Source organism: Hylobates moloch, unplaced genomic scaffold (genome assembly GCF_009828535.3).
Source record: "Hylobates moloch isolate HMO894 unplaced genomic scaffold, HMol_V3 SCAFFOLD_10, whole genome shotgun sequence".
Lineage (NCBI taxonomy): Eukaryota > Metazoa > Chordata > Mammalia > Primates > Hylobatidae > Hylobates > Hylobates moloch.
The window spans coordinates 67868879-68013057 of NW_026652285.1; the positions used below are offsets into that span (position 1 = coordinate 67868879).

The following is a 144179-nucleotide window of genomic DNA, read 5'->3' on the forward strand; positions in this document are numbered from 1 at the left end:
TCATAGAGTGCCTATTCAGTATACTCTCATAGAGTAGATTGGTGGTTACCAGAGGCCAGGAAGAGGCAGTGGTGGTGAATGAAGGTTAATTAATGGGTACAAACATACAGTTTGACAGGAGAAATAAGACCTAGTGTTTGCTAGATCAGGATGGTGACTATAGTTTACCATAATCTAGTGTATATTTCAAAGTAGCTAGAAGAGAATAACTCGAATGTTTCCAGCTCCCAGAAAAGACAAATATTTAAGGTGATGGATATCCTAATTACATGGATTTGCTCTTTACAAATTGTATGAGTGTTTTAAATTGTCACATGTATCCTCAAAATATGTACATCTATTGGGTACTAAAAAATTTTTTTTAAATCATGAATTCAGTGATGAGCACTGAAGCCAGCTGCTGCTCTGTGGGCCTTTGTCCCTCCCTGATTGCCTGTGGAGCTGGTTTTTTGTCTTGCTCTGTTGCCTAGACTGGAGTACATTGGCACAATCACAGCTCATTGCAGCCTCGACTTCCTGGGCTCAAGAGATTCTCCTGCCTCAGCCTCCCAAGTAGCTTGGACTATAGATGTGCATCACCACACCTGTCTAATTTTTGTATTTTTTGTAGAGACGAGGTTTCACTCTTTTGCCCAGGCTGGTCTCGAACTCCTGGGCTCAAGCTATCTGCCTGCCTCAGCCCCCACAAAGTGCTGGGATTACAGGCATGAGCCACTGCGCCTGGCCGTTGGTTTTAAAGGGTTGCACAGGGTGACAGGGGAGAAGAGAAGTCAGATTGGGGATCTCTCCCACCATAAACCTAAGTCCTGTATAAACACACCTTCAATGTGTGACCTAGACAAAGATACGACCCTCAAAGGGACATTGGAAGAAAATTTGTCCTCTTTTGGCTTTTACACAGGAAAAAATAAAAAGTGCCTGAAATTCGTAACCACAGGGCAGGCCCATATGAATCGCTTGAACTCGGGAAGCAGAGGTTGCAGTTCTTCACTTATGAAGAAATGAGGCCCCAGTTTACACTGTCCATGTAGCTTGATAAACCTCAAGCCAAGAACTTACTTCCAAGGGAACCAGAGTTGATAGTGTCTGAGATCCATGGTGGTGCAAACTAAAATCTTCTCTGGGAGAATGACCTTAAACCCAGGCCTCAAGTAATTCCTTCAGATCATATTACGGCGAGCATGAATCACGATGAAAGCAGTCACGGAGCACGTGAGAAAACAAGGTATTGTGAGTGAGCACCAGCAAAGCAACAAACAGCAGAACCAGGAGAACAAAGACACCAAACAGAATGTCCATGCACAGGGGAGCGGGGTGAGGCCTGCGGCTGCCGGCTTTCCCCCACTTCCCCGGCGACCTGTATGAGGCAGCAGAGGCAGCCATAATCCCTCTGGAAACATAACTCCATTGGCCTGGGAATCACGCCCCCATCCCCCACAGCAGCTGCAGCAAGCTCTGCCCAGAGAGTCTCAGCTCACACGGACCTAACCCTGCCCCCACCTGATGGTCTTTCTCTACCTGCCCTGGCAGCGGAAGGCAAAGGACATAATCCCTTGGGAGCTCTATGGCCCTGCCCACTGCCTGACCCTAAGGCAAGCTTGTATCCTCCCTATACAACCACAGCTGATGCACTCTTGAAAGCGCCACCTCCTGGCTGGGGGCCAACCAACACAAAACCAGGGCACTTAACAAAAATACAACCAAGGACTCTGACAGAGTCCACTTGGCTCCCCTGCTACCTCCACCAGAGCAGGTGCTGGTATCCATGGCTGACAGGCCTGAAGATGGATCAGGTCTGTCCATTCTCCTGTACCAGCCGGGAGCCTGGTAGTGCCATTGGGTTGCTAGATCCAGAAGAGAAATAACAATCACTGCAGTTTGGCTCTCAGGAAGTGCCATCGCTAGGGGAAGGCGGAGAGTACCACACCAAAGGAGCACCCTATGGGACTAAAGAATCTGAAAAGCAGCCCTTGAGCCCCAGATCTTCCCTCTGAAACAGTCTATTCAAATGAGAAGGAACCGGAGAAACAATTCTGGTAATATGACAAAACAAGATTCCTTAACATCCCCAAAAGATCACACTAGCTCACCAGCAATGAATCCAAACCAAGACAAAATTTCAGAATTGCCAGAAAAAGAATTCAGAAGGTTGACTGTTAAGCCAATCAAGGAGGCACCAGAGAAAGGAGAAGTCCAACTTAAAGAAATAATAATTTAAAAAATGATACAGGATATGAATGAAAAAATCTTCAGTGAAATAGATAGCATACATAAAACACAATCACAACTCCTAGAAATGGAGTACACAGAGAATTGTAAAATGCACTGGAAAGTCTCAGCAATAGAATCAAAGAAGTAGAAGAAAGAACTTCAGAGCTAAAGAACAAGGCTTTTGAGTTAACCCAAGCTGACAAAGACAAAGAAAAATAAATTTTTTAAAAAATCAACAAAGCCTGCAAGAAATTAGGGATTATGTTTAGTGACCAATCCTAAGAATAATTGATATTCCCAAGGAAGAAGAGAAATCTAAAAGTTTGGAAAACATATGTGAGGGAATAATCGAGGAAAGCTTCCCTGGCCTTGCTAGAGATCTAGACATCCAAATACAAGAAGCTCAAAGAACACCTGGGAAATTCATTGCAAAACGATCATTGCCTAGGCACATAGTCATCAGGTTATCTAAAGTCAAGACAAAGGAAAGAATCTTAAGAGCTAGGAGGCAAACAAAATCAGGTAACCTATAAAGGAAAACCTACCAGGTTAACAGCAGATTTCTCAGCAGAAACCCTACAAGCTAGACAGTATTGGGGTCCTATCTTTAGCCTCCTTAAACAAAACAATTATCAGTCAAGAATTTTGTATTCAGTGAAATTAAGCTTCAGAAATGGAGAAAAGATAGTCTTTTTCAGACAAACAAATGCTGAGAGAATTCACCACTACTAAGCCAGCACTACAAGAACTGCTAAAAGGAGCTCTAAATCTTGAAACAAATCCTCAAAATACACCAAAATAGAATCTCCTTAAAGCATAAATATCACAGGACCTATAAAACAACAATACTATGAAAAAAAACCCCACAAGGTATTCAGGCAATAAATAGCACAATGAATAGAATAGTAACCCACATCTCAATATTAACATTGAATGTAATACCCCACTGACAGCACTAGACAGGTCATCACGACAGAAAGACAGTCAACAAGGAAATAATGGACTTGAACTGGAACAAATGGACTTAAGAGATATTTACAGAACATTCTACCCAACAACTGCAGAATATGCATTCTATTCATTGGCACATGGAATATTCTCCAAAATTTTAGACCATATGATAGACCACAAAACAAGTCTCAGTAAGCTTAAGAAAATCGAAATTATAGCAAGTACTCTGTCAGACCACAGTGGAATAGAATTGGAAATCAACTCCAAAAGGAACCCTCAAAACCATGCAAATACATGGGAATTAAATAACCTGCTCCTCCTAAATGATCACTGGGTCAAGAATGAAATTTAGACAGAAATTAAAAAATTATTTGAACTGAATGATAATAGTGACACAACCTATCAAAACCTCTGGGATACAGCAGAGGTGGTGCTAAGAGGAAAGCTCATAGCATTAAATGCCTACATCAAAAAGTCTGAAAGAGCACAAACAGACAGTCTAAGGTCACACCTCAAGGAGCTAGAGAAACAAGAACAAACCAAATGAAACCCAGCAGAAAAGAAATAACCAAGATCACAGCAGAACTAAATGGAATTGAAAACAAAGAAAAACACGAAAGATAAATAAAACAGAAAGCTGGTTCTTTGAAAAGATAAATAAAATTGATATACCATTAGCAAGATTAACCAAGAAAAGAAGAGGGATGATCCAAGTAAGTTGAATTAGAAACAAAACGGGAGATACTACAACCAATACCACAGAAATACAAAAGACCAAGGCTACTATGAACTCCTTTTTGCACATAAACTAGAAAACCTAGAGGAGATAGATAAATTCCTGGAAATAAACAACCCTCCTAGATTAAACCAGGAATAAATAGAAACTCTGAACAGACCAATAACAAGCAGCAAGATTAAAATGGTAATTAAAAAGTTATCAACAAAGAAAAGTCCAGGACCAGATGAACATAGATGCAAAATCCTCAACAAAATACTAGCTAACCAAATCCAACAGTATATCAAAAAAGCATCCACCATGATCAAGTGGATTTCATACCAGAGATGCAGGGATGGTTTAACATCCACAAGTCAATAAATCTGATACAACACATAAACAAAATTAAAAACAAAAATCACTTGATCATCTTAACAGACACAGAAAAAGGCATTTTAAAAATCCAGCATCCCTTTACGATTAAAACTCTCGGCAAAATAGGCATAGAAAGGACACACCTTAAGGTAATAAAAGCCATCTATTACAAACCCACAGCCAACATTATACTGAATGGGGAAAAGTTGAAAGCATTCCCGCTGAGGACTGGAACATGACAAGGATGCCGACTTTCACCACTTCTATTCAACATAGTACTGGAAGTCCTAGCCACAGCAATCAGACAACAGAAATAAATAAAGGGCATCCAGATAGGTAAAGAGGAGTCAAACAGTCATTGTTTGCTGATGACATGATCGTATACCTAGAAAATCATAAAGACTCATCCAAAAAGCTCCTAGAACTGGCAAAAGAACTAAGCAAAGTTCCAGGATACAAAATTACTGTACACAGATCAGTAGCCCTGCTTACACCAACAGCCACCAAGCTGAGAATCATATCAAGAACTCAACTTCTTTTACAACAGCTGCAAATAAATAAATAAATAAATAAATAAATAAATAAATAAATAAATAAATAAAATACTTAGGAATATAATTAACCAAGGAAGTGAAAGACCTCTACAAGGAAAACTACAAAACACTACTGAGAGAAATAATAGATGACACAAATAAATGGAAACACATCCCATGCTCATGGATGTGTAGACTCAATATTGTAAAAATGGCCATACTGCCAAAAGCAATCTACAAATTCAATGCAATTCCCATCAAAATAACACCATCATTCTTCACAGAACTAGAAAAAACAATCCTAAAATTCATATGGAACCAGAAAAAAGCCCGCATAGCCAAAGCAAAGACTAAGAAAAAAGAGCAAATCTGGAGAAATCACATTACCTGATTTCAAACTATACTACAAGGACATTGTTGCCCAAACAGTATGGTACTGGTATAGAAACAGGCATCTAGACCAACAGAACAGAATGGATAACGCAGAAATAATGCCAAATACTTACAGTCAACTGGTCTTCAAAAAAGCAAACAAAATCATAAAGTGGGGAAAGGATACCCTATTCAACAAATGGTGTTGGGATAATTGGCCAATCACACACAGAAGAATTAAACTGGATCCTCATCTCTCACCTTATACAAAAACCAACTCAAGATGGATTGAAGACTTAAATCTAAGGCCCAAAATCATAAAAATTCTAAGAGATAAGATTGAAAAACCCCTTCTAGACATTGGCTTAGGCAAAGACTTCATGACCAAGAACCCAAAAGCAAATGCAACTAAAGCAAAGATAAATAGATAGGACTTAATTAAACTAAAAAGTTTCTGCACAGCAAAAGAAATAATCACCAGAGTAAACAACCCACAGAGTGGGAGAAAATCTTTCCAATCTATACATCCGACAAAGAACTAATATCCAGAATCTATAAGGAACTCAAATCAGCAAGAGAAAACAATCTCATCAAAAAGTGGGCTAAGGACATAATAGACAATTCTTAAAAGAAGATATACAAATGGTCACCAAACATATGACGAAATGCTCAACATCGCTAATGATCAGGGAAATACAAATCAAAACCACAATGCGATATCACCTTACTCTTGCAAGAATGGCCATAATCAAAAAATTGAAAAATAATAGATGTTGGCATGGATGTGGTGAAAAGGGAACACTTCTACACAGCTGATGGGAAGGTAAACTAATTCAACCACTGTGGTAAACACTGTGAAGATTCCTTAAAGAACTAAAAGTAGATCTACCATTTGATCCAGCAATCCCACTACCGGGTATCTACCCAGAGGAAAAGAAGTCATTTTACAAAAAAGATACTTGCATACTCATGTTTATAGCGGCACAATTAGCAATTGCAAAAATATAGAACCAGCCCAAATGCCCATCAATCAACGAGTAGATGAAGAAAATGTGGTGTATATATACACCGTGGAAGACTACTGAGCCATAAAAAGGAACGAAATATTGGCATTTGCAGCAACCTGAATGGAATTGGAGATCATTATTTTAAGTGAAGTAACTCAGGAATGGAAAACCAAACATCGTTATGTTCTTACTCATAATTGGGAGCTAAGCTATGAGGATGCAAAGGCATAAGAATGATACAGTGGACTTCGGGGACTCGGGGGAAAGGAGAGGGGTGAGGGATAAAATACTACACATTGGGTACAGTATACACGGCGTGGGTGATGCGTGCACCAAAATCTCAGAAATCTCCACTTAGTAACTTATTCATGTAACCAAACACCACCTGTTCCCCAAAAACCTATTGAAATAATAATTAAAAAAAGAATGTCCATGCACAGAATGCACAATGACCAGTTGGAATATATTTGAAGAAATATATTTCAAGAAATAAAAGAGGCTATGAGACATACACTTAGGGAAAAAGAGACTTTCAAATGACCAGGTAGACTTAAAACGGAAGAGAAGAGAGTGAGTCAGCAAAGCAGACAGTGCATCACTGTGGGACCTAAAATGCCCAGTGAAGAAAGAGGGACTTTGTATATGAACATGATGGAACCGCTGAAATCTCCAAACGGTGAGCCTGACATATGCTAAATGGGGTTTAACCAGGACTAATCTGGTAGCCATGTGCAGAAGGGACTAAAAGGGAGAGGGTAGCGTAAAGATCAATCACAAATCCCATCGCAGGAGTGCCAGTGTGTTTCTCTAGAAGTGATGAGAGTGGAAAGAGTGTATGGAGGTGGAGAAGGCATCAAAATGGAGAAATCAACAGTATTTGGTGCCCGGACGGCAAGGGAGTGGGGAAGGATTCTGCTCTAAGCCTTAGAGTCTCTAATACCTTGTATTCCCTTCTAGAATGTTCCCAAACCCAAATCCCTGGGTTCATCCTCAGCTTCCAGTCAGGCACTATGACCTGGGGAGATCTTGGGGACCATGACCCTTCAAGAAGCACCAGAACGCAGTCAGCCTCCTATTAACAAAAAAAATATATGGACTCCACCCAGCCCTTCTGAGACTGGAGTCATAATAATGGTGCATTAAATATTACGAAGCCCTTTCACACACCCTGCCTCAATGGATCCTTGAAGTAGGCGGCTGAGCCCTTCATCCTTACCTGTTTTCTGAGTGGTAAACCTGAGGCTCATCAGCATGAAGGGACATCCCCAAAGTCAAACAGGTTGGGGAGTCGGGGAGCCTGGACTAGGCTACTCCAGGTTAGACCTCTCCTCCTTCTTCCACATCTTGAAAGGGGAGACCTCAGGATGGAACCTGTTGGTTTTCATTATGTTCCATTGTCTTTGGGTCCTTGCATGGATACAGGGCATAAAAAGAAATGAAGTTGCTGGAAACTTTAGTTCTAGCGGGTTCACAGCTATAAAGAAGGAATTGTGTAATGCAATGCATTTTGCAATTTCTCTGATGCTTTTAATCATAAGCAAGTAGGATATGGGGGAGGGGCAATGGCGTGGGGAAAGGGTGGAAAGAGGACTGGAGTTGCTCAGAGAGATACAGTTGTAAAAAGGGATAGCAGCTGAGTTTCTGACGCTAAATTTTTGGTGCCCTATGGTGTTAATTAGACATTTCTTTTCAACCTGATTGACAGTGCATTTTAATGAAGAAATAACAGAGCCCAGCAGAGCCTGGCAGTATACTCTTTTCTTAGAATTTACAAGCTGAACTTCCCTTGGCAACCTACATCTGGTTTGCTCTGCTAGTAAGTCTGTCAGTAGAACAATGTATAGGGTCTTTTGTTTCAATAGGTTTGCTGTTGTTAAAGCCTTCTGCATTTTCTTCCGCTTAGTTCATTAGGGCTGTTAAATTTCATCAAATTACTTTCCTTAAGTTAAAAAATAGCACAGTTTTGACCAGTGTGAATAAAAATGGGATAGTATGAAAATTTGCAAGCTTTTTAAAGGAAGAGCCTCTCTGTTAAGGGTCGTATAGTGGAGGCTTCATGGGAAATTTTGTAAGTGTTTTTTTTTCTCCCTTTAAATGGGATGTTTCCTGGAAAATTAGAATAAACCCTAAAGGATCCCCTAAGCCTCCTGTGACCACTTGGAAGCAGAAGGTCCCCACGCATTAAACGGCTTGACCACCTAGGAGTGCTGATACTTGGGCAAGTGTTTTTGGAACACTTTATTTTATAAGATTTCACCGTTGTTTATATTTCCAAGCAGATTTAAAAAAAACAAATACATCTTTTTTTTTTTTTAACTTCTACCCAGGAGTAAATGTGCATTTCTGCCAGACATTAAGGGGGAGTCTTTGCTTTTTATAGATGAGCCAGGTGACCAGGGAGGACAGAGGCAGGGTAGGCTGGGTTGAACTTATCTTCCCTCGCCTGGAGACAGGGGTGGCCTTAGGCCTGGGGGTACAGCTGAACCTACAAATTGCGGGTTAAGTGGCTCCAGTAGAGGCTATAAAGGCAGAGAGCCAAGCAGACCATTATGAGCTTCTCCTCCAGGAAAATGGAAGCCATTTAAGAAATTCCAGGAATTGCTTGGAACATGCAGGATTCTTAAACAAAGGACCTTTGTGACATTCAGAATTACCAAACTTAGGAGAGGAAAAAACTCACACCTCGCTTGCCTCCCTTTCCTTGGTCTACTTCTATTGCTTGGTCTAGATCAATTGAAAAGACCTCCAAATTTGGAATCTAACCACAACCCCACATTTTTGTGAGGAGTGCAAAGGGGAGTTGCACCTTCTTAAGGATCCTGCTCACATGCTGTCCCAGGTGTTTCCCACCTGGTTTGCACGATCTTCAGTTCTGCAATAATCTTTTCTTTTCTCTTTTCTTCTCTTCTCTTTTCTCTTTCTTTCTCTTTCTTCTTTTTCTCTCCTCTCTTTCTTCTTTCTTTTCTCTCTCTCTCTTTTCTTTTTTTTTTTTCTTTTGAGACAGACTTTCACTCTTGTTGCCCAGGCTGGAGTGCAATGGCACAATCTCGGCTCAGTGCAACCTCTGCCTGCCCGGTTCAACTGATTCTCCTGCCTCAGCCTCCTGAGTAGCTGGGATTACAGGCATGCACCACTATGCCAGGCTAATTTTGTATTTTTAATAGAGACGGGGTTTCACCATGTTGGCCAGGCTTGTCTCAAACTCCTGACCTCAGGCGATTCGCCTGCCTCGGCCTCCCAGAGTGTTGGGATTACAGGCGTGAGCCACCGTGCCTGGGCTGTAACGTTTTCTTAGGTAGAAAAAAATGCTGCAATTCATGCTTCATACAAAGTCTTCCTACTGCTGGGCCAGGTGTGGTGGCTCACGCCTGTAATCTCAGCACTTTGGGAGGCCAAGATGGGCAGATCACTTGAGGTCAGGAGTTTGAGACCAGCCTGGCCAACAAGGCGAAACCCCGTCGCTACTAAAAATACAAAAAGTTAGCTGGGCGTGGTGGTGGGCGCCTGTAATCCCAGCTACTTGGGAGGCTGAGGCAGGACAATTGCTTGAACACGGGTGGTGGAGGTTGCAGTGAGCAGAGATTGTACCACTGCACTCCAACCTGGGTGACAGAGCAAGACTCCATCTCAAAAACAACAACAACAAAACAATAACAACAATAAAGTCTTCCTATTGCTGCAAGTATATGATAGAAGAAAATCATAACAAAAACAAAAGAATAAAGTTAAATTCTCACTCAGCAACTTCTGCTCTCATCTCATCCATTAGGACTGGGCTGTGTGACCACCCCTGGCTACAAATGAAGGTGTGTAATTTTTCGGCCCAGTGCTGCTCTGTCAAAATCACCGTGGTTAGGGAGAAGGACAGAATGGATATTGGATGGATGCTAGCAGGTTCTGCCCATTCATCATCTTTTATAAACTGTGGGCCTTTCTAACGTTAGTTACAATGAACCGGTCACAACAGCCCCATGCTGTTGTGAAGCACTTCTTAGTTCTTTATTCCCAGGCAATACAAATCCACAGTGAAAAAAAAAATTTAAATTAGAAAATACACCTGAGAAAGAAAGATTTAAAAATACCTATAATCCATTACGTAGAGAGTACCAGTGTTAACCTTGCGGTGTATTTTCTTTCGAACATGGATGTGTGTGTGCATACACATACACATACACACAACTTTTTGTTTTGTTTTGTTTTGTTTTTGCATAGATGGACCGATGAGATTTGAATGGCAAGGCTGACTGGAAACTTTGTAATCACAAAGATGGCCAAATTCATTGTCAGGGGTCCTCCCTCCAGGGCTGGCCCCTCCTCAGGAGGAGGGTCAGCTGCTGGGGGCCAGAGGCGCCCCAGGCTGTGAGGACTGCCTGGAGGTGGCATAGGAGGCTGGTGCCCAGCCAGCTGAACAGGAAGGAAAGGCCCTCTCAGGGCAGATGACCCCAAAGTTCTCTTCCTCCAAAAATGAGGATAGTAATGACCAAATCATATTAAACATGAACATTAGAAAACATAATGATATAAAGTCACTTTATAAACTGAAAACGCTACACCACCATAAGGTGGTATCATAATCACTATTTTTGTTGTAAACATTAATAACAATATCTAATATTTATTGAGCATGCTATGTGCCAGGCACTCTGCCACTAACTATGTATGAATTATTTAATCCTCAGAATAGACCCATGGTATGGGTTTTTAAAAATTATTATCATCTTTTTTGTGGATGAGGATATTGGGGCAAGATTAAGTAACTTGCCTAAGCTCATAGCTGGTAAGGGACTGCTAGGACTGCAACCCAATTCTAACGCAGAACCCTGTTCTTCTAGAGAGTCTAGTTTTCAGAGTCTTCATTATTTAGATTGTCTTCCTTGGATGCTTTCTGGTTATTTTAAAATTCATTGCCTGTAACTTAAAAAATACTCCAAATATAGCCTGACCATCAAAGAATACAATGGGATTGATTATCACCTCCTTCGTTTGAGATATTATGCCTTCATTAATGCATCCAGACATTTTATTGGTTTTTTGAAAAACTAGGTCCCACTGATGGCTTATCTGAATTTGAAGTCTGCATTTCCTAAGTCCTTCTCTCTTGCTCTGTTAAACTTGATCTCCCTTACTGCGAACTCATACAAATGAAACTGGACATCAGTCTTTAATAGGTTGTCTTGATTGAAGCCCCAGTCAGCGTGTGGAAACTCTTAAGAAATCAATAAAATATTCTTCTGCTGGGTGTTCTATGCAAGATTCTCAAATGCTAATTGTTATTGTGAAATGGTGAGTCATCTGAAAGAGTTTCCTTGTCAAGCTGCATTGCATCATATGGGAACTGTTTTAAATAGACCACCCTGTACACAAACATTTTCATCTTAGTGCATTCAGGCACCACTTCTGTGTAGTGGGAGATTAATTGTCCTCTCCACTGAACAGGGGGACCGGCTGCACAGGGAGCACCACGCGGGGCTGCAGGGAGGGCCAGAGCTCCTGGGTCTCCTCCCGCTCCATTTCCAGAGGGCGAGATCCGATCTCTTCATAAAAGTGAAAATTTAACAGGAGAGAGAAAGGGCTGAGAAGCCCAAGTTTTCCACTGAATCAAAAACAGACCATTCATAAGAAAAGAAGATTCTTTAAAATGGAACTTAAACAGGACGGATGAGATAAGAATTTGAATTAAAATATTTTAAATGTTACTTTGAACAAGTCAGGACGAAAATGGAATGAAATTTCAAGCAGCATTGGAGGGGACGGGGTGATCCTGGACTACGTATGAATACAGGGTGGAGAGAAAGAGGGGCCTTGGCTTGCAGAAAGTGAAAGAGACATACAGGAATTCTACTTAACTGGTTAATTTGCAGACAAAGAACAATATAAATTTCACTGTTTGAAGGAGGGGGAAATCTCCTCTTAGAAAAACAAAAAACAAAGCAGATCTTCACAGCTCCGCGCATATTTCCTTTCTCCGCAGTGATGAAAGTGCTTGCACTAATTTTCCAGGGAGACCAGAAAATATGTATAGTGTGTTTTGTCTCCAGTGGCATCCTGGGTCACTGAGCACCGTCATTCAATGCGATTTGTTGATGGATAGATGGAAGAATCGAACCTTTCAGCATTAGGGGAAAAAAGTAGCCAGAACTCAGCATCGATGGGCGCCCCAGTGGAAAATAATCTGAAATGTTAAATCTTAAAGTTACAGAAGACGCTGTGCCATGGAATGAAGTGCAAACACTGTCACTGGGAGAGGTCGGGCCCGATTGCTTTTGCCTCTTTCTGTTGGATAAAGTTATGCTTCTAGAAGATGAGAGTGCAGTGACAAAAACAGAGTGTTCCATGTGGCGTCTGAATGGACCAGACTCAGGCCCTCCAGGTCAATTGTGTGCAGAAAGAAAGGCCCAAACTGCTAACTAGGGTTGCCCAGAGAACTGGTGGCTGTGGGAGTGGACGGGGTGGTGCGGGGGAGGGGAAGAGAATTCTCTCTCTGCTCAGAGGGGAAAATTCTCCACCAGCTCTTTCCCAGCTGAGTGCAGAAAGGGAACACATCCCGACACCCCCTCAAGTTCCCAAGGGAACAGGAGGCCCCTTGAGCTCTCCCCTTCATCACCTCTTGGTTCACTGAATGAAACAGCCTCTTCCCTGGGGCTGGGGTGAGACCCTGGGCGCACCCGCATGGCCTACTACTCAGCATCCTGCCCCTCTGCAGGCTCAGGGGGAGTCCACTCCGAGCCTGGGTGGAGTGGAACAGTGGCTGAGCCCATTTGCCTTGACTCGTGGTAGGATGTTCAGACAGGAACAGGTCAGGTGGATGACTGGGATACTGGACGACCTGGAATGGGATACAGGAGAAAGGAATGAGCCCCTGCCATGTGCCAGGCTTGTGCTTAATGCTTCACCACAGTCCTCCTGCTGAATCCTCCTGTTTGACAGATGAGGACCTGGAGGCAGAGGGACCGTGAGCAATCTGCAGAAGCCACATGTCACGTCGGTAGCAGAGCAGGATGGTCACCTCATCTGTCAGGAGCCTCATGATGGGCTTGGCCCAGAAAAGCACCAGCTCAGGGCCTTAGGAAGTCAGGGATGGCTCCAGGTGTAATGGGTTCATGTCTGCACAGAGACTGGATGGGGTCGTCAGTCATGAACCCCTGAAATGCCTATGGCATGAAGGGAACGACAATAGGCTGAAATGAGACTTTGTCCCAGTTGGGACCTCAGGAAACTGACTCTGAGATTTGCCCCCTGAAGTTTGTTGAGGTATTCCCAGGATCAACATCCGTGAAGGAAGAGAAAGAGGCAGGATGAGGCAGAGAGATGCTGAGCTGCAAGGCAGTCTCCACGAGGCCTCCGCCAACCCCAGGGCAAGTCTGAAGTGGAAAGAGCCCTCAGAGGGCGGGGCTTTTGTACCCCTGCCCCATTGCCCACTGGACGCAGCTGTCCTGGGGAAGGGGCATGAACTCAGGAAAGTGGCTGTTTTGAGCTGAAGGCAAATCATAGAGAGGAATTCAGCTGAGAGCTGTGGGCAGCCAACACTCGGTATAGCCAAGAGCATGAAGGCCTGAGCTGTCGGGGGGCTCTGGGACACTGTTCAGCTGTACAAAAATACCTACACCAATAGGCCAAGATGGGAGGTGTGGAACAAGACCCAAACCAGGGCCCTTTAACAGAATCTTTGGTGAAGAGCTACATGGTTTTCCACATGTTAATATTTCTGAAATTGAGATGCATTTTGCAATTCAGGTCAAAGTAGGCTTGTCAGCTGCAAAGCTGTTATTAAATTGATGGTGGGTTTTGGAACAGAAGATCTGAGAGTTGAGGAAACACCGTATTGAACTGACTGGCTGATAATGAGGCTGCGGTGGGGGATGTATGAGAGAGGTCTAGTCTTGCCAACAGCTTCAGGAGAGGGACTCCTGCCCCACCACAGCAGGGAGGTAAGGGCTCCTCCCTCTTACTTGCTTCAGAGCTACCTTCAATAATTTTTGCTTACCTGGTTTTAGTCTGAACTTCTGAAAACAAGTAAACAAATAAATGAGTACTGCCAACCTTAAGTATCTTCAGGGGATTGGTCTCAGGACCCCCATGGATGCTAAAAAGCAGCAGATGCTCAGGTCTCTTCCATAAAATGGCACAGTATGTACACATAGCCCACACACACTGTCCCATATGCTTTAAATCATCTCTAGATGACTTACAATACCTAAAACAATGTAAATGCTCTGTATATAGTTGTTAACACTGTATTTTTATTTGTATTACTTTATATTGTTGCGTTTTTTTTTTCAAGTCAAAAGTGTTTTACTGTCATTTACATATTTAATAGAAAAAGGAATGTAGCAAATGGCTCAGGGTTGTATGAAAAAAAAAAAATCCAGGTTTGTACCCAAGTTGCTTCATTTACATCTGGGAGCAGGGCTGTCCCCACATCAGGCACAGCAGCTGCACTTCTCCGTTGCCCCTTTGCAGATGCAGCCCTGGGCACACTTGGCACAGCCCACGGGGCAGCAGGAGCAGCTCTTCTTGCAGGAGGTGCATTTGCACTCTTTGCATTTGCAGGAGCCAGCACAGGCGCAGGAGCCGCCAGTGGTGCAGGAGCCATTGGGGTCCATTTTGAGCCAAGGAGACGCTGGAGTTCCCACAGGAGAGGTGAAGAGGCAGTCAGGCAGCTGGAAGGTGTCATATGGTTCATTATTATTTTTCATTTTTATTTTTTGAATATTTTTGATCTGAGGTTTGTTGAATCCGTGTATGTGGAACCCTTGGACATGGAGGGCCAAATGTCATGACAAATTGTGGTACCTGTGGTGTGTGACTCCAGGGCCACTTTAATTAATAAACTACATTAATAAACAGCTTTGGGTCTTTTTCAAACTGCCCTAGAAATCTCCTTAGAGGGTTCAGCTTTGTTACTGGAAAAGACTAATGTGGCCTAGTAGATAGAATTTAAAGTCCACATAATTTTTAAGCAATGTTTTTTCCTGGCATTCACATGTTCATGATTCTAAGTAATGTGTGCACCCTGACCTCTTCTGATTCATCCGTTTTAACTACTAACTTCATATGATGGTCAAGGAGCCATCCCTCAGCCCTCCTCTGGCAGTCCTTCAATATAATTATATTGCAAATTGTAGGATTAAATAACACATAGTGTTTACATTATCCTGCCTATGTACATATTACTCCCAGCCGAGCACTGTAGGGTACTGTGACCATGCCCCTGTCCTTACTGCACCACCCCCCCACCTCCGTGTTAATGATTGCTTTTCTTTTCTTTTTCCTTAGTTTTCTTTCTCACACCTTTTAATAGCTTCCTGGTACAACTTCCCACAAGGAACGTCCTCCGGCTTCCTCATGAAGTCATCCATCTGGGCCACTATTTTCTTGTAGACGTCCCTGCTGGAACCCTCCACTCTCCTTCTCGGTCCTTCTAGGACTTCTTTTATGGCCATTCTTGGGACTGCCTTCCTTTCTCTGGGACTGCATTTTTCTACTTCCTAGGTCTTCTATCTTCTCAGGACAGGAAGGGAAAGGGGGCAGGGCAAAGAACAGATACACACACACACACACGCACACATGTGTATATACACACACACATATAGATCACATATTCCATTTACTGAGGTATCATTTACATACAATAAAATGCACAGGTCTTAATTGTAGAGTTCCATGGAGTTTGACCAATTAATATCTTGAGGAAGATACAGAGCATTTCTATCCCCTAGAAAATTTCCCTGTACCCCTTTCCCAGTTAATCCTACCTCATACTCCCAAAGCAACCACTGATCTGATCTCAATCACATACATTAGATTTGTCCTGCCAATTATAGAACTTCATATAAATGGAATTACGTAGAGGATATGTTGCAGGAGCATCTGGCATTTTTCACTCAGCACAATATTTTTTAACACCCATCCTTACTGCTGCATATCATTTGTTCCTTTTAGCGCCGGAGCAACTGTATTTTATAAATGCCTGTCTTAGTCAGTGCAAGATGATACAAAAAGAATACCATAGACTGGGTGGCCTAAACAACGCACATTTATTTCCTCATCATATTAGGAACTAGGGTCATAAAATATGAATTTTAGGGAGACACGTAAGTTCAATCCATAGCATTCTACCCCTGGCCCCCCAAAATTCATGTCCTTCTCATGCCAAATACACATGGTCCTCAACATATGATGGTTCAACTTACAATTTTTAAATTTTGTGATGGGTCTATCAGGAAATAAATAACCCCATTGTAAGTTGAAAAGCATCTTCTGATTTTGGTTTATCAGGGTACTGAATGCATTTTTACTTATATATTTTTTACTTACAATGGGTTTACTGGGACATAACCCCATTCTAAGTCAAGAAGCATCTGTACATTCATTCCATCCCCCAAAGTCTTAACTCATTCCAGCAACAACTCTAATGTCTAAAGTCCAAAGTCTTTTCTAAATATCATCTAAATTAGGTACAGTGAGACTTGAGGTATGATTCATCCTGGGGCAAAATCCCTCTCCAGCTGTGAATCTGTGAAACCAAACAAATTGCATGCTTCCAAAATACATTGGTGGGACAGGCATACGATAGGCATTCCCATTCCAAAAGCAAGAAACACAGAAGGAAGGCGTGACCCAGTCCCAAGCAAGTCCAAACTACAAAGCAAACTCCATGAAATCTTAAGGCTTGGGAATAATCCTTGGCTTGATGCCCCGCCTTCCGGAGCCACTAGGGTAAAGGTCCCACCCCAGCAGCTCTCCTGGCCAGAAGTTGCACCCCTAGCTTCTCTGCCAGGCAAAGATTGTGCCTCCACATCTTTGGTTGGAAGCTGTCTGGACTATTGAAACCAAGGCAATGGTCCTTCAAATTGGAGGCAGAGGACCTCCAAATTGCCTCAGGCCCTTCATCCCTTTTACTAGAGGATAGCACAAAGTCATGGCCTTCCTTCATTCCATCCCATGTTCTGTTTTTTTTAGTCCCAGCTAACAGTGTCTCTGCAGGTGTAATCCCATCTGTATTCCTGGCCTCTGTTGAAATGGCTGATTAAGTTCATGGTACACAGCCACACTAATCTCTTTATGAAATGGTTGGTCCACCATACCCTTAGTGTTCTCTTCAGAACACACTTTCTCATTTTTTGTCATATGAACAGACAGAGAATTTTCCAAATCTTTAAACTCTGGTTCCTTTTTGCTTAACAATTCCTTTTTCAATTCATTTCTCTCTTCTTGCATTTTACTACAAGCAACTGGGAGGAACCAAGTCACTTCTTCAACATTTTGCTTAGAAATCTCCTCACTAAAATATCCAGTTTCATCCCTTGCAAGTACTACCTTCCACAAAACACTGGGACACAAACACAATTCAGCCAAGTTATTTGCCACTGTATAATAAGGATGGCCTTTCCACCGTCATCCAATAACACTCCTCATTTACGTCTGAGACCACATCAGAAAGGCTTTTAACTCCATATTTCTATCAACATTCTGTTCATAATTACTTATGTATTCTTTAAGAGCCAGTTCATAATGATACAAGGCTAGATTCACAATAAAAATAAATTTACATTTGTATGTACCTAATAGTATAACCTCAATATATTAAACAAAAAGTGACACCTAAAATAAGAAATAGACAAACCCATAATCACAGGGGAAATTTTAAAATGCTTTGCTCAGTAGTTGAAAGAAAAATTGTTGATGTAGAAGATTTGAGTATGATTAACAAGCCTAAACTAAATGATGTGTAGATCCTGTCCCCAACAGTTGCACAATACACACTATTTTCAAGCAAACAAGTAATATACAAAAATTCACAATATATTGGAGGTAAAAAGCAAGTCTCAATAAATTTTACAGAGGAATGTTCTCTGATCACAATTAAATTATGTCAGAAATCAATTATTAAAAGTAAAGTCAGTAATTAAAAGGAAACATTTCCATTTGGTTGAAAATTATGTAAGACAACCCTAAATATATTATGGGTCAAATAAGAAATCACAGTGAAATTTGGAAAATACTTAACTAAAATGAAATAATACATATTAAGACACATGAAATATAAAACATAGAATAGCTGTAATCCCAGCACTTTGGAAGGCTGAGGCAGGAGGACTGCTTAAGCCCCCAAGACCAGCCTGGGCAACAAGGCAAGACCTCATCTTTCAGAAACATTTAAAAAAATTAGCTGGGCCTGGTGGTGTGCACCTGTGGTCTCAGCTACTTGGAAGGCTGAGACCAGGAGGTCAAGGCTGCAGTGAGCCATGATTGTACCACTATACTCCAGCCTGGGCAACAGACTGAGACCCTGTCAAAAAAAATGTAATAGGAAAAAGTCTGAAATCAACAATTCAAATTTCCATCTCAATAACTGGAAAAAGAAACAGCAAAATAAACACAAAGAGGATGGAAAGAAAATAATAAATATAGGAGCACAAGCTAGTGAAATACAAAGTAAACATATAAAATGAGGACCAACAAGGTCAAAAGTTGGTTCTTTAAAGAGATTAATAATTGACAAACTTCTGGTATGACTAATCAAGAAAAAAGAGAGAAACCACAAATAACCCAAATTGGGAATCTTATAAAAAGGGAGACATCACTACAAATGCTATAGATACTTTAAAAGATCATAATATATTATTATGAACAACTTTATGGTAATACATTTGAAAGATTAGACAAAATGGAAAATTTTGTAGGCAGAACAGTAACGTACCAATTTTGACTGAAAAAGAAATAAAAAAATCAGATTGTTATAGAATAGAACTGTCCAAGAGAAATATAACATGAGCCAAAGATGTAAGCCATTATGCATTTTTAAATTTTCTAGTAGCCACATTTTAAAAAGTAAAAGGAAATTATTGTAATTAATTTTAATAATATATTTTACTTAACCCGGAATATTCAAAATATCATTTCAACATGTAATCAATATAAAAATTATCAGCAAATATTCTTATTTGGTACTAAACTTTCAAAATCTGATGTGTATTTTACATTCACAACATGTCTCAATTTGAACTAGCTGCACTCTGCACTTCCAGGGCTCAATAAACACATGTAGAGTATCCACCATATTGGATAGTGTAGATTTAGACCAAGGTTGGAGAAGCTGCCTTACCAGATATCAAGATTTATTATTTTTTAAAAATTTTAATGTAATAATTAAAACAAGGTAGGTTTTATGCAGAGCAAGACAAAAACACCAATGGCTGTCTCATTAATAATCAGGAAATGCAACTTAACACCACTCTGAATAACCCTATATGCCTACTGGATTTCCAGAATTGGAAACTGCTGATAATGCCAAGTGTTGATAAGAATACAGAACAGTGTTTTATTTATTTGTCTGGGAGGCAAACATAAATGTTGATGTTTAGTTTATTGTTAAAACAAACAAACAGGCAAACTGTTCATTATTACAGAAACAATATTGCTACAGCGAAGAAAATTTCAAAATATAGACAAGCAAAGCAAAACAAACCAACAAAACAAATCCTATTTCTGCTAGCCAGAGATCGCCACTGTGAGGTGTATTTGTGTGTATATGTGTATGGGTGTGGTGTGTGTGTGTGCGTTTTGGAGACAAAGAAAAATAGGTTTGCTTTTCAGAAGCCTCAAAGATGCAGAGTGAATAGTCAGAAATGTTGAAAATACTTAAACTGTCAAGAAGGCTACAAGATTTTAAATTAAATCTTAACATGTATCAAGAAGCGTTACCTGGAGTAGAATGTGAAAACAATGGGAATCCAGATGCTAAGAGATCATTCTTTTTTTTTTTTTTTTGAGACGGAGTCTCGCTCTGTCACCCAGGCTGGAGTGCAGTGGCGCGATCTCGGCTCACTGCAAGCTCAGCCTCGCGGGCTCACGCCATTCTCCTGGCTCAGCCTCCCGTGTAGCTGGGACTACAGGCGCCCACCACCACACCCAGCTAATTTTTTGTATTTTTAGTAGAGACGGGGTTTCACCGCGTTAGCCAGGATGGTCTTGATCTCCTGACTTTGTGATCTGCCTGCCTCGGCCTCCCAAAGTGCTGGGATTACAGGCGTGAGCCACCACGCCTCGCCGAGATCAGAATTTTAAAGACTGCTACATAATGGTTGAAGGGCGACAGGCTAGTCAGAGACGACACCGGTGGCAGCCAAGAGATCTTTATTGGAAAGGTAGAGGTCAGATCGCGCAGGGGAGACAGAGAAGAGAAGAGAGAGAGGAGAGAGAGAGCTGCTGGTGTGCTGGGTTTTATATCCCTTGGGCCTACGTGGGGCAGGCCCAAGGGAAGGCGGGAGATGCTTCTTTCTGATTGGCCCTCCTTTGGCGGGTTCAGACAGTGCCCGGTCAAGGAGGGGAGAAGAACCCGGAACCGGCGCCATTAAGGTACCCCTGTTACCTAACAGTGGTCATTAATTCCATAAAGAAAATCCTTTCTTTTTGGTAGTTCACGGGTTATTTTGTGTATGTAATTTGTTTCTTTGAGAAAAACAGTATTTGGAAAATGCATAAACATATAAAGAATATAAAAGCCACTCTAACTCCCATAACCGTATCATTTTGGTATATTTCCTTTTATATGTGTGTGCATGTGTTTAAAATTGTGTGCTTAAGATAATTTTGGAAACAGTAACACACATGCACTGAAAACATATTGAAAATATAGAGAAATATTTTAAAAATAAAAATCATCTATAATCTCAATGACCAGTGGAGCCTTCTCAGCTTTTTTTTTTTTTTTTTTTGAGACGGAGTCTCACTCTGTCACCCAGGCTGGAGTGCAGTGGCGCAATCTTGGCTCACTGCAAGCTCTGCCTCCTGGGTTCTCGCCATTCTCCTGCCTCAGCCTCCCGAGTAGCTGGGACTACAGGTGCCCGCCACCACGTCCGGCCAATTTTTTGTATTTTTAGTAGAGACGGGGTTTCACCGTGTTAGCCAAGATGGTCTCCATCTCCTGACCTCGTGATCCGCCCGCCTCGGCCTCCCAAACTGCTGGGATTACAGGCGTGAGCCACCGCACCTGGCCGCCTCCCCAGCTTTAATCATCATGTTTCTTTATAAACTTTTATATAACCCAAGCAAGGCAGCTTTGTAGCTGTACATTGAAGGTGAGGGGTACTGAAGTATTTCTCCCCTTCAATGAAGCTAGGGAATCACACAGGGTCTCCCTCATGCAGCCAGAGAAGCAGGAGGCGCATAGCACGAGTCTGCAGTAGTATGTATCATTCAAGGGGATGTTGGTAAATGCATCACGGGTAAAGAAAAATTACAAGATCTACAGAGCCAAGCATGATGGATTGCTTCAAAGCAGGCTGCTTACCAAGAGCGGCCTGTATCATGCTGTGCATGACAATCTCTGTAAGAAAATCACAGGTTGATAATCCAGAGGCTGTGTTTACATGCACACACACATCTTCAGTCCCTTGGATGAACATCTGATTTGTGTTACTCTCTTTGAGTTTCAGAATTTGCATCTGGAATGTTACCTCACCAAACCAAACTACCTTAGGTCTAGTTAGTTTGAAGTCTGATTTTTTTTTCCATTACTAGAAGGCAATCTTGGAATAAAGTCTTTAAAAATATTGTAGTCTTTCTGCAGATGTATGTATCTCTTTCCATCAAAACAACATACTAAAGTTTACAATAAATTCTTAAGAAGAAATGAATAGATGAACTTCAAAACCCTATCAGTGTTTATGTACTCTAGGGAAAGTGTTCCATTTTAAGTCAATTAGAAAGCAGAATTTTTTTTCCAGGTCTATGAAACTGTGGTGGTGCCTATGATGTGTCAAAACAGAAATGAAAATGGAAATGAAATCAGATGTGGGTGCTTTACCATAGCAATGGCAGTGATACATAAAAATCACAAGTTGCTTCAAAGTTACAGACAAAATATATAGATGCAAACAATAAATTGAATTTTCAAATTTTCATTCAATTGCTTGAGTGTTGTATAGGCACAGAATTAAAACAGAAATTGGAGGTAGAAAGGAACCGATATTCCAGCTACGTCAGAACAGGATCTGTGTCAGATTCATTTTCTCTCTTTTTTTTTTTTGATGGAGTTTTTGCTCTTGTTGCCCAGGCTAGAGTGCAATGGTACAATCTCGGCTCACCACAACCTCTGCCTTCCAGGTTCAAGCAATTCTCCTGCCTCAGCCACCCGAGTAGCTGGGATTACAGGCATGCACCACCACGCCCAGCTAATTTTGTATTTTTAGTAGAGATGGGGTTTCTCCATGTTGATCAGGCTGGTTTCGAACTCCCGACCTCAGGTGATCCGCCTGCCTCGGCCTCCCAAAATGCTGGAATTACAGGCGTGAGCCACTGCACCCGGCCAGATTCATTTTCTTATTACCATATTCCTCAGAACAGTCCCTAGAGCTTGTGTTCAAAATGTTTGTTGACTGATTGAATGAATGACCTAGTGTATGAGTGTGTGGAGTTGTAGCCTGTGCGCTTTGCTGAGTCAATGATTTTACTATGTTGGTTCTCAAAAAAAAGGCTTTACAATATAAAATCAAAGTAAAATAAAATTAATTAATAAATCAACAACTTTACTCATGGATCTCTGCTAGGCACTGTGGTAAACAGAAAGATGAATAAATCTTTAATAAGTGGGACATATTGGGATGGGATGAAGTAACAATTGAAGATTAAATGCATTTGTGAATACTGAGGCCACAGGAACACTGAATAGCTTTTAATTGAGGACTTGTCTTATTCTATTGTACACCAAAATTAAAAACAGCTTCAAAATGCTTTTATTTTGACACATTCCCCTCCCTCTCCTTCTGTCACAGCCATCAAAGGCCAAGCATCTCTGCCTAATTGGCATATGTTGAGGTCAGGCTGACAGGAACAGCTGGTGAGACTTGACCTGAAGTTTTGGTTGGATCAATTCACCAACCCCACTGACCCAGAATTGTAGGTATGGCATTTACCACTCACCATATTAATCAATCTGACTGGATATTAAAACCATGCTTTACTTACTGGGGCACACAGACTTCGACTAAGGGGCTAGATCTCACTTGAAGTGGAGTAAAGTGAAAAGCTCACATCCTGGGTCAACATGAAACTGAAAAAAATCAATGAATTTGATAGTAAAAAGTAAAACCAGAAGGGTTTTGATGGCTGGGAGATACTAGTGGCTGCCTAAATCCAAATCTCTCTTCTGCATCCACCCTCAAAATATAAAATCACCAATGAGTGTCAATAAAACCACACATGGGCTGAGCTGGGAGACTGCTTGAGGCCAGGAGTTCGAGATTAGCCTGGGCAACATAGTGAGACCCTGTTTCTAAAAAAAGAAAGAACGAAAATTAGCTGGGTGTGGTGGCATGCACCTTTAGTCCCAGCTACTTGGGAGGCTGAGGCAGAATGGCTTGAGCCCAGGAGTTCGAGGCTGTAGTGAGCTATGATTGCACCACTACACGCCAGCCTGGGTGACAGAGTGAGACCCCGTCTCTTAAAAAAACAAAAACACCCCCAAAACTACACATGAATCATGCCTTTAGCATTATTAGTAGGCAGAGAATACCATGATCTTCAAATTACTTGTAGATAGAGAAATAAATACCAAATCCCAGGAGAGTCCTACCACCACTACAAGCCTGTGGATGCTGAGAGTATGGAGAAGGGGCTTTCAGAGGCCCATAAAAAATGAGACAGGGAAGTAGAAGATACAGATGAAGCACAGGCAAATTCACCCCAGAAAAGCTCAACAGTAAGTGTCTAAGTATTGAACACATGTCTGGGACATAGTAGTGGAAAGCCATAGTTACAGGATGGGGGCTTGCAGTGAATGGCACTGGAAACCACAGCCATGAAGAAGCGGTGCTGCTGGGAACGAACAGAGAAGGGATTTGCCCTTGACGATGCCATGACGGAGAAGAAGGAAGTGAGACGGGCACATTAAAAGAGAAATAAAATGTGCGGTAAACATAACGGCTCACGAGGACTGGTTATTATCATCTCCTCCCAACTCTGTGTTCAGTGACACCCCATTGGTAGGTTAAAATCAGCTGTAGTGGGAGTACACGTGTCACGGCAAATGCTACCAATCAAGCCACTTTTTCTTGGAGATCTGGCTGTTAAACATTTACCAGCTGACCACTGCATCAGTCAATCCCCTTTCTTTACCACCATCACCACCACAACTGCCAACAATATCTTCCATTAAATAAATTTCACTTCAATTAAACTATCTTAAGACGACACTCAACTAGGAACCCTCCTGACAAAACACCCAGAAATAGAAAAAAATCCATGAGCAATAAACGAAGATTGAACTCTAGTTAGATAACTACATGCTAAAGTGTTTAAGATTGAAGAATACTGATGTTAGCAACTTGAAATTCTTAAAAATAAGACGACTTGGTGGACAGGTAAGAGGGGGACAGACAGGTGGTCATATTGCGTGATAAAAGCAAATATAGCAAAATATTAATTACAGAAAGTAGGTGGTGGGTATATGGGTATTAATTGCATAATTCTTTCAACTTTTTCCGTTTGTTCAAAAATTTTCATAAGATGTTGGGGGAAGAAGAGGTAAGTCAGTGGTTTGAGTCAGTGGTTTGATGCTGTGCCGCCTTTATATTAATAAACAGCTGGGTGGCTGGCTAGATCTTCCACTGTCCAGCACTGTCTCTTTTTACTTGGCCTCGGTTAAACTTTAACAACCGGTCCTGTCCCAGGAAGAAGTCTTGGAAGCAGCAGACCCATCCCCTGCATCTCACCCTGGGGCCCTGAGACTCTGTGGGTGAGCACATTTGTTACCTATCAGAACTGGCCCCCACAAATCTAGCTCCATGTCTCCCATTTCTCTAAACTGGAAGTACATACATTAGTCCAGGGCCCTTCACACTTTGATTTGCTTCCTTGGAAACACAGGCGGTCCTGCCTGCACACACCTGAACCCTGTCCCCGGATGCGGCCAGCCGAGCCCCCACTGCCACGGGGAGGTCTGCTTCGAGTTTATGTTTTAGGGTAAGAAAAAGGCCATTAAAATTCTCTCTGATGGTTCAGTCCCTGCTTGTGGGGGAGGGGAAGACGGAGCCAAGGGGAAGAAATTTGCTGGTAAGCAAAGCCCCACTTAAAAATTTTCCCTTTCTTTCTTTTTGTTTCTCCTTTTTTCCCCCTTGAAGCGGCTCTCCCTAGAGTCAAAGCATTTTACAAAAACAAACCACTCCAGAGCTTTCAAGTCTAGGGAAAGCTCAAGCAAAGTTAATTAACATGAAGGTTCTCACAAAAGTTAATTAACATGAAGGGACTCACAAAAGCTGTCTGCTGGCATCTGCTCGCCTGCCTGCCATGTGCAGCGGCTCCTTTGTGCCCGCGCACCCGGCCCGGCCCGGCCCTGCCTGCGCGGCGGCTGCGGCTCTGGGCGGCCCCGGCTCCCGGCGGCCTCTCCCCCGCGGCGGGGCGGGGCGCAGACACCTGGCTCCTGCGGGGCTCCAGCCCGGCTCCTGCCCTGGTTCCTGTCCTGGTTCCTGCCCCGGCTCCTGCCCGGGCTCTGGCCCGCGGCGAGAAGGTGCGGCCTGCACGAGGCGGCCGCGGGGAGAAGGAATAGAGCGAGCGAGAGGCGCCCGGCCAAGGGGCAGCCAGGAGCCACACGAGGAAGGCAAGGGCGAAAGGACAATCACAAAATCTCTTTAACATGTGTCTCGTGCAAATCAAGGTTGTTTTTGACAGACTAACTTAAAAATACTGATACATGGCTCTGTGATACGCATGCGCGGTGGCTCAGCCTGTAATCCCAGCACTTTCAGAGGCGGAGGCAGGCGGATCACTTGAGGTCAGGAGTTCGAGACCAGCCTGGCCAACATGGTGAAACCCTGTCTCTACTAAAAATACAAAAATTAGCCAGGCGTGGTGGCGCACGCCTGTAATCCCAGCTACCAGGGAGGCTGAGGCAGGAGAATGGCTTGAACCTGGGAGGCGGAGGTTACAGTGAGCCCAGATTGCACCATTGCACTTCAGCCTGGGTGACAGTGAAATTCCCTCTCAAAAAACAAACAAACAAAAAATACTGATACACGCAAAGTATAAATCCCACAGAACAGTCATATCAGAACTGGAGGTCATTATGTTAAGTGAAAAAAGCCAGGCACAGAAAGACAAACATCGCATGTTCTCATTTATTAGTGGGATCTAGAAATCAAATCAGTTGAACTTATGGACATAGAGAGTGGAAGGATGGTTACCAGAGGCTGGGAAGGGGAGTGCGGGGCTGGGGGGAGGTGCGGATGGTTAGTACAAAACGTAAGAAAGAATGAATAAGACCTACTATTTGACAGCACAATAGGGTGACTATAGTTAATAATAACTTAATTATACATTTAAAAATTACTTAAAGAGTGTTAATTGGATTGTTTGCAACTCAAAGTATACATGTTGAGGGGATGGATAGCCCATTCTTCATGGTGTACTTATTTCACATTACATGCCGGTATCAAAACACCAAATATACCCCATAAATATATACACCTACTATGTACCGACAACAAATTTTAAAAGTAATTTAAAACAATTTTTAAAAATCATATAAGGAAATAATGTAATGAATAATATATGACATGCTAAATAATAATTATAATTATTCAATAATATAAAGTTGATATCAATAATCAATATTAAATTTCATCTGTATGAATACTATAATAATATAATAAAAATGTACATTTTCTGTTTTTTTTTTTTTTTTTAATCAGAGTCTTGCTGTGTCACCTAGGCTGGAGTACAGTCTCACCATCTCGGCTTACTGCAAGCTCCGCCTCCCAGGTTCAGGCAATTCTCCTGCCTCAACCCCCCAAGTAGCTGGGACTGCAGGTGCGTGCCACCACACCCAGCTAATTTTTGTATTTTTAGTAGAGACGGGGTTTCACCATGTTGTTCAGGCTGGTCTCAAAGTCTCAAAGTCCTGACCTCAAGTGATCCACCTGTCTAGGCCTCCCAAAATGCTGAGATTACGGGCATGAGCCTCCGTGCCGGGCCTGCCTCTACTCTTATATAAAGATACATTTTTTTTTTTTTTTTCAGAAACAGGATTATAATATGCCTACAGTTTTGGGTAATCCACTTTTTCATTGATAGTAGGTCATGAACATTTTTCAGTGTCAGTAAATATATGGTCTCTGCAGACCCACAAGGATTTTTCTAATCTTCCAGATAAATTGTCACAAATAAATATGTACACAGGTTTTGCTATGCCACCCTTAGGTGTATACAGTTGAATACAAATGTGCAGTGTTTACCTAATGAACCACCTGAGGAAAGGTTGTTTCCCTCAAACAAAAGTTTACTGTGCAAATGCTTCCCTGCAAAGAAGTTGTACAATTGTGTCAGAAAAATCCGTTTGTTTGGATTTATAAATTTTGGAGTTCTGCACCATGTACCTGAAACTTTGCTATTAGGGACGGATATGGTTTGGATCTGTGTCCCTGCCCAAATCTCATGTTGAACTGTAATCTCACGTGTTGGAGGAAGGGCCTGGTAGGAGGTGATTGGATCATGGGGACAGATTTCTCCCTTGACATTTTCATGGTAGTGGGTTCTCACAAGATCTAGTTGTTAAAAGTATGTGGCACGTTCCCCTTTGCTTTCTTTCTTCTTCTCCAGCCATGTGAAGATGTGCCTCCCCTTCCACCATGATCGTAAGTTTCCTGAGGCCTCCCCAGCCATGCCTCCTGTTCAGTCTGTGGAACAGTGAGTCAAGTAAACTTCTTTCTTCATAAATTACCTGGTCTCACGTAATTCTTTATAGCAGTGCGAGAACTGACTAATACAGGGACATTTGCCCAGAATGTGAATTTGGTTCCCTTGAAAGCCTTTAAATTGTTTATTTCCAGGTTCCTCCCGGTGTGAAGGAGCATCACTGACTCGTGCAGGTCTTTCATCATTCAGGAACTGGCCCTCCATGGCTGTCGCGGCTCCTTTGAGAACGCCGTGCTGCGGCACTCGTGTGCCTGCCCAGAAGTTGCCCAGGTTTGTTCACTGGGGCTTATTTAGGAATTTTGGGGTATGGGGCTGATAGACTAGGACACAAAGAAAAGACCCGAGGAAGGCAGGGTTTTCACTACAGGTACTTTCTATTATCATGGCCATAGATTTTGTTTTGTTTTTTTCCAAGTGCCTCCTACATTTCCAGGGGTCCCTGAGACCACTGGACTGAACTGCCCAGTTGCTGCTTTGTAGACATCCATAAACAGAAGCATTTTAACATGGCTGACTCAGGAAGAAAAGTGGATTGTACACACTGCAGCCTTCCCAATCCTGGGGCGATGCAGATGGGCTGGAGACAAAACTGATCATTTTCATTTCCTCCCATATGGACTATTTCAGAATATTCTGCAGCTGATGACAAGAATGGAAACTGTGGATATAGCCAGTAAATGTATACTTAGAAGAGACCAGAAATACTTGCAAGAAAGAGGCCTGCTATAATGTGAGTAGTGTCCCCCCAGATCACATGTTAAGCCTAATCACCAGTGTGATGGTATTGGGAGGTAAGACTTTTGGGAGGGCCTCATGAATGAAATTAGTGCCCTCATAAAAGAGGCCCTGAAGAGCTGCCTTGCCCCATCCACCTTACAAAGGTGCATCGAGAGGAGGCCATCTATGAGTCAGGAAGCAGGCCCTCACCAGACACTGAACCTGCCGGCACCTTGATCTTGGACTTCTGAACCTTCAGAACCGTGAGAAATGAATGTCTTTGTTTAGAAGCTACCCAGTTTGTGGTATTTTGTTATAGTAGTGCGAACAGACTGAGACAAGCCCCCAGTGTGGCAAGGGAAGAAAGGCCATTCCAGATCATGGGATGAAGTGCACTCTGGGGGTCAAGAGCATGACCTGGGTTTGAATCCTGACTTTGCTCCTTCATGGCAGAAGGATCTTGAGTATATTACAGCAGTGGATTGGTACTCTATGTCCATTCATCTTGTATCTCAGAGATGAGAAACTGAAAACATTTCCCAGACTCCCTTGCAGCTAGGGGTTAGGATCTAGTGTTTAGGTCCTACACATTTGGTGTGGTCAGAGAAAGCAGAATGCAGAAATGAGTGCAAGGCCATTTTTGTGTTGTTACTGGCATTTCTCCTGGGAAGCATGGTTTTGGTGGCTTGGTTCAGGAGCTGTCAAGGACTTTCCAGTTTGACTGGTGGCTTCTTGATCTTAAAAGAGGCAGAAACCCTCTTGCTGGTCTGCCTCTGTGGTATTGGCATTGCTTCTGAAAGCTCATCCCACAGTTTTCCCTCCAGCCTTCTCAATAATTCTGTAAACCATTCATTACCTTGTAATAAATATTTTTGCTTAAACTAGGGAGAGTAAAATCTGTTCCCTGTAATGGAATCCTGACCAACAGAGTTCCTTAACCTCTCTGTGATCTGTGATGGTGACAGCTTCTGATGTGTTGCCTGGGCTAGGCTCAGCTACAGACCCCAGCATTCTCTTTTGAGTACGTTTCTGGTTAGGGTGGGCTGCAAGAGATTTTCTTTTTGGAGAATTGGAGGATAGAAGGGAAGCAATGGCCATTTTGTAGCATGCATGCACCTTCTCCCAGGTATTCCCTCAAGCACACATGTGGGTGCTGCTGTGAAGTATTTTACAGATGTGATTAAAGTCCCAGATCAATCCCCTTTAAGCTGATCAAAAACGAGGTTATTATAGGTGAGCCTGACCTAATCAGTTTGAAGACCTTTAAAAGAAGGTATAAGCTTTCCTATGTTTAGAGATTGTATATGAATAAGAGGCTTCAGCTCATGCCTATGGGGCTCCAGCCTGCTCATGATCTCCCCTTCCTGACTGTCTGTCCTGAGGACAACCCCAGACTTGCATAAGCCAATGTTTTTGGTAATGAATCTATCTATCTATCTATCTATCTATCTATCTATCTATCTATCTATCTATCTATCTATCTATCTATCTATCTATCTATCTATCTATCTATCTATCTATCTATCTATCCCTCTATCATCTATCAGCTCTCTTTCATCTATCTGTCTATCTATCTATCTATCTATCTATCTATCTATCTATCTATCTATCGATCTATCGTCTATCAATCATCTATCATCTATCAGTCTATCATCTATCAATGATCTATTATCTATCATCTATCAATGATCTATTATCTATCATCTATCAATCATCTATCATCTGTCTATTGTCTATCAATCATCTATCATCTATCAGTCTATCATCTATCAATGATCTATTATCTATCATCTATCAATGATCTATTATGTATCATCTATCAATCATCTATCATCTATCTATTGTCTATCAATCATCTATCATCTATCAATCATCTATTATCTATCATCTATCAATCTTCTATCATCTGTTATCTATCTATCTATCTATCTATCATCTATCTATCTATCTATCTATCTATCTATCTATCTATCTATCTTCTATATGTCTGTCTATCTATTTCTCATCTCTTCTATTGGCTCGGCTTCTCTGGTTGAACCCTACCTGATACCCTCTCTGAGCCTCAGCTTCTTCGACTGCAAATTGGCACTTCAAGTCTGGCACACAGGCCTGCTCTAAAGGTTACACAGAGAATAAATGTAAAGCACAGTCCTTGGCAAAGACGTCAAATGTGTTTTGGACACGATCTCTGCTCTCATCCTCTCTTAAACTTTCATTCTTAGGGTGGTAGGTGACTACAGCCCTGCCAGAAAGGTCACCTCAGAAACCAGCCCCTCCTGCCACAGAAATATCAAAATGGCCCTGCCAGCCTACAGTGATCCTTCCTGCCTCTGAATTTCTAGGCTCTGCTTACCCCTTCCTGAAGCCTGCCCCTGATCTGCCTGTTAGTATTATTTAATAATCTGTGACACAGCATTATGCATCATCTGTTTTCTCCAAATCCCAAGAAGACTTTGGCATATACTGGTTAAGTTGAGTTCAAATCTTGGCATAAGGTGCACAATAAGCTTTGGAAGCAAAATGTGTGTGTTAATTGGGCTCAAAGGACCCATCCTGCTCCTTCCTTCCTCACCCCAGCCCCCAGAACAGGTGGCGATGGGTGGGGGTGGAACATGGGGTGGACTAAATCCGTGGCCACTTCAAGAACCAAATGGAGAATATCTTCGCACTGCTGAAGTGGAAGGTCAAGGGTTGGGTCATTCCTTAGGATGGTCAGTGCTTGGCTTTATTCTTACCCTGTGTTTTCAGATGCCAAACACTGCTATTCTTCCTGTGTGCCTCTCTCCTCTTTCAGAGCTGGGCATTCCCAAGGGACTACCCTGGTTCACCCCCCCACCCCCGAGCTCGCTTCCCCATATGGGAGGTGTGTGTGTCCGTCTCCTTGCATGTGAGTTTAATGTCAACATGGGCAAGAAGTTCAGTCTAATCTACACGGAACCCAAAAAATCACATTGGGATGCTACTTCATCCCTATTAGGATGTCTAGAATAAACATTCAGATAATCACACATATTGGTGAGGACATGGGGAAATCAGAACACTTTTACACTGCTGGCGGGAAGATAAAATGGTGCAGCCACTGCAGAAAAGAGTTTGGTGGCTCCTCAAAAAGCCAAACAGAGACCCAGCAACTCCACTCCTAGGTGTACACCTAAGAAAATGGAAAACAAGTGTTTGAAAAAACCTGTGCACAAATGTTCACAGCAGCATTATTCATAATAGTCAAAAGGCAGACATCATCCACACGTTCATCAACTGATAAAAGACAAACAAAATGTGGATAGCCATACAATGGAATATTATTTGGTCATAAAAAGGAATGAAGTGTTGACTTATGCTATCACATGGATGAAACTGGAAAAAACATTATGCTAAGTGAAAGAAACCAGACACAAGAGATTGCATACTATAAGACTGCATTCATAGGAAACATCCAGAGCAGGGCAGAAAGTAGATCCATGATTGCCTAGGGTGGCACAGGTGAACAGGCACCGGTTGTGGCAGACAGTGGGGGAGTGAGTGCTAAAGGGTATGGAGCTGCTTTTGAAGGTGACAAAACTGTCCTAAGATTGCCTATGGTGATGGTTCCACAACTCTGTGAATATAAAAACTATTGAATTATAATATACTTTACATGGGTGAATTGTATGGTATGTGAATGATATCCCAATAAAGCTGTTAAAAGAACAGTAATGAAGAGAGTGGGGACACAATTCTTCAGCAAACACACAAACTCCTTTTTGATGACTTTTAAAATATCTACCTTACACGCAGAGTCCAGATGCTTCCCTAATTTCACTGCTAATTTAACTTCCCTGATTTAACTGCTCATCAGCAGATTACCCCACCGCACTCACTGGCCGTCACCTCTTTTGTTTCCTGTGAAGAAATAATACAAGCTAAGAATGTAGAACAACGTTCTACAGTAAATACCGTTCGGCACACGGTCAAGAGTCTATAAGCATTTGCTATTTATATTGTTATCATCTGGCGACAGGGCCTGGTTTCTGCTGCCTCTTTAGCTACTCCTTCCCTCCCCTTCATGGGCTCCAAATTTCCCCCCCCCTCTCTCTCCCTCCTCCCCTTCCCCTTCCCTTCTTTCCTCTTTTCCTTCTTTCGCTCTGTCGTCCAGGCTGGAGTGCAGTAGCTCGAGCACTGCTCACTGCAAGCTCCGCCTCCCAGGTTCACGTCATTCTCCTGCCTCAGCCTCCCCAGTAGCTGGGACTACAGGCACCTGCCATCACGCCTGGCTAATTTCTTTATGTATTTTTAGTAGAGACGGAGTTTCACCGTGTTAGCCAGGATGGTCTGCATCTCCTGACCTCGTGATCCGCCCGCCTCGGCCTCCCAAAGTGCTGGGATTACAGGCGTGAGCCACCGCGCCCAGCCTATGGGCTCCAGATTTTCTTCCCTCCACTCCCTGAGCTCTGAGCTCCCCACTGTCTCTGTCTGCGCTCTCTCTGAGCGAGGGTTCATCAACCGTGGTTTCTATTCTCACGGATCCCAGGTTGACACCTTCTCCAGCGTTTAAATGCCACCAGCTCAAAACGCAATCTGTCCTCTCTCTGGTGCCATCTGCTCCTCCCACTTCCTCATTCCAGCTGCAGGGCTCAGTGTCCTCACAGCTGCTCACACCGCTGGGAACCTCGCGGTCCTGAGCGCCCTGCCCCTCCACCCACACCCTGACTCAGCACTCTGTCCCCCGGCTGTGGGAGTGTGCTGGCCGATGGCTCAGTTGAATCCTTCTTTGAGAGTTGCACTGTATGGAAGAGAAACGTGTGGCCCAAGATCATGTCTCCTGGTGGCCACCTGCATCCAATGACGGGTCAATGTGAGGGCATGAGGCTCTGGCCTCCTTGCCCTAACCTGAGCCAACTCCAAAGGACATCTCAGCTCTGCATAGGCTCAGCCGCATGGCAATTTGACTTCCCCCACTGCGCAGTGCTGCTTCTTCACTCCCCCATAGGCGCTGACCTGGGACCACCCCCGAGTGCTCTTCACGCACACAACGCTCCCTCTCACAGTCTGCTTCCCATGGAATCCATCCTGCAACACTGTCAATTGCCCGTGACTTTCCCTCTCTTCTCTGAATCATAGTCCAAAGCCTGCAAACATCTTATGAGTCTGTGACTCCCTTATTTGAAGTCCAGAGCCATGACTGAGTTTGGGTCAATCAAGACAAAAAATCTCATTCCAATTGCCCTGAGCACAAAGGCCTGTTAGAAAGGAAAGTTTAGCAGAAATAGATTTAGCTTTGGGTACAGCTTGACCCAGGGTTCAAATGATGTAATCAGAGTTGACTTCTCCCTTTTCCTTCATTTAATCTGTTTTCTGCTGTATTCGTTCCTTTCTCAGAAAAGGCCTCCACCCTCAATTCCCTTAAGAAGGCTGCAGATTTTTAGATTAAAGACCCATGGAAAAGCACATTCTATGTTTCAGACAAAGCTTCACAACATGTAACACATTCTGATTGGTCCATGCTCTTATCCTCAAACCAATAACGCTGGCCAAGAGAATGTGATACTATTATTGGACTGTCTGAGTCACATGAACAACCCTGGACCCTGCGATGAAGGTAGCACTGTCTGAACCAAATAGACTGACAGTGGGAAATGGGATGGTTCTTCAAGAAGGAAATTAGGTTATGGGGACCCGAATAGTGAATGGATGTTGGGAAACATGTTTATGAAGAACAATAGGTTGCTTCTTTGTTTCCATTTTGCAACCAATATAAAAAGTTTCTATGATCTTCCCACTTCAACGTTCTCTTTCTGCACTTCTCATCCATCTGGTGGAGCTCTAAATCACAGGTACAATCACGTATCTGTTCAACAGTCTTCGAGAGGGTGTCACTGCTTTGCAAACAGATAACGGCCATTGTCTTTAGTTTAGCATTGAATGTCACCTTCTTCCAGTGCACCTTACATGGGCACTTCATAACTTTCAGAAGATTAAGAATCTCCTGAAAGGCTAATTGAAACCCAGATTTCTGGGCCTCCAACCCAGAAATTCCGACTTAGTGGGGCTGGGACGGGGCCTACGTGTTTGCATGTCTAGCAATTTCTCACTTGGCACTGAAACTGTCAGTCCTAGAACCACACTCAGAACCACAGCTCATGGGTGGCATCTGCTCCTGCAAAATGGGCTGTTTGTTTTCCAGACACACCTCTACTTTATTTTATTTTATTTTATTTTATTTTATTTTTATTTTAGACAAAGTCTCTCTCTGTCACTCAAGCTGGAGTGCAGTGGTACGATCTCGGCTCACTGCAACCTCCACCTCCGAGGTTCAAGCAATTCTCCTGTCTCAGCCTCCCAAGTAGCAGGGATTACAGTTGCGTGCCACCACACCTGGCTAATTTTTGTATTTTAGTAGAGACAGGGTTTCACCGTGTTGATCAGGCTGGCCTCAAACTCCTGACCTTAGGTGATCCACCTGCCTCGGTCCCAAAGTGCTGGGATTACAGGAGCAAGCCACTGTGCCGTGCCACCTCTACTTTCTTATCCTCTGGGACTCAGCTCAAGCTCTTCCTTCCTTTTTGATAATGCCCTTCCCACAATTTCTATCTGCTGAAATCCTAGCTTTCAAGGCCAAATTCAAATGCCATGTCTTCCAGGACATCTTTTCTGATCTATCCATCCCTTTGAGCCTCATTGTACCTAATATACTCCTTCTTAAAAATAATGCATCGTAGGCTGGGCATGGTGGCTCACTCCTGTAATCCCAACAATTTGGGAGGCTGAGGCAGGAGGATCACTTGAGCTCAGGAGTTCGACACTGCAACTTAAAGAAGTTTAAGGTTCTTTTTGTCAGGAACTGTCATATTCATCTTTTTAGCCTGCACAGAACTTAGCATGGTGCCTGGGGCTAGGCAGGATGCTATGCTTAGAGCTAGCTTCAGCATGAGCAAGCAGTGGAAGCAACCAGTAGCTCTGGAAACTGTTCCCATTGAGATCCTTTAGCCCGCAAACTCAGGAGTCCATGGCTGCCTTTCCCCCTTACTAGCACTGCAATCTCTGGGATGTCATTTAACCTCGTAGAATTTAGCTTTCTCATCTGTGAAATAGGAATAATACTGCAGATGCATTGCAGGGCTCATTTTTAAAAATAACAAATACTGTACTAAACTGAGAGTACCATGTTCCAGGCTCTGTTCTAGACTTTGGGAATAAGTAGTGGATACAACAGTAAAAAATCCCTATCTTCCAAGAGCTGACATTATTCTAGCAGCCTAAGAAAGAGAAACAAATACATTGGCAAAATATAAAGGATGTTAGATAATGGTAAATGCTGTGGAGAAAATTTAGTAGTAAAGGAAGAGGGGATGTGTTGAGTGGGGGTGGGGATTGGATTTGCAACTTTTTTTTTTTTTTTGAGACGGAGTCTCGCTCTGTTGCCCAGGCTGGAGTGCAGTGGCGCGATCTTGGCTCACTGCAAGCTCCGCCTCCCAGGTTCACGCCATTCTCCTGCCTCAGCCTCCCAAGTAGCTGGGACTACAGGTGCCCGTCACCACGCCTGGCTAACTTTTTGTATTTTTAGTAGAGATGGGGTTTCACCGTGTTAGCCAGGATGGTCTCGATCTCCTGACCTCGTGATCTGCCTGCCTCGGCCTCCCAAAGTGCCGGGATTACAGGTGCGCCCTGCCTGGATTTGCAACTTTAAACTGGGTGGTCAGGCAGGGTCCCAATGAAAAGATGATATTTCTACAAAGACCTGAATTTTATAAGGGAATGAACCACGTGTCTGTCTGGGAGACTGATATTACAGGTGCAGGAAAGAATAAGTGCATGCCCTGAGGCCGAACAGCACCTGGTGTGTTTGAGGAATAGCAAGAAATAGCACCGCCTGTCTGTACAGTGGCTAAAAGTGCCTACTTGGTTTGGTGTGGAGATACTACACTCCAGATCAGGGATGGCAAACTCTTGCTTTAAAGGACTTGATAGCAAATGTTTTAGGCTTTATAGGCCATGTGGTTTCTGCTGCAATCACTTAACTCTGCCATTATAGCTCAAAAGCAGGCCCAGACGAGACATAAATAAATAGGCAGAGCCATGTTGCGCAAACTTTATTTACCAAAACAAGTTGGGTCCAGATTTGGCCTGCGGGCTCTAGTTTGCGGACCCTACTCTAAACACATCTATCATGCTCTGATTTTGGGCAATGAAAAGGAAATAGTGGAAAACATCAGTACATAAAACAAAGACGCTGCTTTTTAATGATTCATCTTTCTACTTTCACTTTAGAACACCGCGTTTCTCATTAAAATCACTTGGGTGGTGTAGTGAGAAATGCCTGTCCTTGCCTCAACTCTGCTGACTTCTTCCAACTCAAGTGCGGCCCTTTCCTCTGTCCTTCTGAGTTCACCTCCATAATTCCTTATTTCTCATCCTCACCGCCCTGCCCCATGTCTTTCTCATCTTTTGTATTTCCTCCTGCATCTTCGCGCTCTTGCCTGCTCATTTCTAGTCTCTGCCAACATCTTATTTATTGGGTTCATCTAGTGAGAGAAGCTATAGCATGGCACATATTGAGCAGGAAATGGTGGCTTTGGTTATTGGTATTACTGCTACCCAAGATGGGGTCCAACCATCAGTGTTTTTATCATGGACAGATTTCTATTGGCATTGCTGCTGAGCGGGGGTGTCTTGGTGGAGTCAGGGAGAGAGGACAAGCCTTCCCAGGGAAAGGGAGTGAGAGTAGAGAGGAGGGAATTCAGAAGGAGTCAAAGGTGACAGGTCAGGACTGCCTATGCATGTGGATGTGTTTGGGCAACCGTGTGCATGCATGAAGTATGTTTTACAGCCCAAAGTGGATACTTTACAGCCCAAAGTGGATTCTCAGCAGCAGAAGAATAGTTCATATATTCAGGCTTCCTTCCATACTTACACTTTGAAAATCCCACCTTAATTGTGTGTGCCTTATGATTACAGGCCATTAGAGACCATTAGTAAATGAACTATGCAATTTCAATTGTGAAATGCACACTCTCTTGTGAAATGCAAACCTGGTTTCACATATTAATTGCTTCTAATTAAGGAGGAACATTTTGGCCAATTAGCTTTTGGAATTTAAGTGGAATCAGAAGGATAATTCAGAAATTTGCTAATTGCTTCCTCCACTGCAGCTGTTTGCCTTTAGAGCAAACATATACCATCTGCATGATGCTGCACACACACAGGGATGGCTGAGAGCCTCAGAAACTCTTGCTAGAGTCGTTGTGTAGACAGCAGTCACCATAATATTGGAATTAGTAACATGAAACAAACAGGGAAAAAAATGAGGACACTAAGAGAGAAAAACATAGGACTGGACTCCAGAGATCCAGGTTCTCAAGCTGACCCAACGGCTGAGGCTGTTGGCTAACACTGGACATGTCATGTCACTTCTCCAGGCTTCCTGGATATAAGATGGCAAAGGTCTCTTACAGCTTATTCATGATGAGCTTCCATGATTCATGGTAACCTACCATGCCGCTATGTAAGTGGAAGCTGTGTGGGAAAAGCAAAAGCATCTATTGACAAAAGGGCCGAGTATGCCTGTCGACACAGCACGGTCACAACACAAGGATTGGGGCTGGCCACTGCTCTTGCAGTCCATGGAATTTTTTTGAAGGAGAAGGTCTTTGTCTCTTGGCACCCTTCCATTTTATCATTTTTCATACCTCTTCCCTAATTTCAATGGCCTTTTCCTGGTTTTGGTGGTAGGTTGGTCTTTTTCCCAGTATTGGCCTCACTTTCTGGATGTCTGAGCCAGTCAGTCCTCACCGACGGATAGTTCTGCTCTCACTCTTAAACCACAGCAGAGAGCCTGCTGGTGGTCTCCATTCCTGCCTTGTCTTGCTTCTCCTCTCCTCTTGCTGCAAAATAGGCTCTCAACACAAGTCCACCGACCACTGCTGCTGACAGAGGTCTGTAATTACCAAGAGGGTTCTTTGGCATCTTGACTTGGGCTTCATGCTGTACTCCTCATTATTACATAATAACTCACCAGTTAGAACTTGCTCATCAATCCCTCTCCCACTACAGGACTTTTTCCTTATAAAAATAAAACAGGTTATTATCTACCATCCCCCTCTCCATAACAATACAAGCTGTTGTCCTTTCTACATCTCGAGGTGGTGTTATTATCACTGGTTCCTGCCTACTCTGTGGGAATTCCCTTTTGCGGGGGCAAAAGGAACAGGGCTCTTCTGGTGAGAGGTTGTAGAGAGAAACAATTTTGTCATGAGAGTGTTTGTCCTAAGAGATGGTGCTGTTGACTTAGGTATTTCGTGTGCTTGCTTTCTTCTTTGACTTTATTGTTTGCCTTGTTGGTAGCTTACATCACATTCCTATATCTTCAGCCTCAAGCCCTGTGGATGGGAAGCAGAAAAATTAAGACAACACTCTCCAGGAAAGTGGGATGCACTGTGGACCCTTGAATAACATGGGAATTAGAGGTGCTGATCCCCTAGCAGTTGAATATTCATGTATAACTTCTGACTCAAAGACCGACGCTACTCAAAGACGGTAGCCTACTGCCGACCAGAAACTTTACCCATAACATGGTGACTAACACACACTTTGTATATTACATGTATTACATACTTATTCTTAAAGTAGAGTAAGCTAGATAGAAGAAAATGTTACAAAGAAACTCATAAGGAAGAGATAAAACATATTTACTATTCATTAGGTGGAAGTGGAGCATCACAAAGGTCTTCATCCTCGTTGTCTCCACATTGAGTAGGTGGAGGAGGGGGATGGGGAGGAGGAAGAAGGGGGAGGAGAGAAGAGGGGAGGGGGGAGGAGAGAAGGGGGTGGAGGGAGAAGAGGGGTGGAGGGAGAAGGGGGGTGGAGGGAGAAGGGGGGAGGAGGGAGAAGTGGGGAGGAGGGAGAAGAGGAGGAGGGAGGAAAGTGAGAGAGGGAAGAAAAACAGGGAGGGGGAGGAGGGAAGGCGGAGGAGTTGGTTTTGCTGTCTCAGGATTGGCAGAGGGGGAAGAAAATGCATGTATAAGTAGACCGATGTACTGCAAACCCATGCTGTTCCAGGGTCACCTGAGAGACGTGCTTGCATGATGGTGCTAGCGCTGTGGATGTGGCTGTGGCTGTCTCTGCAGTGTGGCACTGCTTGCAGGGGGCCGACTTATTCTCAGGGCAAACACTGTCTTGACAAAATTGGTTCTCTCTACAGCCTCTCACCTGAAGGGCCCTGTTCCTTTTGCCGCCTGAAAAGGGACCTCCCCGAGAGCGGGCAGGAATCCATGATACACATGCCACCTGACGGTGTAGAAAGTGCACACTTTCTGTATGTGCTTCCCATGTGCACCAAGCTTGATTTGGGTCATCTCTATAGTTCACCCTTCCTGAGGCCCATGGTGTTCCTAACAGGCCAGAATATCCCTTCCAGATCCTTATGGTGGCAGTCACTGGAATTTCCTGGCAGGGAACCCTTGCAGAAAATGGTACCTGACATGCCCTCCGTCACGACAGTGCAAAGGATGAAACAGATTCATGTTCAAGGCATGTTCTCATTATGCGCAGCCTTCATTAAAAGTAATTAAAACTTGGCAAATACTCTTCTCAGATGATTAACAGACCATCTCCACTTCTCCTTTTGGGAGGTCAGTTACCAGTTACCAAAAATGAAACACCTGCCTTTACATCAACGTGCTGCTGCCGAAACGTAGCAGGACGCAGCTTTCACAAAGCTGTTAAATACATCTGTTGTGCAAAAAAAAAAAATGGAGCTCTATGTTGACCTAAGTCCTGAATAAATATGGTGGATTTGGGGACACAAATCTGATTAAAAACTTCTCCCTAGGCCAACATGGTTAAAAACTAAGTTAGCTAGTTAGCTATGTGTCATTTATAAGGAATATAAAATTGGATGGTAGCAAATGGTCATTTTGGTGGTATTAAACATGTCTTGGGGAAAGCATGTCCCAATTTGAATTCCAATTAATGCAATTACTATTTCCCATACTCAGATTCAGGGAGAACATATTCTCTGTGGCTTAAATGAGCCAAATTAGCTGTTATGTATAGTATTAAGGAGGACTCTGTATTACCTGAACATCTTATTCCTTGGTCAGAATTTACTGTGCTACCTCAAATGCCTCCCAAGCGGGGCTCAGTAAACACGAACTATTCCTATAGCAGCGCCCATCGTTTCTGTGGGGAGCCCTTGTCATCTTCAAGATGGGAACCCTGAGGCAGAGTTGGTGATTGAACTGGGGTTTGGAGTGGGGTCCTCAGGACGGGGCTGTCCAATTCTCAATCAGATGACTCCGGCCAGCCCCTGAGGTCCAGACCTTGTCACCAGCATCACTGCTGCCACCTTTCAGAAGTTTTCAAGGGATATTTATGTCTTTAATTTACAGATGAGGACACACAGGCTCTGGGGTTTTAAGAGACTTGCCCAAGTCAGTCAAGTGGGTGACAGGGAGCCCTCTCTGTGGAAGAGCCCGGCATGGCTCCTCCTCCCCTCTAGGAAAGGGGCCCACACTCTCCTTCCAGGTCCTCCCTCACCGTGGAGCGAGCACTAAGAAGGGAATTCCTCACTCTGGACTCCCAGACATAAGAGTCAAGCTCCTGGCCTGGGCTCACCCACAGAGGAGCATGTGTTTTGAGAAAGGACCATGCAGAGGAGTCAGTATCTCTGTGCTGTTTCCAGATCTGGCCCGCACTGGCCCAGGAGCCGAAGCCAAATGATAGAACCTGGCCACACTCGGCTGGAATTTCGGGATCGCCTCCGCTGGTGCATCACAACCACCAGGACAGATCGTTAAAGCACAGATTCCTGGACCTCACTCCAAGATTCTGATTTAGGTGGTGTTGGATTCAGTTTTTCTAGCAAGCTTCCAAGGCAGGCTGATTCATGGACCACACTTGACTAGCACTAGCCTATGTTACCTTGTCTAGAGACGGACTGGCAGGTGTCTTACGGCCAGATAGTAAGTATCATAGCCTCTGCAGACCATAGTCTGTGTTGCAGCTACCGAACTCTGCTGTTGCAGCAGAAAAGCAGCCATCAACAATATGTGCGGCAACAGGCACGACTGTTTCCTCATGAACCTGTGCAACAGGACACGGCCAGCCAGCTGTGGCTCACTGACCCCTCTGCAACTTGCCCATGTGCACGGCAGTGTGGGCCTTGAGTTCAGCCCCACCACTCCTTGCTTACACAGCTGTAACATGGACATGATATTCCTGGCCATATTTCTCTCCATGCCTATGATGAAATCATTGCTTACCAGGAAAACACTCAAAAACTGTTCTGTATCAGGTCCAATCAATTCCATATTATCTTTGACACTGTTTAGAACCATGACACCTTCACTGATGATAATCATCTTTGAATTTGGCTAATGTCCCCTCATTATTAGGCATCACATACGGAAAATAAGTATGCTAAGTGAGATGACAGAAAGACTAATTTTGATGGTTAACTTAGGAAGTTTCTTGGTATGAGAAAACAAAAATAGGGTCGGGTGATAAGAAATTAGTTAATGGGTATAATGTACACTATTTTGGGTGATGATCACACTAAAAGCTCAGCCCCCACTTTGTAATACATCCATGTAACAGAGCTATGCTTGTACCCACTATTTATACAAAACAAAAAGGAGAAAAGCCTAAAACTGTCTCCATCAGATAGAGCAAAAAAGAAGAGTATCACAAGGTCAGCAAGATGAAACAACAGTTTCTGATGGCTCCAACACTAACCACCTCTCCCAAATATTTTAAACAAAAAAAGCATTCTACAAACAAAGATATAACCAACAAGTTATATTATTTTTTATTCATGTTAGAATTTCTATCAGTGTTTGAACATTAATATTTAGAGAGTTTGTACATTTTCACCTTCCAAGGTTTGAAATGAGAAGCATGCTAGGTCATCAATGGTAACTAATAAACACTTCGTAATCGCATGAATATCCACTCTGCTCTGACTCTCTTAACACTGTTAAACATTTTCTTTTCTTGCTGTAATTTACAATGAAAACTGTGCCCCACTCATGTCTCAGCAAAGTTCCAGACATTATGGATTCATCACATATAAATTCTTTAAAAATATACTTCTGTCAAAAGACTTGATGACTACTATGTACACTACAAAAATAAATCTTCATATAAATAAATTATATGGCATACTTTTATCTTTGTAATTGAAATGACACAAACTCATTTCCACCAAAATTGGCAATGAGACCCAGTTTGAATATTTATTTCCTTTAAACTCCTTGCCCTAAAACCTACCATGAGTCCTTAATGTAAATGTTATAGCTCTGAACTATTTAACATTAGTAAGCACTCTATACAAATAAAAATTCGTCCAAAAGTAAAACATAGCTGTAATGTTTCCAATAGAAATAAAATCCCTGCATTTTTTTTTGTTATAAACTGGCATGACAAATACTGTAGAGGAAAACATTCTTATGATACAAAATTATAAATATCAGCAAAGTTCTTTTTTTTTTTTAAAATTAAAACATCCAAATGAACAAACAGGACAGACAAAATAAAACTATTAAAAGAGAGAGAGAAATTCTAATTCCCTGCCAGCCCCCCCACCAGTTCTCCCTTTGCCAGTGTGACTATTGGAGAAAGTTCTACACCATGCAGAAATCAGGGGCCGCACAGCCTCCGGCGCACCAGGAGCTGGGCTCAGGAAGGGAGCGAGGGCAGGCTAGGAGCCAGAGGGAAGTCGACTTCAGAATTTTACATCATCCCTCCTCCACGCAGGACGTTTTCTGAGCAGAGCTGGGTGTTAGGATGGCAGACCGTGTGGGTGACAGGCACCAAGACAGCAGCAGGGGGTGGCCAGGGTCCCCAGCAGAGTCACACACACACACACACACACACACACACACACACACACACCCAGCAGCCACAAGCGGCTCCCAATCAGCATCTTAAAGGTTTTGTGGTATCAGGGTCTGAGGTCACTATGCTGCGGGTAATTCTGGGGGCCCATTACCTTTCTGTTAAGATTTCCCACGTAATTTAAAAGGGAGTAACAGGAGCTGCCACTCATGAGCGCCTCACAGTAGCTTAGGCTTCAGCCCTGCAGGGACCCCGCCCTTTCCTCTGACTTCTTGTCTGTAACAAGGCACTGGTGTGGATTTGGACAGGGAGCTGACACTGGGTGCTTCCCTGACATGTGCTGGTCTCTGGTTAAGAGGTGAGGGAGCCCACACCTCAGAGCAAAATAAGAGAACCAGTACAGAAGCAACTTTTAAAAATATGCCTGGTTGAGAGAACTGCCCCTGCCTACATCCTTCAGTGGGGTGTGTCCATCCTCCTGCTTTCCCACATCACATTGAAAGAGCACTAACGACGGGGAGGATGGAGACAATGTTTGGATTTACTTAGGAAGCGCGTACCCTAAACACTGGTGCATGAAGAATCCCTCCGGAGCTCTTATTCTACATAATGCCTGCCTCTACACCACCACAAAGCATGCTCACCACTTAGTTTTAAAGAAGATGCAAACAGATCCAGAAAGCCTCAACCAGCTGCTCCATTTAAGAGAGGGAGTTTAAACTATAGGGACTCAAAATATCATTTCTGGGAGATTGTGGGCCAAAAATTAACCAAATAGGTTTTTCTACCTGTGACAGGGCCACATCCACTCTTGAATTTGGGGGTGTTGGGGGAGGGGTCGTGTGTGTGTTGGTCACAAGAGGGACACCATGCTGCATGCTTTTTAGAGTATACAGACTCTCATGGCCCAGCCAAGGCTCAGCACTAGGCATGTCACCCAATTCTCTAACACCCACGATGATGAACTGATGTGAGCTCCATACCCTGAGGTTCCAGCATCCATCACAATGATCCGGGAGAAGGAGATTATTCCCCTGAAGCACAAATTGGGGTCCTGGATGGCAGCCAATGATCATAAGAGACGCCGTGGACACGAGGAGAGTCTAGCTTTTGCCGGGCTGATTCGAAGGGATTAGGTGGATGTTTAGGGCCAGCCCTCACCAGCACAAAGTAAGAAAAGCTATCCTGATGCTTCCAGCCTGACTAGGTCAGAGCCTACTAAAGGTTACAGACAGTGCAGAGAAACAAAACAAGACAAAACAAAATCACAGTACAGTACATGGTGAACTCACACACGTGTTCACACGCACAGCCAAACAAGAGGACCGCACACAACGACACCTAGAGAAGCCACCAGGATTAACGTGCTTTCTTCATATCTGCTCATTAAACAAACAAATTATCACGCATAGCGTGTTTGAAAGTTAACAGTAACATTTCATACTACCACAGGGTTGTGATATGCAAATTTAAAATATTTTAAACAGAAACCTTTACAAAATAATCCTATTACATAAGCAATATTTGCATAGAATTATACAAGTAAATTATACAATATTTAAGCAGCAGCAACATATGCTGGAATTTAAGACTAATGAAGCTTGGTTGTGGCACAGAGCCCAATGCACGAATACGGAGAGGCCCCACTGTGCCCTCCACACTCTGGGGCAGGAGTGGAGAGGCCCCAGATCATACTACTTTACATCCTTCCTTCCTATATTACACATGTGTACACCTCTTAAATATTTATAGAAATATTTAACAAAATAATACAATTGGTTACAGTAACAACGAACTGCTGTCCTGGCGCCGGGCATCTTTTCCGTAACTCCAAGCAGTTCTCTTCAAGCAGTTCTGGAAAGAGGTGGGGGTGGGGGGTTTCCAATCTTTGGCCTCTTTGCTTCAGATTTTAATCACCCTTTAAAAGGAAACAAAAAAGGAAGTTGAACAGAGTAAGAGGTGTGCAAGTCCATATTTATAACGTACAAAAGCAGGCAGCAGTGACCTTGGTATTAGAAATCACGAGAGTGGGGTGTGGGCCTGAGGGGTCCCTGGGGGCTGCTTGTGACCTCTCCCTTCATCTGGGGGCTGGTTACACGGATGCGCTCCCATGTAACCAATTCACTGTGGCATGCACCTCCATAAAGATTGGCAAATATTGGTAAAAGGTGGTGCTGTTCGTGTCCTTGTGGCGCTGCACCGACCCTCCCCAGGTTAGCAGTGGGGGAAGACAGCAGTGCGGAGTTGGACTGGTTCCCCAAGGATGACAAAGCTTGGACACAACAGCCTTGCTCTGGGGATAAAAGGTCACTGGGGTCCAGCGTGGGATGTGCCCGAGCGCCACAGCCCCTCGGGGATGCCGAGAACCCCAGGAGAACCTTGTCCTCCTCTCCGCCTGGCTCTAGGTCCCTCGGCTGCCCTTGTCAGTGGCACACACCTCAGTTGGAGCTGCTTCCCCGGGGCCTCTCCTCGCACTCCACGTCCTGCAGCTCAATGACTTCCACCTTCGAATCCCTCCTCTCACACCGGACGTGGAAAGGCACGTGGGGGTCCTCGAACAGGCCGTGGTCAGTCTCAGGGTAGCCCGGGCAGAGCCCCCCTCGGGGGTTCCGCCCAGGCCCAGGGACAGGCGGCGGGTGCACGGCGACAGTCACGGAGGCAGAAGCTGTCACAGTGGTGATAGGCTGGCAGTAGCCGGGCACGGAGCTGCCCATGGCAGTGGACGCTGGGTTCCGAGGGTTGTGAGAACGGGCCCCGCGGGGGCCCCAGCGGTCCCTATTGCTAGGGCCAGAATGCCCTTCAGTAGAAATTTCAAAAGCGTCTCTGCGCAGTCTGTAGGGGGGTGGCCACAAGCCTTCTCTGGGGGTGTCCCTGCGGGGCTGCTGGCCTTGCCGTCCGGGAGGCAGGGACCCTGAGTCCAGGTGGGGCTGCTGTCGTGGGTTCGAGGGTGGGTGATGCCTGGATTCGGGATGGACCACCTGCAGAGGGCGAGGGTGGGTTAGAAGGGCGGGAAGGGTGCTACCCCAGGCTGGGCATGGTCCCCGCAGCTCCCACACCTCCCTCCTTGGGTTTCACCAAAGACTCCGTCAACCCTGGGGGGCCAGTGGGGGCCTTCCACCCACAAAACAAAAGCCTGTCCTTCTAATAACCTCCAGGACCTGGCGGAGGAGCGTGTTGTTTGAAAATCCTGTTTCCAGGCTTTCTCTGACACAGCTGGCTGGACATGTACTGCTGCTGCCCATAAATGTGGGCTGTGGTCAGAGCATCCAAGCTGCTGCCCCCCACAACCTGCCCCCCACCCTGTTAGGTTCTGCAGGTTCTGAGCTGCTCTTCTCCCAAGGTTGCTAAGTGTGCGGCCCTGGCTGGCCTGAGTGCAGGACGCTGGCAGGACTGTCTCTGCCTACTCTGTCAAACACAGTAGACGCTCCAGACATGTGGCTGCTTAAGTTTTAATGAACTAAAATCCAAAATCCAGTTCCTCGGTAGCCCCGGCCACATTTCAAGTGTTCGACAGCCACGTGTGGCCGGTGGCTCCCATCCTGGAAAGCAGAGAGGGCATTTTCGTCACCGCGGAGGGCTGCAGCAGGCAGCCTGCTCCATCTGATTGTTAAGAATCTGGTCTCTGCGTCTCTATACAAAGCACAGAGCAACACAGTGGCCACATCAATCAAAAGGACCGTGACCAACTTCAAAGTCGTTCAGCTTGTACCTATTTTTAGGCTCCCGCTGAACAAAACCAGATTCACACTGCAGCTCAGCGGGCGTCGTCGCGGGGGGTAGGAGGAGGACAATTCAGGTTATTTGGTTGGCCTTTCTCTCTTTCACGGAAGGGCTGCTCTGGCCTGGGACTGGAATACCCATTTCCTGGAGGGACAGCAGGGGGCCCTCAGTGGAGCAACATCAGCCTCAGAACCTTCCTTGAGTTTTCAGGGCTGAGCCCATCCCAGGGAGCACAGCGTGGAGGAAAGGACCCAGGTCCTTGGAGCCTCCGAGGAGGGGCTCCCAGGCTCCTGGTGACCTCCTGAATCACTGAAGGCTAAGAACTCAGGGGTGGTTCTTGGCCTCTCTGCTCTTTCCTGCCACCTGGAACATGAGCTTGGAGCCACAAAAGCTATAGTAAAGTATTTAGACAATAATAATGAATGTTGTATCAAGGGCAATGAAACCTAACAGAAATGAGAGAAGGAAAAAACCTTACCTCTGTTGGCAATAAAAATACTACTAGTTTTAGAAAATATCACTCTCAAATGACATGCACCTTAAGAGGAAAAAAAAAAAAAAAGGCAGGAATGCTTTATCTCTGGCCTTTGAAGCCCAAACTGTCCTCACCCTGAACAAGATAGATGCTACTGCTTTGTGCAGTGACATTACTAGCCCCTGCCCCTTTTTTTATCCTTTATGAGATCAAACCACAGGAAGATGGCATTTTTATAGTTGAGAAAGAGTTAAATATTGGTCATTTCCTATGATTTGACCTAGCCTGAACTTTATCTCTGCATCCCATCTGCCTGTGTGATGTGCTGCTCAGAGGAGACAGGAGCCCTGCTGGACCACCGGGCCCACTACTATGGTGGGAAGCCCCCTCCCCCTGTTCCGCAGGGTCACTTACAGTGGAGTGGGCGAAGACGGGGTTTTCTGTGGCTTCCACGATCACTTGGTGGGCAGGGCCTCCCGCGCCCTGCTGGGCCTCGTAGTGCCGAAGCTCCTCGCTGAGGCCTGACACTGTCGTCTGGGAACTATACTCCGAGTCAGAGGAATCAGATCCACTGTGCATGTGGCCAGGCGGCATGGCGAACCGGACCACGCTGGGGGGTGGCTCAGGGGAGGGTGTGGGCAGGCGGTTCAAGCCGTTGGCTGGAGACACCTATTTAAGGGGATTCCATGTTAAAAGTGTTCTTGTCCATTTACCTGCTGGCCACACTCAAAGCTCAAAGCACGATATTTTTCAGGGGCCTCTGTCCCCTGCCCTGGGGCCCTGTGCACTGTGCCGTATTAACCTCCCCTTCTCTACCACCTGGAGGACCTTCAGGTCCCGCAGCTGGAGCAGAAGAACTGTCCTCTGCTCCACACTGGAAAGGCAGGATGTGTCCTTTTTACTCTTGTGAAGTCCAATTATGCATCTCAAGGGGAAAGTCTTCATTTACTGTACAAAGATCTGTAAGACCCAGGCTGCCAATCAGTTGATTTAGAGGAACCAAACCAAACCCGCCCTCTAGCCCTCAAAGCCGGTACACCGAAGAGGAAAACAGACATGACTCTGAGATGTTTACTGAAGAACCACCAGCAAGTGGGGAGGCACCTAAGTATCGAAATGAAGAGTGGCACAGGAAACACAGCATTCAGCTGGCCTACACATGGGACATCCCCGTGTCACTACTGACCTCAGGATATGGTCCAAAGAAAGACAAAAGCACGGGAAGCAAAACCAGCCCATTGAGAACGCCGAGGATGGTGAGGATCGCCAGCACAGCAAAGAAATACCTGGGAGATCAAGAGGAAACGGGAACACGTGCTGTGATAGGTTGGATCACGCCACCCTCCGTGTGCCCGACATAGCAGCACGGCAACGCCAGAAATGAACAAAACCCACCCCACTGAAAAGGCTGTTATCCAACCGCAGTTCACATTCAACACAAGGTGAGTTTTTGTTTTTGTTTCTTTACCTTATGACTTTGAGGACTACATTCCACAACCCAAAGTGTTAGTTCATGAAGGGAAGAAAAAAAAATTAGTTTGTTAATTTGCTGAACTCTGATGGCATGTAATGTTATTTATGAATGTGTTACACAAACACAAAAATATGGAATGCGACCTGAATGGCTGGGCAGACTGAAAGCACAAACACAATGCCGAGGGGCCCCGCTCGTGAAAACCCAGCAGAAGCAAACAAATGAAGTGAAGGGTGTAGAATTTAAACAATTTAGCCCAGGAGGAAAAGCAGCCCATTTCTGCAGGCTGCTAATCCACTGTGAAATGCTTCTGCATCTTACGGCAGAATCTCTAATTAAGTCTCTAGCGTATCAGGTAAGGCTTTCCCTGGCCTTTCATTAATCACAACTTTCTGCCTAGAATTCTGTGAGTTCCAGTTTTACCAAATAGCTCCAATTGCAACCTTTTTAGAACACAGGAACCAGCTTTCTGCAAAGAAAATGCTGCCCATTCTGTGGGAGCTGGGGCATTGTGCTGGGTGAGGGCACTCCACAATGGCGGGGCTGCTCTGCAGGCCAATCTTTTGTTGAACAATTTAGCATCTCTGAATACTCTTGTTTTGCGTCAGCCAATTCAAACATAAAGGCCGCAGCACCATGGCAGAGGAGGAGAGTGCAGAAGTAGTTCTGCTTTCCCACCATTGAGGGCTAAGGTCTGGAATCCTTCATGAATACCAAGGTAAACCTGTCACCCAGGGACAGCCTCTGGCGGACACTCTGCATGGCTGGAGGGCACGGACTCCACGCAGAGATGTGTTTCTGGAACTAATGATTTCTAGGGCAACTCTGATGGAAGTGGGCTGGGGTAGGGGAGAGGCTCAGGATGTTCTGGGAAGAGGGAGGGCAAGATATCTATCTGTTAATGGTCCCTCTGGTTCATAAAATGGAACAGGCAACCAGTGCTGCCATGTCTATATATGTTTTGACATCAGATGAAAGGAGAGAGAATCCCTACAAAAATACAAATACCTCACAGCTATTGTAAACACTAGAAACTTCTGAACTGCATTAGTAAAAACCAAGCAGCCAATGTCTTGCTCTAATGTAAACTGCTGAAACTTTCGGCTGGGGCATGTATCAGCAGCCACATTAAGACATTTGCATCCCATCCATCTAGCTGAAGCATAAACGGGCCAATTAGATTTCTGACGGCTTAGCATATACAGTGTCTGCTCATTTATTTGACCTTGGTGAGGCCTTTATCAGGTTAATCCATCCCATTCTAGAAAATGGGAAGCCCTTTTAAGTGCTTGAAAGAGGAACCCTGATATTTCTGGGCGGGAACAACCCCGGGTGAGAGGAGAGCACTGGGATTCCAGCTGCCAGGTTTCCAGCTGGGGGCTCTAATTCAGGCTAAGTTTCCTCATTCAGCATAGCATCCCCCACAAGGCTGAGTGAGACCCTCCTGTAACTCATGAGACCCCAGCATACCTTGCATTTCCCCTGGTTTTGCCTGTGAACTTGTCTCTCCCCCAAAAGACCTTAGGCTACACAGAGGGATATGGGGGTCTCCATTATTTGCTGTTGTGCAAATGGCACTTACGGGGTGCTTGTTATATTTGTGTTAAACGAGAAAGTAAATATGCAAAAGAAACTCTACTTGACATTGAGCTTTTATATCATAGCGATAACATGTTAGTGCCTGAAAAAGTGTATACTAAGAACAACAGAAAAGCTAAAATCAAACTAAGAACTAAAATAAAACACAGACCAAAACATTTAACTCAGTTGGGCAACTCTCTATTTGGTATTGGCAAACAGGAATTTAGGAACTGGCTTGCTGGCTTAGCAGTAGTTTGTGCTGAGAAGTCTAGCTCCATGGACACTGCAGGGAGGTAGCTGGAGATGCAGACCCAGCCCTCATCCCACCTCCCGCTCTCTGCCCCCCCGAAATCGGCCCTGCACTTAGAGCCTCAGATGATTCCTCAGCACATCGGTGTGAGAAGCGCTGGTCTACAGCGATTCCACTTCACCATTCACTCTATGCAAAAACTACAACAAGCAAGCTTGGCACTCATTCTAAGAAGGCAGCCTCCACGATGCCAAATTGCCCAGTGGGCTATGCCGCAGGCCAACCAATGGAGTCATCTCTTTCCCGTAATAAAACTTTGGCGAAAACTTCTAGTTGAAACCCTCTTCTTTTACTTGAAGATGAGAAGCCTATCTCTCTCTCTGACACACACACACACACACACCACCTCTCAGTACTGAAGTGTGCCAAACAAACCAATCATTTCTCACATCTGGTTCTGCCCTGTCATGGCTCTAATCCTGGACTATCTTTTATTTATTGGTGACTCTGGCCTTAGCGCTCCATAAAGTAGCAGAGTTCCATCCAAGAGCTGGTCCCTCACAAAGCCATGGAGGCTGCTCAAAGCAAGTGGTTTCCTCCTCTGCAGTTCTCAAATTCTTTTCAAAAGGAAAACTCGCTGTTCTTTTATATTTCACAAAGTCATATTCTTAATTAAATCAACTGGAAACAACTTGCCTTGAGATCCAAACTAGGCTTAGATTCCCAAGAGTTGACACCAAAGTGTAATGCTAAATGCTTCCTAATTGTAGGGACTCGAATATGGAATCTGAGCACGTCATTTTCACTTCTTAAAAGAATAAAGTCAGATGACAATTTTAGGTATTTTTAAGTTTTCCTTTCTACAGTTTGAAGGAGAGGGAGCATAGGTCAAATCTGGCATCTCTTTCTGCTGTGTTTCTAACCCAAGACAACAATAACGGGCCACCTATTGGGTGATCCTTTGGCTTCAAGCTGCAGAGTTGTCTTTGCTGCCAGCCCCAAATCCTTTATCTTCTGTTTTCAAGATATTCCCCAAGACAGCTCTAGAAGAAAGCTTGTCTTTATACCTCCGAGTATCTCTACGTTAACAAGTTCAAAAGAAAGCAGAGTCACAATGATGAGGTGCTGCAATCTACCAGATACAGAAGGAAATAAGCAACGAAGATCACCTGAGCTAATAACAATGTTTTTTTTTTTTTGGGGTTTTTTTTTTTTTTTTTTTTTTTGAGACAGAGTCTTGCTCTGTCACCCAGGCTGGAGTGTAGTGGCGCAATCTCAGCTCACTGCAACCTCCGCCTCCCGAGTTCGAGCAATTCTCTGCCTCAGCCTCCCAAGTAGCTGGGATTACAGGCGCCCACCACCACGCCCGGCTAATTTTTGTATTTTGAGTAGAGATGGGGTTTCACCATCTTGGCCAGGCTGGTCTTGAACTCCTTGACCTTGTGATCCACCCGCCTCGGCCTCCCAAAGTGCTGGGATTACAGGCGTGAGCCACTGCACCCAGTCCAATCACAATGATTTCTAAAACATGTCTCCTTGCACATGCCTGCTTACCTGACAATGAAGTCGAACTCAGATCCCGCAAGCATCAGCACTCCCAGCAGAGTGGACACGGCGCCATCCAGGACGGGTGCAAACATGTGCTCCAGGGCAAGCATAGCCCTGCGGTTCTTGTCGCCGATGGCCGTCAGAAAGGCCTGTGCAATGAGGATGTTCACAAGATCAGGTTGCTGGACTTCACCTGGTAAATGCTCAGCTCTGTCCTAAATGTTACAAGCTCTCAGAACTGCTCACACTTACTGTTTTAGTTGCTAGAACGTGTAATTAGAGTAGCTGAACTAGCTGCACCTACTTAAACTAAGATGACCTCATGACACTGGGTCATATTTGGTGTTGACATAAATCTTGAACACAGTAAAACCAAAACTATATAAAAATGGACAGAAACGTCCCCTTCTTTTCACTGCTACTCACCCCGAAGTCTTCCCCCACTTAAATGATCTCACACCACTCACACATGAGACCTCCAGTTCCCACAGCAACAGGATTCTAGCTAATGCATTGAATGGCCAAGAGCTTAGCTCACTGTCCCAAGCAATTGGGTGCTACACACACTTCCTCACGATTATGCAGAGGTGAGACCTTCTGTCACTGTTTCAGGCTATGTTTGTAGTACATCTAAGCACTATGAGTGTATTGCAGGAAATACACAGGACCATACATTTGAATCAAGCCCTTTTGAACCCTGTGTGGACACATCCCTGTCTCTTCCTGCAATCCTAAAGCTCTCCTAGGCCAGAAATGCTGTTGATACTAAATGGGAACTTTGCAGAGTAAATTCTGGAAGATCAGACTGTTGGCCTGAACGTGTGACCCCTGCAGGGAGTGTTGAGCCTTGCACAAGTTCTCTCTGAAGTTCAGGCTGCTCTGGGTTATGCCGAGAGGAGAGGGCTGGGTGTCTTTGGCAGGATGCGTTTCTATCCCTTACCTCCCTGCGGAAGGACTGAGACGGTCGCTCTCCTTAACAGATGAAAAAATACAAATATACAAAGGTGTGCTAAGAGTTTTCATACTTTTCTCTCAAACAGGTTCTACTCTTTCAGAGTTGGTAAAGACATTAGGGTCAATATGGCTGCCTTCTGCTCTTGGGGCAAGGCACCAAGGGAGTTTTCAGCCACGCTGGCTTGCGTCATATTTGGGCCATGAGGCCATAAGGGCCAAGTTGTGACTACCCTGTCATATGCTGTTTCTATGTTACTGAGACAGCAAATGAACGGGAACCCACTGATTTCCTAAAGACATTCATGAAAGAAGAGTCTTCTTCACAGCCTTATTCTACCATTTTACAAACCTTGAAAGAGCAGTAACTGCCAACTCTAAATGCAATTTCACATAGAGGATCAGAATACTGAAAATGACTTGGACTAGAAGTCCTAGAGTTTAGAGACTGTAGTTAGTATTTCCATGGTAAAAATCTGCTCTGGGATACCCATTTGCCATGCTAGCTTCCAAAAAAGGTGGTTTCCATTTGCATCAGAATAAAATAACTTGTGGATTCTTAACTCACATGCAAATTTATCTCCCTTTTGAAGAACTGTATTGGAATTATGGGTTTTCTAAACTCTAGGCTGGCACTCTTTTAAAAAATAGTCCCTCCTCCTAGCTCAAAGGAAGAAAATAATTTGAGCAGGCTCAAAATTTAGAGAATACTATTTCTATATTATTGGCTTTTTATGATACACTGTAAAAAAATGGGATAACTTCAACACAGCATTCCTTCCAAAACACAAAAGTTTACAATCTCTCAGTTGTATCACAGTAGCCCTGGAAAGACTGCAGAAGGCACAAGGCTGCAGCCTACGTGGAGACATGCATGTGCCATGTGCTGAGCCCAAAGGAAACCTGTGCTGGAGATTGCAAAAGCACGGTGGAGGTGATTTGGTCCAAGCCCAGTGCTGGCTTCCTAGCTAGGGTATTTCGCACGTCGGTATTTAATAGGTGAACGCATTTACTTATTGAATGCCTACTGATAACCCCAAGTTCTTAGGCTCTAATCTGCAGATGGAACATAATTTACACAGTTGTGAGGTTTTGGATAATTCTTTGATAAATGTATATAACAGATTTATCTCTTGGACTAAAGATTCCTTCTGAAGTTTAATTACCTCCAACAAAGCATTCACAGGGCAAGGTAGAGAAAAAGAGAGGGGAAAAAATGTCTGTTGAAAGCAACACTGGTTCTCTTACTTTCTGCTATCATGAATGTAGAGGCTGGGAGGTCTGAGGAGCTGGGTGGGCTTAGGTAGAAGAGCCAGTTCCCCGGGGCTGAACAATGGAGCCTTCACTCCTAAGCCTGAGGGTACTTCCTTGGCTGCCAGCTCACCTCACCCTCAGTGATGCCATCCCCAAGCCTGTGAGTGTGGTTTCATTTTATCCCCACTGTTCCTGTTGTTTTTAAAACTCTGTGTATGCCCACCCACACACCACATAATCCACCTTATGAACAAACGTCACAACGTCAGGAATCGTGGGGGTATAATGACAGTCAACGTCAGGTGAGCACGGCCCTTCCAGGCCCACTCCAACACACCAACCCTGCACTGCCTATGGCTGACAGGGCCCACTGCCATGTACCTTCCACACCCCTCTCCTTAGCCTCCCTCGAGAGAAAGGAATCCAGAAATCTTGCAGGCTCTCCTAGGGGGCCCCTGTGCCCTGAGGCCTTTTCACTGCCACGCACAGGGAGAATGCCAAGGTTCCCACTTGGAGACAAACAGAGCCAGAGGAAATGGGTTGTTTTTTCACAAAGGTTTTGCTTCAAATGTCTCCCATACCAAAGCAACGTGAACGGTGAACTCCACTCCTATGCCAACAGAAGCGATCAGGATGACCACGGGCACGGCGCTGAGCTTAATTCCGATGAGGCCCATCATGCCGAAGAGCTCGACCGTCATCAGCGCCAGGACCATCACCTAGAGCAGGGCACACAGTGGTCAGTGGGTGGGCAGGTCACCCTCCGAGGCTGCCCACGAGGGAGGTCGCCAGAGGGCTAAGGTGTCCTCAGTTCAGATCAAAACAATGAATGGACTGACTTGCTTTAACTCTGGACACCACCTTTACTGCCTAATTCATCTTCCCGCTGGGAAGGGAGACTGTGGGACAGCTGATGTGTAAAGCTGTAGAAGGCAAAGTAGAGTGTTCTAATGCAAATTATTTTCCAATATACCTTCTCCAGAAAGCAAAAAACATACAGAACAACTCCACCAGAGCAATCCACGAGGAATTGCACAAGGATGGCCGCATCACTTAGCTGCGAATTTCACACAGTTTACAACAAGATCCATCTCTCCTCCTGCTTGGGTCTCAGCCGCCAGAGACCATCCGTGAACCCATCATTAAGTTTTTGGTTGCCTAACTCTCCATTCTAAAGAAAGCTGATAGGACGGGGTGAATAGAAGTTCTTGCAGGTGAAAGTAGTTTTGCTTTTGTGGGTGAACCTGTAGGCTAAGCGAAGATGATGTGGGGGCCAGGTAAGCAGGGAGGTTGTCATCAGCTGACGCTGTCAGGTTACAGGACCCCTGCACTTTGAAGAGCTGGGGACAGCTGGGGTGGACTGAGCCAACTGTTAAAATCCAAGGAAAAGCTTCTTGCCTTTCATCTTCCTCGTAAAAATTTGTGGGGAAATGGAAATAAAATCTGTGAGTTAGATTTGGAGTTTCTTGGTCCAAAGGGGAGAAGATACAAATAAACAACAAGTTACCCAGATGGAAGAGAAGGAGAAAAATGATCTTTCTTCTCTGGGGGTGGGTGGTGGGCAGAGGTGGAGGGAGGGGAAGGAATGATGAAAGATGGACAACATCAATTGCTAAGTGCCATGAAAACTCTCACAGACTAAACATTTACCTTTTAACGTACCTGCTGCACAGACTCATGGTGCAGACACAAAATCTGGCCTCTGTTTTTATAATTTTGGCATTTTAAAGGCTATACCATAGTTCACAGAATTTAAACACTGCCAGGGTTTATTAGACTCTACATGAAACTTATGTCAAATCTGAGAGTATTTTGGAGAAGGGATGCCAAAAAACAGGTTCGTAATATTAGTTTATCATTTCCCCCCAGGACTTAAAACACACAAAATCATTTTCTCCATATATCACTAACTTCTCTGACTGTCCTTTCTTGTTAAATGTAGAAGAACCTGCTATGTTATTATTAGGCCTGGATGAGGTCACAAAATGACACTTTTCAATTAAAGAAAAAATGAGCTAGGCTTTGAGTGTTTTGATTTAATAAATGCTCAGAGCTGTGATGGAAAGTGCGCTTTAAAAAGTCCCCTATCCTTCCACAAAAATCTTCAAGCTACGGGAGAGAGGACCTAAGAATAAGGCCATTAGAGGTTCTACCTTAACCATGGACCTCACCACCTCGAGTAGAATAAATATATTACGGATGATGCAAGCTATACCCTCCTCCAGAGGCCCAGACATAAACAAAACTTCCCGGCTGCAGAAAGAGCTATGCTGAAAGGAATTTGACTTCCACAAAGCCCCTTATAATACACTCACAATGATCCCAGCCGTCCAGGGGTTCAGAAGGAAGATGGCGCACACGAGGAATGTGCAGGCCAACACCACGCTGATGAACAGCAGCAGCCAGTGGCGGAGGCCGATGTACTGCTCCCAGAAGAGGAAGGGGTAGCCGTTGGGGTAACTGGACAGCCCCAGGCTCGTATAGTTGCTGCAGATGGTCCTTACTTTTTCAATTGCCTCCACAAAGTCTGAGGTGTCCCGCAAGCCGTTGAGGTAGAAAGGGAACTGGGCATACTCGATGGGCTCTGCTGCCGGGACTGGACAGAGAAGGGCACAGGTTAGGAGCGGCCCAGGGGAGAGGAGCGTCACAGTTTCAATGGAAAGAGAGAAGAACTTTGCATGAAAGCTTACTGACTACTATTCTACATGATACAAAGGACAAACAATGCTGATCATAGCCTCCAGGCCTTTACGATCTTCCCATTTGGTTTAAAAATGCTTAACTCTGTGATGTGTATATTTTTTAACATTTGATTTTAATCTTCCAGCAGTCATTCTTTGCGAGGGGTCTAAAAACTCCAGGCTTACATTTTGGGAACATTTTTTGTTCCCTTGACACATATGAAAATACCAAGTTCACAGTTTTATTCAATCACTTGCAAGAGCAAAAGAACTCTAGAGTCATGCTTTCCTGAGAAAAATGCTTCACTTATCCTTTTAGTGCCTGAACAAACTTCAACCTTGTATGCTTCTTTTCTAATGCAATGCTAAGTCTTCAGCAACAGGGGAAGAAATCCTTACACAACAAGCACTTAGTTACTGCCGTTGTGTGTTCCAGACCCTCTGGGGTCATTCAGTTGACTTGCTAAACATGATTTGCCCTATTATAATCTCAACTATAAATTTTCATTAAGACAAGCCTTGGCTGCCTGCCACAGGGCTCTGGGGTTTGGATCTGGGGAAGCACTACTCGCTGAGTCTCCAGCCATGTTTGCAAGGGGACCCGTCTTCTTTCTCACATCCTCCCTTGGCCCAGTATCCAAAGCATACGCTACTAATATCTCCACCAGAAATGCAAATGAAATCCATACAGAACCACCTTTCAAACTCTGGGCTGAGAGGTGAAAGGAAGAGGACACTGTTGTACACAGACTTTTCTGCTCCGGTTTAAACAGCTTTGACAGAGTGCAGGTGCTTGGTGGCTTATAGGAATGACCCAATGTGCCAAAAATCCCTTCAACACCAGAGTTGACAAAGTTAAGATAAACATATAATCCCCAGCGATAAAACTCTGTAATAGTAAAATAACACTCAACCTGGAGGCGTCCCCGGTGTTCACAGGGAACAGCTGGCATGCGAGAGCAACGCCTAATGAACGTCTTAGCACTGAAGCTACAAACGGAGATGAGACACTTATTTCCCAACATGATAGAGTGCGGGGTTGTATCCCATTACACATCCTCGTCTGTCTCCCGGAGTTTTAAACGAGAAGAAATAGATTGTTCTGTTTACACTTTTGAACCCTGGGTAGTGTCAATGGACGAAGGCTGTTGCTGAGTTTGGAGAACCAGGGAAGCACCTCTGTAAGTTCCCAGACCCCCGATAAAACGCTACTTACTTCTCAGCCTTGTTTCAGGCATGTAGTCGGCTTTGTCGTGGACCCATTCCGGTCGGTGTGGCCGGATGTTGGCCTGGGAAGCAGCATACGCGACGGGGTCGTTGCTGACCCAAGCCGTCAGGTAGATGTAGAAAGCGCTGGGATTAATGATGCCATCTGCATCCACCAGACGCTGTTTAGTCAACTACAAAAACGGGAAGAACAGAGGCCTTTGAGAATGGGGTTGGGGATAAACACAGTTCTGCCTTGAGAGCACAGAAGCTGAGCTTCACACAGCATTACAACAAAGAATAGAATGCCCACTGTTGAAAGTGTCGAAAATCCCATCAGAACACCTTTGATTTCTTTCAATGTGCACTTATCGGAGGATGCAATCACTGGCGTGTTTATAACAAACACAGTTCTGCAGATGGCCCAGGAATTGGCTGAACCAATTAAATCTGAATGCTAAAAGACCGTCTGCAGCCAAGGCAGAGAATGAACAATCTGGAGAAACATATTTATAGGAGGGGAAGGGGGAGAAACCTGGCAAGAATCCCCATGCACGTCTGTGTGCAGTTAACCTCTGTTGTTAACACTGAAGGAAATGCCACCCAGTAAATGGAGGAGAGCTATAAAAATAAAACAACATCTGTATAAATTTTGCTAACACTAGCCTCCTATGACCTGTGGATTCAAAAAATGCTCAGCGCCAGAAAGTGCAAGGGACGAGTGCGCACCCTCAAGCCTCACCAGGTGATCTTATTCTCGGAGGTCGTAGTACTCGGCACACCACGTCCTCTGCGTGGCCAAATGTGCTCCCTCGGCAGGAGGGCTTGTGGGCTTTGCTGAGGTGGGGAGCTCTGTGGGACTCAGTATGTGTATGTACATTTTATATACATAGAAAAATTCTGTTTCCTGTTTATTTTAGATTCAGGCCTCATTCCTCGCTTTGGGTCTTTTTTAAACAAAATGAAAAACACCAGTGACAGCGGCTCCTAGAGAAGGAGTGAAGGAAGAAGGAGCAGGGAGAGAGTGAGAGAACTGGATTTTGGGGATCTGGATTCAATTAATCCACAGGATATGTAACAACTGTATGTCCTCAACACATCCCTGGAATCAAACAGCTCAGCCCGTGGCCTCCATGCATGTGGCACGCCTTTCTCCCTCCCGGGAGGAGGAAATGGTATCTGGGGATCTGGCCCAATCCCATTTGTCCCACAGTGTCCCTGGTCCCTCGCCCAGCCCTGCTGCCTGGGCACCTCCCTGGTGTCTCTGAGGCAGACTCCTCTGCCCGCATCCTTGGGAAACGTGACGGTCTGCTGCCTGCTGCTGTGAGCTCAGAGTTTCACACTCCATAACAAATCTGAACAATGTACTTTGTAAATCTGTCACCTTGAATGCCAGCAAAAAAGGGGAGACAATAAACATAGCTGCTGAGAAGATCATTAGCATGACAGTTTTCTGCCTGAAGGTGAAGCAAGCAAGCTAAAAAGAGCCAAGGGAAGAGGCTCCGAGGAAGCTGAGGGAGCCCGGGCCCCGTGCAATCGGAGGAGTCCAAACACACTCCTGAACACACCTGCGAAGCCAAAAGGGGTATGCTGGAATCCAAATGGCAGCAAGAAGATGCAAACACAGGTGGAGAATATGATTCCCAAACAGAAACAGTTATTACTGCAGGAGTGAGCAGAATGGCACGGCCACTCTGATTCCAAGGGTGCATATTTCCGTTTGCTTCACTCATCACAGAGCGATCTGTCTACTCCTGGGGCCAGGGCCACCCAAAGATCTCAAATGTAACAAATCTTCCCATCCTTCTATCACCTCTCCAATCTCCTAACCCACCCACCTACCCCAAATTCTGCTCATCCAGATGACTGCTACCCAAGAAATCCATCTTTCCAAGCTTGAATACCATCAAGACCAACATAGTACCGAGTCCTAGAACTGAAAGAATCACACGCCGCCGCATTTCTAACATTGGAAAGAGCCTGCACTCTCTGAGCTGCACTTTATTCTGACAATTGCTCTGGCGGTAGGAACACGCCTGTCCCATTTGACAGATGAGGAAAGTGAGGTGCACTGGCTGGCCTGAGGTCACACAATTAGCTGGTGGGAGGAGGTGAATTACAGTGACCCAATATTCTTTCTACCAGCTCCCAGTGCCTCAGGTTTCCAGAGAGCACAGGGTGGGGTCACATGCTGTCAAGCAGCCCTGGAAGCACCCTTGGTGCCCAGCAGCTGGAGTACCTGGCTGATGTCGATGGGCTTATCACGGCTACCGGTTTGCACCAGGAGTTTGTAGGCAAGGACTCCATCATCTGATCCATTCTTGTAATTGTTTGGCATGATTTTCCCGGTTTCCCAGTCACTGTCAAATGCATCCTGAAGTCCTAGAAATGGCAAATGATTGTAAACACATTATAACTCGCAGCCAGAAGGACCCTGGTCCTAGCCGGGTGGGCTAAGGAGAGTGAGCAGGGCAGGGGGCTCTTAGACGTCCATCAGAAACACATCCTCTGTGTTCCACATCCACTTTGACTGAAAGCACTGGATCTTTCATGAATGAACTGCAGCTGCTGCCAGCCACTGCTCAAAAGGGGGAAGGAGATTACCTGTTTCTGTGAAACAAATACTCATATATTATCTTAAGAAAAACCACTCTCCCTCCTCCTTTTGCCCCATGACAATTACAAAAGAAGGCAAGAGTGCGACGGAAAGACATGCACCAGGGTCATTAACCGTTTCGTGCCACTCGGGGTGCTAAGTCATGGGTTCTTCAATACAACCAGAAATTCCACGCAGAGGGGAAAAAGCACATTCAAACTCCCAACTTCAAACAGCAGCTCAGCTGCTTCTGGAGCCCAGGGTGAGCGAACACGATTCTGTCAATTTGTTCCATCTGTTCGACTTGTGGAGCTAACACAAGCTGTGGGATCCGCTGCCAGGTTGTGTAAAGATCACAGCCAACACCTATTCACTCTCGACTGCTCTCTTCCTCTCTGCCACCCTTCCTCAGGAAAGGGGGTGGAGGAGAAGGAAAGGAAGGCGCTCGTGTGCGCGCAGGGAAATACCTCACAGGGTAAATTTGGATCCGATTGAAAACAGGAAGCCACAGGCCAATACAAGGAGGCTCTGTGAGAACAGATGACAAACCACAAGCCGGGGAGGGGGAGGAAAGAGCTTTTTGGGCCTGGGGGATGGGCGAGCCCGCCAGCCCACCACACACAGCTGCGCTTGGCCTCAGTAATCAAAACCATCATTACAGACCTGACGGTTTGGCTGCAGCTGTAAAGAGATAAGCGTGCTGGAAGAGAAAACAGGGCACTGGTGACCCGGCCTTAGGGTCTGAGCGTCTGAGCGCTGGCTGGTGTGCACGCTCTCCGGGACACCCCCACCCCCTCACCCACCCCTGCCCCTCCCAGCCACCTCCCAAGTAGAGCTCCCAAGCCCCAGCAACTCAGGAAACCACAGCTTTTGAACAAGCTGTACATGTATGGGTTGGACACGGCTAGTAAGAAGGGAGAAGGGTTTATTTCATTTCAGGACATGCCTTAGATGACTTCAAAGGCTTCAAAAAAAAAAAATCTGGTTGCGTTAGTGCTCAGAATGGTTAAGCTCTTGGGGTCTGAAGTGGGGGGAGGGAGGGGGAGCACAGGTCCCCTTCTGTCTAAGAAGCGAAACCCTCCTTCTGACACTACTGGCTAGAGGAACAATTTGGGGATGACAGTGGACTCGGTGGTGAAAGGAGGCCCTGTCGGGGTGAGCGTGGAGGGGAGACGGGACAGGAGACCACCGGGTGGGACGTGCACCTCTCAGACAGACGGGTTTTCATAGGGAGGCATGCACACACGGGGTACTGAGCAGATGTTATTTTATTACTGAAAGCCCTTTCTTCCTGTTTTTGAAAAAAAAATAAAACAGGAGAAGAAAAATTACTGCTCCTCCTTTCCCCTCAAAAAGGGAGGCCTCGTCTGTTTTCCTAGCCGTAACAATTTTCATGATGTCATGACGTGTCCTGGGCTTTAAGCCCCTCTCCCTTAACCAGCTAATCCTGAAGAGAGGCTCACACTTGGTGAGTGTGGGGTGGTGCTGGGCATCCCACAGCAACCAAGGGACAGCCCCGTTAGAGTTAATCACTCCGGCTTCACAGATGGAGGAACTGAGGCTTGGAAAGGGGAGACTGGAGGAGGCCACCCAGCAGGTGAGTGTTGGATGGAGCTCAAACCCAGGCAGCAAGTCACCAGAGGCAGCTGGAGCCACTCACTGGCCTATGATGCCGGGACACACCGTGGTACCCAAGGATGTGTCAAAGGCATGAGTAAGACAAGCAGGTTCAACTCCAGCATCAGCAACATCTGGTGGCAAACAGGATCCCCAAAATCTGAGGGCGGTTTTACGATATTCACACACAAAGACTTTTGGGACACCGAGGGTGAAACAAGGAAGAAAGATCCTATTTGGGGAGGTCAGCCTTGCTGGAAACTCAATTCAACTCAGAATCCACACTGCTGGTCCCTTAGGTGCCATTCACTCTACTGGGGATTCAAAGATGAATATGAAACAGTCATCGACTTTCTGGAACAGTTAAGTTCTTTCCCCATTACTACAGTATTTTCTGACTAATCACCAAAAAGCTCAAGTAACAAGGGGCTGGCCTAAGCACATGTACAAGGTACGACCCTGGACACAAAACAAGGGATAAGGTTGGGTTTCCACTGCCCTTTAGCCAGTGCTTCATATTCCAATGCATGCACACTCTAGAAAATTGTGACATTTTACTTATTTTACAGCAAACCTTAATTTAGTATCTTAGCTGGAAGTTCTCCCCTTATGAATATTTTGTGCCAATAATTATTTTCTAGTGTAAAGTTCTGGGCCAAAGGAATAACCCGATTGCCCATTTTCCTTCAGCTATGGGACCCTAGAAGTAAAATGTTAATCAAATTTTGTTTGCATAATCCAGTGTGAAATAAAAATGAACAAATTTTCACATGATTCAAGGCATGGTTTTTATCTGACTCCGCTTTATTTGCATGTATGTTTTAAGATGTGACATGTGGGATAGTTTTGAAATTAACCATTATATAGTTTTAGGAGTAAAAAAAATCAAAGACAAACTATTGGAATGTTGATAAAGACCAATGAGATGACATAGTTTTAATGGGAATTCCATTAAAAACCAATGAGGCTCCCACCATTTAAAAGCCACACAAAAATGTTAGCAAGGAAAGCTGACTCAAGGATAATTGTTTCCTTGTAGAAAATGTTCAAAGACCACATCAACCACTCAACAGGCCTGAAAAACGTATAGGCAGCAAAGGGCTCCAGTGTCTGGTCATTCTGTATTGAGTGCTCTAGCAGACCCTGTTAAGAGTCAGTCATGGAGTCCTAGGGCTACCTGGGACCCTGATTGCTTAGCACCAATGGATCTCACTTGGTCTAGGTGTATGCTGTTCACATAGCAATCAAAACATGATTCAAATGCACCTTAAAAAAAAAATCTCAAGTCCAGCTGCTTTACATCTATAAATGAAGAAATGCATAGAGATGATCTATAATGCTCTATAAAAAGGTTAACCCTTTGCACTGCCTCGAGACAATCCCCCTTTACCCACTTCCCAATCCCTGCCTAACATGCCACACTGAGCCTCCAGAGCAATGGCCAAAGACACTGAAATACACTCTACAATAACCCTCCTCTGCTCAGAGGCTGGCAGGGCACAGCAGATCTCTTTGTCATTTGTGGCAAGTTATTTGCATGTCTTTGGTCAATGGGGGGAAAATGAAAAGCAGGGACTCTCTTCGCTGTCTCTCTTTTAACTCATTATCCCAAAAACCATTGCTTCTAACCAAATGTGAAAAATAAAACTTGGAACAAATTCATGTTTGTCTCAGGAGGGTGTTAATAAATAATAATCATGGCATGTTCTCTTTACCTTCCTCCAAAAGGAAAGTCAAATTGGGTGTACATGTAGGCACAAAGTTCTGGTAAACACAAGTCAAGGCCAGAAGCTGTATGGAACCATCCTCCACCAACCTCAAGTTGTTGACCATTTCCTGCAAACTCTCAGGGAAACTGGCTGCTGAGTCTTTACATACAAGTGTATTGACTTCAGACCAAAAAAGGCACTTACATCTGTGTTTAAACAAGCCTAATTAAGTGGGAAATTAAGACAATCATTTGGATAATCCAAGCCAAAAAATGTTGGGGGCCATAATGATTTGGTACTCCAGTAAAAGTGTTTTTGCTTGAATTGGGTGGATAATTATCCTGATTCTCTACTTGGCTTTGCATGTGTCAACGCAGAATAAATGAACAGATGTTCTTGGAATCACTGCATACATTTATGTGCAGTCAGTCAGGAGAAAATTTAGCCTTTTTTTTCTCCCTCCAGCTAACGAATATTTCCTAGAAACATTTCTAAGAGCGAAGAAGCCAATAAAGGCACTTTGTTATTTTTGGAGATGGAGTCTCGCTCTTGTCGCCCAGGCTGGAATGCAATGTCACAATCTAGGCTCACCGCAACCTCCATCTCCCAGGTTCAAGCGATTCTCCTGCCTCAGTCTCCTGAGTAGCTGGAATTACAGGCACCCACCAGCACGTCCAGCTAATTTTTGTATTTTTATTAGAGATGGGGTTTCACCATGTAGGCCAGGCTGGTCTCGAACTCCTGACTTCAGGTGATCTGCCCACCTTGGCATCCCAAAGTGCTGGGATTACAGGTGTGAGCCACTGTGCCCCACCAAGAAAGGCATTTTAAAACAGAATTTGATTATTTATAAAATAATGTGAAATGTGATTAAGCATTTATAACTTTACTTCATGTACCAAATCAAAAAATGGTCAAAATGAACCCAACCATAAACTATGGAGCCTGGGTAATAATGTGCAGGTTCATCAGCTGTAACAAATGCATCCCTCTGGTGCGGGATGTTTACAGTTGGGGGGGCTGTGCGTGGGTGAGGAAGGGGGATATGGCCCATTTCAGCACCTTCTGCTCAATTTTCCTGGGAACCTAAAACTGCTCTAAAAACAAAGTCAATTAGAAATAAACAATTTTTTAAGAGATGGTCAAAATATGGAGTTTAAGACTATGTCCACTGCTTATCTAGCATCTCCTGGTGCAATAAGCTATAATTTGACAATCAGTCTGGAAATCCCAGCCGCACTTTGATTTCATGTGGTCACCAAACTAGCCACCATCTATCCAAGAAGAAACAGCACCAGAAGCCTCGGCTCCACCTGTTACAACATGCTCCCCTTTTCCTGACGTGCACTTGTACATTCTCACAGAAGCTCATCTGAATTATCTGCATCATTTTATAGGTAAAAGCCAGATCTGGGAGGCTGCTGCAGAAACAGTTCATGTAAGAATCTTGAGCAACTCTTGAAAGTCCATGAAACACGTCAGTGTTACATTCTAATCTAATGCCTTCATAATCATGACAAAGGAACCTGTTGAAGCTGAACACGCAAAAGACCGAAAGGACGAAAGCCCTCCCATGGCGTCTTACCCTGAAGCCAGTCTCTGAAGTAGTGCAGCCACATTTTGGGAAGCTGTTTGTTTTCTTCCAACATGACATACTTCACGTTACTGAAACTCCTGTGAAGGTCGTAAAGTAAGTGCTGGATATTCGGGTAGTCTGCTTTCTGGGTGACTATATACATGTTGTAGAAAGAAAAGTATTTGAATTGTGCAGCAATAAAGTCATATTCTCTGGTTTCCCGAGGTACAATGTCCGTAAGGTCCAGCCCGTCTCTCACTCGGGTGGTCCCATAAAGGCTGACCCCCAGCAAGCCCAGAAAAAGGAAGATCACCACTACCTGGAACAGAAGAGGCACAAGGTCAGACCCCACTGACTCTTCCTGGACAAAGAGAAGCTGTCTAGTTAATACCTTGTTTTCACCACCACACTTGACCTGATTTAGCTTGTAGGGGTTGTTCTCCCATAGGAAAAAGGATAAAATCATAGTAATCACATTTTTATTATATATATATATATATATATATATATATATATATATATATATATAAAAATTTTTGAGACAGTCTTGTGTTGCCCAGGCTGGAGTGCAGTGGTGCCATCTCGGCTCACCGTAACCTCCACCTCCCAGGTTCAAGCAATTCTCGTGCCTCAGCCTCCCAAGTAGCTGGGATTACAGGTGTGCACCACCACGCCTGGCTATTTTTTTTGTATTTTTAGTAGAGACAGGGTTTCACCATGTTGGCCAGGCTGGTCTTGAACTCCTGACCTCGGGTGATCCACCCGCCTTGGCCTCCCAAAGTGCTGGGATTACAGGCGGGAGCCACCGTGCCCAGCCTTGCTTTGTTATATATCTGAGTTGAGATCTCACTCTGTCTCCCAGGATGGAGTGTAGTGGCATAATCAGGGCTCACTGTTGCCTCCAACTCCTGGGCTCAGATGATCCTCCTGTCTCAGCTGCCCAAGTAGCTAGGACTACAGGTACACAGCACCATGCCTTTTTTTTTCCCCCTCTTTTGAGACAGGGTCTCACTCTGTCACCCAGGCTTGAATGAAGTGGCACCATCACGGCTCACTGTAGCCTTGACTCCCTGGGCTCAGTGATCCTCCCACCTCAGCCTCCTAAGCAGCTGGGACTATAGGCACATCACCATGCCCAGGCAATTTTTTGTAGAGATGGAGTTTCACCATGTTGCCTGGGCTGGTCTCAAACTCCTGGGTTCAAGCAATCTGCTGGCCTTGGCCTCCCAGAGTGCTCAGATTACAGGCGTGGGCCACCACACCTGTCCCTGGCTAATTTTTAGAATATTTTGTAGAGACAGGGTCGTCCTTTGTTGCCTAGGCTGTTCTCGAACTCCTGGCTCAAACAATCCTCCTACCTCAGCCTCCCAAAGCGCTGGGATAACAGGCATGAGCCACCGCAAGTGGCAATAATCATATTTTTAAATAACCTCATTCATAAAAAGACTTGCTGCATAGAGGTTCACTCCCATGGAATATGACCTCATTAAAATGGCCCTATGCTCTAAAAGCATTGACTTTTGGAGGACTGAAATATATCATACTTATATGAATTTTTTTTTTAAGGAAAAAGGAAAGTAGAAGCAATTTGACGAACTCCGAAGGTTCTGTTATTTTTTGAAGACAGGAAGAGTCTTAAGTTATGGCAGATTACCTTGGCTTTTGGTTTCAAGAGGAAAGGAGCATAGTGCTTCTCAGCAAAAGATGAGAGTGTCCACTTGGTACAGGGGGGCTCGAGGCAGTGGAGGCTGGAGTCAGAGAACTGGGAGAGCAGGTCCCTTGTGGAGCTGGTGCTCTCTGGGCTCTGGCAGCTGAGGGTGTCCTGTGTCACGGTGACGGGCTGCACGGAGATCTCAGAGCGCGGCTCGGCGGTGGTGTAGTACACGTGCGTGTGGGGGTCGTACTCCGTGCGGAGCTGGACAGTGGACTGCATGGTAATCTGTGTTTCGTGGGCAAAGCTGTGGCTGCTGTAGGGGGGTGGGGGGCTGTAGCGAGTATTGTCGTGTGTGTCGGTGTAGGCCTGAGGTTCAACCTGAATCACTCTGCTGACGCAGGGGCTGAAAGGAGGGGAAACATGTTGCAATGTTATGCTGAAACAGGGAAATGGTGCTTTCATTCTGCCATTTTTCACTGTGTACAGAGAATACCCATTTTACACAGCTCTGACTTAGGAGAGAAACATCACATTGTTGAACTCCAGAAACATCGCCTGGTTGATAACATCACCTAGTTCACCGCCCAGTGAACTAGATAAAAGTCAGTCTGAGGAGGCCACACGGAGGACTGATCCTAAATTTGGCTTTCAAAAGCAAGTTCCATGATGACGAATCCTTCAAAGCATGATTCCAAACAAAACCAAACTACCATCAAAGGACTATATATTTTCTAGATGGGTGTTTTTCAATCTTGTTCTGCTCTAACGCAGAGATATGAAACATTCCTACAATCGGCAACATCAGTTCATGATGGAAAAAGGGGTCATTGGTACCAGCATCTTGAGGGCTGTGAGACTGTTCAGCTGGGGCAGGGGAGAAGGAAGCCCAGGGACTCTGATGTCCCCCTAGGGAAGCAGCGTCTGTCCAATCTCTCCCCTACGTTCTCCACAGCAGCACAAACCCCGTTACCCACATTCCTTTATAAGTCCACAGGCTGAAAGAGTTCTCTCACAGCACTATTCTGCACCCAATCAAAAGGCCACAGCAGTCTGAAAATGTACCTTGTAAAACAGCAGAAAATATCCAGTCTCCTGTCCTCGCGTCGATATAAATCCATGCTGAGAATTGCAGGAAAAATGAGCAGAACCATGGCAAAATTGAACACCACTACTACCGCTGCCTGGGAGCAGAAAAAAAATTCAGAGGTCACCAACATGCCTCTGCCCAATCAGAGACTGCTTTGAAAATAGAGATGCTTTTAAACAATATTTTTCTTTCCCTTTCCTCTTGAAGTGTTTGAAACTGTGACAGATGTTAAGAGTTTCTTTTGCTACATCATCAAGAGCCTATTTGACAGGAATAGTCTTGACTATTTCTGGGCCTTTCTATCTCTAATAATTCCATAAACTGATAAGGCACAAACCTGGGAACTCAACTAACGTGTTGCTAGTAACCTAACCAAACCAAATCCACAAAGGCAGAACAGACAGCACACTCGAGATAGAATTTAAAACAAACAGAAGCAGTTCCCTTCCAGAATGCTTCCAAAAGGTCACGCGACCCTGATTTTACAGTTAAACATTTTTATATAAAGCAGATCGAGTATATCAAAATGTCCCCCTTTAAAACGTGAAATACAATTTCACACGTGTCCTCTGAGGTTTTAATAGGCACATTCCAAATTGCCTCTGGAGTAGACTGTGGGGTATGAGAGCAAGAAACACAAAAGGTCAAGGAGAGTTAAGCAGAAAGAAATTCCTGTGTGTGATTATAGTACACAGAATAAATAAGTACAGATTCAAAAGTCACTCCATAACCTAGAATAAACACAGGGCTAGATTCTGCAGTGCGTTGGCAAATCTCCTGCTGACCTAGTAAAAATTACAAAATTGGGCTGTTAATAGGGGAAGCCAACAGAGGCCGGTGGAAAATCGACCCAGCTCGGAAGGGCATGGCAGAAGGGGCACCACAGAGAAACGCACTGGCAATGCTGAGGAGCCAGGAAATTGCCAGACATGGCTTGAAAATAAAAAACGAGGCCAGGTGCGGTGGCTCATGCCTATAGTCCCAGCACTTTGGGAGGCCGAGGCGGGTGGATCACGAGGTCAGGAGATCAAAACTATCCTGGCTAACACGGTGAAACCCCGTCTCTACTAAAAACACACAAAAAATTAGCTGAGTGTGGTGGCACACGCCTGTAGTTCCAGCTACTCGGGAGGCTGAGGCAGGAGAATTGCTTGAACCTGGGTGATGGAGGTTGCAGTGACCCAAGATTGCACCACTGCACTCCAGCCTGGGTGAGAGTGAGAGTCCGTCTCAAAAAAAAAAAAGGAAGAAAGAAAATAAAAAAACGAAGCTTCTCAAAGAACTGCTTAGTTCACAAACCTCAAACTGATAAATATCCTAGGGTGAGGAAAGAAAACGTGGCTATAACTGGCACCTAACACAATCCAGGGAGAACTTCCACAAAGGGCTTTGGATGGGAATTGTGAGTTTATGCTGAAGGTGAACCAGCAAGCCTGAGTTCTGGAGAGATGTCTTCCAATAATTAATTCCCTGTCAAGGGTCTTCTTCTAAAAACTACCTAACCTCTTTCTTCTTGGTCTATCTTGAAAATCCTTCATCAATTGAAAAATATGAAGCATGTTAGCTTACCACTCTAATGTATTTAAGACCTGTCTGATAGACCTACACAAATAAGCTCATCACCACTGTGACAAGAGAATTTACCTGAGAAAGAGAGAGATCTTTTAAAAAGAAAAGTCTAGTACTGTGCTGGGTGCTGGAGACACAAAGATAAATAAGACAAAATCCTACTCTCAATTCTCACAGAGCCAGACCTATACACAAATGACAATCTCGAATGATGGATGGCGTCATGAAGGCAGGTGCCAGGCTGCAGAGCAGCTCAGTGGGGTGGAGGGGTGGTCAGTCAAGGCAGGCTTCCCGGGAGAGGCTTCAGCAGGGTTTAGAAGATGAAAAAGAGGGCCGGGCACAGTGGCTCACGCCTGTAATCCCAGCACTGTGGGAGGCCGAGGCGGGCGGATCACCTGAGGTTGGAGTTCGAGACCAGCCTGACCAACATGGAGAAACCCATCTCTACCAAAAATAAGAAGTTAGCCAGGCGTGGTGGTGCATGCCCGTAATCCCAGCTACTTGGGAGGCTGAGGCAGGAGAATTGCTTGAACCCAGGAGGCGGAGGTTGTGGTGAGCTGAGATCGCACCATTGCACTCCAGCCTGGGCAAAAAGAGTGAGACTCCGTCTCAAAAAAAAAAAAAAAAAAGAAAAAGAAAAAGAAAAAAAGAAAAAAGAGATCAGTTAGGAGCAGGGGAATGGCAAGTGCTCCCTGTGAAAAAAACACAGAGTGTGCAAGAGGAGACACCTGGCTCAAGCACCTCTGTACTGTAGGGGTTTGAAATTCACTTTGGGGAAGAGAAAGGAGAAGCTATGAAGATCAGATCATTCATACCTGATTCATAGCAAACAGGAGGTTCTCACTGCTCTTGACAGTATTACCTGATAAAGTCCCCGAAGTGCAGTCAAGTCGCCTGCCTGAGATTATCCAGTAAATCAGATCAAACAAAGACTTGATGCCAAGCCCCCAGCTCAGCTGAGAACTGGGAGTTTTGTGAGATCTGGTCCCTTACTGAGAGGATGTCTGTGGATGGGGGTTAGGACACCTGACCATGAGACAGCAGGGGATGGCAGGAAGAACAGGTAGGATTCTAACGGAGATTTTCCAGGAGCATGTAATCCTGGGGGCCGAATCCTTTTAGCTTTGAAAATCAGTCATGTTTAGAATTGAGGAGTGGAATGTAGAGAAGAGACCCTGGGCATCCCGATTTGGACACGTGTTCATGAGGATGAGGAGAGCAGAGGTTCGTGACACAGGGAGCCCCATGGGCACAGGCATGGGCACCTGCCGGCCTCATCGGTCAGAGAAGTCTGCTGGGCACCTTGCTCCGTGTCTGTGACGGAAATGAAGGGATGAGGGAAGAACCTCAAGTAGCATCCCGTCTTACTGCCTTTCTCATAACCTACATGTATAGGGGAGTATTTTCTCAACACCAGGTCCCCAGGTATACACCAATAGTAAAACAACCAGCAAGGGCTGCTCAGAAAGCGAAAAGGGTTGTCGCAAAGGCAAGAGAGTGTAAGTAAACCAGAGAAGACGATGGGGATGATACTGCAACTGTGAATCAATTCTAGTTATTGTGCTCATAGGAAATGCCCCATCCCCTCAAAGCAGCTAAGGCTGGGACATGTGCAGAGGAGGTTCCAGTTGAACCCTCCTAGACCAGACAGAACAACAAGGGGTTCTATTCTGTGAGTTTTCATTGAAGAATAAACACTACTGGGCTACCAGCAAGCCCTAGTTAATTACAAAGAATTACAGCTGATGCCAGTGATTTCTGGTGTAGAGATGGCATTTAGGCAGATGGATAAAGGCTGATGAGGTTTAAGACAGGTTCCTCGTGGAAAAAAATATCTAATTATTTGGTCAGGCTACAAAATTGGAGGAGTTTTATATGGAAAATTCTGAAGGTAATGCGGGTTTACTATTGGACAGAACCACCTTGGGTCACTCCCTTTTGATGTTTAATCTGTAGCATCTTGCAAATATAAACACAACTGAACACCCAGAATCAAACGTGATACTGTTCATCAACGGAAAGAGAAGCTACATAATGGCCAATTTTGAGGGTCAATACATTTAAAACAGAACCAGGGAAAATTTTCTGATGGCCACTGCAAAAATCATTGCACACTCTCTCTTTTCCTTGCATTTTCTATCCTTTTTTTTTTTTTTTTTTTTGAGACAGAGTCTTGCTCTGTCACCCAGGCTGGAGTGCAATGGCACGATCTCAGCTCACCGCAACCTCCGCCTCCTGGGTTCAAGCGATTCTCCTGCCTCAGCCTCCCGAGTAGCTGGGATTACAGGCGTGAGCCACTGTGCCCGGCTAATTTTGTATTTTTAGTAGAGATGGGGTTTCACCAAGTTGGCCAGGATGGTCTCGATCTCCTGACCTTGTGATCCTCCCGTCTTGGCCTCCCAAAGTGCTGGGATTACAGGCGTGAGCCACCGTGCCCAGCACTCCTTTTTTCTTTTGACAGAGAGTTAACTAGTGTCATGAGGAGGTATTCTTCAATAAGATGAGGACTCTTGGAAGCTATAGTTGCAATTTTCTACAATGATACTGCGGTGCTTTGAAACAGAAACACAAAAACCAACAGTACTCATTTTTGTCTCTGTAAGGTGCTTACCTTGGGAGAACTTAGCGCACTGGATTTTCTATAAGGCTACTCCTCGTAAGGAAACCTCATGTAGCTTTTCAGACCACCACACCATAGGGTATCATTAAAGGAGAGTCGGCCTCGATGAGCCATCAGTATGTACTAAGAGAGGAGAGGAGAGAATGAGAGAGAAAAGAAGAAAAGAAGGAGTGTGAGCAGATATAGAAAGTGAGCAAAAAGGCAAGCAGAAAAGAAGGGGAGAGGAGAGAGAATGGGCAGACAGGGTCCCATGACTATAAGACTCTAGAAGAGTTTCTCAATACCAGCACCTGCTGCACGTGAAATGAGACTGGGGTACCACAGAGTGCTGAGCAGACGCACACCTGCGCACAAAGGCATTCTACAACTTCAGCTGCACTGCGAGTCTGCTTCACCTTTCATGCCACTGAGCAATCAGAGAGAGTTTCCTTGTCCTGTGCTTTGGTTTGAGCATCAGATCTGAACGTTATTCATTGATTCACTATTTTTACTTCTATATAAATTTATAATACAAATAAACCCTGTTTTCTTTTCCTTTTATGTTTCTTTTGGGGCTGGCGGTTACGGCAATTGGCATAGAATCTTTTCTCCAGCTGTGCCTCACACTAAATACTAAAGATGCCTCCATTCCCAAACCCAGTAGGATCAGTAGCTGCCCAGGCCTCTTGGTTACTAGCAAAATGACATTCAAATACGTGATTGATTGGTTCCTCTTATATGACAAACGTAAAGACTAGGAAAGAGCTAAACATATTGACAAAATATAAACAGAAACCAGATGCCAGACTGGTCAATTTCTCTTCCTGCTCGCATCTGCAGGAGCTCTTGGTGAGTAGAGTAAAGCTGTGTGAGTGTGCCGGGAATCCTAACAACAAGTGAAAAAGTGACACAGAAGTCATTTCCTTTAACAACCTGGCCAGCTTGAGAATTAGACATCATATCATCACAGAGAAAGAAAGGGGAAACAACTGAGGTTTTAAAATTTGAAATTAATTCACAAAACCCCCACAACATCTTGAGATATCAAAACTCCAGGCCACTTTGTGCTGAGGAAGACCATGGCACAAACTGGTGAAGTCTCTGCTTTACTGGCTGCAGTAACTAATTTTAGGACTCCTACGAATTTCAGGTAACTCAAGGGCGATGTCAGTAATTTACTCCAGGCGCAGAACGCACTACAGCTCTATACCCATCCCAGGGAACTGTCTGTGCTTACAATTCACAGAAGCTGAGTCTCGATTAGAAAATACCCTGACGGCCTCTGGGGGTGACAGGACCTGGTCTGGAAGGAGAGGACAAGTCACGAGGGGCCCACATGCTCTGCATGGGAAAGTGAGAGGGATCGTGAGTCTGCTTGGGCAGCCTGAGAGGGGAGCAGGGGACCAAAAGGAAAGAGAAGAGGGGACAGGAAAGATTGTGGCGGCCAACTTAGGAAAGGGAGGTGGAAAGCAAGGGCCCACTGAGGAGCACCCTGCAGGAAATTCTCCACGGCAGCCTGGCCAGTTCGCAGTGCTGTCTGACACGCGACCAGTGCCAGTCCTGCAGTGCCGTCTGACACGCGACCTCAAGCTTAATACTGTCTTGGGTTGGGACTGCTTTGGCAAAAGCGAAAGAAAAGGTGGCCTGTTTGGGATGAGGTGGGCAGCGGGAGAGGGGGTAAGTGCACGTACTGGGAGTGGTGTTTGGAAGCAGGGGATGGCCTAGAAGCTGGCTGCAGCGCTGGTGACCCCAGAGGGCAACACGGAGTAGCCCCAAAAGCCATGCATAAAGGACATGACCACTCTACAAGGCAACAGGCTTCTGGGCTTCATAGGGCTAGAAAGGAAGGAAAAACTCCAGAAGGGCTTAGTTTTTTAGAGGGAGTGTCAGGGTTATAAGCTTAAAGAAGCATCCACCCAGTTAAACAGAGCCTCAAACACAGGCATTTCTATTTCACTTCATGAGTAACTGAAGTGCCTTAGCAGAGACCGCAGACATGGGATGCTGGAAGTCAGTGCCCCGCTCAGGATCACCGCAGCCTTCATCACCGGAAGCTCACCTGGAGGGAGAACGCCCGCAGAGCGGGAATTGGGATTAACGCGGCCATGAAGAAGGCTGTGACATTGCTGATGGACGTGAGGGCCACGCTGGCTCCTGTGCGCTTCAGGCACTCCCCGGTCCTGTCCTGGGAATAAGAAACCACAGCGCTGAGAGCTGCACTGGACAGGGTCCCCTTGGAGCACAGACTGTGTGAGCAGATACGTGGCAGAATAACAGAACTGTTATTACAGCTTATCATGCTGGCATTAGGGAAAGAGAAAGAGCCACACCTGCCTTACCCCCTAACACCAGCATTATTCAGTACTATCTACAGAGTCATCAATTCTTCATGGTTATTAGCATCCAGAGCAGAAAGCTGCAAGATAATGACTTAAAGCTTAAGTATAATTTTAAAAGGGAGTGAAGAGAGGTGATGGCTAAGTGACAGACATCTCCAGAGAAGCAAATGCAGGCTCTGGAAAGGTATGGCAGTTAGGGGTAAAGTGTCACATTAAAACAAACACCCGTATTCCTAAAGGCACCCCAGATGCAGCTCTTGGGACTTCTCATAGCAAATACATGTCCTGAGAGTCTTCCAACTTATTTCATTGACTGGCAGCCAGTGACACATCATCTGACATGGGACTGAAATCTTTACTGGGTCAGACTGAGGAAAATTAAAAGACAAATACTCAGGAAGAGAGGAAGCTGCAATGTCCCCAAAACTCTCTTCTTTTGTTTTTGCATTACCTCAAAAGGGATTCTTTTATTCTGTCCGGTTTCACTGAAGGCGTGGGCCAGAAGAAAAACATCATCCACACCAACACCAAGAGCGAGAAATGGCAAAACCTACAGCAAAAACAGAGGATGGTGGCATTAGACACGTGAGATCCAATTCAGATGATTCTAAAGCTAGTTAGGACTCTGCCACCAGCACCTAACAGCTCCTAAAGCAGGGCTTCTGTATCACGGTGAAGAATTCACTTGACATCCCAAAGCCTAGCTGTTTCAGCTCACAGGAGATCCTGCACGTTTCTACTTCGAAGGTCAGTGTACTATCATTTTTTAAGCTAGTAAATGAGAAGGAATCCAACTCATTTAAGCAATGATTCGCAGTGTGGCCCATGGACCAGCATCACTGGGAACTGCCCTGAAGTGCACATTCTCAGCCCTGGCCCCAGACTTACTGAGAAACTCTGGTGGTGGGGCCTGGCAATCTGAGCTTTCACAAGCCCTGCAAGCCATGCGAATACCCACCAGAGCTGGAGAGCCACAACCCTGGTCAATGACATACATTCCTATCAGCCAAGTGTCTCTACTAACCAATAAGCCCAACAGACTTCCTACCCACTGCCCTGAGGGCGGACAGCATCAAGAGACAGCATCCCCCTGAAACCAGTAGCATCCTAGTGGAAAAGGCTGCAAGACCCTTCTGGTGAGAAGGACACACAGCACACAGTAGGCTGGCTGGGCCGAGCCTGGGGGCTGGGGGGCGTTTGTCAACGGACAGATGAATGTCTCCTTTAGTACCTGAGTTGTTGCAGCGTTAAAGGAAATTCCGATCAATGAGCACAGGCCCAGTCCTGCAGCCACTGACAGTGCAACCAGCAGGACGCCAGCCAGCCCCACGGCACCCTGGGACTTGGAGCAGTCCCAGCGCAGCATGGTTAGACAGGCATAGGCGAGCTGCAAGCAGAACAATGGGGGCACAGAACAAACGCCGAACATTAGAATGTGTTGTGATTCTAATGTTTCCCTCCACCCATCACCCCAAATCAAAAGGCAGAACTTATCCAACAACAACAAAACTTTACATCAAGGATGTCACATAAAATGACAGGAGTCAAAGGTAGGCAAACAGCAAATGGGAAAAACGCTTTACACGACCACTTTTAAACCACTGTGAAGCCACGCTCTCTCTGTCCTGGATGCACGTGGATGTTAAGAGCAGTTAAGCAGCAGTAGCGGTCATGGAAAAGTAAAGACTAAAACAACCGAACCAAACTCCAGCCCCCAGGAGCATGGCATCGAGCGTTACCATGAGTAAGTAGCCGCTGGCCACGCGGATGACACTGACGTCAGAGAAGGATTTCAGGATGTCGTCCAGGGTCGTGGTGGTGAAGGAAAGCACCTTTTGAGTGGAGTTCTGTGCGACACTCTGATGAACCACCTGTGGTCACAGCAGAATGCGAAATGCCCAAATGCAATGAACAGTTCCACAAGCCTCCACAGATCTCAGGTGACACAGCCCAGCCCTTTTTTTTTTCTGATGCATTTTTTAAAAAAGTTCTACGTGATTCCAGGGCAGGGAGGGAAGCTGAAGTTGGGCTAACATTAAAGAACCTTGTTTTAGGACAAGGGCCGTGGCTAATCAGTGGCAGTGGGTGCTGCTGAGGGCTGGTGTCGCTGGAGTTCACTCTGAGTGCTGTATTTACTCAGGGCTGAGACTGCTCGTCTCTTCTCCGTAACTTCACAATTGACTTGTGGTCCCATCAGCTCCCCCCTAATCCAAAACAACCTATTCTTATGGCCCTCCTCCCCCTGTTCATTTGCTGGCCACTTTTAAAAGGTCACATGCAGCTCAGTAGAGGTCACTGCTTGGGAAACAAAGGCCAGCTCCTGTCACATGACCTGACCAAGGGGCCTGCAGCTGTGAACAGATTCTATGCCTTGCTAATGTTTTCCAGACACCTTTGCTAACCAAGTGTTTTTTTAAACTCTTATGTGCTTTAGTTCTGGAATTCACAACTGGTTACTAAACATGTCTCAGGGCAACCCAATTAGAACTAGTCTCTTAGATATTATCCTAGGATTTTCAATATCAAAGAAGAAGAAAAAAGTTTTCATCCCATCAAGTTCCAGAATTGCAATGTTTTGAAAATAAACTGAATGGAAATAAATGTTTTAAATAATGGTGAAAACGAAGAATTGCGTAACCAGCGAGTCTGCACGCTGATTCGAAGGTGGGTTTACCTCCACATACGTCCTCTGCCAGGCCTCCAGGATGGCTGCTGCCTTGTCCTCGTTCCAGTTGATGTGTGAGACATACTCGTACCCCTTGAAGTGCTCGTACATTTGCTTGGGAGTCATTAATTGGAACATGGTCTGCAGGGCGTGGGCGCTGTGGCACAGGCCAAGGGAAGGCACATCATCAGTATTCCCAGGAAGCAGTTTCCACTGCCTCAAATCCCCAGCCAGCTCCCCCAACTCACTGGCTGCACTTCTTTTCCTTCTCTGTGAGCACATGTTTCCATTAAAATGGGACCAGGATGGTTATTTTATTTAATAGATTGATGTACCATATTAAAGGTGTAACCTTACAAACCTTTTACAGATATACCCCAAAATTAAATTAATAGGCAATTTCCTTTCACAGTTTCCATTCCATGAAACAGGAAGGGGAGAGGAACAGATAGCTTGAGCAGATACACCGGGCTCAGCGATGCATACTCGCTGTGCAGAAATCCCAGACGGTGGCGTTCCCAGGGGAGAAATCTTACACGAAACGGAGACACCTGACTGACCAGAGTCCACAAGTGCACAAAGGATAATTCTTATTGAGCTGCTGGCTCTCCGTCTTTTCCTAACAGTCTATGACACTGTGCAGCTCATGCCACGAACTCTCTCTGACCAGTGTGTCCCGGCCTACTTTACACCTGCCCCCATTCTCTACATAATGGGCACATCTCCTAAAACCCTACAGTCAGGAACTATGGTCCTGATGAAAACTACAAATCCATTCTTGAAAAATTCCCCACAAGGTGCTTTTTCAAGCTGTTGCAGTCTGCTAGTATTTCTTAATATTCTATGACGCCACCTGGCTAGCAAGGGTAACGGTTTAAAGTATTAATACAAATACACTTGCCGATGTCAGGAGGGAAGTGGCTTTTGAGGAAAGTCAGAAGACTACAGGGCATAGACTGCCCTCGGGAGCTGGCTTACCTGACGAGTTTTCCAGTGCTGTTCTTGACTGTGCCACCCACAATCAACTCCTCCTGCCAGTGCATATACTTTCTGGATAAGCCATGACATCCACCATTCAAAACAAGGGCCATATCAAGAGGCTAAAATAAAAAGACAGCCACATAATTACGGGAATTAGTAGGCAGGTCACATGCCTTGTTAAAATCCAGTGCATTAAGGGTTTGTGTGTTTCAGAGAGAACATTAACAGCAAGGCCAATGGGAGGCATATGGCAAATCTTACAGTAAAACTTAGCTCTATAAACAAACTTAGTTCCACAGACAAAGACGATAGTGGAGAATGAAATGTTAAAAATGAAAATAATAAAGTGAATGATGAATGGACACAAAAAAGTGTTTTGCTCTCCACCCCTTCTGAGAGCGCTCACTGCTGGTACTCACTTTGGTTGAATTTTTGTTGGGGGCTGTGGCGGGGCAGTCTGGATCGGCCGGATTAAGGCAGGGGCGGTCCATGTAACCATGACCAACCTCAGCCTTATTCAGCATTTCCTCCCAGCTGTCCACTTGATAGTTTATTTTCTTTAACTCTTCTAGGAATTCCAAAGGGTCGAAGTTTGTCCACCGCAAAGGAGGTTTACCTCTGCGAAAGAAATTAGGAGACGAGACCATGAAAAGAGCCTTCTAAACCCATCGTAAAGTAACATGGCTGCACCCATTGCATCCGCCTTGTAGGAGGTTCCTGGCAATGCTGCAATTCTGGGACTCTGGCATCAAAACAAATGCTCCTTTCCAGCATATCTGCATGTAAACTTAGGTCAGGAAAATAATTCATGACTGAAGACGCTAAGCAGGAAGAGTACTCATAAATTAATGAGGGCACTGAATAATCTTTAATTGCTGATATTGTATATTTAATATCTACATATGAAATTAGCCAAAAGACAGATCCAAAATTAAAATTTTTTTTTTAAAAAAAGAGGGCGTCACAACATCAAATTAGCACTTGGCAGCCTAATAAATGCTTTGTAAATGTCATCAATCAAAATATTTGATCTCTGCTACCTTTAACAATCCCATACTTATGAGCACTCTCAGCCTGGCAATGGAATGGGCAAGCCCCCTGCGGCCTCTGCCATCACCACCATCACAGCCACTTCCCCCCACACTCACTTTTGAATTTGTGCTGTTGACAGACCAGAAAGGCTTTTGGCTGCCTGTTATGTGGTTCAAACCACACTGTAGCTGCTTAACCAGGCTGAAGTCATTATTCGGAATCTCCCAACCAGAAAACACAAAACCCCTTATTTCCCATCTAAAACTGTACACTGAAGGTCAGGGGATGGCCACTGCAAATTGCTTTTGCAGATACGTGCAAGCCAGGACAGAAACAATAACCCAAGCTCTCACTCTTGCATAATTAACTGAAAATGTCTATGCTGATTAACAATTATTCTTTAAATGATGCAGTATATATAATATCCAACTGCTAAACGGTGAAGCATTCCCTACTGTGGCCTTCACAGATAGTGGATTTCCCCCTTAAATGCCATTAGTGTGATCTAAAGAAAGGTTAGCTTTTTACTTCACAGGAAGATGTCAAACTCAAAATGTTTCATTTTGATGTGAACCTACTCACTAATAAAGTCTCTCCTTAAAAAATAAGTGTCTAAATGCCTAGTCTTTGAAACTACGAACATTTTTTAAAGAGTTAAAAAATCACACGTACTCTGCAATAATTTGCATTTTATTTGCATATAAATAGGTTGGTAAAAGTGAATGAAATTTAATGACGCCTACAGAATTGTTTTTTGAAAAGAGAAAAAACATTCTGCTGAAATCCCCTCTCCCCCGACTATTCACTCAAAAAATGCACATGGAATTTCAATGTTTTTATTTCTTGTTCAAAACTGAAATGGAACAAACAATGATAAGCAACATCAGAAACACTGAGTCCTAGAGAAGTCACAGACATCAGAAAGCGTGATCACACACTTACAGGAGGTATGCTGTCCCAGACTGTAATTTCGCCCCTTCCCAGAAGCAGTCCAAAGGTGTAATAATCAAACAAGGGTAAAGATATTCTATTATCTGTCAAAGTTAAAAAGAAGAGGCCATGCGTTAGGTTAAGGCATACTACTGGGGTGTTCCTGAGAAATTTTTGCCAACAAGAAGAAACTATACCTGATCCATGTAACCTGTTTCTGTGATAAGCTCTCCTGATTTGTAACACAAATGTTCCAATTTCCACTGCCTAATAAAATGAAAAGCAGAGACAAAAATTTCTCACTGTAATAAGGTAAGAAAATTAGTGCAAATTCGAAATGATAGAACATATAAAAAGAACTGCAATTTCGATCACTTTTAAGCATCTGTCAAAACGAGCAGAGCTTTTGCCAAGTAGAGACCCAGCAAGCCTGCTTTAATGAATAGATAATACTCAATCGTAATTAACATGTAGGGTGTTTATGTAAATGAATGCTACCAAAGTACTTGAAAAGTCTTGTTTTCTTAAGTGTTCTCCCAATAATCTTGTTTACACCATTAATCTGCTTTTCTACATACATTAAACAACTTCAGGGCAGCCCAGCTGAATTATCACAAATTCGAAATAGGTGGGGATTAAATTAGGTTTGCAAAGTATTGACACACATTCAGGTGTGGAGATGTTTTATTGGCAGATCATGTCCTTAATAGGTAGTGTTCAAAATGAACTCTCCTGCTCTTAACCATTAATATTATAAATAACAACATGTACCAGGTGGGTCAAATTCTAACTTCACAGTCTCTTCTATTCCTATCTTACAGAAATGTGAATAAATATACAGATCAAGAATTAATTTAGGGCTGGGTGCCACAGCTCATGCCTGTAATCCCAGCACTTTGGGAGGTGCAGGCAGGAGGACAGCATGAAGCCAGGAGTTTGAAATCAGCCTGGGCAGCAAAGTGAGACCCTATCTCTATAATAAATGAATGAATGAATGAATAAATAAATAAATAAATAAACTTAAAAAATTAGCTGGGCGCAGTGGTGCATGCCTGTCGTCTCAGCTATACAGACAGGAAAATTACTTGATCCTGGAAGGCTGAGGCAGTGAGCTGTGATTATGCCACTGCGCTCCAGTCTGGGCGACAGAGAGTGACCCTGTCTCTACAAAAAAATGAAAAAAATTGCCAGGAGTGGTGCCACACGTATATAGTCCCAGCTACTCGGGAGGCAGAGGTGGGAGGATCACTTGAGCCCAGGAGTTCGAGGCTGCAGTAAGCTGTGATTGCTCCACTGCACTCCAGCCTAGATGAGCAAGACCCTATCTCTCAAAAAAAAAGAATTAATCTGGAGTTTTATTGTCTCTAGAAAAGTGTTATGCCCATATCTTTCCAGGTGTGTTAGGGAGATCAGTCTAACTAAAAAAAAAAAAAAGAAAATCTGCAAGAGTGGGGATGGAAAAGTCCAAGGGAAGGAAAAAAAAAAAAAAAAGAAAGAAAGAAGCAAAGTAAAAACTTCCCTCCCAACTGCTCTATTCTTTGCCTCCTAAGGGAGGCCTGTCTTCACCCAGGGAGCTTACTGTGTCCTCTTCCCTGTGCCTTCCTGTCTCTCAGCGCCCGTTGAAATGTCACCCCCGTGTTAAGCTTGTTGAAAATGACCCCTTTCTCCTGAACTCTAGAGCCCTGGCTGGTCAGATCTCCTGCTGAAACCTGGCGCAGCTGTCATGGGGACCGCCCACGTTTGCTTTGTCCATGTCTATCTATACTGATGTCTTTCCTCTCTTTGAGAGCTGTGCCTAAGTTACCCATATCTCCTCCATCCTCCACCCAGCCACACATCCATGGACATATTTATATTTTAATTCTATACAGCATCAACATAGACTATCTGGCATGAGTAGGTTCTCACTTTATATTACTTGATCAACTCTCATTTACACTTCTTGAGAAGGACATCATTGCGCATTAGAAAAACGAATGGGCTTGAAGCCAGAAAAAGGCTTTGAAACCTGGCTCTCTCATTTCATAACTGCATGAACTTGGACAAATGCTCTAATTAGTCTAATTCCCACTTTTCTCACCTAAAACATGGGATGGGTTGAACTACATGTTCTTAAAGTTCATTCCAATGCATAAAATTCCTCTGGACCCATCTCAGCTTAAGAGTGTAATTTAATTGCACAGACCCTCACATCTTCTCCTGAAGCGTGTAGGTGACAAACACTAAGAATGCATTGGCCATGCTTGCAGTGGCCCCAGGACAACTGGCTCCCCACAGGGATGCCACTTCACATTCTGCAAAACTGCACCGGGTAGTTGCTTCCCTACAATGCTTGTTACAGACCAACAGGGCAAGTTTGCCTGGCAGAAACATGATTTTACATTTTCTAAGGCCCTTGCATTCATATATCTGGTCTTGTTCTGGGAACCATGGAGGATATGAGCACACATGACCATAAGCCCAGGTTACAGATAAGCAAACAAGAATGTGCCAGACATGTGACTCGACCCTGGCTGTGCCTGTCCCTAGGATCCTGTCAAGCTGGAATGTAAGCAGAGGTTAGAGAAGGGACAAGAAAAATCTTATTTTTATTTTCTTCTTTGGTTCTCCCTGGCTGCTGAATATGCCTATACTGCTACTTCCTCACCTCTTCCAGGAAAAATAAACGGTACTAGCAAAAGCCTCAGTGAAGAGGTGCTGAAAGCCTAGGGGAGGCGATGGGGTTGGGTGATGTCAACTCAGAGGTCCCCTGGAAATGGGGTTTAGTGATGCCAACCTCAAAAGCAATCAACAAACTGAAAGCTCACTCTGTTCTCAATGCTGGGGTGAAAACAGATGAGAGGTGGCCCCTGCCCTGTAGTAACCAACAGTCTAGATACGTAAGAAAAAGGACTGAGTTTTGAACTCTTCCTAATGCTTTACTCTACTCACAGCATTGTGAAATTAGCAATATGATGCTAAAATATAACTTTTTAAAAAGGTGTCAGTGGGCCAGGCATGGTGGCTCACACTTGTAATCCCAGCACTTTGGGAGGCTGAGGTGGGCGGATCACTTGAGGTCAGGAGCTTGAGACTAGCCTAGCCAAAACGGTGAAACCCCATCTCTATTGAAAATACAAAAATTAGCCAGGTGTGGTGGTGGGCACCTCTAGTCCCAGCTCCTGGGGAAGCTGAGGCATGAGAATTGCTTAAACCTGGGAGGCAGAGGTTGCAGTGAGCCGAGATTACATCACTGCACTCCAGCCTGGGCAACAGAGTGAGGCTCTGTCTCAAAAAAATAAATCAAAAGGTGTCAGCAACAATTCCCATGGTGGCTCAGCCCCCAACGTGCTGTGTGACACAAAACAACTATGAGTACAAAGTCACAAGAAGCAGCTCTTCATTTTCTGCATTGTTTTTAAGTTCAGTAAGGGCAATTCAAAATATCACTCTCCAAAAATCTCTTAAGCAATGAAAGATCTTACAGCCTGGGTGTATAGTCCCCAAGTGGCTCAGCGTCATCCTCTTTTCGGGACAGTGCCAAGATACTTACTGGCAATACATTATCAAGTAACGCACTTACTTTGTTACCAAACTCGAGAAACGATAAATCAAGATGAAAAAAATCCTTTCATTGCAAAGCTAGTTGAACTAATACTCCAGGTGCATTTCCAGGGCAACTTCATTTACTAAAATAACGGGGCCTAAATCAGCAGCCTTCTCCCACCGCCTTACCTGCTGCTCATTAGTAGGTGGACGCGGCGGGCCTTACCTGTTGTACATGTATACGTGGACACGGCTGGCCTGGAGCGCCGAGTCCAGGTGTTGTAGGAGCGCTTCTGTGGTCAGGACGTTAGCACCTTCCTCTTTAGGGGTCTGTATCATGAGTTGAGGATTAAACATAGCCTCTTCTCCAATCTTCTGGCGAGTATAATTTAATTCTCGACTTACTCGTCCTCCAACTGACAGACATGTACAGGTTTAATTAGAATAGCAAAATCACTGCAAACTCATGTTTTATCTGTTATCTGACTACCTGCCATAGGATACACAATAGATGAACTCTGGTCATGAGACTGGCTGATGTGTGAGCAGTAACATTCACTTTATTAATGGCAATGTTAACTTTACCAATAGTAAACATAAAAAATACTCACTAAGCCCATTAATGGCTGTCCCGCCTGTCACAGACGCAAACCTAATTCTAACTAATACACTGTGCCGAAAATGGAGGGCAGAAAGGAAAACTTGAGACACCTTTTCCTTGCAGACCAGACCAAATAACTCTGTTACAATTTCTTTCACTTGTATAAACAATGTGCCCCTGCAGCACATTTCAAGATAAATGGCTTCAATTTACACTCTTCTCCTAAGTAATCTGGCAAAGGTAACAAGGAAATGTTTCTCCTCTGTGGAAAAAGAAACAAGGAAAGGTGGCAAGTGTGTGTTCAGCACAAAACTTGCCAGATAAATAAAGTGATTCAAGTCAGATGCCCATGGGGAAATCCCACTTGAGAGGAACAAAATGTATCAGCCACAGCCATCATGGGCAGTCCCTGGAACCTGGTTCCATCAGACTCACCTGGTCAGCATCCAGAAAACACAGGTGCCAGGTTCTGAGTCAGCTGGGGACGAGCAGCCTGTGTTCCGGAAGCACCCCAGGTGATCCTGAACCTGCTGCCCAGGCTGAGAAGTCCTGCCTCACACCAACCTGGCTTTCCAGCAAGCTGGCCAGCACGGGGTATGCCCAAAGCCAGCGCAGGCACAGGTGACCAAAGAAAACCATCAACACTGTGACTGCCAAATGCCTTTTCTCTTCCTCTCCTTTTTACATCCTTAGGCCCAAGGTTATGTTCAATGAACGGTTCTGGGCCAAGCCAAGCTCTGAATGCTGCACCTGGGCCGGGAGGTGTCTCAGGGAGATACTAATAGTCATAGACCCAGGAACCTAGAGGTCCCCCACCCCACACTCTAGGGCAAAGGAAGCGGGTCTGAATTGTTACTAAAGTCATTGATAAGTTGCATGTTGACTGAAAAGCAGGCCTGCAGCGACAGTTTAGAAAAAAACTCAGTGATCATAGCTTTCCCACGAGGAGGAATCCTTTTTCTTCAAGTTTAGTATTCAAGGACATAAACATTTGGTTTGGACAAGTAAATAAGGACTGGGAACAGCGGGTTGTTTAGTTCTCTTGGCATATTTTATAAACAAGGGGGCAGGCTAAAAAGCAAATAATGCCCTCATTAGGAAAACCAGTACAAATTCACCGCCTGGCAGGACCCTCTGTGCAGGTCCACGCGGATGCCAAGGCCAGGAGCTCCATGAGGTGAGGTTTAACATACTGCGTGTGGGGTCGGGAAGGAGGGAGAATGTATCAGTTGGTTAATAAAAAGGAATAAGACTTCTGTGTGCAGAAAACTTTCAAAAATGCCAGGGGGCATTGCCGAGGGCCTTGCAATCAATGTGAAGTTAAGGAAAAATCACAGGAAAACACTGGGAAACAACTTGCACAGAGAAGCATCTACCTACTTGGCTGGCCTTTTCTGCAAGCCTTGGGAAAGCTGCCTGAAGGCAGGGGCTTGCCCACTCTAGCAGAAAGCAAAGTACTTAACATCACGCTAACATCACGCAGACTTCCAACCAATTAACTGAATTTGAGCCAGCCCACATCCCCTAGAAGTGCAGAAGCTGTATGAGGCTAAAAAGCCAGTTATGACTCCAGAAGTCACAGCTGCAGAGCTGCCCACCAAGGAGCTCAATGCAGCCTTTGCTCACCCCTTCTTTTTCCTGGTGTTATCACATCTAATGCCACAAACCTAGAATCATTCCCATTTTTACCTGCCTCCTCAAACATCAGCATGCATGTGGTTTTTCATTCTGATTACAAAGTTGGACCTCCTGCACCTTTACTGAAGCTTAACATATCAGGTGACTTAAACCCATGAAATTAAAAAACAATAGCAACAAAGCACAGCCCCTACCCTTATTATGGTGACCTAGGTGCCGTTATAGTGAGGAGCAGTCCATGACAGACAGCCTGGCTTCAGCAGGATTCTGCCCCTCGAGCCTTGGCAGAGCAGCTGCCTGTTAACTATATAACCCTCGAAGTGACCTGAGAGTGCAATATGCACAAAAATGGCAAAACCAAACACAAAGTTTGTGCTGCTAAGAACTTTTTACCAGACTCTTCCAGACCAACCTCATAATGGAGCAGTTATTTTATCACAGGGTGTTTCAGAAATGGCATTTATTTTCTACAAGATATAAAATGTATCTCAGGGTCTCCATCATGTCCCCTTTTTAGATGTTTTAAGATGTATATTTACATAAACATTTTAATGGAAAGGATTTGTCCTTTCTCTGGAATTGGAAAACCTTTCGCTCCTCCATCTCTTTGCTCTAATGATGAACACAAATATTTTGCCAATGTGATGTTTCAACTAAGACTATCATGATAGGGTGGCCAAGCAACTAGAGTTGAGACTCTGAAGTCTACAGTTTTCTCAACCACCTATGCCATATATACTAGTAAATGCAATTCACTTTTACATATTATATGGTTATATTTTATCTAACATTTCATCTTATATTTAACCAAATATGAATGTTTTGCAAAATGATTCAAAAACATTAATGAAGTTTAGTTGCCATCCATTTTATCTGACCAATAGCTGTAACATGATTCATTCATCCAGCAAGCATTTGTGGGTGGGTGGGTACTTTGTCCAGGCAGTGGGGATGTGGTGAACGAAACCAGTCAGCGTGGTCTCTCTCCAAGAGGCATGCTGGTCAGTGAAGGGAACAGGCAATAGCTAAGCAAAGCAATAAGATACCTTCATAGCACAAGTGTGATGGAGAAAACGAAGATGGCGATGCCATGTTGGGTAGTGGGGAAGGGGAAAAGATACTTCAAATGGGATAGCATGGAAGACCTAAAGGGAAACAACATTTAGGTGACTTTGAAGAGCTGGAGAAACAGCGTTCTGGGTAGAGGAATCAGCAACTGCAAAGCCCTCAGGTTTGGCTTGTTGCAGGGAGAGAAGGGAGGCAAGTGTGGCAGAGCTTGGTGAGACCATAATTAAGTCTTGTGTCATTCACCATGTGCACTGGTAGACTCAGCTCCTTCTCGGGTATAACTGTGTCATAAAGTGCACGACACTCATATATTCTGACATCAGTATTGACCCAATGCACTCTGGAACAAGCTGCCAAAAACAGAAACCCTTCAGGATAGAGCAATTTTACGGACTCGTCTGACATTTGCTACCCTAGCAAACGCCTATCCTAAATCACTGCTGAATGACAGCTGAAAGCTGTTCATTATCTTGCTGTCTTCCTTATCATCCCTAAGTGTGAAGCTTTGAGCTCAGGAAGTCCCACAGAACCCATTTTAGATGATTGAGCTGAAGGTCGTGGTCTTGGAGAAATAGGTTTCTCCCTTCTTTTTCTTTTATTTAAAGACAAGGTCTTGCTCTGTTGCCCAGGCTGGAGTGCAGTGGCGCAATCACAGCTCACTGCAGCCTCAACCTCCTGGGCTTGTGATCCTCCTCCCCTAATACCCCAGATAACTGCAACTACAGGCACACACCACCATGCCCAGCTAATTTTTCATTTTTTTGGGTAGATACGGGGGCCTCACTATGTTGCCCAAGCTGGTCTCAAACTCCTCAGCTCAAGTAATCCTCCTGCCTTGGCCTCCCAAAGTGCTGGGATTTCAGGCATGACTCTTTTCCACTGTCAGGATCAAAGTCCTAATATATTTTTTAAATAATCTAATGTTCATGAAATAGTGCAGAAGAAAATAACTATTAAATCTAGTATCTGTTATGTAGATGTAGGTATAGGGAACCAAGCTAATAGCCATTTTTGCTGTGTGGTGGGCTATGGATAATTTTTTTTTTTTTTTTGAGATGGAGTCTCACTGTCACCCAGGCTGGAGTGCAGTGGCCCAATCTCAGCTCACTGCAAGCTCTGCCTCCAGGGTTCACGCCATTCTCCTGCCTAAGCCTCCCAAGTAGCTGGGACTACAGGCACCCGCCACCAGGCCCGGTTAATTTTTTTTGTATTTTTAGTAGAGACGGGGTTTCACTGTGTAGCCAGGATGGTCTCGATCTCCTGACCTTGTGATCCGCCCACCTCAGCCTCCCAAAGTGCTGAGATTACAGGTGTGAGCCACCACACCTGGCCAGACTATGGATAATATTTACGCACTTTACTTTTTTTAGTTTATTTCTATTAATTTTTCTGCAATGAAAGAGTATAATTAAAAACTTCTCTGGTTGGACATGGTGGCTCAGGCCAAGGTGGAAGGATCACTTAAGGCCAGGATTCACGACCAGCCTGGGCAACACAGATAAACATATTTATCTCTACAAATATAAAGTTAAAGAAATAGCTGTGGAGTAGCGGAGGCCGCCTTTAGTTCTAGCTACTTCAGAGGCTGAAGTGTGAGGATCGCTTGAGCCCAGGAGTTGGGGGATGCAGTGCACTGTGACTGTGTCACTGCACTCCAGCCTAGGCAACAGAATGAGACCCCACTTCAAAACAAAACAAAAACCAGAAAAACAAAACCTTCTATGTGACACACACACACACACACACACACACACACACACAAAGAGAAAAATAGCTATGAGAGCTACTTGGTAGAGATATGAATTAAAAACAAACTCAATGCAAAAAAAAAATATGCATCTCTGTTCTCACTCATATGTGAGAGGTAAAAAGGTTAATCTGATGGAGGTGGAGAGTAGAATGAGGGTTATCAGAGGCTGGGAAGAATGAGAGGGGAAATAAAGAGAGGTGGGTTAATGGGTACCAACATACAGTTAAGTAGAAAGAATACATTCTAGTGTTCCATAGCATAGTAGGGAGACTACAGTTAACAACAATACAGTGTATATTTCAAAATAGCTAGAAGAGAAGATTTAGAATGTTCTCAACACAAAAAAATGATGAATGTGTTTGAGGTGATGGACGTTCCAATTACCCTCATCTGATCATTACACATCATATGCTTATATCAAAACATCACATGTACACCACAAATATATACAGTATTCTGTATCAATAATACTAATAAATTATAAAAATAATCATATGCACCTTCATCATACTCTGAAGTCCTTTTATATTAACAAAAAAGTAATAACCCCTCTGAACAAGACTCAAGAAAAATCATTATCTCAGGATCCTGAGACACAAAATAACGTTTTATACTTGGGTGGTGCTTTCCATTTGCAAAGCCCTTTGAAACTGTATTCTTTACTTCTTTGGAAATATTTTGATCAATGCTGCTCCTCCATCAAGCTGGGGCCAGCTGTACCAGACAGGCGGTGAGAATGGAGATCGGAAGACCCCAGCATTGCCACTAGTGGCAGAGAGATCTAGGACAAGTCCCTGACACAGCTGAGCCTCAGCCACCTTTCCTGGTTGCTGAGGATAACAGGGATAACAAATGCTGTGATGAACCTCACAGGACTGTGAGAGCCTTAGCTGACAATGTGTGTGAAATTTCCCAGACCCTTACCCAAGAGCTGAGCAAGTGTCTGTTCAACCATGCCTTTGTCACAGAGCATTGTTTCACTGTCCTGATGTTACAGGGGAGGGGGCATAGCTGCAGAGTTTGGGGGCCCAAGGTTACCCACCTTATTAGTAAGAGGCAGAACTGACCCTTTAACCCAGAGTCCAACTGCCCTGCGAGCCTCATGGCTTCTGAGCACCAGCTGAGAACATGAGTACAGCAGGAGGAGGTAGCCTAGGAGCGCCAAATTCCACAGAGCACACTAGACAGGTTGAGCATCCCTAATCTGAAAGTCTCAAATGCTCCAAAACCTTCCTGAGTGCCAATATGATGCTCCAAGTGGAAAATTCCACATCTGACCTCATGTAATCAGTCACAGTCAAAACAGACTCACAAACATGAAGATGACATTGTTACAACTGCACAAAAAGTTAGCTATAGCAGACCTGGTGAAAATGTGTGATGGGCTTATTGAAAACTAACGCATTGTGCATTCACAACCAAACAGGAAATCACGTCAGTTCACAAAATCAAAGAGAGACGTCTAAGACAGAAACTATTGTTAATGAGGCTGGTGATGCTGGAGGAAACATTCTGAAAAGCCATCCAGCAGATGTCTCCTCGCCCCTACAGGACCCACTCCCCGATCCTTCAACTGCTTCTGATGTTTCTTCTCACCTAAAAAAATAAAACATGGTGTACAGTAACCTCTCAGTGAAAACACAGCACAGCAGGTGGAGACCGGAAGCTGCTGTCGTTTAGCCACTGATGCAGGTATCTGGTGATGCTATTGTGCTGCTTGGGTACCCTGAATACATTATTTTTTCACTGCATTAATGGAATGTCGTGTTTTTTTTACTGGTAAGTACTTATGTGTGAATTAGTTTAAGAAAATGATTGCTTACTGGTAGCATATAAATTTTAAGCCAGGAAGGATGGGAATGCCACACAACCAGATTGTCCACATGGGTGGCTGAGATAGTGACATCTTTGCTTTCAGACAGTTCAATGTACACCAACATTGTTTCAGGCACACAATTATTTTAAAATATCCTATAAAATTCCCTTCAGGCTAGATGCATAAAGTAGTTGAAACGTAAACAAATTTCATGTTTAGACTTGGGTCCCATCCTCAAGCTGTCTCATTATGCATATGTGTGAATATCACCCTCCCCCCAAAAAAATCCAAAATCCCAAACACTTCTGATCCCAAACATTTTGTATAAGGGATACCCAACCTGTATTACGCTCACAGCTAGAATTTTAGAATACATGAAATACGACAATAATCCGTATTTTTATTTAAAGTACAACCATGTTGCATCAAAGATTTTTCTCAGCCAGTGAGGAGATGCAGTTTTTTTCAATAGGGCTCCCTGGGTCACAGTGGACAGGCCTCATTTTCCATCTGGTCCCCAGAGAGGCCTGCCTTAGAGGGGGCAGATGAAGGCACACAGAGAACATGCAGCCCTAAGCCTCTTTACCTGCAAATTCTGCCATCTTATTCTCCAGAAATCCAAGGCTAAAGCCAATTCTTTGAAAGGCAAAAGAAGCATCACTTCTGCAAATAAGTTTTTGATCAAGCTCTGCTGATCCTCTCATCCCCAAATCAAGCCAGGCTTAACTTTCCAAAGTGAAGAAAGGCTAGCTAGCTCAGGTGGGATGCCAGCTGACCCACAGGCCCATACTTCTAGGCCAATATGATTCCAATCCACTGTAGACAAGAGATGTTTCCCTCATCACGCTTCCCTGCTGTGCCCCTCCTCAGCACAGCCTTCTGCACAGAGCTTAAAAAACGTCTGTGGCACTCACACAAAAACCTTTTAGCAAAAGCTTATTGTGATCCACATAAAGATGATCTGAGGGAGCAACCGAAGTTATTTTCCACAAAATTCAAGTCCTGCCCATGCACCTCCGTATGTGAGGGACGCAGAGGGGCACCAGGGCCATGGCGCACCAAGTGTGCTGAATAAATGAATGCGCGGTCTCAATACAGAGCCTTGGGAACAGGCAGTCATCTGTATAAGTTATTAATTCCCCCGAAAGCCTCAAAAAGTCAATCAGTCAAAACAAATGACCCTTTCAGCCTGAAAAGTACCCACTCAGAGTCCAATTAGGAAAATAGGGTCTGTGTATATGCAAGCGTTGCATTTGCATTTGATTAATCCCATGAATTATCTAACAGCCTCTAGAGAGATTTTCTTTTTCTTTTAGTTGCTCAGGTCCTCCTTTCAATGTTGCATTTACTTACTGTGAGGCCGAAAAAGTACAAATCTCTAAGCGGGTGTAACTGCAAAATTGTTAGCACTGCCTCTTTTTTATAATCGAAAAACAAAAAAAAAAAGAAGATTCAGTAATGTGGGCAATTGGCTGCAAACTCACGGGCTGTGAATTTTAGTCCTCTCCCACCCATCTCTTTTATTCAGGAGGAGCCAACCGCTGTCCAAGTTTCTGGGCCGTTTTTCTCCTTATGAGATTGTGCCCCTGCGTGTTGCCATGGGAAAAACGCTACAATAAGCCCAAAGAGAATGTGCCTTCATGAAGTGAGCCCACTGAGAGGACAACCACCAAAGCATAACGAGAAAAGGACACCCCCACCTGCCCACGGGACTGCACGGGACCGCACGGGGCACGTGGCAGGCTGGGCGCAGGTAGTGCGCAGGCGCCGGCGCAGGGTTCCGCACGGCACATGCGCCGGCAGCAAGCTTCCCCGCCCCCACCAGCTGCTGGCAGTGCCATCTGTTATCAGCCTTGCCCAGGCTGCTCCCTCTGAATGGCTTTCCCTGACGCAGACCTGCTCGCCCTGTCAGATGCAATCAGGTCAGCCCGGCACTCTGCCCACGCTGGACCTGCTGCCTGTCGCAGCTCCCACCAGCTCCCAAGGAGCCACGAGTTCCCGAGATGACACTGCATCTGCCAGGAGGCCCCTTCTTCATTGGTTACTTGCCACACTAGCAAATGAGGGCTATGCACCGCGCCACCTGAGACAGGCCCAAGAACGTTGCTGACTTCCTGCAGAGCACAGGCGGAAATGTCTTCCATCCGGAACGGCATACTTTCCAAGCTGGGAACTGTCCCAGGTTCTACCACAACCTCAGGTGCAACCAGGCCGCTCAAGCGCAACAGGCAGGCAGATGCACACCCAGGTGCCGTCGCTCTGCAGGAAGTGGGCGGGCCCAGAGGTGTGATGCAGAGCGCGCGCTGGCTCAGAGGCCACACTCCAGCAGGCAGCAGAACCCAGGAACCAACACAGCATGTTTTCATCAAGCTTAGTTGAAACGTCCTAAAGTCTTCATTAAAAAAATAGAAACAGAAAGAAACCCAACAACAACAAAACCCAAGTGCTTCCACGGCAGGCTCTCCATCACAGCACTCAGGCATTGCATAACATTAACCCCAGTTTCCTTCTCTCAGCTTCTGTGGGGCTGACATCACCTCTCAGCTCTGAACAGTCTTCTTGCCATTATCCAGCCTGGGCCTCTCTTCATTGGCCTCCCACTTGAGCCCGCATGGGGGAGAAGACAATGCGAGTCTCCACCTTTGCACGCAGGCTCCCTGGCCTCCGGGGAATACCACGCTGGCCTCATTTATCTCCTGCACTGTTCCTTCCCTCTGCATCTGTGCAGGGAGACTCACGTCACTGGGGGCCACTTTCATGATTTTGTTGCCATCAGGATTAGCTGGATTAGGAGCCGGTACATAAGGACCCCCTGGTGCCGTGAGGAAGTTTCATCACCGGGTCAGCGTGGTGTGAACTATATTCTGTCAACACCACCACTTCTTATAGCCACCAACCAAAAAAGGGGAGGGTGGAGGTGGGGGCGTGGTAGAGAAAATACCTCAAGCACAAAATGTATAAACTCATTATAGCAATAAATTCCCACATCATGCATTTCAAGGTATGTGAGCCATTCAAGACTATCCTTTCAAACAAGAAACCCATGTGATTCTTTTTTTTTAATCTATAAAGAATTTGGTGGGTCTGACAGTGGAGGTAGGGGGAGTAAGTATAGGTAGGCGAGTAAGTATAGCTACCCAGAGGAAGAACAAAAAGCCCACAAAAGCTTTTTTTAGCCCTTTTCTAAAGCTAGTCAAGCAGTTTGGGAAGAGTTGCATTGTTGAAACCTTATATTTTGTTCAAGGCTAACACCTCCAGGATGGTAGTTCCTCCTCTTCTAAAAGACCAATGCTATCCCATCCAGCAAGGATATCCCCCCATCTAATGTGAAATAAGACAATGTGGGCAGGAGAGTGGTGAAGGGAATGGTGTGGGGGGTAAAAGGATGGGTGGGAAGAAAAACAAAACAGAACTTTTAACTCCTTTTAAAACTTCAATGACTGAATTTTTTCCTCCCAGGGAATCATTTACCTACCTCCATCCCGGCCCCACTCATCTGGACCCTGCATGAAGTACACACACGATTTCTACAGAAAGTAATGGGATTTCTGCAAGTGTGTGCGAGTGTGTGTGTTTTATAGAGCAGTCCCTCTTGCACAGAACTGGGCTGTCCCATCAAAGCCGTATCTGTTATATTTCTGTCTTTCTCTTCTGTTTGGCGTATTCACCAACAAGAGAAAAGGAGGTAAGCTTTGGCGGCCCTGACCTGCAGCTGGAACACAATACTTTCGCACAGCCCTGCCGACCCCTGACATAAATTTTACACCGCAGCTGGCATTTACACACTCAGCATTACCATATGTATAGCTGCTCAGTGCTAATTATGCTAATCACCTGTCTAACTCGCTGCTGCGAAAAATGGTTGCATTTAGCAGTCCAGCGCCTCCCAATGCAGCTTACTGTGTGGCTGAAATGTACATTCAGACGGCCCTGAATGGCAAGATTTTTCCACGTTGCTGGCTACATTCAGGCCTCAGAAAAATTTATTCAAGTCAACTGGTTTCGGTCCGCAACAAAAAAGTTACGAGAAAAAAGTGAGTGTGTTCTTGCCCTAACATTCTGGATCTGCTTGCAAGCAAAATGATAAATCAATTGGTGTGGGAAACAAAAAGGGAGAGAGATTTCTTTTGGGAGCCATGTGAAACTGTAGCCTATTAAAAAAAAAAAAAAGGAAAAAAAAGGGTCATCCTATTCCCCAAATCTCTAGAAAGAGCAGTTAATGGATATTTAGCCCTAATCCCAATTCTCTCAAATTGCAAGCTTTGTTTGCAATTAAGCAAGGTATTAAATATGTGCAATTTTTTTTTCTGGATCATGTGTAGACCAAAATGATGGTATCATATTTATCATTTTTTACTTATTACAACAATGTGTAAATCTCATGACTAAAATAAAGTAAGAAGAAAGAAATAATTTCTTAGGCAGCTAGGAAAAATTCTTTTGTTATTTTCTCTTAGAAAGCCTCCATTTAAAAAGAGGCTGTGTGATGTTTGAGTCTATTTTGTGAAGGTTGCTGGTTTCCCACTAAAGGAGCAGAGGAAATCAGGGAGTGGGGGTGGGAATGTGGAAGAATTCACAAAAGGAAAAAAAACAGCGGTGGGAGGAGAAAGAGGGAGTCAAGAAGCCTACATTTTCCTTCATCTCAAAATTCCTGTTTTTATCATCACCATTTCTTAAAGCCGTTTTCTCAGATCACTCTGTAGAATAAATTTCTTAATCAGGAGAATATTGGTGCAGGTATTTCAACAATTCCCCAAATTCAAACTGAAATCCTATTTCTTCCTAACTCACAAAACATGTTCATATTAATTTTTTAAAACCCTGAATGTAGTCACTCTCAGGGCTGCTTCATGTTAGGCTACCTGGATGGATAGGTAATATTTGGGCACTCCAATTTCCTGTCATTGCTGGCAGCATCGTACGACACGTTATACCGGAGGGTGGCCCAAAGTGCCAGTGACTTTCTCACCTCCAAACAATCATCATTAGCAGACTTCTTACTTCAGAAATGCAGAAAGCAGGAGAAAACTGGAAAGCAATTTACTTCAGAACATATTGTGGGCTACATCCCTCAGTGCCGCAGAACACCAGACTGGCTTTGCAACCCATCAGCTTTCCAGGCTTGGAAGGTGCACCCACCCAGCCGGCTTCCTCCCACGGAGGAGGTCACCCTGGAGGCTCGGGCTCTCTAGGCCTCGCTTCCACTCACCTTTCCATTTAACCACCAGCAAATGAAAAACAGGATGCTCACGCAACTTAAAGATGCTACTGTGACAAGAGTGCTCTTCCTGTCTCTCCCCACCCTCCATTCTGTCCCACATTTTATAAACTTATCTGACCCAATGAAGCAACACTATCCAAGCCACATCTTGATTTGTTTGGCATCCCAATTCAAGTTGCTATTCTTTGCCATTCCAATGTGTTTATCTGGGTTTTGTAGTTTCAAATCTTGACTGTGCAGCCAAAAACACAAATGACACAACCACCACTGGGCTCACTACAGAGCAGAGGGCTTACTCCCCACCCCTCATCCTCTCAATCTCACACTCTTCTTAAATAGGAGATGGACCACCCTGCCTCGTGGCACAGAGTGGTGTTTACATTGCAATACTTGACTGTGTAATACATCTGGCATTTTTGGGCAGGATTCCTGAGCTAGGGGCCAGAAGCCCTTAAGCAATGATTTAAGGGGGAAAAAAAATCATGCACATTGACTTAACAAAGCCCATTTCCAGTTCCTTTTGCTTACTTTTGTACATGTCTCATTAATAACTGAAAACTATCTTGGTTGCTAAATTGGGTAAGTCTACTGCTTCTTTTCATTTATCCTAACAATAATAAATAAAGCTTGCACTGTGGTATGGGGACTTGCTTCTCACTGGTCTTGCTTTCATAGCAGTGGCATTATGTGACCCACATGCAGAGCGGACTATTTGGGCCAACTCACACCTGGGTTTCTGGATTAGAAATAAGGTCCTGCCCCCACATTATAAATCTCTTCAACAACAAACTTGCCATTCATTAGCAGGTATCTGACTGCCCACCAACAATACAGTTTCCTTAACACATGACAGCTGTTTCTCCAGCCATGCTCTAAACCCCAAATGGAACAGTCATATTCTTTCCTGGAGGGACTAAGGATGGGGCGCATCTTCCTGTACACCGGCTCCTAAAATCCTCCACCACAGCCCAGCAGTTTCTCAATGGCAGTATTCTGCTATAAGGAAGGCATTAGACATTGCAGTGTAAAGGAAAAAAAGTGCCCTAAATCCAATTTAAGAGAAAAAAAAATTCCAGTGAGTATTATCATAAGCACCCAAATTCAAAGATTAGAAGAGAAAGTAACAGAAGTGTTTATATTTTGATGACCCTGATTATATCTGTGTATTCAAGAAATGTTCCCACTGAGAGAATCCCGCAGAGCTTCCTCCTCCTGCAGGCAAAAGTGCCCTCACCAGCAAGGCCCTCTGCTCTCTGGATGTCAACCAAGACCTCTTGTGAGGATGGACCATATAAAGCTTCAGAGTCGGCCAAAATCTGGATAAGGAATTCCATCGTCTTCAATCTAGCCAAGCTTCATGTGCCCACTGGCTTTGGTGGGAGTTCTAAGCAAGGAAAGCCTGAAGTGGGGCACCTGGGAGGGAAAGCCATGGTTTGTGCTCCACTCACTGTCTCAGAAATGCTACAGAACCCAGTTCTTCCACTGTCCATGCGCCACGGTAAGCACAGGGGACCAAGACTTATCTCCCATTCTCTCTGGCAGTGTGGTATGGGTTGAAGAAACTTGTCAATGGATTTTAAAGTTGCCTCAGCAGTCCATTAAAAAAAGTCATGATTCTTCAACAGGGGAATCACATCTTCTGCCAAGAGCCCATCAAAGAGTGTGGTCTTGGAACCAACCCTAACCAAAATAAGAATGCCAAGCTAATGGCAGCTCTGTATCTACTATCTCCCGCAGCTGGCTTGAAATAATAAATGTTCTCATTCCCTCCTCTTAGTTTGTGATTAGCCAGACTTACTACCATTTCAGAGTTCACACTAGTAACTGCAGAGACCCACTTGGAAGGAAATGACGTGGGCAGGTTAGAGTGGGTGGGCCGGGGAAGGGGGGAGGGGGGAGGGGGAGGAGGCAGCAGAGGTTCTGGGAGCCAGCGAGGGGCACAGGAAACATTAATAGCATTATAATAGGATGACACAGCTATGGTTATTATGTGGGGGTGCCTGACATAGCTGAAATTCCCTCAACTTTTTCTCCCCCTAAATAGTGTCTAAAGAGTGCCAGAAGTTAAAATACTACATTTATGCAAAGTGGCTTCTATTAAATCTGGTCTCCTTTACAGTTATTTTATAATATTTCCATATTTGTTTTAAAAGCCAAAAAACCTTTTACAATGAAACACATCCCCGAGGAGAACTGAACACTCATCAGGGGCTGAATCTGGGCAGATAGCTGGCATGGTGAGGCGGGAGGTGGCCACCAGATCGCCCCCTTTTTCTGCCCAATTGTGACTCTCCCCTACCCCAATACAAGCAGGAGAGCAGGGCAGACGAGTTTCAGCTTGCCCCAAGTGGACAGAGCCCGGGGTCACAGGCAGGTCAGCTTTGAAGGAGAAACTCAAATGAAACATAAACATGGCATTGTGGAAACCAGACAAATCTCCCATGGCTTGTCCAGCCAGCATTAATCTCGGCATCAGCCGTGGTGCATAATCTAAACACACAGATCAGGCTGTTCATACATCTGGAAGCTGTCATCTTCTGCAACCTCCGAGCGGCATCCTATGTATCTTAAACACCCCATTACCCAACCTGTCCTCTCAACTTGTTGAAGGGTCAAGAATGGCAGACAGCAAAGAGATAGGGAGGATTCGCAGGGTCAGCTGCCCTGTGTAGAAGACACCTGAGGGCTATTTGTTCTTTTTTAAACAATCATCGGTGGCTTCTCATTTCCAATCGTTTTTCTCCAAATATCAAAGAAATATCACAACTGCTTCCACCTAAATGTGCATACCCAGTAGTAGAAACTAATAAATACCTACAAACATATTCTTCCTTCTAAACCAGGTATGGGGGTCCAGGGAGCAGAAAGGAGCTGCATTTTTCTTCCTGTCCCTTGTGAAATGCCCCCAGAATGGCAGCCCCAGAGAAAAGAAACCAGGTGCTCACTGTGGAAGGGCAGTGACAGCAGAGTCCATTCTGCCCTTCTGGCTGGGACTGGTCCCTTGCTGTCCCTTGGTTCTGCTCCACAAGGGCTCCTGGGGGACAAGGGGGAGTGGTTTGTGACAGAAACATCTGGAGGAGAATGAGACCACCAAGGAGTTCACACACTAGCCAGGCTTCTGAAGGAGCTGTTATTTCAATATGCACAAAGGCAGTGGTGTCTTCTATTAAAGCTTTTCAGAAAGTCAACCATGCTAAAAACCTTCAGGTTACTGGGGTTGAGGTGCAACCAGTCTTTCTGCAAATTTAGATATCCCCCACCAAAAGGTACCCAAATATAAATTATTTCTTTCTTCCATGGCCTCTTTCCTCTTTCGACCCGTCACGGTGTTTTTCTTTGACATTTAATGTCATTCTAAGAAAAATAGTTATCTGGGTCTGTAAATACAGGAATGGGATGGGGGAGTTATCTTAAAGAAGATTAATACTCTTGCATCTCTGCAATGCATCGTAGCCACAACTCCATCATAATAAACGTCTTCCATCTGCACAGCATGAGTCTTCCAATCAAAATCTTTTTATCATCTAAACCAGTGGGTCTCAACTGTGATGATTTGGGACACCCTCTCCCCCAGTGACATCTGGCAATGACTGGAAACATTTTGGTTGTCACAACTGGGAGGGTGCTACTGGCATCTAGTAGGTAGAGACCAGGATGCTGCTAAACATCTTATAGTGCACAGAACAGCCCCCGACAACAGAGGATGATCCAGCTCCAATGTCAATAGTCCTGAGGTTGAGGGACCTTGCTCCAAATTGAAGGAGTGGTGAAACTCAGTTATCTCCTACAACTGATTGCCTGAGTTCAAGAACACTGAAAGCATTAACACTAGCAAGGTACAAACTTGAAAGCACTTACACATACCAAGCATGCATTTAAAAAAACAATTTCTTCTATTTTTCTTAAAAAAAAAAAAAAAGTCAGTCACAACTTGCCTCCTCCTCCCTTGACGCTGGCCTGCAGCAATGTTAACATCCAAACAACAAGGCAATATGGATTCATTTCAAGGCTGCTGCCCTCTGCAGAAAAGGAGGCCAGGAGCTGGGCAAGCTTTTAGAAAAAACAAAAAGCTCAAAGAGATAAACGAATGTTCTATCGCTGGAGAAGCCTGACAAGAAACTTGTTCTGAGGGAGGGCTGGAGTGAGGGAGCTGATATGAAAAGAAATAGATACTGAGGGAGATGGGTTAAAACTGCTTAACAAAAAGGAAACACCAACAAAGAAACAGGCAAGATTAAAAATAAAACCAGTCTGTGCCCAGAAGGGCGAGATCCAGGTGAAGCATTCATGGCTCCAGGGAAAACACTAGAGGCCAACACGTGAGCACACTCATGAGACAGGGATGGCTAGCAGGAAGAGCTGACAGCCCCCAGCCAAGCAGGGAGACTTTTGTGAAATGGCCCTGAGGGACCAGCCCAGCTTCCAGGCTCCCACCCAATCTCAACGACCCCCACAAAGGGAGGCTGCCCTCCAGGAGGCCACATTCCTGTTCTCTGAGCCTTTGCCCATGCTGTTCCTTCTGCCTGGAATGCCCCCTACCCTCTCCCCTCCAGCCCCTGTGCCTGGCTCAGGCCTCCACCCCCTGTGCCTGGCTCAGGCCTCCACCCTTGAGGCCATCCTGGAAGATGTCCCCGATATTCCTGCCATCTTGGCACTGCTGTCCTTCATGTTAACTACCCACACACCAGTCCGTGTACCTGCTGAATGTTTGGATGGAGTTCCCCTGAGGGCAGAGACTGTGGCTTTTCACCAACATCTCTCTGGAGAGCTTTCTGCAATGGTGGTGCAGAGTAGGTACCGAGAACATGTGCAGAATGAACGCTTCTATTTTTATACAATGACAATTAGTTTCTCCCCCACCTTGCTGCCATGGCCATGTGTTTCTGCAACAGCAGATGTCCACTACATCAATCAACATATTCTCTATCAAACCTCATTACTCCGCACATATGTGAAACTGATTTGACAATTTTGATTAGCAAACACTATAACCCTAAAACTCAAACTGGTATCTTAACATGTAATTGACAGTTTATTAAAAGGCAATCATTATATGGACATTTTAACAACAGAATACAATAATTCTTATCACCAATTCCTACACATGCACACACGCGCACATGCACATGGACTCTTCCTCATCTAGCATATATTAGTCTGCACATTGTGGCTGATGTATTCTGCCCTCTTTATAAAGCCAACTCTTTACAAAGCCACATTTCCCCAGCATGTTAAACGAAGCATGAAAGTCAATTTGAAGATACAGCCTTTCGAGTGGATCCCTTTAATTTGCTGGCTGTATTAAAAAGATAACATTAACATGCCTTTGGCAGATAGGAGGATATGCAGAATAAGACAATGTGCATACACACGCTCCTGTGATTTTAAATCGCAGGAGAAAGAGCTTCTTCCAAACTATCCCTCTGCATCCCTCTCCCCTTAAAATCTCATACTTTCCTCTCTTCTGTTGTTTTCTAACTAGGGCAATAGGCTACCTCTATCCATTTCATTTATTTGTGTAGCAAGCACTCTGTTGATGCCCAGTTCATATAAAAATTCATGCCTAGAACCTTAAGAACGACCTACCAAGAAAGCAGCATCTAACAGATTTCTTTGCTGATAGCGATGAGGCATTTATCTATGAGACTGATGCACAAAATGAACTTAAATGTGGAGCTATTACTCACTTCAGTTCACGGATGTCTACGGAGGTCTAGGACAGCAGGGAATTCTTACTCCTGAATGCAAATGCTCACACTACTTACTGCTGACGTGTGAACACTCAGCTCACTGTGTCACAAACAAGATCTCTACACAATCACTTTTGCTTTGAAATGAAATTAAATCTATATGGCTACTGTTGTATAGTCACCTCTCTAGTTGGGTTTATCTGCATTTATGAAACTGTCGCTTCTTCTCTGGGGGAGAATCTAGCACAGAATGAATGAATGAGAGATCAAGGACAGGGCAACAGGAGAACAAGTGACTTATGTCATTAGTAGGCAAAGTAGACCTGGAGACACACAGACAACCCGTAGTTTCCCATCTGTAAAATGGGACAATCCTCATCATAAAGACATTACATCCACTATCATGTTATAAAAACAAAATAAAGATAATAATAGATAGCTATTTTATTGAGTCGTAAGGCATGTGATAATATATAACAAATGCCTGGTACATGGCAGTTGCTCAACAAGTGATAGTATTAGTACTGAGGAAATAACATTTGGCCCAAGACCAGTGAGCCATGCTGAAACTGCCAAAAGTAAGCAAAGTGAGTGTGCCCCTCACAAGTGTCCTCATCCAGTCCACTGAAAAAGAAAAGCTTTACTCCCTCTCACTACACAACTGGCAGCTCCAATAAAACTGCTAAGAAGCACACTGCATCTCCTTCCAGGACTTGAAATGGGTTGTGTTATGCAGAAAGCAAGTTATTTCCAGAAATATGCAATGTTAAGAAAATAAATCACATTCTCTCTCCTTCAACATGTTAAAGGTCCACTGAAAACTCTTGCTAAGAACACCACAAAATCACATTTTGTCATCCTCATCGATGGCAACAAATACAGGTTGGATCAAGTGGTGGAAAGTGGTGGATGACCCAGCCCTCCCTGTGCTCATGCCCTATTCTGTCCTAGAATCTACGGCAGCGCCCCTACAGTCTAGCCAATCACATCACTTCCAAACTCCTCAGCTGGGGCCCCTGCTGGTGTCATGCCCATGCCTAAAATGCCCTCCTTCCCCCACCGTCTCCAGTTCTCTCCCCCCACCCCCTACCACCCTCTTGTAACTTTCACAGCCCATTTCAACTGTGAACCCAAAGGTAGTCCAAATGCATCGAATTCTAATAGTTTTAAATTGTGCAGTGTCGCACACACTTGAGTCTCTTATGGTGCTTAACACAGTGCTAGGGACATCATAGGTGCTCAGGAAACTTGTTACTAGGAGCATAATAGCTGCTCGATAAAACCCTTCTTTTATCTACCAGTGATACTGAATCGCTGAACTGAGGTAAATTACTCCATGGATTCAATCCAAAGAACGCTTTTGTATTAATTACCAAACTACTTAAGGCAGGAATATTTTGTCTTAATTACGTAGACTATCATTTTAATTGTCACTTCTCAACTAAATACTCCAACTCCACCACAGGCTTGCAAAACTCTGCAAGCCGAATCTTCACAAACAAGAAGAGATTAAGAAAATATTCTTCAAGGTTCGTCTCCAACAGCATCCTGAAAGGGATCACTGAAGCGATTATGCGCATAACTCTTCAGCTTCCACATGCTGTCCGGAGGAATGCTCCAGGTATTTTGTGGGTTTGAATTATCTACATAGTCACCTCTACCCTCCCCTACTACCCTCTTGTAAGGGATGCCCAAAGTGGTGTTTAGGGTTAAAATTGTTTCCAAATAGCAGGATTTGAAACTTGCCAAAAAGATAAATAAGAAACCAGCGGGGGAAAAAAATTGAAACCTGTGTCACCAAAATAATGTAAAAATGTTTGTCTTCGAAAAAATATATATCTATTTTAAATCTGCAACTGCTTTGCTAAGGTCTCAAGAACCCCAAAACTGAGGAACGTGGATGAAAGACTGGCAGAACCCCTCTGAGAAGTCCCTTCAACCCCGCGTTCTTAAAACATTCTTCTTTGCCTGCAAAATGCAGACTTCCCCCAGAATAATTCCATGTAAAAAGCCCCCACCCGCGAGGAAACATTAATCTACTTTGCAAACATGCGTTCCAGTCTGTGCCTTACTATTTTTTTTCCACTCCTTCCACCCCCACCCCGCTTTTTTTGTACCTTGAGACAAATGTTTTTTTCCCTCAGAGTTGAAAGCTGTCCAAAAACAGGACCACACACGCCGCCGCCTCCGCAGGCCCGCGCTTCGCCCGCCCCCAGCCCTCCCCAGCGCGCCGGCCGCGGCCGCCGGGGGCGCGCACACTCCAGCCAGCCGGAGGGGTGGCCTCTGGCTCCCCCCAACTCCTTTCTCCTTGGACGCGGTGGGTGGGGGTGGGGGAGAGAAGGAAGCCGGGTCGCGAAGCCGGGCCGGGAGAGGCCAGCCCCGGGGCGCGTCTCGGGGCGCGGCTCAGGCGGACAGCGGCAGCGGCGGCGGGCCCGGGGCCCCCAGCGCGCGGAGTGGTCCGTCCCGGAGGGGCCCCGCGCCCCCGGCCCGCCCCCGCCGCTCTCTCCCACCACACCTCGGCCGGCGCAGCGCCCCGAGTAGATTACAGCGCGGCCTTTGTCGGGCGGGCCTGGCTCCTGGCCAGGCGCCCAAACAATAAACAATCCCCCGGGTGCGGGCAGGGGGTTTCGCCGGCCGCAGCCAGGCTCTAGGTGTGCGCTGGCGAATATCTCTATCAACCGCGAGGAGGGACCGGGCCGGGGTCGCGGGCGCCGCGGCGGGCGCTCTTACCTTCCACCCACAGCTCCTCCACGTTGGTCTCGAGGTTCGCTGCCTTTAATCCCACCGCGAAGGCCCCAAATATGAGGAGGCCCACAACCAAGAACTTGCCGCAGTTTTTTTGAATGTAACAACCCAGTTTAAATAAGAGTCTCTGAAACTTCGCTCTCAGCCACAGCGGCGCTTTCCGGCCAGTAGCCTTCCCCTGGGGACGAAGCAGAAGGGAGGAGTGAGCGCCGGGGAGTTGCGGCCCGCGCGCCCACGCCCGCTTGCGCGCACCCGCCCGGTGAGCCCCCAATAGCTGTGGGGGCGCGGGTGGCCGCGGCACACGGACTCGCCCTCGAGGCTGCAGCCCCGGCGGACCTGAGCGTCATGGGGGGGGGGCTCGGTCATAAATCAAAGCCGGGCTGCAGCGTGGGAGCTGCACCTCGGGGACATCAGGGCGCCCCCACCCGCGGGATCCCTGAGCGACTTGGGGCACTGGGGCTGCAATACAGAAGAGGAAGCCGAGGTAGACAGGAGAGAAACCACTCGACACAGGCAATATTCACCCCAGACCTGAGAAGGGAGGGGCTGCGTAATCCAGCGATGGAGCCCAAGGTTCAGGAGCCAGCAAACCAGTTCTGCTCTGTCCATCACCCTCGGGGACGGGCGCTAGGGGCGAGCGCCCTTTGGAACAACATATTGCGGGTTCCCCCAACTGGACCCCCGCCGAGAATGGTAGTAAGTGGGGATCCACGTGGTGAGCGCGGCCGCCGGAATTCACTCCCGACGCATTTCCATAGCGTTGGGAGAGGCTGTGTGAGCTGAATTAGGAAGTGGGGCAGCCATCTGCAACTTACGACAATATGTGTGATCGGAAGAGGGCAGCCACATGGATCTTTCCCTCCTCTCCCTTCCTTTCTGGTTAAACGTAAGAAACAGCCGAGTGCACAGGGAAGGGCTCAGGCCGGCGCAGGCTGCTCCCCGGCGCGGCGTTCCCCGGCGCTGGCCGCGGCCCCGGCGGGCCCCCGTCTGGGTGCTCGCCTTCCCTGGATTCCACACATTTCAGCGAGCCTCGTAAACACAATGAACCCGGCCGCTCCGCAGACTCGCACCGCGAATTTAAGGTGGCAATTTGTTTACAACTTTCCCTCCCCCGACCAGGCCCTAAGGAGAGGCGGCTCAAAACCTGGAAAACGGGGGGGATATCTTTTTCCGAGAATAATTTTTTAAGGGAGCAGAGATTTCATGCTCAACAAAAGCAAAACCGGCTGCCAAAAAAGGAAACCACCTTTATTTCGGCTCCCTCCCCCCTTCCTCTCTCCGCCTCTCTCCACTCCACCTCCCCCTCCAAGATGTTAAGAAATGTGGCAGCATTACAGGGGTTTAGGCTGCAAATAGGGGCAGGGGCGCAGGAGGAAGGAGTTCCAGGGCAGGGGGCACGGGGCAGGGCAGTGCCGCGGCCGCCCTTGAGGTGGTCCGCCGTGGACGGCTTTCCAGTGCTCCGGAAAAGGCACGCCGGGGAGGGCGTGTGTACACACACACACACACACACGCACGCACACACCTCCACCCCCTGCGGACCTCAGACAGCCCTTTCCTCCCAGGACCAGAGGGAGGGTTTGAATTTTTCAATCCCCACTTGTCTGCTGCTTTTCCTGGAAAGGTGTGAGAGTGTGTGTGTGTGTGTGTGTGAGAGAGAGGAAGAGTGAGTGTGTGTGTTTGTGTGTGGCGGGGGCGATCCCAAAGAGAGGAGGGAAGAGAAAGTGGGAGGAGAGAGTCTGAAATGCACCTTGGAAATCTGCTCCAGAGCGAAGGCGGCGTCGCAGTAGCTGGGCCGGTGCAGATAGTCCCGGTCCGGCGCGGCAGCACGGCGCAGCCCCCCCGTCCGTCTGCGCCGCCCGCCTCCAGCCGGCCGGCCCGGGGCACCGATACAGCCGCTGCCGCCGCCGCCGCGGTCCTGGGGCTCGGCGGCGTTACCAGCCGAGGCCATGTTGCCGCCGCCGCCGCCGCCGCCGCCGCGGGGACGGAAGCTTCCCGGGCGGCCCGGCGCGCTGCTGCGGCTGCTGCGGGCTCTTGGCGCGCCTGGGCGCTCGGCTCGCGAGGACGCTGCTGGCCGCAGGCTGCTCGGGCTTGGGCTCCGGTTGACAGACCAGCCGCTGCTGCTGCTCACACGGCGGGCGCTGCTGCCGCTCCGGCCGCGGCCGCTGCCGGGGAGTCAGACCTTGCGCCTTCCATTGCCACATTGCGCGGGGGTCCCGAGGTCTCTGCGGCCGCCGCTGCCCACATCCAGTTCGCGGGAGGGCGAGAGCCGGCGCGCCGAGCGAGCCTGTCCTTCGGGCGCTTCCGCGGCACTCCTTGCGGTCCCCAACTCCCCCTACCCGCCCCCCGCCCCGCGCCGCGACCCCTTCACTGCAGAAAGAGCCAGCGAATCCCTGCCGCTCCCGCCGGCCGCGCTGGCTCTCTCGGCGCCTCCCGGGTCGCCCGAGCGGCCGCGGAGGGCAAGCGCAGAGCCGCCGCCGCCGCGGGGTCCGAGGGTGCCCGGCGGGTCTCAGCGCTGCCGGGCCCGGGCAGCCGCAGCTGCCGCTGCTCCCGCGGTGGCTGCTGCTGGCGGTGGCGGCTCCAGGAGCTGCTGCTCGGGCTGCTCAGGCTCTGGCTGCTGGGTTCGCGGTGGCTGCTCGGTCCCGGACTCTGCTTTCTTGTGCTCCTCAGCAACCCGCTGGACCATTCTGTCCCCGTGCAGCGCGCCTCTCTCGCTCCCGGGACCTGGGGACTCCGCTCTGTGTGTGTGCAGCGGGCAGCGGCCGCAGCAGCTCCTTGATTCAATAGATGAGATGGAAGAAGAAAAAAAAGAACTCTCTCCATTTGGAGAAAGAAGAGGAGGAGGGGAGGGGGTGGAGGGGGAGAGAGCGAGCGAAAGAGAAAAAGGCTGGAGCTCCCGCCCCCGGGGCTGTCAGATGGCTTGGGTTTCTGCGACGCGATTGGCTCGCGGAGGGCAGAAATTACTCAGCAAACATGACTATTATTAGCTGCTTAGCAACAGCTCACCAAAGTAGAGAGACCACCCAGGTAGGCAACCCAGTGTGTGCATCCCCGGCTTTGGGGCAGCCTCTGAGAGCGCCAACCTTCTCGCATGCAATACTTCCATTAAGGAATGCTCCCCCTCCTTTCTCTCTTATTCCTTTTCTTTTCAAGTGTCTTCTTTTTGTGGGATGCCCTTTGCGCGCACACACGCGCGCGCACGCACACACACTAACATTTGCCTCGCGGTAGACACGGGGGGAAATGTAATATTTTTTTAAGCGCTTAAACAATTTCTCAAATTCCTCAAAGAAAAGCCTTTCAGAGGCACCTTGGCCTCAAGCTGCAGCAAATACTGGGAGGTCCGGCTCGCATTCCCAGGCCTGCACCAATAATGACAGCGTGCTGGATAGTGCGCCAGTGTGTGCCAGATTTTTTTTTCCTCTTCTCTTTTCTTTTATAACTAAAGGGAAGACTTAGGCTCTTGCAGGGAACAACGCCTCGCATTAAGATAAACAGAATGGAAAGTTAGAGGAAAGCAAGGACGCTGGGAAAAACCACCCTTTCTTAAAATCCGTCTGCCCCCCCGCCGCTTTCTCCCCCCAACTTAAAAAAAAAAAAAAAAAAAAACCACAGTCTTGGTTTGAAGGAGTCAGTGTTCTATAAACGTGGAATCCAGACACCGAAGCAGTCTTGTAGAGGCAGAGGCATTTTTATTTGAATCTCGAATGTGACATAAGTAAAAGAGAAACAACAATCTTTTTTTACAACTCAGAGAAACGGAATTGTTTCCTTGAGAGAGTAAAGTTTTCCTGATTATTTTGGGTTCATTTGTACCCCCCCTTTTTATTAACCAGATGTTTATATAGTTTTTTTTTTTTACAAAACTCGGTATGCATGTTATATTTAATAATAGTATGACGTAAGAGATTATAAATGCCCCGATGCTGGATTCATTCAAAGTAAACTGTGCGCGGATCGCGAGGATTCGTCCCGACACCGCGTCCAGTGTCACCAAGACATCCCGGGGATTCGCTTCCCGCGGAGCAAAACACGCGACCCTTTGAGGTGGATCCTGGAGCCAGACACGTCTACACAACTAGGCTTTTTATTTTAAAAAATTTTTGTTTTCGGAAAGTGGAATGTGTTTTTCTTACGTTTCCAAGTTACTACGTTCGTCCCTGCGGTAGGAGCCCGACCCGCAAACCCTTGATTTGCTTCACTTTCTTTTTTTAAACGGGGTTGAACTGCGGAGGGACTCGCAGTAGCGAGAAGCCTAGTGAAGTCGTGAAATGGGGCGGTGTGGCTTTAAGATGCACACGGTGTATGTTCATTGAAAAAAAAAGAAGAAAGAAAGGAAAGGAAAGGAAAGAAAGAAACCCAGATGGAGGGAAAGGGGGAGGAGCAGGGAGAAGGCGGAGCTCCGGTGGCCACGTGACCCCGCGCCAGGAGGCCTTGTGCGCGCGCGCACGTGTGCCCGGGTGCGCGCGCGCGTGCCCGGCTCCGGGACTCCCCGCGCCCGCGCGGCCGAGGCAGAGCAGGTAGGGAGGCGGGTGCGCTGGGCGGGCGCCGGGCGGGCTCCGGGCCTCCAGCGCGGCCTTCCGGGAGCCCAGGCGAGGCGTGCGCCCAGCCGGCGCGGACGGACGTGCCGGACGCGCCGTAGTACATTCCTGAAGGCGGACCGGCCCCCTTACGCTGCCCAATGCCCGCGCCGCCTCCCCGCGACCGGCCAATGGTCGCGCTCACGAGTCCCTGCCCATTCAGCGGCCCCGCGCTGGCTGCCCGGGCGCGGTAGGGGCTGCGGCGAGGCGCGCCGGCCACCGGGGCGGTCCACGCGGCTCCCGCAGGGGGCCAGTCCGCCGGCTCTCCCCGCCCCCTTCCTTCCTCCCCGGCGGTTTCCCCTCCCCGCTTCCTTCCCTCGGCCTGCGCCTTCTCCTTCCTCCCTTGCCCCGCTCCCTCCCTCAACCCCCCTTCCGCCACCAGCCTGGCCACCTTCCCTCCAGCCTCTCCTCCTCCCCGGCTTCAGGGGGAGGCCCTTCTCCCGACCCCCTAACCCGCAAACCGTATGCGGTGCCGGGGTCAGGGCGGGATGCCCCGAGGAAGAGAGGGAGACAGGGTGGAGGTGTTTGGGGGCGTTCGCGGGATCCGGAGGGGGACCTGAGCACCGGGCCAGCGCGGAAATTCAAAACTCAGACCGCTAAGGAGCACGTGATTTTGTGAGTGGCTCAGGGAAGGGCTGCGGAAACTCGGAAGGCAGGCGGGCAGCGTGCGAGGAAAATGACACTGAGTTGATAAAGAGCGCAGACGGTTCTACACATTGCCAGTTTCATCTTTGAGTATGATCCTGATGTTTATTAGGTTTGATAAATAGCACAAAACAGGAAAAGAAGTTTACTATTCTAGCTTTTCTTACTGAATGGTTATGCAGACACTTCAAGTGGAACCATTGTGTGTTTGCTTCTGGAAATTGCTTTTTAAAAACTGGGGGAGGGGGGTAGTACCCCTAGTTTTGCATGTCAGCCTTTTTATCTTTCAAGCTTGCTGGAGGGCAAGGAACCATGTAGCCAAAGACACGTTGCTATGTTTGTCTTTTCAAACTTCTCCACCACGTTTTGGCCCAAAACTATTAGTGTTTCGTCTCAATCTTTACTAGAGGGATTTCAGTATAGCTGCTTGGATGAAGGAATTCTGGAAGGAAATGGTAAGCTGTGTGCCCGTAATGGATCCGCTTCACTCTCCGCACGCGGCTGCATGTCCTCTGGTTCCGGCGGCTGCCACATGCACGTCATTTCAGTGGCAAAGCCTCTTCCACTCAGGCCCATATGCCTTAGTTTGACTTAATTCCTAAACGTTTTGAACATTGATCCCCGGGGCTTTCAGTGCCCTGAACCCCCTAGCCCGCTGTTTGATGGGTTAACTTTTCAGCATCTCAGACAATGGTCCCGGCCTGTAAATTCTACCCGTGGGTTCCAGGACGCACTCCGGAGCCTCGGCTCTAACGAGCGCTATCTTAATCTCCCCACCCCCCACCCGCCGCTTCCCCTGTGGTCTGCTTTTTTCATACTCAGAGATGAATTACTTTGAGGATCTAATTGGCCTTGTTTCTGTAACGTTTTAAGAAAGGGAAGAGGAGCCAGTGTAAAAGCCTCCTCGACTTGGGTGGTCAGGGCTGAGGCTGCCCCCAATTTGCCTCATTGCTGATGCATGCGAGTGCGACATTCCCAGCGATAATGTTGTTCCTAATCAATCTGCCCTTATTTACATTTGTAAGCATTGTCGGCTTTAATATGCATGCCCTGTGCAGGGGACTGCTGTGCCACACCGGGTCTGTTAACTTCAACTAACCACAGGGATTCCACAGACCTGAGATGAGGCTGACTGGGGCAGCCAGACCTGCTAAGGTGTCCTCCGGGAAGACAGTCTCTTTAAATAGCCCTTCTGCCTCTGGCACCCTTGTGACAGTTACCAAATAAAAATAAGTGAGAACTTGGGGCCTTATCAGCCAGCAGGAGTTGCCAGCCTCTATGAAGCAAGAGCTGAGTGTTCCATTTCCCCTTTCCAAGTAAAGTTCATCTCAATGCATAAATTGTCATTTTGGTCTCCCAGTCATGATCCAAGACTTCTCATTGGAGTGTGTAGTTTTCAAAGCAGATGCCTTAAGCTCTCCGGATTCCCTCACATCTCCTCCCTTCTCTGTTCCAATACTACAAATATCCATGGCCACGCCACACACATTTCAAAAATGACATCAGATTATCCAAATGATGACAATGAAATAAAACATCTGCCCTTTGTGTTGGGATGTTCCAATGGTAAGCAATTGTGGAAGCCAGACTTGGTGGAGTTATGAAAACCACAGTGAGATTTAACTTTTCACTGATTTCTCAGATCGAACCAAATGAGTCTTTAAAATCCAGTGTAATTTGGCTAAATTTTGCAGAGTATAAATGAATAAAGGGGTTAATGTATTCCAGTAATTTGACCCTGGGGCCATTTATAATTTTGTCTACTGAGTTTAATACTCTCTTCCAGAAATACAAGGAATTGCAAACATGATTTTAAGTCCTACAGTATTTTTGTTGAGAGGGTCGGATGGAGAGAGGAATTGGGGATTTGATGCAATATTGTTTTACTGCATGGGGAGCCCAGGATACAGGATGTGAGTGATGGTCAAGGCAGGGCTTCAGCAGTTCCAAGCAGGTACTTTGAATATGAGTTGAGTCGACTCAACTCAAGCCAATGTGCCACCATCCACCACATTTTCTTGGCTCCCTAAGAATACCTATTTTCTCTTTGGCAGCTTTTGTATATTCTTAAAAGGTGATGGTAGAAAATGAGTCTAAAAGGTTTCAGGGAAGTCAGGGGCGGGGTGGGGGGGAGATTCAGCAGCTATAAAATGTAAAACTACTGGGCTTGACTCCCCTCCCCTACTCCCTTCCACCTTCTGTTTCCTCCCCTTATTTACCCCCTCCCCAGGCTGAAGGAAAGGGAACAGCTCTAGCCAACTTGTCAAAATAATGCTGCTAATTACCCCTGATCTCCTTTAATGGGAAGCTGCTCCTAACTCCACAAAGGAGTAAATGAGGGGTCTACAGCACAAACCCGGGAGCACAGGCATTTTTTGAGCTTACAGTGAGCTGGGGGTGGGGAAAGCGGCAGAGGGGAGTGTCCTGAGAAGGTCCCAGAAATCTCCACATTGATTACTCCAGGTTTAAATACTAGCTTGAATGGGGAATTAGACTTTATGTATTGCCAAAAGCTATTGGTATTCTCTTGCTAAGCATGTCACCAACTGCTGAACGTTCAGAGCCTACTATGAACTTGAAAGAAAACAGAGCATTGACCCCTGCATTGATCCCCCTCTCTCCAAATATATTCTTACCCACATTGCTTTCCTCTCATGGATAGAGATGTATTCCTGAAACACCCAGACTTTGAACATGTTTTGCATCCTTCCCTCTCCTCGCCTCTATCTCCCTGTCTAATATATCTCTATCAAGCTTTGCGTTTGCTAGGAGGCACACCATTCATTTCAGTCATCTCTGCTATTGGGTCCTGCATGAAGCTGAGCAACACGATCCCTTTGACCCACTGCTGGAGCAACAAATTTATTAGAAATATAGGCATGAGAAATGAAAGGGAAGTAAAACAATTCCAGCTTATTGTGTGTCTTTCATACTGCTAATCCGGTTTACACATCACGCCTACACGTCTCAATAGGGCATTATACACTGTGGCAGAGGCTGGAGAAAATAAAAGGTGTGTGTGTGTGTGTGTGTGTGTGTGTGTGTGAGAGAGAGAGAGAGAGGAATGAGGATAAAAACAGGGGAGACATATTTTAATCCACATTAACCTCATCAGTTTATCTATAGAAAGTTGAAGATAATTTGTAAAACAGCCTTTTTCTTTTTAGAAAATAATTCCAAATGGTTCTAAATTTTGTTCAAATAGCTTGTCAGATTATGACTACTTTATAACCAGAAATTAGATACACCACTCACAGTGAGCTTGAAATGAAGCTAATACCCCAAATTGAGAATGGTGGGGCCTATTGATGTCTACCTTGATTCAATATTTTAATTGAAACAGATCATGGACTCAAAGGCATTTTATAGCCTTGTGGAAGGAAGCTGGGTGACAACTGGAACACACACAAACTCACAATTGAAAGCCCCTTGTTTTACAACTTGGGCACTCCATGCACCTGAGGCAACAATTTATCCGGAGTACCACCCAGAAATTTTAAGTTGCAATAACAAAGGATGACACCATAAAGCATTGTCTTTCTTTGTGGAGGCGATTAATTGCATGCTGAACTACTGTCGCCAATAAACACAGAAATAAATAAAAACCTAAAAGAAATGAACACACAGAATGCTGAAAAAGGGCTATTGTGGTAGTTCAAGACCTCAGTGATCCAATTATTAAATATTTAGAGCCACCCATTGTGGCTCTTTATTATTTATGTCTAGTTCTTTTGTATTTCTCCTCCCCAGGGAGGAAGAAAGGATAAAAAGTGAGGAAGACGGTCTTCCCTCCCAGGTGCAGGAAAACAGGTCTGTGGGTGTCTTCCACAGCCACCCACCCATATGGTGATGGAAACAGATCAGTTTCCATGAGAGTGTGCTCATCCACACGCTAGCATCATTTTAAACATGAACGTACTAAATACGTGGAAACACAGCGCATGTCACCCAGAGGCACAGTTTCTGGGGGTCTTGGGGTTCAGTGCTGGGCCCTGGCCTGTAAGGTGCGAATCGGTCCGGCCCTGCCCCGGGCTCCCCTGAGGCCGCACTCTGCACTCTCAGCACTGGGCTGGTCGCCCATCTCTGTAAGGGTGGCAGGCACCCGAACGCCTGAATCGGTGGGCACAAGAGTCACGCATACCACCTCTCTTACCCATCGCCCCTTCCTGAACTCCAAAAGCCCCTCTGGCCCTTTTCCCGCAGCATGGGAGGGGAGATGGGTAAGGTGCGTCTCTTCTAGCCTGGGTGTCCCGCTCCCCTAGGCGTGCGTGCGGGCTCAAGAGCGAGTCTGCGGGGCGCGAGCGTGCCCTTCCCTGCGGCTGCGGCTGCTCTCGCGAGCGGGCGGCAGCGGCTTCCGCGCGCGCGCTCGGAGCCCCCTCCCCTCGGCGCTGTCACTCTCAGCACCAGCCCTCCATCACCAGCTCTGCCTCCGCTGGCGAGTCAGTAGCCACCACCAGGCTGATGAGCGGAAACCAAGGTGGCGACCCTTTCAGGCGTGAAAATGGGAGCCCCGGCGACCCCCTCCGTGAGAATTCCCCCCGGAGCCGTTCTTCGGCCGGGGTCCGCCGCGGCCAGCCCCCCTCCCCGCCCAGCAGGGCTGGCCTCGGGGGCGGGGGCCCGGGCGTGCGAGCGAGCGTGGAGGCGCGGGACCCGCGCTCCCGCGCCCAGGCGGCGCAGCCCACCCGGCCCCACGGCCCGGCGCGCGGCCCGCCCCTCCCGCCTGGCGCTCGGGGCTCGCTCCTCCGTCCGCCGCGCGGGGCGTCCCGCGTCCCCGTGTGCCCGCGCCGCCCGAGGCGCACGGCGCGCGAGGGCGAGGGCGAGGTGGCGTCGGCGGCCGCCGCGCTGGCTGCACTCACCATAGCCGGCCGTCAACCCCTGCTCGGAGCGCGGGTGCCGATGGCGCGGACGCTGGGCTTGGATTTCACATCAATTCCTTTTTTTTCCCTGGCCCCCCTTTCCTCGTCCTCCGCTCCTCCGTCTTCTCCCAGTCTTCCCTCGTCTCCCCCTTGCCTTGTCGCTGCGGGTCTCTTTGTCTCCCCTGTCGTCGTCTTTTTCTTCTCCTCCGTTTTCTTCTTCTCCTCCTCCTCCTCCGTCTTTACAAAAGGAACGGAAAGTGTAAAAACCCCGGCGCGCTGGGCCGCCGGAGGCTTTCGGCGGAGTGCAGCGCGGACTCACAATTACAAGCCTGTTTCTATTAAGCAGTTCCATGGCCCTCGGCGTGGGTGGTCTGCCGCGCCATAGGCAGGACCTGTCAGGGTCACGTGACGGATCCGAAAACTTTACCCCTTTACAATAAACTCAAGGAAAGCAAAGTAAACTCCAGGAACGTGCTATCAGCACAGCCCTCCTGGGTAAACAGGCGCTCCCCTCCCCGCCTTCCTGGGAGGCGCCCTGCCCGGCGAGCTCCCGCGAGCCTAGCCGCCCCCCTCCCCGCCCCCCGCGGCCCTGTCTGCTGGGGGCCGCCAGGCGGGGGGTCTCCGCGCGCTCCCGCGGCTTCTCCACCTTGTGCTCGGCGCCCCCGCCCCCGCACACATTATTTGCTAACATTTGGCCATTTTGTCCCAACGCCGGTGGGGGGAGGTGTGGGGAAGCAAGGAAGATCCTTTTAGCATCCCCAGCGCTCCGGGAAGTGGGGGGGTTCCCAGAGGACTGCAGAAGAACACCACCTTTCATGCTTGCATTCTCAAAGCCTTTCCTGCTCGCATTCCCACGGAAGCGCGGAAAAGCTGGGAGCTTTCTAGATGACAGGCCTACGGGCCGCCAGGGAGGCGGAGAGCAGGAGAACCGGGCAGATCACAGCGCCTTCCCGGGGAGATTTCAGCACGAGATGTGTGCGGATTCGTGTCGGTCCCTGGGAAGCCGTTTCTTCTGAAAGAGACCAAGGTGGCGTCCCTTGGAAACCAAGATTGGTAGCTGGTCCAAAGAATCACGGATTGGCATTTGCTCCCTTTCTCTTCCGATTCCTGTGGTTTCTGGGGTATGCCACCCAAATGCTCCCACCCACTATGCCGTCCTGTGCCAGGCGGCCTTAGGTGACTGGCCTAAACCTAGGAGCTGGTGGATCGCGCGGATAACCCTGCTGTCGCCCAAGACTGAAGCGTCCTATTCGGGAGCGCCCCCGCTACAATGTCACATTTTATCTGCTCAACCCCGCCGCTGGTAGACGGTGTTTCACACGCTGCCTCTTTAAATGGGCCACATTATGAATAAAGATGAATTACAGATACAAGGGCAGGGTAGAGGGAGTGAGAACATTTACTGCAGCTCTGAAGAGCTAACTAGCTGGTCTTGAAATAAAGCCAGACTCTTCTCACTTCATTCTGGGCTGACAGTGTGATCAGGTGTGTGTGTGTTGGGGGGGGCGGGGCGGGGGTAGGAGAGGTGCCCCATGTGTTATTAAATAATAATAATAATCTTAGGAGTTTTGGGATCTCCCTCCCACAAAGATGACATAGCCATTCTTGAGCAGAGTCATTTGAGTTTCCAGAATGTATGTGTTTGAGACATGTTAAGTAATTAAGCATTAGAAGGGGGGCAGCCCTGTGAATTTGGCTGGTCCAGAAGGTCATTTCATACCAGTGACTTCAGTCAAAAATGGATTCAAATACATATTGGCTGACCATGGATTCTAAGAGTCACAATAGTTGCAACAACAACAAAACAAAACCCACCATTTCCCTTCGAAACACTTCCCCTGTCTTTTGGTGTCATATCAAAGGGCCCTGTTTATCTATAAATGTGGGTGGGATTACGAACAGGAAGGTATACATAATCTCCAAATAGAGGGTTCTAGAATATGAGGGAGAAAGGAGGATAAGAAAAAAGAGAAACAGCTGACAAAGGGCATTTAAATGGCCCACAATATACAGTTGCTAGGAAAATTCCGGCAGAACTTGAGGAGTTTGCTTTTCCTCGTTAAAATGAAGACCCTCATGGAAGCACACTTGGCTATATGCTCCTGCTGAGTTGTGGCCAAGGCTGATACTCAAGAGTGGACACTAGTTTTGTGTGGCCTGGGACTTAGGCAGCTTTCAGAGTGAAGGGGGAGTGGGGAGCTTCTTTAGCAACTCAAAACTGCAAACACAAAATTAAGTACAGAGCCTTGGAAGTGGCCTGGGCCAGGAGGAGCCCTAAAGCTACCTGGGCTTCTAGGAAATCGCTTTTCTTGAGTGTGCAGACAGGAGGACGACAGAACTTACCCAGTCTTTGTGGTCCTGGTGGTCTACGCTGTCCCTCAGTTAGGACTGAATGTGTTCATATGAGTCATATCTTAGTCCAAGGCTTTACAATTGGGAGCAAAGACAAGTTTGTTTTGTACAAGAGTGTAAGTAGTTAGAGTTGGGCAGGAGTGGCATAATGAGGCAGGGAGTAGAAAATCTGGTGTTAAAACATACAAGTACAGGAAGGAGGGAAGCCCCTGGAAATGTTCTCTCCTGTAGAATGTAAAAAGTTCCTCTTCAAAGTTTCCCCTTCCCTTCTTGTTAAAGAATAAATCATAAATGTTAAAAATAATAGTTTCTTTTAAAAACTAACTTCCTTCAAGCCTCCTTGCTTTGTGCTAATAACTCTTTGTTAAACCCTATCGTATGTAGCTGTTAAACAAGCTCACAGGCATGTAGTACATTCTATGTCCTTGTACCTTAACCAAGATATTTATGCAGGACATTCTCACAGGCAAGTTCCAGCTGGCAGCCTATGGCCCTTCCCTATGTGGCACAAGCAACTTCCTGTTTTCCTTTGTCTTTCCATTACTTTTACCTATTTAGAAAAGTTTTAAACTGTTAGCCAATCGGGTTTTGGTTTAGATTGTGAGGTCTGGCTCCAGGCAATGGAGACAGGACACAGTCTCAGGGACAAACTATGTAAGGGATAAAAATTGCTTCCTTCCTTTGTTCAGGTGTGCTCTCGCATTGTTTCATCTGCGATGAGCACCCTTTCTGCAGAAAGTAATAATGGCCTTGCTGAGATAATTAAATTTATGTTCGAGTGCTGTTTCTTTGCAGCATCAGGGAACAAGCATTCTGTTTCTAAATAAACATTTTCCACATAACATCTCCCAAAAGCAACCTTTCTTTTCCTTCCTTTGAAATCAATCTTCACAGATTATGTCAGTGCTGTGCCTCTCTTCTCTCCACTCTCAGATGCTAGAAGCATTAAATTAAGTCAATGATATAGGTTCTGGTTGGGGGTCAGGGACTCAACACCCTTATGTGTTACCTTCTAGTAGTTCTCTGAGACTCCCACCAGAGTGGGCCCTCTCTCATCAAACAGCTGCCTCCACACTTCTAAAGTTGCTTATGTCTCCCCAATTCCCAAAAACCAGCTCCAGTGCTGCCCAATCTAAGCCAATTGGCATGGAGGTGTTAATGACCCACAAGGCTACCAGACAACACCGCTTAGCTCCAAGTCTTCCCAGTCTGATAAGCCAATTGGCATCAAGGTGTTAATGGCTGATGAGGCTACTAGACAATACTTTTGCTGGTTAACTTGGACTTTTAGAGCCATACACAGAAGAATAATTCCAAAGTCGAAGATTTCAGGGCAGGGCCAGATGGAGATTTAGGGGGCATTGGAAGACGGGAAATAGGACGTTTGAAACAGGCCTGAAACCAACCAGAAACAGACCACAATGAGTATGCATAGGCGAGGTTGTCTTTCTGAGTATTGTTGCTACTGGAGATAGAGTGTTACTCTTTGTTTTTGTTTTTTGAGATGGAGTCTCGCTCTGTCACCAGGCTGGAGTGCAGTGGCACAATCTTGGCTCACTGCAACCTCCACCTCCCGGGTTCAAGCAATTCTCAGCCTCTCGAGTAACTGGGATTACAGGCACACACCACCACACCAGCTGATTTTTGTATTTTTAGTAGAGATGAGGTTTCACCATGTTGGCCAGGATGGTCTTGATCTCCTGACCTTGTGATCCGCCCACCTCGGCCTCTCGAAGTGTTGGGATTACAGGTCTGAGCCACCGTGCCCAGCCCAGTGTTACTCTTGTACCATCAACATACACACTGATACACACACTTGCACATGCATACATGTGTTCACACATTCTTCATTTTAAGCTCCCCTCTTCTCTGGCTCCCAGTAAAAATGGGTGCCTAAGCATTTCCATTCATCTCCTCCCTCATGGTAACCTCCAGCAATTGGAAGGCTTTCAAATGAGTAATTGAGGGTTCAGAAGAAACACTTGCCCACATTTAAGGAGCTCTCCACCTCAAGATGAATGCCGCTCTTGCACATGGTCAGTGGCCATACCACACTGGCCACACCTTAGGCGTGGTCAGTCTTTGATTCTGGATCAGAGAGATCCTCACAAGCTTTCATAAAAGTACTCTTGCTCAGTGTAGGGATTTCAATTATAAAATGACTGCCCCCCCACCCCCCACTCCCTACTCTGGCCTCTTCCCTGTGGGAGGATATTCACAAGCCAAATCAACTCTCAGAATTAGGGCTTTGGGGACTGGAGAGGTAAGAAATATTTAAAGGTGTTTGTTACAACATAGAATTAAACCTAATGAACAACTGAAGATAACTTGAGTTGAAAGAAAGGAACTGTTTAAATACTAACAGCAAAAGGAAAGAAAACAGGATTGCAAAACAGAAAAGGCATTGATGTTGTATGAATAGAAACACCAGAACATACAGCTTGGAAACAGAGGGGGTGGAGTGAAACCTGGAATATTATGGAATACAGGCTTTGTCGGACCCCATTACTGAGGAGTAGGAAGGCAGTTGGAGGTGTGTGAAAAATCAGATGATAATTTCAGGACAAGAAGAAACAGAGAGATACCTGTGGAACTCTCACCTCAAAAAACAACACTTACTCAAGTTGCTGTTCCTCCAACAGAGGTACACAAACAAACTGACTCCTATCCATCCAGTGATGACCTTCCCATATGTAGAAGACCTGCAGGGGCAGCCTTGTAAACGAAGAATGTGCTGAGAAAACAAAACGCCAAGGGGCCTGGTCAACTGTGGGAGGCAGGTGTGGCCAGGGTGGCTGGTGGTGAGGGTGATGGGTCAGTGCTGGGAGACATAGCCCACTGCGATCAAGTAGGTTCCCAAAATTCATCATGAGGTTCTACCTGGACCTAAGAGGCCCTGAATAAAGAGATTAAATGTCGTGACTATGAATGACAGCCTCCATCTGATGAAAGTTGCTGCTTACACATTCTGCATTGTTGCAACTAGGCATTCATCACTTGTTTCCATTAAGTTTGGTGGGAGAAGGTGCAGAACTGAAGCTCATTTACTTATGTTACGTGATTGAAAATTTGGAGGGGTGAGTCAAAGTTTATATCCACTCTATTTGTGAAAGAAGTTGTGTAAAGCAGACTCCTAAAAAGGGAGCAAATTTGAGCCATGTGGGAGAAGCTGAGCCTCCAACAGTCCTTTCATTAGGCTGTGCCCTGGGGGACACCCAGCCAGCCATCTATGGGATCGGTTGGTGGCTCTGAAGACCCTTCTCACATATATCCAGACAGTGGCATTCCTTGTGTTTGTGAGGTGGAAAGGATGTGTTACCAGCTGTTGACTGAGGCCAGTTTCTTGTAGTGTGGGAGGTGGGAGCTTGGGTCTGGGCTGGCCCTGCCCTGCCATCCACATCCCAGGCTCAGTGCCTTCTTCTCTACCTGTGTGAGTTTGCTGGGGCTGCCATAGCAAAGTCCCACAGACTAGGAGGCTTACACACAGATACTGAATTTTCCTCACAGTTCTGGAGGCTGGAAGTCTAAGAACAAGGTGTCGGCAGGGTTGGGTTCTCCTGAGGCCTCTCTCCCTGTGCCCTCGCTTGATCTTCTATGGGTGTCTGTGTTTAAATTTCTTTTTTTTTTTTTTTTTTTCTTTTTTGAGTCAGGGTCTCACTCGGTCACCAAGGCTGGAGTGCAATGGCATGATCATAGCTCACTGAAGCCTTGAACTCCTGGGCTCAAGTGAACCCCCTGCCTCAGCCTTGTGAGTAGCTGGGACCATAGGCGTGTGACACCACACCTGGCTAATGTTTTAAATTTTTCATATAGATGAGGTCTGGCCATGGTGCCTAGGCTGATCTCAAACATCTAGCCTTAAGCGATCCTCTTAGCTTGGCCTCCCGAAGTTCTGGGATTACTGGCATTAGACCCCACACCCAGCCCTCAAATGTCCTTTTCTTACAAGGACACTGGTCATATTGGATTAGGGCCCAACCTAATGACCTCATGTTAGCTTAATTACCTCTTTAAAGACCCAATCTCCAAATACAGTCACATTCTGAGGCACTAGCGGTTAAGACTTCAACAGAAGGATTTTGAGGGGACACAGTTCAGCCCACAACAGCAACCAAAGGTTGAAAAAATCTGGCTTGCATCTGAAAGGCAAGTTCATTTCTCAGCTCTGTGTTTGGAGGGGGGCTCAGGGCAGACTGGAGCTGGGTCGTTCCTGGCATCCAGTGCTGAGAGGACCTGACCCACCCCCTCTCAGAGACCTGTCTACACATCCACAAAACAGACACTGGCTGACACATTTTCTAAGAATGTGGGTGGTCTAAGAAAATGACTTTAGGCACCCAGCAGAACTCCCCCCCCACCACCACCACCACAAAGAATGAGCACTGCTAGGCTAATTACAAATCTGTCTTCTTTATTTATTGCAGCAAGTTCCCTAAGGCAGTAGTTTCCAAGGCGGCTGTTCATCAGAATCACCTGGGGAGTTTAAAAACAAAGAAACAAAAATAGATTCTTTGACCCCATCCCAGAACTGTAGAATCAACTTCTCAGCCCTGGGGAATCAGTATTTTTAAAAACAATCCCCCTAAAGCAAGTGATATGGTTTGGCTGTGTCTCCACCCAAATCTCATCTTGAATTGTAGCTCCCATGATTCCCACGACCCGGTGGGAGATAATTGAATCATGGGGGTGAGTCTTTCCCATGCTGTTCTTATGGTAGTGAATAAATCTCACCAGATCTGATGGGTTTTATAAAAGCAAGTTTCCCTGCACATGCTCTTGCCTGCCACCATGTAAGACGTGACTTTGCTTCTCATTCACCCTCTGCCATGATTGTGAGGCCTCCCCAGCCATGTGGAACTGTGAGTCAATTAAACCTATTTCCTTTATAAATTACCCAGTCTCAGGTATGTCTTTATTAGCAGAGTGAGAACAGACTACTACAGCAAGTACAGTAAAATGCTAATGGTATGATCTAGGAGTGGGTATATGGTGTTCACTGAAAAATTCTTCCAACTTTGCTGTAGGTTTGAAATTTTTCTTTTTTCTTTTCTCTCTCTCTCTCTCTTTTTTTTTTTTTTTGAGATGTAGTCTTGCTGTGTCACCAGGCTGGAGTGCAGTGGCATGATCTCAGCTCACTGCAAACTCCGCCTCCTGGGTTCAAGTGATTCTCCTGCCTCAGCATCCTGAGTAGCTGGGATTACAGGTGCATGCCACCAAGCCTGGCTAATTTTTGTATTTTTAGTAGAGACGGGGTTTCAACATGTTGGTCAGGCTGGTCTCTCGAACTCCTGACCTTGTGATCCACCCGCCTTGCCCCCCCAAAGTGCTGGAATTACAGGTGTGAGTCACAGCACCCGGCCTGAAATTTTTCTTTTTTTTGAGACGGAGTCTCGCTGTGTCGCCCAGGCTGGAGTGCAGTGGCGCAATCTTGGCTCACTGCAAGCTCCGCCTCCCGGGTTCACGCCATTCTCCTGCCTCAGCCTCTCCGAGTAGCTGGGACTACAGGCGCCCACCACCATGCCCGGCTAATTTTTTGTATTTTTTAGTAGAGACGGGGTTTCACCATGGTCTCGATCTCCTGACCTCGTGATCCGCCCGCCTCAGCCTCCCAAAGTGCTGGGATTACAAGCGTGAGCCACCGTGCCCGGCTGAAATTTTTCATAATAAAATGTCAAAAAGAAAATAAAAGGATACCTGAATTATTCTGCTGTGCAACTGGATTTGAGGACCTAAGGGACACTTGGTTATTTGGTGAATATCTTCTTGATGCTGTTCTCTGTTACAGCATTTGTCACATTACATTATTGATGTTCATTCACCAAATACAAGGTTTGTGAGCTTCTAAATGCATCATCCTCTGCTAGGTGATGGGAATTTGGGAACAAAAAAGCTATTTTCTTTTAAAATACTGTGAGATACCATTTTATCCCCATAAGATTGTCAAAATTGAGAAGTCTGACTGCAGCAAAGATGAGCAGGATTGTGAAACAATGGAAACGTTTGCGCATGACTTGCTTGAGCATAGATTGGTTTAATCACTTCTGGAAAACAACTTGGGATTCTCTAGAAAGGTTGAATTCCCCTCCTAGGGGTCTCTCCAAGAGAAGCTGTTCTCCCTGGGGCTCAGGAGATGCACACCAGAATGTCCACAGCACCACTGCTTGTAGAAGCATAAAACTGGATATGACCACAATGTGCATCAAGTAGAAAAGATAAACAGTAGAGAATTTCTGCAATGCAATTCTACGAAGAAGTGAAAAGCAACAAGCCACAGCCACCTTACAGCAACACAGATGAACCACACAAACATAATCTTGGGTGAAATACCTAGGTCAGAAGCAAGTCTCCTAAGAATGCATTCATGGCCGGGCGCTCTGCCTCATGGCTGTAATCCCAGCACTTTGGGAGGCCGAGGTGGGTGGATCACGAGGTCAAGAGATCGAGACCATCCTGGCCAACATGGTAAAACCCTATCTCTACTAATACAAAAATTAGCTGGGTGTGGTGGCGCCTACCTGTAGTCCCAGCTACTCAGGAGGCTGAGGCAGGGGAATTACTTGAACCTGGGAGGCGGAGCTTGCAGTGAGCAGAGATCTGGCCACTGCACTCCAGCCTGGGCAACAGAGCGAGACTGTGTCTCAAAAAACAAAACAAAACAAAACAAAAAACCCAGAATGCATTCATAAATTCCATTTGTATAGAGTAATACTTATGTTAAAAAGGGAGTGAAAAACCCATTCAGGGAAGCAGTTACGTCTTGGGATGCAGGAGGTGAAGGGAGGAGAAGCTCCATTAAGTATTTATTTTATTATTGTTGCTTAAAATGTGCATACAGGTGATAACACTTTTTATCGTATGTTCTGTTTCATACATTTTTATTTTAAATATGCCATCCTAGTCCCGGATCAATGCAGAGTCTGGTAGGGAGTGAAGGAGTGAAGAACATGAAACTATACTTTGAGAAAGGCAGAGGCCGCCGCACACAGAAAATACCATGGGAGTTCAGGGGGGAGTGTGCCTGGGTCCTGACTCCTGAGACTGCATGAAGTGGGGAGGGGCTTGCTGGGGAAGAGGAGGAGGGGCTACACACCAGGTCAAAGGGAGAGACGAGACAAGGCCAGGCGTGGTGGGAGGCCAAGGCGGCCGGATCATGAGGTCAGGAGATCGAGACCATCCTGGCTAACACGGTGAAACACCGTCTCTACTAAAAATACAAAAAATTAGCCGGGCGTGGTGGCGGGCGCCTGTAGTCCCAGCTACTCGAGAGGCTGAGGCAGGAGAATCGCTTGAACCAGGGAGGCGGAGCTTGCAGTGAGCCGAGATCGCACCACTGCACTCCAGCCTGCGCGACAAGGTGAGACTGTGTCTCAAAACAAACAAAACAAAACAAAACAAAAAACGAGAATTCCTCCGGGACAGGGTGTGAGAGTGGGGAATATCCAGAACACAGCCCTTTCCTTGGCCCCAGGCCCTGGCGTCGGGAGTAACTGACTTCGTGCTTACTCCGTATCAACTCACCACCCTTAGTATAGTCTAGAAACCCACGTAGTCTCCTCCAAGGGCATGAGGAAAGCCCATTCATGTAGAGATTCAAGCCATACAAAGCTTAATGTTAGAAAATGTGCAAATGCAATGTTACTTTATAAGCCCCAAGGTGGGTTTTTAAAAATCTGCATATTTAGACCGAGGCGGGTGGATTAGCTGAGGTTAGGAGTTCGAGACCAGACTGGCCAACATGGCAAAACCCTGTCTCTACCAAAAATACAAATATTAGCTGGGTGTGGTGGTGGGCGCCTGTAATCCCAACTACCCAGGAGACTGAGGCAGGAGAATCGCTTGAACCCAGGAGGTAGAGGTTGCAGTGAGCCGAGATGGTGACATTGCACTCCAGCCTGGGCAACAGAGTGAGACTCTATCTCAAAAAAAAAAAAAAAAAAATCTGCATATATAAGTCAACCCTTTAATGGGGTCATTTTATAATGACATTGCAGTGGTGCCTTGTGTATAAGGCAATGTTACTTATTTACTACAAATACTAGAAGGAGTTATAAATGTATATGGTAGTGAAAATCCATAAAATAGTGACCTTAACTCTCTTGTCAATTTGCACATCGATAGGAAGTTTTATGATGAAGTCATGTAAAGTGACAGACTCCTTCAGAAATATTCAGTTACAGACAGCATTGGCCAGGAGGAAGCAAAGGAGAAGGTGGCTCACACATTGCAGCTCATTATTTGCTTATACAGGTGAACAATTCTGTTTAAGCTTTGTGATTTGAAACAGCCACCCATCCACCCTCATGGATCGTCCCATTCATTTCTATGACCCCTTCTGACCATGCAGACATGCACGCCTTCCCAGCCCCACTTATGCAGACATACAATTCTATTTGGCTCCCCTAATCACTTCTTAACAACCTCTCTTCTAGAGTTTCTAGTGCTTTCCAACTTTTTATGTCATGGTACACATAGAAAGAATAATAATAATGCTATGCACACTGGAATAAACTGGAAGAGGTTTGAAGCACTTATCTATGGGGGGATTTAGTAGACAATTTATATCTTTTTATATTATAAAGTTTTTAAAGATGCAAAGGATTAGAAAAAATATTAAATATGAAATTCATATAAAACTTCCAAATAAAAGCTTTTCAAGTCTTGATTGAGAACCCTAAACTTCCTTCCATGAATATCATTTTTTTAATGCCTAAAATGGCAGCATGCAGTCTCTGAGTATGACTTCAACAATGAATGGATTTCTAGTTTTCCATGTACATTTGTTTCTCAGGACTTCCATAATAAAGAACCAGTCACTAGTGGCTTAAAACAAATATATTCTCTCACAGTTCTGCAGGCAAGAAATCTGAAATCAAGGTGCTGCCAGAGCTGGTTTCTTCTGAGGGCTCTGAGGGGGGATCTATTCCAGGCCACTCTCCTAACTTCTGGTGACCGCTGATAATGGTTGGTGTTCCTCGGCTTGTAGAGGTTCTCCAGTCTCCATCTCCATCTTCACATGGAGCTCCCCCTGTGTGTCCCAACCTCTTCATATTAGGGCATCAATCTTCCTGGATTAGGAACCCCCCTATTCCAGTGTGACCTCACCTTAACCGATTACATCTGCCATAACCCTATTTTCAAGTAAAGTCATATCCTGAAGTGCAGAGGGTTAGGACTTCAACATTTCTTTTTTGGTGGACACAAGTCAACACATAACACCACAGTACTTTTTCTTTTTTTTTTTTTTTTTTTTTTTTTTTGAGACGGAGTCTTGCTCTGTCGCCCAGGCTGGAGTGCAGTGGCGCGATCTCGGCTCACTGCAACCTCCGCCTCCCGGGCTCACGCCATTCTCCTGCCTCAGCCTCTCCGAGTAGCTGGGACTACAGGCGCCCGCCACCACGCCCGGCTAATTTTTTGTATTTTTGGTAGAGACGGGGTTTCACCGTGGTCTCGATCTCCTGACCTCGTGATCCGCCCGCCTCGGCCTCCCAAAGTGCTGGGATTACAAGCGTGAGCCACCGCGCCCGGCCACCACAGTACTTTTTCAAAGCAAGCATTTCAAAGTAACAGTGAGGTTCTAATTTGGTCTGACCTGCACTCACGGAGTTCTGGGGAAAGCTGCCCTGTGGCTGGAGATGCTGCCCCGGGGGCTCCAATCACCTCACCGGCAGGACTGCCCTGACATTCTTTGATGGAGTGCTCGCATGCCACAGCTCCTGGTGGCAAGCTTCTCTTGGCCTCTGTTGCCCTACTTCTCTGACTATTCCTTCCAATCTCTCCACTCCTTCCTGTTCTTCCACCTACTTCAAATTGGGTGTTCCTGGGGTCCCAGCACTGCCTCATTTCCTTCTGCTGACTTATTGTTTACTCTTGAGGCTGGACGGTAAGCCCACCGTTACCCACGTCTCCTCCCAGCTGTCTACCCTGAGCTTCAGATCTATGGGGGATTTGACACGTCCCTGCCCCGCCTCCTTCAGCTGAATTCAGGATCACATCTTCATGCCCCACACCTGCTCTTCTGACTCATCACGAGATACACAGCCAGCAATTCTGCAGCACCGTTGACAGCTCCTGCTCTGTTACCCAAAGGAGTTTGTCAGGCACCATGTCTACATTCTCAGGGGTGGCTTGCAAGGCCCCTGGTAAGTTTGTTTGTTGATTCCTCTCCAGCATATCTCCACACCCTGCCACTCTTCCTTAGTGAAGAAACAGAATGTCGTGCAGTTTTCTGACTTTCTCACTCTCCCACACCTGTTCATTGTCCTTCCCTTCACCTACTTCCTGCATCTTCTACTTTACACATATCCTTTAAGATGCACATGGCTCAAATGCCACTTCGTCAGTGCACATGGGGGCTGGGGGATGACATCAACTCTACATGAGAGGGTCAGAGGGAACTTCACAAATGAGGCTTTCTCTTATCACATTTAAATCTCTCATGTATTAGTAGTCATTTTGGTGTTAAAGTCTAGAGAAGTGGCCGGGCGCAGTGGCATGCCTGTAATCCTAGCACTTTGGGAGGCCGAGGCAGGCAGATCGCCTAAGGTCTGGAGTTTGAGACCAGCCTGGCCAGCATGGTGAAACCCCGTCTCTACTAAAAATACAAAAATTAGCTGGGCATGGTGGCAGGTGCTTGTAATCCCAGCTACTTGGGAAGCTGAAGCAGGAGAATCACTTGAACCTGGGAGGCGGAGGTTGCAGTGAGCCGAGATCGCGCCACTGCACTCCAGCCTGGGCAACAGGAGGAGACTCCATCTCAAAAAAAAAAAAAAAAAAAAAAGTCTAGAGAAGTGGTTCTCAGAATGTGGTCCCTGGAGCAGCAGCAGCTAGCCTCACTTGGGAACTTGTTAGAAATGCAAATTCTCAGCACCCACCTCCGCCAAGATCTATTGAGTCAGAATCTCTGGGAGTGGGGCCCAGCAATCTGTGTGAGTTCTCCAGGTGTTTCTGGTGCCTGCTCCAATTTGAGAACCACTAGTCTCCATCTGGCATAAGGAGAAAGGGGAGATGGAATTGCGTTGTGAATGCAGCCACTGTAGCTAGCGGATGGGGCTTCCCTTGGCCAAGCCCTTGTCTCTCCCAGCTGCAGTCACTCACCTGACTCACACATAGCCTGAGACAGGTTCCTTTCCCATCAGGAAGACCATCAGATGCCCTCTGAATGGAATATAAATTGGTCTTAGTATCAGGAAGTTGGCCCTGATGGCCCAGACCTTGCATTTATTTTTCTCGTCTCACTGCTAGGTCTTTTCTCCTTTTAAATGAGTGATCTTTTGATCCACTGCCTTGCCTGGCTCCTCATTCAACAGCCAATTATGTAGCTACCTCCCCAAAATTCAAAATTCCATGTCCCCAAAACTGGCTATATTTCCTCACCCCAAACTATTTACACGTATTCAATCCTCCTTCATTCTCTTTGTCTTCCTCTAAGGACCTAGAGACAGATTCTCTAGACAGCCTGAATTCATGCTTATCCTCCAGCTTACTTTTAGAGCTTTGTCTGGCTATTCCTAGCCATAAGGAAAGTCAAATAGTTGAGTCAATGGAATAGAGAACACAGAAATAGATCCTAGTAAATACAGGAATGTAATATCTGACAAGGGAGATAATTTAATTCAATGAGAATTAAATTCTTTCAGACTTTCATTTCCTTGAGCTACTTTATAACTGCAAATCATAGAAAATGGATAGTAACACAAATGATTCTTGTCTATAAAAATGCAAAAATATTCTAGTGAAACAAAACTGATTATTTTGGTGTACAGTGACCAGTTTTGCCAGTTTTTGCATCCATTTGTAAATTAATTTCAACACTTCCTTATCAGACCATCAGTATGATACTTCAACTCACCTCTGACTCTGTTGTAACATCTTACTAGTTCCCTCATTAATTACAGCTCAATAAAATCTTTGACAGGTGTTTATTTTATATCTTTATGAGAGTCATAAATACCTTTAAAATTTTATCTTTTAACAAAACAAAAATTAAAAAATGAAATATAAAATAATGTATCAGCAGCATCCAAAATATTTATTAAAATTCTAGTATTTCTACAATATTTCTGTGAATATGGAACTTGGAAATAGGTGAATTTAGAGCTAAAGAAATGTGAATATACCAACTCAATTTTTATCAAACATGATTAAATTGAACTCTTGCTGGGAAAATATTGCTCTCTGGTCTAAAACTTACAATGATGTATATACTACAAAAGCAGTTAGGCTGAGTGTGGTGGCTCATGCCTGTAATCTCAGAATTTTGGGAGGCCAAGTCAGGTGGATCACTTGAGCCCAGGAGTTTGAGACCACCTGGTCTTTTGGATAGGGAGACCCCATCTCTATCCAAAAAAAAAAAAAAAAACAATAGCTGGGCATGGTGGTGCATGCCTGTAGTCCCAGCTCCTTGGCAGGCTGAGTTGGGAGAATCATCTGAGCCCAGGAATTTGAGGCTGCCGTAAGCTGAGATCACACCACTGCACTCCAGCCTGGGACAGAGAGCAAAACCCTGTCTAAACAACAATTTTAAAAAAATGAGTTAAGAGCTTCATAATTTGGAACAAAAGAGAAAATCAAGTTGGGAAATTTAAAACAAAGAGTATACAAACTCAAAATCTTAAAGAAAATTTACATGCAATCTGGAAATTAGAAAGCTGAGTTCCTACTCAGTGAAGATAATGAATGAGAATGGCAGAGAGAATTCAAGCTATAATTCTACCCTTTCCTATTAGATTGAAAACATATAATTAGACTCTTCTCGGAACCTCAGCATTTGTTGACGCCATCTGCATCAGTTAGGATTGCTTTTGGCAGCACTGACAGAACTCTGACCAGAGTACCTAAAACAAGTAAGGGTTTCTTTTTCTCATGTACCAAGAAGCCTGGAGATAGGTGGCCCTGGGAAGGTGCAGGGGCTCTGATGTCACAGGCACAGTCCCCTGTGTAGCTTTCCACTCTGCCACCCTTAGCATGTGCTTTCTCATGCTTCAAAGATGACAGCACCCAGGCATCACGGGCATGCTCTGGGCAGGAAGAATTGCAAACTGCGCTTGCTCACTTTCAGTTTGATCCTTTTTATAAGAAGCCACTCACAGTGGCTGGCTTTCAGATTACACCTCATTGGCTAGAATTGTTCACAAAGCCACACTTACCTCAAGGGAGCCTGGGACATTGAGTATTTAGTTGGATACATCACTATTTCTAATAAATTCTTGGCTCTGAAGCATGAAGGAAGAGGTACAGTCAAGATATGGGTTATAGGATGTTTATCTGAGTCAGGTAAAATAATAGTAATAGTAGTAGTAATAGTAATGGCAAGCACTAAAGCACTGTTGCTTTCTGGGATGAATAGCTGTCCAGAGACAATGCCATAGAAAGAGCTCTGAAAACTCCAAATCCAATCTTTGGCCTGCTACTGACCAGCTGTGTGACCAGGAGTAGCATCTCTCGGCTTTTATTTCCTCATTTATTAAATGGAAGTATTGGATTAGCTCTAAAACTTTATCTCAATTACCAACAACTTGGGGTAGGATTTTGGCTGTATCAATCTCTGTAGAGTGTCACAATCATGCTTTTAAAAAATTATCAAAGTTGGAGTCAGAGGAATACATCTGGTAAAACTCTAGGTGAACAAATGAGCCAAGAGTCATAGATAGCTTTGATAGAGTTCCAAAAGTTACACAGATTAAAAAGAATAAGGGAAATGGCATAGAATTAGGCACACTTTATGAAAAATTAAGACATTGATAAAATACTATTGATAAAGACCTGTGGTAGGTAGAAATAAGCGTCCCCCAAAGATGTCCACATCCTCAGCTGGGAAGGGACTTTGCCAAGGTAGTGAATAGCTAGGAACCCTGAGATGGAGAGATCATCCTGGATTTATCCCGGTGGGCCCACTGGACTCAGAAAGGTCCTTAACAGTGGAGGGAGGCAGAAAAGGAGCTCAGAGTGATGGGATGTGAAAGGGACTTAACCTGTTGTTGCTGGGTTTGAAGATGAAGGGGGAGACCACCAGCCAAGGAGTGCAGGCAGCCTCTAGACTTCAACTGAAGGAGGCAAGGAAATGGATTCTCCCTGGAGTCTACAGGGAGGAATGCAGCCTGCTGACGCCTTGATTTTAGTTCAATGAGCTGTGTGTTGGACTCGGAACTCCAGAACTCTAAGAGAATACATTCATGCTGCTGTAAGCCACAAGTCTATGGTCACTGTGACAGCAGTATAGGATATTCAGGCAGACACTCTCTCTCCCTTCCTTACCCACCTGCCCTCTGTTGCCTGAGGCCAGACAGCAAAGCTTAGAAAGAAAACTTATTTTAAACATGTTTAAACATAAGACCTGCCACTGTAAAACTACTAGAAGAAAACATAGGGGAAATACTTCAGGACATTAGACAAAAAATTTATGGCTAAAACCTCAAAAGCACAGTCAACAAAAGCAAAAACAGACAAATGGGACTATGTTAAAGTACAAAGCTTCTGCGCAGCAAAGGAAACAATCAACAGAGTAAGGAGACAATCTAGAATGGAAGAAAATATTTGCAAACTGCTCATCTGACAAAGGACTAGTATCCAGAATTTACAAGGAGCTCAAATGACTCAATAGCGAAAGACAAATAATCCCATTAAAAAGTGAGCAATAAATCTGAATAGAAATTTCTCAAAAGAATACATACAAATAACCCACAAGTATATGAAAAATGCTCAGTATCACCCATCATCAGGGAAATGCAAACCCAAGGCCCAACGAGATATCATCTTACCTCAGTCAGAATGGCTGTTATCAAAAAGACAAAAAATAGCAAATGCTGGTGGGGATGTGGAGAAATGGGAACTCTCACACACTGTTAGTGGAAATTTAAATTAGTACAGCCCTTATGGAAAACAGTATGAAAGTTTCTCAAAAAACTAAAAACAGAACTTCCATATGATCCAGCAACCCTATTCCTGGGTATTTATCCAAAGGAAAGGAAATCAGTTTATTAAAAGGATACCTGCACCCCTATGTTTATTGCAGCACTATTCACAATAGTCAAGATACGGAATCAACCTAAGTGTCCATCCAGAGATGAATGTATAAAGAAAATGTGGTTCATATACACAATGGAATATTATTCAGTCATAAAAGAGAATGAGATCCCATCATTTGCAGCAACATGGATGGAACTGGAGGTCATCATGAGTGAAATAAGCCAGGAACAGAAAGACAAATATTGCACGTTCTCACTCATATGTGGGAGCTAAAAAAGTGGTTTTCATGGAGGTAAAGTGATAGCTACCAGAAGCTGGGAATCGGGAGCAGCAGGGGATGTTGGTTAACGGATACAAACATACAATTAGATAGAAGGACTAAGACGCAGTGTTCAATAGCGTCGCAGGGTGACTACAGTTACCGACACAGTATTGTATATTTCCAAATAGCTAGAAGAGAAGAAGTGTTCCCAATAAAAAGAAATAATCATTGTCTGAGGTGATAGATATTGTAATTACCCTGACTTGATCATTACACATGGTATATGTGTATCAAAATACCACACGTACTACTCCATAAATATGTACACTTCTTATTTATCAATTAAAAAAGAAAAAAGTTATTAATACTCCCTAGTCTAGCAGAACTGTTTGCATCCTCTAGGAAAGACATGATAAGTAGTTGACATTTCAATGGCTGATTTTGATAACCTGAGAGCGGCTGCTATTGAAGAGGATTCTGAGCCAGGTCAGGTCAAAGGGGAGAGCGACGTGACTGAGCAGGGGTGTCTACCCCGGGTGCGGTGATGGCATATGGAGCTGCTGCTTCTGTTCAAGGCTCACTGTTCATGATCATTCCCAGTCCTTTCCATTGCTTTGTTATTTTCTACAAAGTCCTTGTAACATCTCCTAAAAGCACAAGCAAAGCTCTACCTGGTCTGACTCAAGGCCTGTGAATGTGAGGTGCTGTCCCAAGGGTATCTGCTGGAGCACTCAGTGCCTGTTAGTGGGCCACTCTGTCATGGCACTCAAAGGATGAGGCCTGAAGGGGTGCCGTGGGTGCTGTGCAAGTTTTAGCTGCCCAGATCTTTCTCTCTGGGCCTGAGGACTCTTTGCCTTCCCAGCAGCCAAAGTCACACTACCTTGCTGTGCCGAGGAATCAATAACCCCTTCCTACCCAACAGCTCTCAGTGGAGTCTAATTGTGGCAGGTGGTGGACCTTCAGAAGTTGGCGCATAAATACCCTGACTAGACCCCCCAGCCTGGGTTGGCATAATTCCAAGGCTTATGTCCTGTGCAGTTGCCCAGAGTCTTCCCACAAGATTAAGCCTCAGCCTCCCATCAATGTCCAGAGGTATTACTCATGCACGACATATTCTGAATTCTATGTTCTTCTCCTCCTGCTTTCTAGAGGCTGTACATTTCCGAATATTTAGTACTTAAAAGGAAGAAATATACATCCATGGCAAAAAGTCAAAGAGTGCAAAAGGTACAGAAAGAAGAGTAAGTGTCCTTGTTCTATCCTTGACTTCAAATCCTCCACTAGGTGAAAGATCTCTGCAAAGAGAATTAAAAAAACATCATTCAAAGGAATCAGAGATGACATAAACAAATGGAAGAACAATCTATGCTCCTGGATAGGAAGAATTAGTATAATTAAAATGGCCATAGTGCCCAAAGCAATTTACAGATTCAATGTTATTCCCGTCAAATTACCAATGACATTCTTCACAGAACTAGAAACAACTATTTTAAAATTCATATGGAACTAAAAAAGACCCCAAATAGCCAAGGCAATGCTAAGCAAAAAGAACAAATCTGGAGGCATCATGTTACCTGATTTCAAACTATACTGCAGGGCTATAGTAACCAAAACAGCATGATGCTGGTACAAAAATAGACACATAGACTAGTGGAACAGAATACAGAGCCCAGAAATAAGACCACACACCTGTAACCTCTAATCTTCGACAAAGCTGACAAAAGCAAACAATGGGAAAGGATTCTCTATTCAATAAACGGTGCCAGTATAGCTGGCTAGCCATATGCAGAAGATGGAAACTTACCCCTTTCTTACACCATTTACAAAAATAAACTCAAGATGGACTAAAGACTTAAATGTAAAACCCAAAACTATAAAAACCCTAGAACACAACCTAGGCAATGCCATCCTGGACACAGGAACTGGCAAAGATAACATGAAGAAGATGCCAAAAGCAATTGCAACGAAAGCAAAAATTGACAAATGGGATCTAAATAAATTAAAGAGTTTTTGTACAGCAAAACAACTATCAACAGAGTAAACAGACAACCTAAAGAATGGGAGAAAATATTTTCAAACTATGCATCTGACAAAGGCCTAATATCCAGAATCTATAAGGAAATTAAACAAATGTGTAAGAAAAAAACAAACCACCCCATTAAAAAGTGGGCAAAGGACATGAACGCCTTTCAAAAGAAGACATACATGGAGCCAAGAAGCATATGAAAAGAAGCTCAATATCACTGATTATTAGAGAAATGTAAATAAAAACTATGGTGAGATATTATCTCACACCAGTCAGAATGGCTATTATTAAAAAGTCAAAAAATAACAGATGCTGGTGAAGTTATGGAGAAAAGGGAACACATACACTGCTGGTGGGAGTGTAAATTAATTCAACCATTGTGGAAATCAGTTTGGAGACTCCTCAAAGAGCTAAAAACAGAACTACCATTCGACCCAGCAATCCCATTACTGGCTATATACCTAAAGGAATAGAAATAGTTCTACTATAAAGTCACATGCAGGCATATGCTTATGCAGCACTATTCAAATAGCAAAGACATAGAATCAACCTAAATGCCCATCAATGGTAGACTGGGTAAGGAAGATATGGTACATATGCACCATGGATTACTATGAAATCATAAAATAGAATGAGATCATGTCCTTTGCAGGAACATGGATGGAGCTATGCAGGAAAACTAAATGCTGCATATTCTCACTTATAAGTGGGAGCTAAATGATGAGAACACATGGACACAAAGAGGGGAACAACAATCAGTGGGGCCTACTTGAGGGTGGAGGGTAGGAGGAGGGAGAAGATTAGAAAAAATAACTATTGGGGCCAGGCACAGTGGCTCACGGTTGTAATCCCAGCACTTTGGGAGGCTGAGGCAGGCAGATCACCTGAGGTCAGGAGTTTGAGATCAGCCTGCCCAACATGGTGAAACCCTGTCTCTACTAAAAATACAAAAAAATTAGCCAGGCATAGTGGCGCACGCCTGTAATCCCAGCTACTCGGGAGGCTGAGGCATGAGAATCGCTTGAACCTGGGAGGTGGAGGTTGGGGTGAGCCAAGATTGCACCACTGTACTCCAGCCTGGGCAACAGATCGAGACTCCGTCTCAAAACAAAACAAACAAACAAACAAAACTATTGGGTCCTAGACTTAGTACCAGGGTAAAAAAATAATCTGTACAACAAACACCCATGACACAAGTTTACCTGTATAACAAACCTGCACATGTACCCCTGAACCTAAAATAAAAGTTAAAAACAAAAAAGAAATCCTTCATGACCTTCTCCAGAGGCAGCCATCACTTTGGGATTTTATTTATCTCTTAAGATTATTTTGTGTATAATTAGATGTGTATGTGTATATGTCCCTTTCTTTATAAAAAGGTGGCATAGAAAACTAATAATCTATCTTCTGTTTGAAACTATTTTTAAATATGCCTTTCCATATCACTATATGTTATTTCTAATTTTTTGCATGATCCTTAACTGCTGAGATTGAAGATAGGAAATACTTTTATTTTATTTTATTTTTATTTTTTTTTGAGTTGGAGTCTAACTCTGTCACCCAGGCTGGAGTGCAATGGCACAATCCTGGCTCACCACAAGCTGCCTCCTTGGTTCAAGCCATTCCTCTGTCTCAGCCTCCCGAGTAGCTGGGATTATGGGCGCGCACCACCAGGCCCAGCTAATTTTTGTATTTTTAGTAGAGATGGGGTTTTGCCATGTTGGCCAGGCTGGTCTCGAACTCCTGACCTCAAGTGATCTGCCCATCTTGGCCTCTCAAAGTGCTGGGATTACAGGCGTGAGCCACCATGCCCAGTTGGAAATACGTTTTTTTTGAGGACTAAGATAAACCACTCTTAATCCTCCATCCCCCGCTTTTTTTAAAAAAAAATTAACTTTTTAATTTCTGAGTATTGTTTAGCACAGCCCAACGCTATGGTCACCCAATATGTGCTGGTTGGACCAAGTGATGTCATTTGGTAGGCACAATGCTTACGCAAGATTGTCCTGATGATGGTAGTGGCAGTACTTCAGTTTTTCCTCAGAGCACAAACATTTGTTTACTCTTCACACACATTTGTTTACTCTGCCCAAGTCTTCACAGGTCAGGAGTTATTATGTCATAGGAACTCCAGCTAGACGTCTCACAGTCAGCGCTGCTCCTTGCTTTATCAATGCAAACATTTTAGTGGAGAAAGAGCATCCTTTAAAAATGAGCACCGACCACAGATATTTGAGTTCGTCTTCAGAAAAGCCCGTCTCCAAGCATTTCTCCACTTTCAGCTGGAGAAAAGGAGGCGGTCGGTTGTTTAAATGGGCAGGGGCAATGCAGAACCTCAGAAGTCCCCATTGCTGGGTTTACAAACCTGTCATTCCCAGGGCCCCTCTTTTTGGTGGTTTCCTCTCGGTGGTACTTTAAATGTGCTTTCATCCTACAATCAACTGACGCTTTTACAATGTGTATGCTAAAGGCACAAGAAACCAAATTCCCTGTAGAAAAGCAGATGTCAGGAGACCGTATCTGCTGGAATATAGAAGACCCTAACATTTCACACTCTAATTTGAGTTCCAAATTGTTCTAGATGCCCGTCTGCAGCAATATTCCTTTGAATTAACTGTTTCAGAGAGTGGAGTATGTTCACACTTTTTTTTTTTTTTTGCCTCAAGAGAATGTGAACCATGATGGACAACTTGTATGATAGAGATAATTGACTAGTGTCAGGCCAAAACTGGAGGATTAGTGTCGGCCGAGCTCCTGGCTTCTTCTCCTAAATATTTGATCCTGGCTGGGTGCGGTGGCTCAAGCCTATAATCCCAGCACTTTGGGAGGCCAAGGTGGGTGGGTCACAAGGTCAGGAGTTCGAGACCAGCCTGACCAACGTGGTGAAACCCCTCTCTACTAAAAACACAAAATTTATCTGGGCATGGTGGCTGTAGCTGTAATCCTAGCTACTCAGGAAGCTGAGGCAGGAGAATAGCTTGAATCCGTAGGCAGAGTTTGCAGTGAGCCGAGATTGTGCCATTGCACTCCAGCCTGGGCAACAGAGCAAGACTCCATCTCAAAAAAAAAAAAAAAAATTGATCCTGCATTTGGTGTGATTATCTCTTGAATATCATTTTATGGTTGTCTAGTTTTCAAAAAGTACAGGGCAAATGATTTTTTGTTTTTTCTTAGCAGTGAGCTTTCCATGGAAACAAAGAGCCTACAGAGATTCTTTGCATAATTTAGAAGAAAAAATGAGGGCCCTGAAAAGTTAGCACTTAACTTTTAAAGAGTTCAGGTTTTCTCAAGACAAAATTTAAAATGCTGTGACTTATATGCATGAATATATAACAGGTCATTACTGTACTTTCTCAGAAGGATAGGAATTTGGTTGGTCCAAATTCATTCTGAATACACAGCAGGTTCCATAAAATAAAGCCTTTTATTAACTGCAACGGTCTATTAAAGGGAGACTATTTTAGGGAGGTGGATTTTTTTTTCTCCATTGGAGGAAAAGTCTCTGAAAATAATTTCATGGCCTAAATCCATGCCCTAACTGGTCCAATTTTGTCTTCGTGACCAGGGTCTGCGGGGCAGCAAGCTTTTATGATGTGCTTCATTATACAGTTGCCAGCTATTTCAGGAAATTCCTTCCCGACTTCAGATAACAGTTACTTTGTGCCCCAAAGCACTGGGATGACCCCCTTATAATTGTATTCAAGCTCGGGTGGTTCAGGCACTGCCTTTACTCTTGTACCATGGAGATTCATTAAACCTACTTTCTCACTGAGCCCTTGGCCACATGGAATGTTCATTTGGAAGTTTCAGTCAAAGGCCCATAGAGCTCTGCTACCCTGCACAAAGTTGTCCTGTATTTGGTCAACTGACTGTTGAATAATTGGCACTACTCTCATGCCAACGTGAAAGAATCAGGAAAGGCAGAGTACAGTGCCCGATAGGAGGGACATGTTGATCTTGCGTCAACGCCACTGTGTATGGAACGGGGGTCTGTATGTATTTGTGGAAGGGCAGGGTTAGTCCTGCCAGTACAGGGTAGTGGTTCGGAACTGAGACTGCAGCCAAATATATTCTGCTGTGCACTGGAGTGCAGCCTTGGAAAGCTAGCTACCTTTGCTTTTTAGTTGTAAATTCCTAACAACTATACCTACCTCAGAGGGTTGTTATGAGTTGGAAAATGAAATAAGACACGTAAGGGCCTATGCACAGAGCAAGCACTAAATAAGTGGGAATTAATTTTGAACGATTTGTCACTATGGCAGATGCTATGGGTGCCCATATGTTACCCCTTCCTACCACTTCAGAAATCACAGGCCTGACTTCCAGCTTCTGGCATCTGCCCTTCTTTGCCCAAGGGCTTTCTGTGGCTCTCACACAACAGATTGGAAGAGCTAGGGAATTAACAACTCCGGAGGCCACCTTCAAACAAGAATCCACTGATGTATAAATACCCCAGCTCCCCTGCCACTTGACTGGAATAACTGACTCTGGGGCTTTACCCTGGCTCCATGAGTTCCCCAGTGGAACCGAGCTCCAGTTTTCCACAGGGGTGTCTTTTGTGATAATGCAGCTTTAGCAACTGTCTTCCCTTCTGATTCTCTCTTCTCCACTTCCCTGCTGCATTTTTCTACTCGCCACTTCTGAAGAAGCTACTTGCACTCAAGTCCTTCCTCAGGGCCACTTCTGGGGAAACCCACATTAAGACAATCACCTGGAACATAAGGGAGAATTTCCATTATGAGTGTTGGACTCAGTCATGGCCATTTACATGAATCCTGTTCCCAAAACTTCTACAAGGAAGTTTCTTGCAAGCAAGATATGAGGCCTTATCATCAACTGAGTCATAAAGGGTTTTTACTTAACACTTACAGTGGATCCAACACCAACTCTCTGGGTGCTGCGGCAATAAACACATTAAACATCTTTCTCATAGGTTGGTTTCTTTTTCAGCAGTGATTTCTGATGTCCTATTTGCCATATTTTTTCACCTTTCAACAGAGGATTCTGTTGTCCTGTCTTAGAATGTTGTGCAAAAACAGCAAAACTCTCTCTTTAAACATAAATCTTGTTTTGAGGCAAAAAAAAAAAGGAACAAAACTATCTATAAACGTTGGAGATTCAATCTCTGGGTTTTTGGGTTTTTTTAGATATGGTCTTACTCTGTTGCCCAGGCTGGAGTGCAGTGCCATGATCATGGCTCACTGTAGCCTTGACCTCCCCAGGCTCAGGTGATCCTCCCACCTCTCAGCCTCCCAAGTGGCTGGACCACAGATGCACCACCACACCTGGCTAATTTTTGTATTTTTTGTAGAGACAGGGTTTCACCATGTTTCCCAGCCTGGTCTCAAACTCCTGGGCTCAAGCGATCTGCCCATCTTGGCCTCCCAAGTGCTGGGATTATAGTCGTGGGCCACCCCACCTGCCTGTGGATATTGTTTTAAACTGAATGCCTCCTACTTACTTTTTTGTTTGTTTGTTTGTTTTTGAGACAGGGCCTCATTCTGTTGCCTAGGCTAGAATGCAGTGGCGCAATCATAGCTCACTGCAGCCTTGAACTCCTGGGTTCAAGTGATCTTCCTGCCTCAGCCTCCTGAGTAGCTGGGACTACAGGTGCCCACCACCATCCCAGCTAATTAAAAAAATTTTTTTTATAGACAGGGACTCACTATGTTGCTTAAGCTGGTCTCACACTCCTGGCCTCAACTGATCCTCCTGCCTCAGCCTCCCAAAGTGCTGGGATTACAGGCATGAGCTATCACATCTGGTCTCCTATTTATTTTTGAAAAAAGGAAAGATTTGGTGAAAGTTTTGAGGCTGGCAATTATTTATTCGAGGAACACTTGTTGCTAGTAGGTAGAAAGCATGTGGGCCTATCCCTTGGCAATAAAAAGATCAATAAGACCTCCCCTCTCTATATGATTGAGGAAACAGGTGTGTGAAACACTAAATACAGTTGTGAATTATTTAAAATATATTTACAAAGCTTGTCTTGCCTTTTTGAAATTCCATAGTATTTACTCTGCAATATCCTGATTAAATTTCCCTAATATATGGATTGCTTACTGTAATGTTTTAAAACATTTCTATTTTCTTTTTATTTAAAAAGAGTTCAGGCCGGGCATGGTGGCTCACACCGGTACTCTCAACACTTCGGGAGGCTGAGGTGGGCGGATCATTTGAGGTTAGGCACTCCAGAACAGCCTGGCCAACACTGTGAAACCCCATCTCTACTAAAAATGTAAAAGTTAGCTGGGCATGGTGGTGCACGCCTGTAATCCCAGCTACTTGGGAGGCTGAGGCAGGAGAATTGCTTGAACCCGGGAGGCAGAGGTTGCAGTGAGCCAAGCTTGCGCCACTGCACTCCAGCCTCGGTGACAGAGCAAGACTCCATCTCAGAAAAAATAAAGTAAATACAACAAAAAATAAAAAGAATTCATATTATGTTATGGTAAAGGGTAGAATAAAACAGCATTTCATTTGCCATTTCTAGTTGATTTCTTCTTTGTAATGGAGGCACATCTAAGGAAAGAGACTCACTGAAATTTTTACATGGGTATTGCTCAAGTTTTTTTTATTTTTTATTTTGATTTTTTGAGAGGGAGTCTCACTCTGTCACCAAGGCTACAGTGCAGTGTTGCAGTCTCAGCTCACTACAACCTCCACCTCCTGGGTTCAAGTGATTATCCTGCCTCAGCCTCCCAAGTAGCTGGGATTATAGGTGCCTGCCACCACGTTGGGCTAATTTTTGTAGTTTAGTAGAGATAGGGTTTCACCATGTTGCCCAGGCTGGTCTCGACCTCTTGACCTCAAGCGATCTGCCCACTTTGGCCTCCCAAAGTGCTGGGATTACAGGCGTGAGCCACCGCACCAGCTGCTCTAGTTTTTTTAGTTCAACTTGGAAAGTTAAATCAGATGAATCTGCAATAGCCAAACACTTTGTCAAGGAGCATGTACAGGCACATGCTGTTTAAGTTTGTGTAATAACTGAGAGATAGGAGCAAAAAAACCACGCAGTACTTCCGTTTGGGGAGATATTTTTTGATTAATAATTCCAAAGCCTTTGGAAATGGACATGATAGAGAGACATGCAGACACATATTCACCCATCACTCCACAATTAGTTACTGAATAGCTATTATACATGTGCCTGGCACAGAGCTGGGTGGTGTGGATATCAGTGATCAAAAAACAGGGGGCTAGGGTTCAGTGGAAAGCAAACAGATGTTGTTTGAATACATAAAAGAATGTATGATTATACAGTGAAGAATGGGTGTAATTATAAAGTGAGATCATGTGCTCTGAGAGATAGCAGTGGAATTTCATGGAATCACCTACTGGTGAGGAAGGGGTGTTTGAGCTGAGATGTGAGGATGAGTGGAGTTATTTAAGACAAATGGGTTGGGCTGGATTTGGGAGGCTGACGAGAAAACGGTTCCGGGTGGAGGGAATAGCAGGTGCACACAACGTGCCTGAGGATCCGAAGGGCTGCTGGGCGCAGAGAGAGCATGGGAGAGCCAGCCGGACGAGGCTGGAGAGAGAGGCAGAGGCCACGCCTAGGAACACTGTACAGCCATGTACACAGATAGGTCTTTCTCCTATGAGTCTCAGGGAGCCAACAAAGGCTCTCCGTGGGTGGGAAATGTGATCACATTTGTGTTTTGAAAAAAACAAATAACTCAGATCGGCATCTGGCATCTAGAGGAGCAGAGAGGGTAAGGGGTGGGATGGAAATAATGAGTCGGCTATTGCAGATGTCCAGGGAAGAGGTGGCAGTTCCTTGGACCAGTGTGGGGTGATGGGGAGAGATAGTGACTGCATTCAGGAGGCTCACAGGATGTAAAGTTGACAGGACTTGGGGGTGTTATGGCTGTGAAAAGTGAGGGAGAGGAAGATGCCTGGATGAATCCTAGTTTTCTGACTTCTGACTCTGCAGGGAGGATGGTGTCATTCACCAAGAGTTGGGGGGAAGATCATGTTTGATCTTCAACATAATTATTTTGAAGTGCCTTTGAGTTATCCAAATGGAGATGTTGAGTAGGCACAAGAATATGGATCTGGAATATGGAAACCAAGATGCGTCCTTTTATTATTATATAACTTATTCTTTTCAAGTTCTTAAAAATTAGATGAAATAGGCAGGGTTTCTGTTTGCATGTGGTTGGGTGGATTTCTCATTTATTTATGATGTTCACTTTAGTGCATAGAAATCAGTTGAAAATAGGCTGGGCACAGTGGCTTACACCTGTAATCCCAGGACTTTGGGAGACCAAAGTGGGCAGATCATCTGAGGTCAAGAGTTTGAGACCAGCCTGGCCAACATGGTGAAACTCTGTCTCTCCCAAAAATACAAAAATTAGCTGGGTGTGGTGGTGGGCGCCTGTAATCCCAGCTACTTGGGAGGCTGGCTGAGGCAGGAGAATCTCTTGAACCCGGGAGGCGGAGCTTGCAGTGAGCCGAGATCGCACCACTGCACTCCAGCCTTGGCAACAACAGTGAAACTCCGTCTCAAAAAAAAAAAAAAATCAGTTGAAAATACATAAAATAGACCTTTCCACTATAGGAAATTAAGAAAATTCTCTTATTACCCTGGAGACAACTGCATAAATGTACTGAACGTATGATGTGTAATCAGCTGGGAATTATTTTGTAACTTCTATTAAATTTGAACTATAGAGAGCTGGCGTTTGGTGCTGGTGGTGGTAGATATCCATGTTATTATTTCTGTGTGACTGTGTGTCCTCTTTCTCATCCTACACAGCTACCTGGACAGTTTCTTTCACTCCTGTGAGTTCAACAGATATTTATGGTGTGCACTGTTCTAAGTGCTAGAGATGGAGTAGTGCATAAAACAGGTACAAACAAGGCTGGGCGCGGTGGCTCACGCCTGTAATCCCAGCACTCTGGGAGGCAGAGGTGGGCGGATCCCGAGGTCAGGAGATCGAGACTAGCCTGGCCAAATGGTGAAACTCCATCTCTACTAAAAATACAAAAAATTAGCCGGATGTGGTGGCACGTGCCTGTAGTTCCAGCTACTCAGGGGGCTGAGACAGGAGAATCGCTTGAACCCAGGAGGCGGAGCTTGCAGTGAGCCGAGATCACGCCATTGTACTCCAGCCTGGGCAACAGAATGAGACTCCGTCTCAAAACAAACAAACAAACAAAAATCCAAAAACCCACATACAAACAAACACAAATCCATGCCTTTATAATGCCTGAGCATGGGAATGACTCCAGAGTCCATGTTCGGCTCAGGCCTCGCTTCAGAGATTCAGACACACACGCCCACATTCACCTATTCCTCGGCTTCCTCCAACTCCAGATATCTAAAATCAAACTCCTTATCCTTTTGTTCTAGACCTGCTCCACTGGATTCTCTGTCTGCCCAGTCATGTATCCCGCCAATTGCCCAATCCAGAGACCCTGGAATGATACATAATTTCTCCCTCTCCCTCACTCCTAAATCCCAGCAGTACCCAGTCTCTTATTGCTTCTGAAATAGTTCTCACGTTTGTCCTGTCATCTAGGTCCCACATGCCCTGCCTAATGAGGTTGGCCCTCACTGTTTCC

The 144179-nt window shown here is 45.5% G+C and overlaps 2 protein-coding genes across 7 annotated transcripts; both read right to left on the reverse strand.

Moving 5' to 3' along the window:
• Nucleotides 1-14584: 14584 nt before the first annotated feature.
• On the reverse strand, nt 14585-14767 carry LOC116474220 (metallothionein-1E-like). Its single transcript, XM_032761437.2, has one exon. The coding sequence runs from the start codon at nt 14765-14767 to the stop codon at nt 14585-14587; it is 183 nt and encodes a 60-aa protein (XP_032617328.1).
• Nucleotides 14768-41904: 27137 nt separating this feature from the next.
• Nucleotides 41905-116165, reverse strand: PTCH1 (patched 1). Of its 6 annotated transcripts, none has more exons than XM_032164593.2 (24): nt 115009-116165; nt 104916-105108; nt 84628-84817; nt 81074-81143; nt 80889-80980; nt 79334-79532; nt 78912-79033; nt 77943-78090; nt 77008-77139; nt 76500-76655; nt 75720-75818; nt 74989-75114; nt 68737-68855; nt 67675-68077; nt 66030-66339; nt 60762-60904; nt 58533-58716; nt 56951-57231; nt 55217-55354; nt 52437-52579; nt 48764-48863; nt 47992-48246; nt 45820-46360; nt 41905-45300 (listed from the first exon to the last, which is right to left on the reverse strand). In XM_032164593.2, exons 1-23 carry the CDS (start codon nt 115009-115011, stop codon nt 45821-45823), a joined length of 4146 nt encoding a protein of 1381 aa, XP_032020484.1. In that variant the 5' UTR covers nt 115012-116165; the 3' UTR covers nt 41905-45300; nt 45820. The 6 variants fall into 6 exon arrangements, with proteins under 6 accessions (XP_032020484.1, XP_032020482.1, XP_058300820.1 ...); XM_032164591.2 differs by lacking the exon at nt 115009-116165 and adding an exon at nt 106678-107789; XM_058444837.1 differs by lacking the exons at nt 76500-76655; nt 115009-116165 and adding an exon at nt 106678-107789.
• Nucleotides 116166-144179: the final 28014 nt, after the last annotated feature.

Bases quoted from the DNA above. Each gene is read 5' to 3' on its own strand.
- LOC116474220 (XM_032761437.2), bottom strand. From the start codon at position 14,767: ATGGACCCCAATGGCTCCTGCACCACTGGCGGCTCCTGCGCCTGTGCT.
- PTCH1 (XM_032164591.2), bottom strand. From the start codon at position 106,878: ATGGCCTCGGCTGGTAACGCCGCCGAGCCCCAGGACCGCGGCGGCGGC. The intron at 58,717-60,761 runs GTACTCCAGCTG...CCGTTTTTGTAG, and splicing joins AGCCCATCGACATCAGCCAG to TTGACTAAACAGCGTCTGGT. The intron at 46,361-47,991 runs GTAAGTGACCCT...CGCCCTCTGCAG, and splicing joins CCGTCTTCGCCCACTCCACT to GTGGTCCATCCCGAATCCAG.